Source organism: Pinus tabuliformis, chromosome 1_2 (genome assembly GCF_031772625.1).
Source record: "Pinus tabuliformis cultivar Carrire ecotype Pingquan chromosome 1_2, CPIR1, whole genome shotgun sequence".
NCBI lineage: Eukaryota > Viridiplantae > Streptophyta > Pinopsida > Pinales > Pinaceae > Pinus > Pinus tabuliformis.
In genome coordinates this window covers 1,188,387,930-1,188,532,108 of record NC_142298.1, presented here as the reverse complement: position 1 = coordinate 1,188,532,108, position 144,179 = coordinate 1,188,387,930, and the positions used below count along the sequence as shown (strand labels likewise).

Here is a 144,179-nt window from a genome sequence, read left to right as displayed (position 1 = left end):
GCCGTTTTCATGAACAAAGAATTTGTAAAAAACTATAATCGGCGTCGTGCCTCTAGATTCCTTGGACTATTGGCAGCAGAATCCTTGATAGTCACGAGTAAATGAAACCACTTGATTTGTAATCTCAGTTCTGGATCTTTGGGCCATTCCAGCTTAAAGAACAGTCGCCCTTCAAATTGACTGGTTTCTCATCAAATGTCAAATTCAACATATCAGAACTAGATCTACCATCCTGACGGTCGATCTTTGAATCATGAATAACAGGTTTATAGTATTACAACATCTCATCGTTGTGCTGAAACTCAGAGGCCTCTTGAACACATCCTACACCCTCACATATACCGCTTATTCAAAACAGAGGAGGGCATTTCTGTTAAACAAATTCCATCTCCTACCCTGACAAGGCTATTTAACATCATATCTGGAGAACCTGGAGAAATTGGACGCAATGAATTCACAAAAACTGGGGCACATAGATTATGTGACATGTCAACCATATCAGTTGAATCTAACAGAAGACACGTGTAAAATGCTGAGGATGAGACCATGTATTTTGCAGCAGATGTTGACCCTCCGTGCTCGAAGCCAAAAGATCCAAGGCCACCCGAAGCCCCAGACATTGACACATTAACAGCGTTAGAGACTTCTTCTGGGCTGCCAACAGAGCAGCTATTTCTTTGTTATAACAAACTCTCAGATATTTATTTATCTCTGGATTTAGATAGTTATGCCACCTTTCATAATATTGTTTTCCAATGCGCCCCGACGAATGCTTTTCAATCACAGACCACTTTTTGTTTTTTACCCATACTTACTGACACAAAAGCTCATGTCTTGGATACTGAAAAGGATGAAAAGACTTTGGTATGGAACTAACTGGTGAATTACTTCCAGCAAAACTGCCATTGCGAAGACATGATTCATGAGAAGAAGATGTAAGCTTTGAGAATGCCATTGTTCCCCCTGGTTGTCTGGTGGTTTTGATCCAAAGAAAACCCAATAGAATTACTAGGTGAACTTTTCTGATATGGTACTTTGTCGGTTGCGAAATATAGGCTGTGGATTCAAGCAAATTCGCCATTTTGTAGTGCAGCCAGTGCAAGGTCGGTGTTTTTCGCTACGAAATCACCTAAACCGAGCTGCGCTGCGAAATTGATAGAAAAGATTTACGTGCCATTGACAGACAATCGAAATACTGTGAAAAATTTAAAATTTTTTCTTGAGTGATAACAGGTTACAGGTCCAAAAGATCCTTTTCTCAAAGGGTCTATCCTCCTTTCTATTTGGCTGCCTATGTTATGGATTTTGTTTGCCTTGTATCTAATTTCCCCACTATGGGATGGAAATGGACTACCCAAGACCCGTCGCCTATCCACGTCTATCACAAAATCTTGTGGGATTCCCAGTTTTCCCCTCATTTTTACCAGATTTGCCATGGGCTTATATTGCCCATATATAGAATGATATATGATAAGGACCCCCCAAGGTGCTCTCCCGAAATCGCTTATCAAACCTGCTCCAAAGGCGGCTTAACCAAAGAATTAAAAGATAAGAAAAAGGCCATTTGGCCTCAATTTCCCGTCAATTGTGGGGCCTTCTCTTTGTTTGATGTAGGACACGCTGGTGGTGAGGTGGAAAATGTGACGTGCCTTCAATTATATAAGTTCCCAGCGAGGCCATTCGACCCAAATAAAGTTGCCCAAGATTTTACTACTAGCGTCAAGATAAGAGTGTTCTTTGGACACAAAGATTTGTTTGATGATCTCTTTCAGGGTAAGAGCTCACTCAAAGAGATTTTGCGGGAAGCTCAGTCGAAGTTATCTCCAGGTGACCTCCAGAAATTCACGTCATACAGAGCTAGAAGGCTGGCCAGCATTCCACTAGAAAGGCTGCGAGTACCTACTAGAGAGCCAACTCCGAGCATCAGCCTCAGTGAGAACTCCAGCACTTCCAAATCTAAGTCCAACGCCGCGCAAGAAGTTTCCGAGCATCCTGAAGAATCTGCGCATAACAAAGAAATTAACGAAGAAGCAGTCAAAGATACAGCTCAGTCAGGTGTAATGTCTCAGCAACAAGTTATCACCTCGCCACCAAGAAATGTTCCTCCTCCGGTCATCGAAACTCCTCTTGTCACAACAGAGCTAGACAAAGAGTGGGAGTCTTTCAATGAATTAATCAACCTCGAAGGGCAAGTACCAAAGATGCCTGCGAGCGACACACAAGGGGTGCAAGAAGTTGCTCCGACCATAGTCAGCGTTACCACAGAAGCAGAAAGCCTCCCCATCACTCCGTCCTCAGAACTTCTACTTAACGTGGAAGAAATTCCCCCACTAGATGTGTTCTACAGCCCCCATCACAAAGCAGTTGTGAGAAGATAGAGAAAGAAAAGAAAGCTTGAAAATGCACTATCTCAAGACGCTGAACATTTGGACGTCTTGTGGAAGGACCCAAATAATAATCCAACAGAAAATCTTACGAAGCTGTCTCAAATCGCAAGAGCGTATGCTTCTGCAACTATTGACAAGGCCTCTGAAGTTCAGCAACTCTTAAAGGAGCAAGAAAATCACATACAACTATTACAACAACAGTTGCAGCAAGCCAACGCAAACAATGAAGCTTCCAGGCAGCTTGAAAAACTCCAAGAAGACTTTCAACAGATGCAAATAGGCTACCAAAAGAGTCTTGAAGAAAAAGAAAAACAACTACAGATGGAGCAAGAAATGCACAAAGATGAACCAAAGCTGGCAGAGTTCATTTCAGAGTCCATCCGCTTGAACGAGCAACTACTGCAGCGGCAGGAAGAATTATGGCATAAAATATCACAGTGGAGGCACTTCTGTGAGCCGAGCGACAAAATCACCAGTCAGGTGGTGGAGTTGCGAAGCGAATATGATCAAAACGACAAGAGGGTAACGGGATATCTGACTTGGCAAGACAATGAGGAGGGAAAAAAAGCAGGAGCACCTAGAATTAATGAAAGTCATAAAGAAATGCTCTTTAGTAAATGGGACGAGAAATTACGCAGGCAGAGCAAGCGGCAGAGACAGCAACGATGTAGGCGAGTATTCTTATCGACTGTGTAAATGAAAATTTACACAGGGCCAATTTGATTTCAGAGACCACCCCGGGATACCTACCAAACAAGTTGCAACTGGAGACAGAATGGGGGCAAAAGGCACAAGAAAAAGGGAAAGCTATCCAAGCACTGGCCAAACTGGATTGGGAAAGTTACTGGACGTACCTGGTTAAACCACACAGCCAAGAGATGACGGTAAAGTGTATCATGAACGCAACCAAGAAGGTAGCGCCAGCTCTTATAGATGTCGTTTTCGCAGCCCAGCTCAGAACAGAAATTAGCCAACCAACTCTTCTCAAGCCTATGCTAGACACATGCAACTTCAAAGACCAAGTACACAAGTAGTTTTATTTAGAATGTTGTTTTTTTTGTTTTTGTTAGATTAGAAAAAGGACGGTCGTTTGAAAACCGAATCCTTAATTTTGTAATAATACTATTATTAGAATTAGGACATAGTATTTCAACCCTTCTCATTGCATTGGAGAAGGGTCCAGAAATTTGTCAAAAACTTGTCCTCAGAACATGCATTTCTGCACCTCAGAGGAGGTTTTGATGAATGGAAGGATCGGATTTATTTATATTTGCATCTTAAATGTCTACTACTGATGTTGCATTTCTGTACTCTTGGTAGGAATTTAAAGTAAGTAGAAGTAAATCATTATTGCTTGAAGTTTGTGAGTAAAAATCAGTCATAAATGGTACTTCTATCTCTTGATGAATTTCTACTTATTTGCTTAGAGTGATATACAGCTGATATTATTTATATGTTAATGTATAAATGTGTGGTTACCATTTGGCACTTTTGTACGGTGGAGTCATTTGTTCATGCTTAACATATGAATGATTTATCATGCGATATGCAGTCCACAACTGTTCTGTTTAACTTCTTATGCAGAATGGTTTATCTTAAATAGTTTATATTCTTATAATAGCTGAATAATCTTCATTACCAGTTATTATATGAAATCTTTTTAGATCGCATGATGGAAAACATATACCCCGGGTTAGCATAGATTGAATATGTTGTTTTCATTAGATTTCAGCAGCTTATAGTCAAATGGATGAGTTAGATTTAGATTAGTTCTCAAAAGTTCTCAAGAAATAGAATAATCAAACCCTATACACACACACACAACCCCTTAGATCGGGAAGTTGGTCCCGTTATCCCCAGTCGGACCCGCTATACCAAACGGGCACGGAGCCGCCAACCAGGTTCCCGACCGGGTGGGTATCCCCCTTGTTGTTGACCCGATTTTAGGGCCCTCAACAGAACCAAGCACAAAACAGAGGTTGGTCTCCTTTATTATTCTCTCATCTATCTTTCATAAAGGAAAACGAAAATAGCTTTACTTTGTTTGTTTCTAAGGTAGCTACCACACCTTAGTGGGATTAGCAGTTCTGCATAGACACTTTTCCCTGTAACAAAATGGCGACTCCGCTGGGGAGCGAATAGATTGTTTTTTTATCTGCTTTTGTTTACTTTATAAACTTACAGACGGAGCCTGAAGTCAAGCCAACTAGCCTTCGAACTGCATTTGTTTTACGAATGCAAAGTAGATCAATGCTGCTTCAGTCAATCTCCGGGTTTTGTCTATGAATTAAACACTTGATCTACAAGCTCTCTAATTGCCCTTGTGGTGGCTTTAGTAACCTCCTTAGATCCACCCCTGTTGTTGATTTACTGATTACCACTTGCTCGGCCAAAATCCCTGAACTGAACTGCAAACTGTGACCTGGAACCCGTTCAAAGTCTCTTCCCTGGTCCATCGCACTCTCTGTTCTGTGAAACTCACATTCATCGCACTTCCCGAGTGTAGCAGGTGCGCTGCATCTCAGTTTCACTATGTTACAGGTGCGCTAATCAAACTAGGCCTTGTCCCTGAATCTTGGTTTCTGTGTTCACTCTTTTCAGTTCTATTCATGAGATTTGCTGCCTGTAGTCAGTACACCTCTGTTTGAAACCCCTTCCTTGCTGTTATTCTGCCTCCATTGTGCAAATAATTGTAAATGTTTTAGTGTATTTTATCGTCATTTTCAGTTCTCTTTTGCAAAAAAGTAACATAATCGAGTTGTCGTTCTTTGATCTGAAAGTGTCGTAGCTGTTGTTTTCAGCCATAGAAGACAATCCCCTTGTTTTGGTAGTCGATTATATGAGTTACTATTGCATATGATTTGAATTTGTGAGTTTTAAAGTGTCGAAAAGCAATATTTCATTTCAAAATCGCCAAGTGTCTCTCTTACACTCACTTCGTTTTGGAAAGAAATTTGTTAAGTACTGTCACTTTAAAAGTAATTCAGATTTGCGCATAAGCTTTGTTTTTATCATCTACATATTAAAAAGGCTGAAAACAAATACATGCATGTACATTTGCATTTAGACTGTTTGATTGGTTTGATTTAGGACAATGCATATAGTGTGTGCTCTTTTCTCTTTGTTGAAAGAATATTGTCTCTCTTTCCTTAGTAGCTAGGATTTTCATGGCATAAAGAAGATAAAACGATTGTTTATCATCTTAGATTACATTTTAGGAATTGTATATATACATCACGCGGTGAACCTGAAAGGAAAATTTCTTAAACAAGATCAACTATAAAATAAATTGAATGAATCTAACAACGCTTTGGAACCTAACGCACAACATCTAGAAGTCTAGGCTAGAGACGTGTTCCGGCATCGTAAAACGTGGTAACTGTTGCTTTCATTGTTGGTTGGGTGATTCCTCCACTTTGAGACGACAAGTGCCAATACGGACTTGTGCTCCCACGTACCGTCGAGTATATTTTGGGAGACCACAATAGGCTTTATCCTTTATCCATAGGAAGCCGTGTCTGCCACCCTATCGATCGCAATGCACTGAACACAGCATTCGGGAAGATTGACTGTCGTACCGTAAAAAGTATTCTACAGTTTTGCGATTGGTTTGGTAATCCCTCTACCTAGATTTCCAGAGCAATCCCTTTCGTTCCTTTTCAGACTCCTTAATGGAAAAGGTCCATCTGAGCACTTGTCACTTCAGGCTCATTAAAAATTGAAGGCGACTAGAGTCATCTTTTGTTTTTTCTCGACTCTTTAAAATTGAAAAAACAAGTTGTGTCAAAGCGTCTAAAATTCATCTAATTCGGAAATATACTTCCCCTTTGATTTTTAGTTGATCGAGTAATCCGCAATCGTGGAAGAAAGTCAATTGAAACCTCGTCATTCGCGGAGGCTTATGAGTCAACCGTCTTTGTCTCCAGAATCGAAACTATTACGGACAAAGAAAACTAGTTTAACCGGTTCCAAATCTCCTGGTAAAGTTAGAACAAGTGTTCCAACGACATCAGAGACTCCGGTTACTCCAAACATTTCTAGTATCCCTGCCTTTACAGAAGAAGTTCAGCAGCCACCGAAGGACAGTAGTACTGATCCAAGTCTGAGGGTAAACACTTGTGTTACTGAACCAGTTTCATCTACAACTGGTTCAGAGAGTGTTGTTCCCCAAACATCTGTCGCTGCAGATTCCATACCTTCTTCGGCACCAGAAATATTTTACATACCTAACGGTCTACCTCTTCCACCTGGTTTGATTGTTATATAAGAGATCGTGGAGGATCCTCCATCTAGTACTCCATCGCAATTTGGAGTCGGGATCACTCTGTATCCTTCTTCATCAGAAATTAGTCTACCGCCATCAGAAGCTCCTGTAGAATCGCTAGGTAATCTTTTGGATAGACTAGATATGTCTGAACAACCGTCGACATCTAGGACTGTGCCATCCGGCACAGCAGTGGCAGAGCCTCCTACTGCTACTCCAACGATGTTTGCTGGTATACCATCTGTCCCGGAAAGTTATCAACAACAAGTCGGAGTCCAATCAGGGACTGTTTCAACGACAGTATGGTCTGTCCCTGTTTGTTCATCCAGAATAGTATCCGAAAACTCTTATGTTGGGTCTCAACAAATTGATCTTTCAGGATGTCAATTTGGGCAGTCTGGTCCTCAAGGGCAAACCATTCCTTTAAGTACCAGATTACCGCCGTATGGGGGGGAGTATACCCTTTCATTGTCTCCTCCAGGAGGACAGACATACGGGAGTTCACAACAAAATTCAGGTTATGCTGGAATTACATCTGGCGGTTGGGTACCGATACTGCCTCAACAACCAAGAGTTGTATATTCGATGCAACAATGTTTACCTATGTCAAATATACCAACTACGCCAGCTATTGTGACGGTGTTGCAAGTACAAGCACTGCCTGTTGTATGCCAACCTCAGGTTTCTCAGGTTGTAATGCAACAGCCTCTTGACCCTGCGACTCAAACACAATCGCCGACTGGTGGAATGACCCAGGCCCAAACGGGTACGATTACCCCTCATCTTGGTCAAACAGTTAGTATCGGGCAACAGCACATGGCGTCACAACCATGGCTGATGCAATACCAACAACCGCAATTCCAACAAGTATACCAAGGATGTGAGCAACAAATCTTTGCAAATAGTGGGCAGCCGTACATTTAAAACGGCCAAAACCAACCATTCTATAATGGTTATGCCCACCAACCTTACCAAAGTTACTAGCATCAAATGCATTATGCTGGTATGTAAAGACCAACTGCTCAGGCGATTCCATCTTATCCTGGGTATGCTTCGTCTAACCTGAATCAACAGTTACCCTTCATGGCAACTTTAGATTTACCGGATCTAAACCGGTTAACAAACGATCCAATCACTTACGCCCCTTGGTGGCCCGCGATTCCGCATAAACTTCCGTCAGATATTCCTAAATTTAATGGAAATCCGGGTGAAGATCCGTCGAATCATGTGATGACCTTTCATCTGTGGTGTTCATCAAACACCCTAAACGATGATTCGATTAGGCTCCGCCTTTTTCAGAGGACGTTAACTAGTCCGACAACAAAATGGTATATTGAATTGCCCAGAGCTTCGTTTGACAACTTCAGTACCCTAGCCACAACCTTTTTAACCCATTTTCAGTTACCGATAAGGTACGAAACAGGAACAGAACTTCTTACCAATTTCAAACAAACAACGGCCACTCATATATCTGATCATATTCATGAGTGGTGACGTCATCCTAGAATGGTAAAAACATATGTTCCTGATCAGCTTTTAGCTGAATGGTTTATTAAGTCTTTGTTACCTTCCATTACAAAAGATGTGGCAAAAGGGAGAGTCATCACCAAAGAGCAAGTTATTGCTCGTGCACAATATTTAGACTTGATTTACACTCAGTCTGAGACGCTCTACGACAAAATACCTGATGCTCCCAGAAAAGAATTCTCGGTCCCCCTTCCTCCTAAATCAAACAATGACTCTCATGCCGGCAATGGCGTGATTGGTACAACAGACACGAAATCGACAAAGGCTATATCTAAAAAGGCCCGTAAGATTTCCAGTCAAAATGCAAAAGAAGAACTTCTTGCCTTGGAAGTAAATGCCGTCTCAACAGATAAAGGCAAAGAAACCAAGCAACCAAGAGGCAAGAAGAAAAGCAAAGGGAAGAAGAAAAAAAAGGAAGAATCATCACCTGAAAAATCTTCTACAAACCCTTCTGGAAATAGGAAACCAAATCGTCCATCCTTTATATGTGATGAAGATCATCGAATAGCAGATTGTCCACACAGAGTTGAGCTTAAAAAATTCTTCAAGAGTTCAAAGACCTCAGCAGTATTAACTGATCCATTTCCGAACCCAGGAACAAATCTGGTTGACAGTGGAAATGCTTCCCTGTATCATGTGCTGATGTTGTCGGTTTCCAAACAGCAAAATATTGCTTTGATATCAACAAGGAACAAAGATTATGGGGATCCACAGCCGTCAAACAACAAGGATAAAGATCAACCTAGTAGTTCGACAACAACTTCGACAGAAGTTGCGTCGCCCATCATTCCTGAACTGACAATAAAACTGCCAAAGGGAGTAGTACACAAGTCGACATTTAATCCTCGTGCTAGAGCAGCACAGCATTATAATATAGTGGAAGATCTGGCCCAATCGCCATCCGCTATGTCGACACTTGAGGTACTACAAAATTGCCCATCCCAAAAGCAGGCCTTATTATTAGCTATCGGTGGGATAGACCCAAAGGATTCCAATCTTGTATCCTTTAATCATAAAGGATACGATCCTCAGTTACCAGTCCAACTAGCTTTCCTCGTTCAAGTGAAAGCCCTCAAAAAAACTGTTCACCGAACAATTATTGATGAGGGAGCATCTACATGTATTATGTCAATTTGTTGCTGGAAAACTTTAGGATCTCCAACCTTGTCGAGATCATCGACGACATTAAAAGCATTCGATGGACGAACATATACCCCATATGGTATTCTAAGTAACTTGCAAGTTGAACTAGGGGGGAAAACAATAGAAATAGATGTTGAAGTAATCGACGGAAACCTAGATTACAACATATTACTGGGAAGACCATGGATATATGCTATGGCAGCTGTTGTGTCGACCTATTTTAGGAGGATTTCGTTTCCCTTTCGGGGGGGATTACAATCGTCGATCAACAAACCTTCCTTCCCAATGGTTCTCAAGTTCCGGGAATCATTCCAATGATCTATGGAATCCCCCATTCGCTTCAAAATATCGGAGTAGGTCTACTAAAAGACTCTATATTAATGGGGACTTTTTCACTTCCACCGCCCATCAGTTTGGCAGAAGTAGTGTCGGTAGGAACCTGCAATATGATATCTTCGATTTGAAAGATCTCAGAAAACGATATGAACATGGACAATACACGAGTATTGCCTCCAAGCCCAATAGAAATATTGTAGCAATCAATGTTTCTAGCATGGGAGGCAAACCCAAATCAATGCTCATCGAGTGTTTGGATAGATAGGTCTAAGGAATATGGTACCTCTTCAAATCCTTGGTCGCATGTACACTCTACAGACAAAGGAATCATTCAGTCAATGATGTTAGAAGAGGCACCATGGGAAGATTACCACCATCATTCCCATCTCCCAGATTACAATAAAGATTACTCCAATGACCTTAATCATCCTTCAGTTTTTTATTTTCTATCAAATACTGTAAATATGGTGGATTCTGAGGACAATTCTTATCTCGTGTTGACCTCGTTAAAAAATGAAACAAGGAGTCATGAGGATAGTCCTTTTACTGAGTCAACCTCAATAAAAAATGAAACAACTCCCTTTCCAAATCGAGTCTTTGATTATGATCTCGTAAAATCCAAATCGAGACTTTCAAAGATCTCGGAGGTAAACCTTCATTCCAGCCACCGAGTTGAATGCAATGAAGCTTGGGGGGCATGCACCTCGATTTGCGTTATTATGCTGGGGGCATGCAAACTTCACGAGCAGTGTTACCGCAGGATTCAAGCTTGTTAAAAAATAAACCTGCCTCAAGCAGTTTTAGGACATAGTTCAAGCTCGTTAAAAAATAAACATAAGTCATGAGCAAATGTTTCCCCTAGTGTTCAAGCTCAATAAAAAAAAATGAACCAATTTCCGGTAAATAACCATCATGAATGTAGTACTTCAGCCTTTAAAGCCTTGGTCGTGTTCTCACCATCACCTCCACTCTATATTGGCCGATCATTCACCTCCATTTGATTGTTTACCCCTTTTCAGGAACAGCTGAGAAGAGTGATCCTATTAGCCGTCCTTGTAACACTACCATGATTGGAAAATTCAAAACCTTACCTGGAATCAGTTGTTAACCGATTTTATCACTCGTTCCTCAAAGACGAGTCTCCTTTAAGCTCTTTTCAACTAACTCGTAAAATATGAAAAGATTGTCGAGCCATTGGCCTCTCCAGCTCGTTAAAGTCACCGGAAGTGCTATCCCTCCTTTAGATTTTAATCTTTTTGGACCTGAGGGATTATTACACAAAAAGATCGAGCGCTTGTTTTGTTTGGCTTGTTAAAAGTATCAAAAATTCATCCCTTCTGTATTGTTTTATACTTTTTCGGACTTAAGGGATTAGATAACGAAAAAGGAGTTTTGGAGTTTCCTTTACGTCCCTTTTCAGACTCTCTAAAAATGAAAAGGACCGAGTTATCTTTGTCGTTAAACTCGTTAAAAAACCTAATAGCGACAAACTTGTCCATGGTAGACAATAACGAGTTTCACTATCGCTAGGCTCGTTAAAACATAGCGATGGGTTTGCCCGAAGGGAAAATTATAGAACAAGCATATGTTATCCTCCTCAAGCTTGACAAAAATAAAGAGGTACTGGTCAGCAATGGCTCGGGAAAAATTGGGAAGAAAACTTGAATAAACTTTGTTGGTAGCAAGTCGCTCTTGAACATGACACTTTCACTCCGCATCCAAGTCGGGTTGGGTTGTTTCATTCACCGGTCACATCACCATGGTCACATCACACCATCCACATTTGGGGTTAATGCTACCAATCCATCATGTCAATGTCGCTGATATGTTCAAGAGAAGTCACTCAGAGAATTCACCTGTGTCTCACCCGCTGCAATACATTTACGCTCCATTCTTTCATGACCGCCAACCTGAATCTTATATCACCAGACCGTTTTCACCTCCATTAAAATCATTTGCTCCGTTCCGTGTCATCGATGTGGGATTCATTAAGGCCCTCCTATGACGGATCGTTTCTTGTCGACATCAGCTCATTATCCAAGAAGTCGATCTAGGAACACCCCTTTCAGTACTTTGAAGCTTGCATGCCTCAATGGCAAGTTTCTCACTTCCGATGAAAGGTTTACATCAATGGCCTTCGATCGAAAGATTTTGCGTGGTGTTCAACGCCAAGTCCTTTATTCACGCCACGTGAATTGTACTGCAGTACCTTGAGGGTCATTATCATTATCGGTGATTCCTCTCGCGCCTGTTAACATCTTACATCATTGGTTGGTAATCAGGTGATGCCTTTCCATGTTCGACTCCAGAACATCTCTCACATGGATCAACTTGTACTTTGAGTGAAGATTGAACGAGATTGAAGACATCGGATCTAGTTTCATCCATCCGGGCTACGATATATATTCAGGAAAATAAAGACATCAAATGTACATCATTGTTGCACAGATAATCATCCAATCAAAGGGATGATGGCTCTACACTTAGATGATTATCTGTCCTATGTACATAAAAATGAATTTATAAAGCTGAGCATGGGAATGCCCACCTCAGCTAGATCATGAAAATATTATGAAGACAATGTATTTTATTGTATCTTATTATAGGTCTCCTCCCAGCTTGAAAGAACTTCGGATCCTGATGATAAAGCATTTCACCCGACATCAAAAAAGATTAACGACCTCATGCTTTAGGGGGCAACTGTTATAGACATTTTTGGGCCCTGCAACCCCAAGCATAAAATGTCCATAAACCAAGGGCTCCTAAGTCCCTAAAAGTTTTTTTCCAACCCCTAAAGGAATAAGGTCAATTGATTACATCTTCTCCCAGAAGTTCTCCATGAAAAACTACTCAGAACTGGTCAAAACAGGATCATTTCACCTGATCCATAGGCAAAGTGTGATGCATATCACCTAAGTACACTCAGTGGGTGCATTTCATTTCAAAAATCCCTTCTATGGGGTGCGATGGGAGAGAAGAGACAAATGGCAGTGTCAATCCGTGAGGTGGAGAAGCATGGAATCTTCCAGAAACTTCTCCTGTGACACTTGCCTCTCTGAATTCGACCAAGGATGAGTAAGAGATCATCAATCTCCAAGTGGAAGAAAGAACTATCAGAGGGAAGACACTAATCAAATCACAAGTTGACTCATCTCCCTTACAGATATCTATATATAGATCCCTCATCCCAGAGATCCAGAGGCTGGAATTTTGCATCTTGTAAGGAATTGCTGTTAGTTTCTCGAGGTAACATCATAGTGTTGGGTGATCTAAGCTTTGCATGAGGTGAAAGAAGGGCTTACTTGCTGAGAGGATGATGCTGGGTCAGAACAGCTGGTTGTAACTCTCTTGGCTCTTTCTTGATTATCAATAAAGCTATTCAAGTTTTCCTCCATACTCTTGTGTAATCTATGTTTTGTGCATTTGTATGGTCAATTTACATCTGATCCTAGATTGTTTATGATAATAGATCCATGTTCTTGTATAGTGTTATGCTGCTTTGATTCTACAGGTACTCTGCGAAGCTGGGTATACGAGAAAGCAAGTAGCAAAGGACTATCAGAAGAGAGAGGAACCGAGCAAGGAACCAAGCACAAGACAGAGGTTGGTCTCCTTTATTCTTCTCTCATCTATCTTTCATAAAGGAAAACGAAAGTAGCTTTACTTTGTTTGTTTCTAAGGTAGCTACCACACCTTAGTGGGATTAGCAATTCTGCATAGACACTTTTCCCTGTAACACCCCCTACGAGCTCGATCATAGACTGAAGTGTATGATCCATAAAGCCAACATGACCTTGACGGATGGGCAACACCGTACATGGTTTGTAGCGTCGCTAATGCCGCATCTAAGGACCACGCTGTCACAACAGAAGCTATCTACTCAAGCCGAAGCCTTGGAGATTACAATGAGACTGCATGAGACCTCGATACAAGATCCTAGCCTAGGAGTCCAATAGATCCATGCGCAGTTGAAAAACTTGTGTCTTTAGATGCAGAGTTTGAAACAAGACAGGACAACTCACCCAGAAGTGCGTGAGGTATGGTGCATAAAGTGCAAAGGCCAAGGGCATGAAAAGGACCATTGTCCAGTGTTCGTGAACTACCTGGTGGGAGGAGGGCCGGTGCCATTGAGGCCAGAGGCATAAGCAGGACCGAGCATGCCACCTGCATTATGGTGTGTGATTTGTTAGATAAGAAGGAAGCATGCTACAGATAACTTCCATCTATTACAGAAGTATACATAGATGTCCCAGCAGTTGTTTTGTAATTTCTGCAGGTCAGTAGGCCATGATGAGCGTACCTGTAGAAGTTATGAATTGATGATGGCTCAGACTCCTACCTACCGAGTTCAGACCAAAACACGAGCCCTCGATCAAAATGCAGGGAAGGCACGCACTGGATTTCAGGGGGGTGGACGAGGTTGAGGTAGAATGGGACTAGGAAAGGGTTGCAGACAGCTGATTTGTTACAATTGCAGAGGGCCAGGGAATTATGCCCGCGATTGTACAAATCCGACGAGAGCATCATGTTTATATTGCACCCAGTTTGATCACGGGACGGAGGACTGTCCCACACTAATAGCGAGGCTACGCGATAAAGGAACACTCGAACCTCCCCCAAATTAGAACCTGCAAATGATGAGGTCTGAGTTGCGCGAGGAGGACCCAAATGTAAACATCGTGCTCTGAAGAAGTATCAAGACAAGAGATGACAAAGGTAAGTAGCCCGAAGAGAGTGCCTAGGTTCGCAAAGGCTCCAACAAAGGAACCAGAATTCAATTTGGAGCGCGCGAAGGAGACATTTTTGGAAGCTAAGAAGAGCTTCATGGAGGCCTACACTTCAAGTAGTAAAGACAAACTAGAGCCATAGATGGACCCATCAATGCTTGCTACCTTTGTTTAGACATGCATGAAGTTGCTGCATGACAGCAAATTTGTTAAGGGACTGCAAGAACTCATCACTAGATGTGCTGGACCAGGAGAACCTCGCATAGTCTGGAAGCTTGGAAGGCACACAACGCGAATAGGAAGGGAGATGAGATTGACGGCGCAAATCGAAGAATATGAGATGGATCAACTTATTTTGGATCTAGGATCGGAAGTGAACATCCTGCCAAAGCAAATGTGGAAGCACATGGGCAGGCCCGTGATGCATTGGTCTTTTATTCAATTGCGAATGGAGAACCAACAAAAGATCCTACCGGTGGGAATATTGCAGGGAATAACGACAGATATCAAAGGTGTGAGCACGCTTGCAAATTTCCAAGTGATAGAGATTGTTGATGACAGCGATCACTATCCTGCACTACTGGGAATAGATTGGGCCACTGACATGAATGGAGTGATAAATCTAAAGAAGCGTAAGATGATTTTTGAGAAAAAGTCACTACGCGTAGTGGTATCTTTAGACCCTGTGGAAGGATCGTGCTACATGGAGTCGATGTGCAACTACGACAGCGATGATGATCTAGACTGTATCTACAAGATAACCGCGCGAGAGCAGAATTGGGTGAATCCAATAGCGGATGGCAGGATTTCGTGGGAGCGCGAAAGCTCCTGTACCTCAGATTCAGACGAAGAGATAGAAAGATGGCAAAACCGATTACACGAGGTAACCACGCTCAACTACAACATGATGATAAGGTCACTACACTGTGTAGCAACGGAAGCAAGGAATCTACCTATGTATGACGGGTTGAACGAGGTAGAAGATTTCCTAAACAAGTTTGAAAAAGAAGTACTAGAACAACAACATTTCCACACTCTGAATGGGCATTGTGCGCTACGCCTGCAAGATGGTGGGGTACGCACCAGCAAAATTTTGAGGACTGGCAGGAATGCAAAAGGATGATGTGCCTATGATTTGGGAAACCTCAGATGCGACTAACAGACAAATATGATGGACGGGATGATCCACATGCACACCTCGCGAAATGGACCAAGGTCTACGGGGAAGAGCCACAACCTAAGTGGGTGCACCTGTTCTGTCATACCCTGGATATCATAACCATGAATTGGTATACTGAGACGAAGCTCCGCCATGGCACAAACGAATGGGATATCTTGCGCGAAGAATTCATGTTAACCTTCACGTTTGAAGATTGTTGGTGGGATATTTTTGATGATGCGCTGCAAGCAATAAAAAAAACTATCTTCAAAATACCTCAGGAGCCAATGGAAGTGTTGCAGCCAAAATGGGCGACCTATTTGAGCTGCGCACTAGAATGTTACAATGTAAACATTGAGGAGGATGACGAAGATCCACGAAAAATGAACATTCCAGAAACGGAAGGCTATCGCGAGGTTCAAGGACCATTGATTGAAGATCCTAACATCACCACGCCTGTAAAAACAAAGCAAGTAAACATTGGGACAGAGGCTGAACCGAAGTATGCAATGCTCAGTGACTATTGGGATGATGCCATGGTGGATAAGGTCGCTGAGTTACTCCGCGAGTACCAAGACTTATTCTTGACTAATATCATAGACCTAAAGGGGATCGTTGGCGACTAAGGGATGATGAATATCACCCTAAAACCCGATGCGAAGCCGGTTAAGAAGAGGCCTTACCGCTTGAATCCGAAATACAAGGAAAAGGTCCGCATAGAATTAGACAAAATGCTCGCGGTCGAAATTATTGAGCTGGTGGAAGACTCCGACTAGGTAAGCCCTACGGTAGTATAGGAAAAGAAGCAGAAGGGTGAAATAAGAATATGCATGGACCTCAAAAAATTGAATGATGCCTATGTTCACGACCCATTCCCGACCCTGTTCGCAGATGAAGTTGTTAAATACACATGGACAATAAGAGAGATATGAAATATAATCAGGAGAGTACGATTTTTATTAACAATTGATTTACATTTATAGTACAATATCTGACCGTTGGGTTCCACATCCCAAGGTCTCTTGGACTTCTTTTGTCCATTCGGCTTCCACACTAACCCATTTAGGATTAGGTGTCCAACATTCCCCCCTTAATCCGAAGGGTTATGTATGAGTCCAAGAAGAGAGCTGTAATACAAAATGTGCAAAAACAATGCATGGCAGCACTAGGCTGAATGTGCTCTATGAAATGTTGGTATAAAGGGCGGTGGTTTAAGGATGACCACCAACACTGGAACGCTTAGTGCAGTTCCCGGAACTCTTCCAAAACTGGCAAGAAACTGAAGTTTTCTGCTAGAGGAAGTGATCCTATTGTTTTAAAGAGGGAAACTTTCAACCATAAAAGGGAGGTCTCACCCCACATAAAAGGTAAAACTTCAACCTGAAAAGGGAAGTCTCAACCTGTGATGGTTTAAGGATAACCAACAACTCTGGAATGCTTAATGCAATTCTTGGAACTCTTCCAAAACTGGCAAGAAGCCGGAGTCTTCTGCTAGAGGAAGTGTTCTCAATTTTGTTACTGGAATTCTTCCAATGCTGGCAAGAAGCTGAAGTCTTCTGCTAGAGGAAGTGTCCCAGATTGCCAACTGAAGGCATGTTCACGGGCATCTTTGTCTCTGGCTACAACTCTGAAACTAGTGTGGCAGGTTGTGGCTCAGGCTCGCTTGATGTGACTTTGAAGCTTGTAGATGACCATCATTTCCCCCCTGTCAGATACAAGGTGAGATGATGGAGGAAACTCAACTGCAAGACTGTTCAATATTCTGGAACAAGTTCTGACATGTGTTTGGAATATCTTCTTGGTTGTTGATGCCCATTGCCAAGAAGCGATCCATCCAAGATGAATCTTTGTTCTTGCAGGACGTTTGTTTCTGAAGCATCTGTGTGAAGGATGGCTAGTTTTATGACAGTGCTTACATGGATGAAGATCAAAACAGTGATCTTTCAGATGGCCAACTCGATCACAGTGTTGGCATTTCACAATCTGTTGTTGTTGTTGTTGCTGTGGAATAGGGGCAGAATCTAGAACAGCTGGAGGTGAACTGTCATGAGGAGCAGCTGAACTATTATGAATGAATCCAGCACTCTGAAACTGAATGGGCTTGGCGTAGTCTGGAATATGAAAGGACAAGTCCTTGTCATATCCAAGACCAGTTCTGTGCTTGTTGTGGACAAGCTGTTCCCAAGGTCTGATGATGGGCTTGGGAAATGCAGACTGAGTTTCTGCATCTGCATGTAAATCTGTTGTTGTATTAGGCACAGAATTTGCAACATTAGTGTCTTGCTGTTTATGGGAGTCTGTTTCAATTTTCTGAACAGAAACAGGTTCAGAATGATGACTCCACTGCTGTAATTCTTCTTGCTGTAGCTTTGTCTCAAGCTGCAAAAAATCAATCTTTTCTTGTGCATATTGTAAAGATTTTTGAATATCTCTGAGAGTGTTTTTGTTGACTTTAACTGTACTTCCATCAGTAGACAAGATTAGAGTGCTTAATAACTCTAATAATCCATGATTTTTCTCCATTATTCAGACAATCAAATCAACAATGTATTTGTAAAAACAATCAAATGACCAAAAATGCACTCCCCCACCTTTTTGTTGTTGTTGTTTTAGCCTCCAATGCACGTTCCTTTATGAAGATTTCCACTTTGCAATACCCAGAAATTGTACCCAAGAGTGACAACAAGTTCTGAGCGGACTTCGATATCACAGTGACAGTGAGCATATACGTTGCTGAGCGGACTTCGATACACTTGCGTTCTCCAACACATCGAGAGTTTTGAACAGATATCTCGGTCTAACCATGGCCACAGCCTTAGCAGACCTGTCTTATTTTATTATTGACAACGAAATATGGAGAGTTTTTAACATAAATCTCTACCCTTGGTGATATTCATGGCACTCAGTGGGAGTGATTCATGCACACCAATCCGAGTGCAGATGCATGTGATGGCTACTATGAGGCCCGAAGTACAAGATATAATAGATTCTTTGTACTATTCGTAGATATTACAAACTTGACAACTTCGAATTTACAAAACAATGGCAAACACTGACGCGTTTTGGCGTTTTGTAACAAAGTTTTCTGTTAAACACACATCTGTTAAACAAAATGTCCGTTAGACCCAATTCCAAAGCCGATGCCCGGAAGCAACGTTACAAGGTGGCGGTCGATACAGTGGAGGCCCGTCGCAAGTGGGAGGAAAACCTGGTGGAGATTCGAAAGTCTAAACGGGAGGAAAGTCTCCTTGTGCTGCTGAATATGATGAAGATTCCACTCTTTCCGATGCAGATATTTCACTGAGCATCTATCGCAGGGTCGCCTCACTTGTGGCTGATGAATGTTGGCGCTTGGGTAATGGCAATTGGGCACTCACAAACCTTCTTGCCAGGCACCTATGGAATCAGTGAAGAGCCAAAGATGCCTCCTCACAGAAAGTCGCCGAGGCAAATGCTCAGACAAGTCGCCTCTGCCAGTCTCTACACCAACTTAATCGCTCTTTTTTCCTGTTACCATGTCTGCGGCCTTTGAAAAATCTGCAGAAAAATGGAATGAAACTTGCTACTAATACAACCAAGAGAAAGGCACCCATCAGCAGCTGTCCATTCCCTTGAATTGCAACGGACAGGGGAAACTCTCCACCGGGCTTTGCAAGCCAGATGGATTTATTCAATACTTCTTTATTCTCTGCGTTTCTAATCCAAACACTGAGTTAAGTCAAACTCAGGATCAAATTTGCCCTACTCTCGGCGGCAATTAGTCCTTTCCAAACAAATGCCTCTGCATAACAAGTCAAAAACGCAAAAAACTAAATTTTCAAACTCTAGAGGGCATATATGTTAAAGAACCCTCTGATAATGTTTGACAAAAGCAATTTCTCTGATCGAAATTCTAAATAAGCTAGCATAATAGCAAATCATTCAGCAAATGCTGCAAATCGTGCCTTGGAAAGGAAGCTTTGCACAAACGTTAAACACACAGTAGCGCTTCAGATATTGCTTCTTTGGAGAAGAAAACTTTGCAGAACCTATACATTCAAAGCCATTGGAAGTCCACCTCGTTGAAGAAAGGATTCCAGTCGCAGCAGGGGTGCAAGGACCTAAGATTGTTGAAATTGACACAGATAACAGAGATCCTTAGATGTGCGTATTCTATGCCTCTGATATCTATGACTATTTTCACAAAATTGAGAAGAGAAGGCCATCAATGGACTACATGGATGTAGTTCGGCAAGACATAAGTACTAGCATGCGGAGAATATTGATAGACTGACTTGCTGAGGTTGCAGAGGAATACAAACTTGTTCCAAAGACTCTATTTTTTTTACTGTGTCGTACTGTTACAATGAGACGACTATGTTGGACTCAAATGAACGACGCCTTATAATCTCTCGAATGAAAGATGCCTTATAATCTCTCGAATGTAATTTCGGTCTAATTCCAAGTTATCATTTTTCGAGATGGGTTCGAATAGTTTTACTATCTATCTGATCAAATAATTCATTGGCCGCATCTTTCGTGGAGGTCTAGTGCATCTAAATTATACAGTAGCCTGAGCAATGTCTGCGATCACATCGCAACAGTGATGATGAGTTTCAGACCCGACTCATCTATCCGCAATGAAATCTGCCGAATCCTTGCTCTGCCTGGGCTAATCTTAAACAACTGCAATGGCGTTGCTTACAAGCAAAATCTGCCCTGGAATTACATGTTCCATGGCATAAAGTCCAAGGCCATGGCCTACGAAATTAGTGACCTCGGGAATGGAGGCGCCAATCCGGAGCAGGTATAACACACCAAAGAGAGAATATATGACAGAGAGTGGCAGGTAAAGAATGGCACAAATAGCGCTGAGTGAAGGAGCGTTTTGTATGCAGAGAGCAGCGTATTGTATGCAGGTGGAGCAGCTACAAGAGCAGCGTTCAGGCCAGTGGAAGCGTCAGATCAGAATTTTCTATTTGGGGAATTGTGTGCAGAGAATGCAGCTAAAATGCTGCTGATAAAACATTAATGAAATGCATAACTGACTTGCACAGAAAAGCCATAAAACAAATGCCTGAAATTGGAGCAGGACCAGCAATCGCCCGCTCTGATACCATGTTAAATACACATGGACAATAAGAGAGATATGAAAGATAATCAGGAGAGTACGATTTTTATTAACAATTGATTTACATTTATAGTACAATATCTGACCGTTGGGTTCCACATCCCAAGGCCTCTTGGACTTCTTTTGTCCATTCGGCTTCCACACTAACCCATTTAGGATTAGGTGTCCAACAGAAGTTTTGGAAAATGTTGGCGGACAAGAAGCATACTCTTTCACGGACGGATTCTCAAGGTACCACCAAATCAAAATCGTACTAGGAGACAGGGGCAAGACAACCTTTGCAATGGAATGGTGCTGCTTCCAATACACCGTTATGCCATTTGGGTTGAAGAACGCGCCAACCATCTTTTCACGCATAGTTGTTGCCGCATTCAAAGAATATATCCACAAGTTCCTGGAGGTCTATCTGGATTATTGGACTGTCTTTGGATTGGTTAAGCACCACGTAGCAAGCTTACGCTTGATGGTGGATACTTTCCGACGACACTAAATTGCCTTGAACCTTAAGAAGTGCACATTCCTCGTTCCCTTTGGGAACCTGTTGGGACATGTGGTCTGCAAACAGGAACTGATGGTGGACCCCATGAATATTGCAGTGATTCTGAATTTGGAAGCACCGCGAAGTGTTAAACAGCTACGCGCTACCCTGGGACATACGGGGTACTACAGGAAGTTCATCAAAAGTTATGCTGAGATCACCGCACCGATGGAGAAACTATTGAAAAAGGATGTCACATTCTGCTGGAATGATGATTGCATGAAGAGCCTGGATGTACTAAAAGAGAAATTGGCCTCCGCGCCCATCCTGGTCTTGCCAAAATGGGATGTGGAATTTCATGTCCATGTTGATGAGTCATGTATAGCGCTGGGAGTGGTACTAACACAGGAGGGTGAAGAGGGCTTGGATCACCCTATCATGTTCACAAGTTGTCGGTTGTCTAAAGAAGAAAAGAACTATTCAACCACCGAACGCGAGGGGCTGTCTATGGTGTACGCGCTCCAAAAATACGGCACTATTTACTGGGAGGACATTTCAAGATGTATACAGACCATTCCGCACTCAAATAATTGGTCAATAAGCCTGTGTTGGGGGGTGCATCTGTAATTGGATCTTATTGTTCCAAGAATATGACTTTGAGGTCGTCGTAAAGCCTGGATGACTAAACGCAGGACAGGCTCACTTGTCACGTATTAAGAAGGGTGAAGAACCTACTAGTTTGGAGGAAGGATTACCTGACGCATAGCTCTTTGTTGTGCACGTCGTGAATGGCCACTTTGAAAATATCATCCACTTTCTAACAATAGGGATTGTGTCGAAGGAGTACCCCGTTCAACAGAAGGAGGAATTGGTGGTACGTGTGGTGGACTTTTCTATCATCGCAGGGCACCTATACAAAATGGGTAGTGATGAGATATTGTGAAGGTACGTACCTGAATTTGAACGAGGTCAAATCCTCACGAAAGCATATGGGGGCGCTGCAGGAGCACACTATGCAGGACGAGCAACAGCACAAAAGATTCTCCGTGCAGGGTTGTGGTGGCCAACCCTTGATCAGGATTCCAAGGCACATTGTAAGGCCTGAGATATTTTTCAAAGAACCGGTAAACCGTCGCGAAGGGACGAGATGCCTTTGCATCCACAAATGACACTACAACCCTTTGAAAAGTGGGCGATTGACTTTTTGGGACCTATCAAACCCTAGGGAAAAATGGGCGCGCACTACATCATCACCACGATGGAGTACTTGACGCGCTGGGTGAAAGCATAGCCGGTCAAACACTGCATGGCCGCTAAGGCTACAAAGTTTTTGTTTGAACACGTGTTGACCCGATTTGGATGTCTGAAGATCTTAATGAGTGACCGCAGTACACATTTCCTGAATGAAACCATCAGTGAACTCACAAAATAGTTCTAAGTGTATCATCAGAAAAGCACACCATGTCACCCACAAGCCAATGGGACAGTAGAAGCGTTTATCAAAATACAGATACTGCGCTAACCAAGTGTGCAACGTGCAGCGAAACGATTGGGACCTGCATGTACCTGCAGTACTATGGGCTTATAGGACAACGTGCAAGAAACTGACAGGACAAACACCTTTCTGGTTAGTTTACGGCATGGACGCTGTCATGCCAATGGAGTATATTGTACCTAGTTTGTGAATAGCCACGCTCATAGGTATGACGGACCGTGAAGCTCTGGAAGAAAGGCTTGCGCAATTGGAAGAACTTGAGGAGGAACGGTTCCTGGCTGGTTTTCATCAGCAGGTATAAAAGCAGCGTGAAAAGGCCTGGCACGATCGCCATATTAAGTTGCGCACCTTCAAAGTAAATGATTTAGTGCTGATGTATGAGAGTAAGTTTGAAAAATTTCCAGGAAAATTCAGAATGCATTGGCTGGGACCGTACATGGTTAAGAAGGTCACAGACGGAGGCACAGTCCAGCTAGTCAAACTAAATGGAGAACCCTTCCCAGGAAAAGTGAATGGCGGCCGCTTGAAGCCCTACACGAGTGGGCTAGCTATCTAACTAACCGGCAGAAGCACAGTCTTTGTTCTCCGAGGAGTCAGACAAAAGCGTGAGACTATAAATATATGCAGTAGATACCGGTACAGATGTATGGAAATAGTTCAGACACAGAGGTCTCAGAACAATGGATGCAGCAAATTCAACAAGCAGTAGCTCAATGAGCTGCTAACCTCAGTACAATTCGAGGACAATTGGAGGGACTCCGTGCAAATGTCATCACACTGATAGAGTGACTCAAGGGCGAATCATGATGTTTGTGTTGGGGGCCTGTTGGGCATGGAATCTCCCCCCAAGGCATGTTTTGGGGCTCAAAGCCCAAGTTTTGATCGAATGGTGTTGTAAAACTCCATGAATTGTGGGCGCAGAAGTATGTTAGAGTCATAGGGTTGTCCGCCCTAGTTTTGTAATGTAATGTCGACCTACCCATGGTTCGCGGACCATGGGATTGTATAAAAAGAGCGAGGCTCTAAATGTAAGAGATAGTGAAGGAGAAAGAGAGAAGAAGAGAAAGATTCTAAGTGACTAAGGGTGTCTTTGTGTCATAGAGTAGGAGAAGGCTCTACAGCTGAGTGCGCAGAGGCCTAGTAGTCCACAGTTGAATGTGCGGACCCCTACCGCTGAGTGCGCAAGGTGGAGTCAAGTCTGTAACCGAAGAAGAGATTAATAAAGAGAAGTTTGATATCAATTTGTGTATTCATTTTTGGATTAATGCATGTTTGATATAAATTGCAAATATACTATTTATTTACTGCACGCCCCTGTATGAATGATTTATGTTGTTAATTATAACTTAAAGCACGCAAGTAGGCTAAAACAATCAACTAACAGTGGAATATTAGTAAGGACTTGAGTAATAACAGCGTTTGACCCCCCTGAGTAGGGTTGTGCGAAGGCAGTATCTTAGGCTGCGAAGCACGGGAAAGTGCGCGTAGCGACGTGCGTGCAGGGTCGAACTGCAGACCTCCTGAACCAATCAAACATCTCCAAGGTGCGGAAACCTGGTTCTAGCACCCTCCCATACTACTTCGGGTGAGACCTCAGTGCGGGCTCCACAAACTATTGCCAAAAGGACCAGCAGTTCCGGGATTTGTTTGGCTAAATCAACTCCGAACCTGGGTCAGGCCCAAATAAGCCAACACTTACTAGTCCCTAATACCCAAATTTTAAAATGTTTTATGATAATTTTGTAAAAATATTTAGATATCTAATTATTTTATATTAGACAATATATAATATTGGCACTTTTTAAGGTAAAATAATTTTATACTATAAAATATAGGCGAATTCATTATTAGAAAAATGGAAATTGGTGTATCTTTTTTTTTTAAAGCATGGAATATTAGCCCACTTGCAAATATTAGTCCCTAGCAATTTCCCCTCCTATCTCTCAAGATTGTATGAAGATACAAGATATTTCTCTTTCTTCAATAGAAATAGAGTATCGGGTAGTGGTTAATGTAATTAAAAATCCTTGTAGTTTTGATAGATTCTTTTAGAGTTTGGATTCTAACAGGAGCATCCAACCACTCTGTAGTGTGATAATAATAGTTTCATCAAGTTCACCAAATATCCAATTTAGCATCACAATAAAAAACACATTAAGATACAAATGCACTTCATCAAAAGGATCCTTCATGATCGTGTTCCTAAAATTCTCTTTTTCCCTACAAAAGATCAAATTGCAAACATTTTCACAAAGTCTCTTATAAAAGCAAAGTTTTCCAATCTTCGATCTACATTAGGAGTTCAAGAAGTTGTCATTAATGAGAGATCGGCTCTAATACTTCCTTTTCCATTATGTACCTTTGTAAATCCTTCAATCCTATCCCAAGTTGTCATTAAAAAATAATGTTAGGATATTTAAACACTTAAGAGTTAATTAAGTTCAATTTGGTCTAATGTGTATTTAAATAGAAGTGTGTTCCTTTAATACATATTAGCTGCATTGTAATTCAATGGTCACGATATGTTCTAGACATAATAATTATTGATTATGACTTAACACTCGATTGTTCTAAGATCTATATTAAAGAGAACAAAGGATGATTTCTTGATGATTGATAGCAAGAAAACTTCTTATTTATAAATTTTCATTTTGCATTAATAAAATTGTCTCAAGTGACCACCTTGGCTAGGATTGTTCATTGTTTCCCTCTTAGAGAGTTTTAACCACGTAAAAATATTGGTGTTATGATATTTAATCTAATTGTACCTGTGGTTACTTAAGTTGTTCATATTGAATGGAATACTTTGTTTTATCAAATAGGGAACACGTTTTTTTCTCACCAATTTGCTACATATCACAAAAGTTATAACACCATATCAAAAATAAAGAATGTGGAAGGTTAGGTGGATTAAAGATCTAAGCAATTAGTTGAGCTAGGGTTCATCATCTTGAATCTATTTACATGGAGTCTGTGAGATAAAATATCATTGAGACTATCAAAATAGCTTTATTTTTCCCATGTTTGTTGTTTAAGGAGGATAACCAAAAGTTATTCGGGGAAGTGTTTAAGGAGGAGCTACTAGTTATTTTGTTAACTTTTCGAAATCACAAAAATTTGAGTCCTAGAAAGTGGATGATGAAATTTTATATTAGTTATTTTGACACCTTAGGTGATGACTTATTGAGGGTAGTTGAAAAAGTGATATTATTAAGAAAAGTCTTGGGTTCTTCCAATTCTATTTTTATTTCCATTGTCATCATATATCTAACAAGCTTGAGTCTTTTTAGGAGCAAAGATCAATCTCACTCTTTAATTGTGCCTACAAGATAATTACTAAAGTGTTGACTATCACATTGTGCTTTGAAATGTTGTTTCTGCAAAAATAGTTTTGATTTTGGAGTGGAGGAAAATACATGATCCCATTGGTATTTCTTAAGTGGGGCTACATTCCATTAAGGTAAATAAGATTTATACCATGGAAATTAAACTAGACTTATCAAAGAGATATGATAGAAGTTATTGGTTGTACTCAAGACCCCTTGTCCAAAAATATACACTCCAAATATTCTACACAGCTAGATTAGGAAAGAAATGAAAAGCCTTGTGAATGAATGAAGATATGGAAAAGTTATGGTGTTATAGTTCCTCACAATACGGGAACAACTAGCTTGGAAAGTGGGCAATGACACTTAAGAGAGAGTTTGGTCACTTGCCATCATGGGGTTGTGGCAACTATATATTCCTGCCATTGAGTTTGGTTCATCACTTAAATATACTTGGCATTTTTATACTTAATCAAGTGATGCTACGAGATACTATAAGGTAAAATACCTTAGTTTATTAAATTAGTCAAATGACCTTTATATATGAAGATAATAAGTCTTCAAGCATGAAGACAACCCAAGGGATGAGAAAAAAGGTTGAAAATATACAACCACATACCAAACAACAATAACTACTAAATAAAACAAATAGAAATGATTAATGTTGCCTTGAGGGATGGATGTTAGTTGTTAAACTATCATTCAATAAACTAAGTGCTGCACGACTAATAGGTATTGCCCTTGGAAAGTTTTTCCTAAATATTTACTTTATCGAAATCTACCCATTGTTCCAATTCAAGATATGTCTCTTTCCCACTTTCCTTAACATCTTATGTTTTCCACATACCAATTTTACAATTCTTTCTCTTATAATATTTTTTTAAATTTCATATTTATCTATTGTAATTATAAATAAATAAATAATAATAATAATTTATTTACACATAAAATATTTATGTAAAATTTAACATAGATATCTATAGCGTATTTACTTTCAGAATTTTGGGCTTTTCAAAAAAAAACACAACAGATAAAAATGAAACTATAGATTATATGCAAGTATCACTCGACCCTATCAATGCATTTATTATGAAACTTGCAAACTGTCTGGTGAGAAAAATATAAACATACATTTTCGCTGAGTCATGGACTATTCTCCTTTTCATCCTCAAACACCAGGGCGAAAGTTAAATAGAAATCAATAACAAAAACATTTTCCATGTGATACGCCAAATCAAGCAAAGGACGTATCATGACTAACCTAGGCAACACTAAGCATAAGCATACTTTCGAAGTGCTCGAAAAGAAACACTAAGCATAAGCATAAGCATGGTTTCGAAGTGCTGGAAAAGAAACATAGATTAAGCATAATCTTCATTTTGTTCATTTTTTCCTCTTTTAATCCCTTACATTTCTCCTACTTTTGCTCCCCATGTGTTCACCACATGCAATACACGCCATTTATTCCTGCATATCGTCGTTGCGCTCCATGCTGTCCTCAGTAGATGAACCCGGGAGAGAAAACTGAAGTGATTGATCAGAAGGAAGAATGATGCCTAGCGATTATGTTAGAGGAAAGGCTGCGAAACCCATCGGGTAGTTTTTTTAAATCCGGGGTCCACGAAATTGATTTGTGCTGTGCTTTCCCTTGGTGGGCATCTACAAATTATGCAATTATTGATATGTGAAAATCATACGCAAATGGAATTATTAAAACTAAAAAAACTGCGCAAGATATAGATTTCTAGGTATTCCAAGAAAATTGGGAAGACAAATGAGCGGGGCAGATATTTGAAGACTTGCCTGACATAGATTTTGAAAATCGTCCGGAGTGTAACGTGAATGTCTCAACTTCTTTACCTTTGACCGATCAAAAGGAAAGTCGGAAATTTCCGCACTGAAAAAAAACAGTTCTTCAAATGTTCGGTTGCATCGGCCAATAACCTTTGTTGAGTTCTGAAGTGCAAGAACTCTTAAAGATCCACACATGAAATCTAGTTTTGATGCGGGTATTTCCGATCGATGGATGTTGTCATTCCACCAGATGCCTTTGATGCCGCAAAGATCCTATATTATTATTAAATATTATCGAGTCAGTGATAAGAATCAAAATAGACAATTTTAGAAACAAAACTATATATGATATATTTGTAATTTAAGAGCTTCTGTACCTCATCTTTCGTCGGATTTAAAACCTCTTCAAATTCACTTGCACTGGTGAATTTGAATCTTCTTCCCTTATTGTGGATACCAATTGCCAAGATGACAATGTGTACCTTCGCAGTCATGCTTGTCACATCTTTGGTGACCAGCGCTCTATCTTCTAGGCTATTCAGTTCAAAGTCTCCCACTATTTTTGAAAGTTCTTCCCAGTGCCATCCTTGAAAATATGAACATATGTCAAAAAACGGGTCTCTCAACTCCTCGTCAAGATGTTCGTGTGCAAAGGCGTAGCGAGCTATAGTGTTCCATCCAACACGACCATTCCAGTGATTTTCTCTCTCCGAAATCACCTGATGATACCTTTCTTGTGCTTCTTCTCTGTTTTGCGAAGATCGTATATAGCCTGCTACCTCTTTCAAAACCCGCGGAATTCCTCCGCATATTTGGACTATCTGGTTTATTTGGTTAGAATCTAGTTTGTCATCCCTGCCATTCAGTTGTTCGTTGACAAGATCCTCCTCCCCGTCATTCAGTTCTTCCTTGACAAGCTGCATTGCCTTAGTATCTTCGAGGGTTTCAATAGGATATAACTCTGTTTTAATTCTGAGCCTCTTGCACGCTTTAACCGCTGCGCCTTTATCCCGTGTAGTAATGAGGAGCCTCAATTTTTTTACTTTCTTGGTAGCCAAAGGGAGAAGTTGGTCAATTGCATCTAGGCCGTGTTCAACCTTATCAGGAAACAAAACATTGTCTATGTAAATAAAAACTACCTCTTTCTCTAAGATGCTCCCAATTTCATTTTGTCCATCTTCATACCTTCGGATCTCCGGTAGTGACCCCAAGTCTTGTAATATTTGTGTTTGCAGATTTGGTATATCTGGAACCGAAGCTATAGAGTCAAACAATCTAACATAAGAATATTTGTACTTTAACACCTCTTCATGGTTCCTAGATGGTAACACCTCTTCATGGTTCCTAAATGGTAACACCTCTTCATGATACAGGCTCCAATACACGGCATCACCAAGGACCGTCTTTCCAATTCCGCCCAAACCATACAAAATAACTGCTACGGCCCTTTCCTCACTTTCCCATTTCAGCTGTTCAGTAACTTTTCTGATCTGTACTCCGTTGTCCTGTCTAACTGTTTTAAGAGAAAACAAAAAATCACAAACTTTTATAAACTACAAGACAATATTAAAATTAAAGGATCAGAAATTTGTAAAACTAGTAAACAATAAAAAGGTTTAAAAAAAAAACACATTTTTCACGGGTTATCACAATTTACATTCTTCACTAGCTCGCGGACACGGTGGTACTCTTAGCAGGACATCGAGCAGTACAAACTCCATTTCCAATTGAATTTTCCGATGCAGTTCAGTTAATCGTGTTTGAAATCCTTGCAGCTCTTTTTTATTCACAGTGGTTGAGAAAAACCTGCATTAAGAAATTTATGTTCTTACAGGGTTACTCGATAAAAAGACTCCAACTCCTCAATAAATACAACGTTAAAAAGAGTGCGTGAATTGAGATGGGAATTCTGCATCCATAGACACAATGTCAAAACATTAATGTGTGTTGAGTACTCACTTTTTATATTTTGGCCTGTCAATTTGAGTACAGCAAGCGAGAGAGGCGTCAATTATCAACTTTATTGCTTCCTTGATTTTAGCCTCCATCACTTTCTTTAATCCAGGCTTCTCCCGAAGCCGTTTAACCTCTTGGATCAAGTTATTCATCCGCTCAAATAGGCACAGACATTCCTTTTTATTAGATGAGATTGCTTCAAATCGCTCCATAATTCTTCCAAGCACAAGAAATCCTGTCGCCAGTATGTGTAACTCTCCCACACCATGGAGAGCTTTCTGAGTAATTGTTTTTGCGTCTGGGCACCAATCTTTCTGAATATCAACGAACAAAAAGTAAGGCCACTTCTACCGTATGATATAATGATGTTGGGAAAAAAATAATGATATGAACAATGACATAGGAGTATTTTAATACTTACAGTGATATCAGCTGCCCCACTTATCACTTCCTTTAATTTGATCAGGGTTCCCGAACCTGGCCAGTCATGTTCATCCGGTTTTACCGGTGACGCTCCTACCCCTCCGGACTGTAAAAAGAATTCTATTTAACTTTATGCTGTAACAAAATAATAATGTTTGCCATATCACTCGTTCGTTTAAATATTATTTCTACAATTTCTATTTAATTATTTTAATATTTAAAATTTTTATTTAATTATTTTAATACCAATATAAATCTATTTTAAGTGTGGATTTAACTTGAGTTGAAAATGATCAAATTTCTTTCATGTGTAAATTTATTTTATAATGCAAAAAACAGTATGTAATTTTTCATTATTTAAATTATATTTTTAAATACTATAAAGATTATATAATTAATATTGAAAAAAATTATTTTATTTTATTTTATTTAATACAGAATACAATATTTATTTATAAAGGTTATATAGTTAATATCAAAAAAAATTATATTATATTTTATTTTATTTGATAAATATTACAATATTTATTTTTAACATTTGTTTTGGGAAATTTTAGAGGCAAAAATTGTCAAATGTGTTATTTTCTTAATATTTTCTAGAAATATATATTTCTCAATTTGGTTAAAAATTCCCCTATTTTTTAGATAATATATGATTAAATAGATAATATTCATAAAAAATAACCAATTTCAATAGTAAATTACATATTTTTTTATTCAAGATTCCCCTACATTTTATAGGGAAGAAATTTCAAACCAAAATATTCTCCTACAATACTATATATAAGAAAAATACTAAATCCTTCAAAAATTGCCCTTAATATATATATATATATATATATATGCAACATTAATATCAAGTGTTAAAGTATTTTTGAAAAATATAAAGTTTAAACATTTTACTCATATTTTTTGAAATTATATTAGGTCATATCCATAACTAATTAAACATGAATAATATATTTTTTTCATTTTTTTATTATGGCCAACAATTGTGTTTCTATTTAGAGAATATTTTATTTTTATTTTAAAAGGTACATGTGACACCTACAAAGATACTTTCTCATTGTCTTCACATCCAATTGTAGAATGACTATAGAATGAGTCTCTCCGCTCAATAAATTAAATGGATAAATATTAATAGGTATCAAAAATATTCACTTTATATATTTCACATTGTCAAAATTAAAATACAATTTATTTATTTTTTGTGTGTGTCAAATTGTCCCTACCCAGGGGCATCTAAGTTGTCAAAATCACCAGACGATCCCACCAAGTCTAGGCCACACCAACCCTTAAAGAGACTGGGTTTTTTCCTAAGTACAGCTAGTGACCTTGAATGACTTAACACTACATTGCATCACGATCTATTGTGCCCCAATGGGCTAAACTATAATAAAAATTAACTGAATTATAATTTTATTTTAACTTATTATTATTATTACTATTATTATCATTTTGTGGAGAGACCTAATATAAATGTATCCTTTAAAATAAAATAAAATATTTTATTAAGAAAGTAATAATATTCTATAAATACAATATGCAATAATTTAAATTATATATATGTTGGGTTGTGTTATATTCTTTCCACGACTAATCCACGTAGTTAACCGGAGGGTTTGAGGGCAAGCAGAGCCACCCCTTCATTGCGCATATTATGTAGCGGGGGGGGTCACAAGGGGTTTGAAGGGTGCAGGTAATTCCCTCTATGGGGTCTGGGGCAGCGCCCCAGGAAATTTTGTTTTTTGGACCCTATATTAGATTGGGTGGACCTACCTATGGTTTTGTGCATGTTTTTCGAACATGGTTTTGGACGCTATGGTTTTCGGTCCATGGTATTGGATGCTTCGACATGTATAAATATGTATTGTAACATTGAAAAGAACATAATGAAAAAATCAAGCTGGCAGTCTCAGTTTTGAGATCCAGAGGAAAATCTCTGTGTATATGTGTTTTATGTGTTATGCTCTCGCTTTGTTTATTTTCTGTGTTTTAGAATTCGTGTGCAGGTAATTTCTATACGGGGTTACAACCTACATTTTGTATCATAGCTGTTTTGGCTTCAAGGGGATGCCTTTGTTGCTGAGAGGTTTCGCTCAGGCCTGTGGTAGACCCTGTTCAGTGGGAGATCTACGAGATCGATTATAGTGATGAAAGAAGATGGCAAGCAGTGAAAAGATAGAGATCAAGAAATTTAATGATTAGAGTTTTGAGTTGTGGAAACTTAAGATGGAGGATCTACTGGTGGATAAAGATCAATGGATCACGGTAGATCTGAGTATTAAACCAACGGGAGTGTCCGATGAAGAATGGAAGAAGTTGGATCGAAAGGCAAAGAGCACAATACCATTGTGTGTCTCAGATTCAGTATTGTTGAATCTATCAGGGAAGCTACAGCGAAGGCTTTGTGGAACAAGTTAGGGACTTTGTACCAATCTAAGTCTCTGGTGAATAAGCTGTTCCTGTGGAAAAAGCTGTATAACCTAAGGATGAAAGATGGAGACTCGGTGACAGAGCATCTGAACGCATTTAATACTGTGGTAAGTCAGTTATTATCTGTTGATATTAAAATTTCAGATGAAGATAAGTGCATCAGTTTGTTGTGTTATCTACCAGATTCGTGGGACAGTCTGGTTATTGTAATAGGTAGCAATGCAACTACCTTGTAGTTTGATGAGATAGGTTCATCCTTGCTGACGGAGGAGATGAGACGAAAAAATATGGAGAGCCAGAATGGTGATGTGTTGTCTATACGAGGACGATCCCAAAGCAGAAACAAAAGTAAGTCATCGAGTGGGAGATCTAAATCTAGAGGGATATCTAAATCTCCAGAAAAACCTGTAAAGGTGGTGTGCTGGAAATTCGGAAAGGAATGGCACTACAAAAGGGACTGTAAATCTAAAGTTCCTGACAAAGAAAAGGGATATGATGATTCTCCTTCTGCAGAGGCGAAAACCACCTCAAATGAAGGTGGGGATGTGTACTTGGCTTCTTCAAGTACACATGTAGATCATGAGGCATGGTTCACTGATTCAGGTGCATCCTTTCACTTCACTCCCCATAGAGAGTGGTTCTGTGAGTATGAGAAATGTGATAGTGGCGATGTCTTCTTAGGAGATGATAGGAAGGCTAGAATCATTGGTCACGGAAAATTAAAGTTGAAGTTGCAAGGTGGAAGAGTTAGAACACTTCTGGGCGTTCTGCATATTCCTGCATTGGCCAGAAATCTGATTTCTGTAAGAAAGCTAGATAATGCAAGTGCAAAAACAGTCTTCGAGAAGGATACTTGCAAGATGGTTCGTGGAGAAATGGTATTGATGCGAGGAGTTCGAATTGGAACTTTGTACAAGCTACAAGGTAGCACTGTTGTTGATGGGTGCAACAGTTCCATGGTTCCTGAAAGTGGAGCAGAAAATCTAGTGGTCTCTGGAGAAAAGACCATGTTGTGGCATAAAAGGCTTGGACATATTGGAGAGAAGGGCCTTCGAATACTTCATAGTAAAGGTATGGTAGAAGGTATGAGTAACAGCTCTCTAGATTTTGATTTATGTGAAAATTGTGTATATGGGAAGCAGAATCGGGTGAGTTTCCCCTCGGGTGGTAACAGGGTGAAACATATTAGAGCTTGTGCACAGTGATGTGTTTGGACCTGTGAAGGTTCCATCACTGGGTAAGTCTGTGTACTATGTATGATTTATAGATGACATCTCAAGGAATACATGGATATATTTCCTTAAGAAGAAACCTGAAGTCTTTGACAGGTTTAAAGAATTTAAGGCTCTGGTGGAAACCAGACAAAGAAGAAGATAAAGGTGCTGAGGACAGATAACGGTGAAGAGTTTTGCAGTAAGGAAATTGAAGAATTCTGTAAGAAGTGTGGTATAGCACGACAGAAGACTACTCCATATACACCTCAGAAAAATGGAGTTGTAGAAATAATGAACAAGACGTTGATGGAAAGGGCAAGAATCATGCTCAGTGGTGTTGGGTTAGGACAAGAATTTTGGGCAGAGGTGGTGGAGACTGCATGTTACCTGGTCAATGGATCACCTTCATCAGCGTTGGAGGATAAGACTCCACAAGAGGTATGGACTGGTAAGAAACCCTCTCTTTCACATCTAAGGGTATTTGGATGTGATGCATATGTATATGTTCCAAAGGAGAAAATAACAAAGTTGGATAGTAAATCTGAAAAGTGCATTTTTATTGGGTATAAGGATGGTTTAAAGGGTTATAAGCTTTGGAACCCATTAACAAGGAAGGTTATGCACAACCGAGATGTGGTGTTCAGAGAGGTAAAAGATGTTATTAAACATGAAGTCCAACAAAATGAACCTGGGCAGATAGAGTTTGAGCTAAAGGAGGAAGAATCAGACTCTACAGCAGAGGAGGAATCAGAAGACAAAGAGCCACAAACTCTGGGTGTGAGAAGATCAGTTCGAGAAAGAAGGCAGCCAGAAAGGTATAGTCCATCTGCTTTCTGTTCAAATTTTGTTTTATTTGTTACTGATGATGATACTAGAACTGTGAAGGAAGCAGTAGATTCAGAGGATGGAAAACTCTGGAAAGAGGTCATGGTTGATGAAATGGCATCTTTACACAAAAATGAGGCTTGGGATCTGGTGGAGTTGCCGACTGGAAGGAAACCCATTGGCAGCAAATGGGTGTTCAAGAATAAAACAAATGCAGAAGGAAAGGTGGAGAAATACAAAGCTTGGTTGGTAGCAAAAGGTTATTCCCAGGTGCCAGGAATTGATTTTGGTGATATTTTTTCTCCTGTTGCCAAAGATAGCTTCTATTAGATTACTTTTATCTGTTGTTGCTGCTTTTGATTTTGAGGTAGAAGAGATGGATGTGAAGACAACATTTCTTCATGGGGATCTAGAAAAGGAGATCTACATGAAGCAACCTGAAGGTTTTGCAGTGAAGGGTAAGAAACAAATGGTCTGCAAATTAAAGAAGTCTCTGTATGGGTTAAAACAGCCACCAAGGATGCGGTATCAGAAATTTGATACATTTATACGGGGACTTGGCTTCACCAGAAGCAAAGCAGATCACTGTGTGTATTTTAAATTAATTGGTGACCGTGTTATTTATCGGGTCTTGTATGTGGATGATATGTTGCTGGTTCGAAATGAAAAAGAAATTATCCAGGATTTGAAAACCCAAATGTCCTCCAAATTCGATATGAAAGATCTTGGTGCTGCAAACTATATTTTGGGTATAGAAATTAAAAGAGACCAGGAAAAGAGGAAGCTCTGGTTAAACCAGAGGAAGTATGTCGAGACAATACTGCAGAGGTTTAATATGCAGGATAGTAAACCAGTGAAGTTTCCTATTCCTGTAGGTGTGAGGTTATCTGCTGAACAGTGTCCCAAGACACAAGAAGAGGAAGGAGACATGTGTCGTGTTCCATATTCAAATGCAATCGATAGCCTGATGTATGCAATGGTCTGTACTAGACCAAAAATTTCACATGCAATGGGAGTATTAAGCAGGTTTATGTCAAGCCCAGGGAAGGAGCACTAGACAACAGTGAAGTGGGTTTTCAGGTATTTGCGTGGCACTAGTGATTATGGTTTGTGCTACCAAGGAAGACCATGATTTGACAGAGTGTTGGATATTCATGGCTTTGTTGATGCAGACTCGGCTGGAGATCTGGATCAAAGAAGATCTACAAGTTGGTATGTGTTTAACCTATTTGGAAATGCAGTCAGTTGGATGAGTAAGAAACGATTTGTAGTGGCACTATCAACTATAGAAGCAGAATACATGGCAGCCACTCATGCAAGCAAGGAAGCAGTTTGGTTGCAGAGATTGTTTTCAAGTATGGGGTTAGTACAGGGAGCTATAAGGATAGACTGTGACAGCCAAAGTGCAATTTTCTTGGCAAAGAACCCTGCATATCTTTCAAAGACAAAGCACATTGATGTTCAGTATCACTTTGTGCGGGATATGATAGAAGACAAAAAGGTGTTGCTGGTAAAGGTGGAGACTTTGAAGAATACTGCAGATGCATTGAAAAAATCTGTGAGCTCTGAGAAGTTCTCTTGGTGTAGAGAAACAATGGGCGTTGCAGCACTGGATAAATGACTAAGCTCTCTTGTGGCCCCCTGTGGAAATAAAACCACAAGTGGGAGAATGTTGGGTTGTGTTATATTCTTTCCACGACTAGCCCACGTAGTTAACCAGGGGGTTAGAGGGAGGGCGAAGCCCCCCCTTCGTTGCATCGATTGCGTAGCAGGGGGTTCACAGGGGGGTTTGAGGGGTGCAAGTAACCCCCTCTATGGGGTCGAGGGCAGTGCCCCAGAAAATTTTGTTTTTTGGACCCTATATTAGGTTGGGTGGACCTACCGATGGTTTTGTGCATGTTTTTCGCACATGGTTTGGGACGCGATGGTTTTTGGTCCATGGTTTTGGACGCGATGGTTTTCAGTCCATGGTATTGGATGCTTCAGCATATATAAATATGTATTGTAATATTGAAAGGAACATAATGAAAAAATCAAGCTAGTAGTCCCCGTTTTGGGATCGAGGGGAAAATCTCTCTGTATATGTGTTTTATGTGTTATGCTCTTGCATTGTTTATTTTCTGTGTTTTATATTTCGTATGCAGGTAATTTCTGTACGGGGTTAAAACCTAATATATATATATATATATATATATATATATATATATAGATATATATATATATATATATATATATATATATATATATATATATATAGTTTTAATTAAAAATACTAGAAACAATAATAATATTTATGTAATATTTAATAATTTAATATTAAAAAAATATGATTAAAAATATTTCTCTCACTCTCAAACATAAATAAAATAGTTTGATTTCAATAACATAATTTTATATCAAGTTTATCGGAATAAAGCAATTTAAAAAAATTGAAATTGTAAAATTCTTATATTTTTCTAAAATATTTCAATATATGCATGTTAACTAATATATTTCAGTGATATAAAAGGTGTAAAAATAAAAAGTATTTAAATATTGAACATAATAAAATATTTCAATACAAGGAGGTGATTGAAAGTAAAGAAAATAATCACTTTTTAATAAGAAATTATTATGGCTAAAAAATTTAAGTAGTTTCACTATTTTACACTTTGGTCTCTTGTAATGTTAAGGGTTCAACAAATCTCTTTGATTTTTTTTTTAAATAAAAAGGACCTCCACATAAATTTGTGGTTTTTTCTTCATGAAATGATGAAATGATGTGTTGATGATCTAATGTTGCAATAACATCATTAGTAATTTCTATTGACTATACCAGAAAATTTTCTAACAACCAGGGATGTCCTCGGTATACACTCTCCATTAGACTCTATACTGCTCGGACTGGGAGTCTCATCCCGATGGCCCACTGCCATTTGGTTGAATTTATGATTTGCCTTAGAAAAATTCAGTCACATATGAGAGAAAACACAAATACATTCAAAACCTAAAGTTGGTTAGCTTTGTGAAATGTACAAATATAATATGCATGAGATACTTCCAACAACAAAAAAATAACATGAACCTCTACTAGAAGAATATTAGTACTACTCTAATAAAAACACGTGAAGAAAGAAAAATTACATAATTAGAAAATATGTTTGAATCAAGCACGATCATGAAAGAAAAAGGGCATACATTTTTATTAAGATTTGTACTACAAATAACGAAATAATTCATTCCTTTAATACATTTAAGCACAGACATATATCATAACCATTACAAGAATACTCTTACAATAAGTTCAATACATGCAAGAAAAGGTTGTTCGAATCTATGAGCTTCTTATGATTATGCAGAAGTATCAAGATGCACCATTACATAAACATTTCACTTGTTCCAATAGTGGAACAAAGAAGCAATAACTTGCTTCTCAAAGAACTATCTATCTCTCCTATCCTAACAAGAGAATCCAAAGATAAAAGTCTTTTTCTTGAGCCATGAGGGTCTATATATAACAAATTAGGTGACCTTTCACCTTACGTGTGATTCTTGACCTCCCTCGTGACCTTTGAACTTGTTGGTGACTTTTCAACTTCTACATGACTTTTCATCTTATGTCTTTCTATTTTTCTAATTACAAAATTTAGCGCATGTTACAAAATTGTGGCTAAAATTAAAATATACATATTTTATGAAAGAATTTGGGGTATTCTAATTTTGGCATAATGACATGAAGCTCCTTTGCAACATATTGGTACCAATATTTATACTATGTTGATAAGTCTTTGAACTTTTGTGGTAGCTCTGACTCGTACCTAATCCTGCCCTCTAAGGCATCGAGAAATATCATTCTAGATCCCACTTGTTCATTGTTCCACAACATAGTCAACTTCATGTGTATCTTGACTGTCTTGGCGACATACTATAGAACAAATTCCTAATTTATCACTTCCAAATCCTCTTGAATAGTTGCATGTCTTATGCCATTCAAAAATTCATTTAGCTCATCTCTATTCCTAGCACTCAAACCAAAGATTCCAATCCGAAGTGTAATTTCATGTAAGATGACATAATGTTTGCTATGTGGGCATTGAGTTGATCATAATCTTGCACTTGTATTTTGACCTCTACCTTATTCATCTCATCTCCAAGTCTTCCTTTCCTCGCCAAAATTTTTGGTGCATTTAGGTATTTGGCACTCCATTCAAGGATCATATCTATAGCCATGTGGGTTAATCTTCCAATCCTCAACTTTTACTCTAGTTCTTTTTGGATTTCATACAAAGGTGTCATCGATTCATGTAATGTCATCAAATATTCATAGACCTAGTTCAGCATGTCTTCTAGTTGTTTGAGTTCATCAAGTATTGTTGACTGTATCCCTTCTTTACTAGAACTTGTGGAAGACACTCCCTAATTTTCAATGGGTAGTTGCTTAATCATTTGCTTTGCTTCATCAATTTCTTTCTTCAATTGATTATTATGATGAGTAAGATAATCAATGTTATTTTTTGTGGCCACCGTAAAAGTTTCACCTACCGAAAAAATTACCTTTGGATTGGTCTTGTATTCAAAGCAATGAATATTTCCACGTGAATAGATATTAGTTGATCAGGCTCATTTGGAAAGTAATTCCTCCTTTCTTGAATGATTTTATCCTTAATTTTATTAAATCTGAAGTTAGAGATGTCCATACTTATCTCTTCTCCTAGAGGTAGGATACCTAATTCATCTAGAGGAATATGCCCACCTGTTAAAAGAGTCAGAGGCCTGAATTCAAAGTAGTTATAATTGGCTCAATTCCTGCTATTTTATTCTCCTCTGTTTGTTCTTCTTCTAACTCTTGGATAATGAACTCTTCCTCCAATTTCTTTTCTAATTCCTCTTCTTATAGTTTCTTTCCTCTTTCTTCCTCTAGCTGCAATATATTTTTCGTTCTCCACCCCATTCTACTTCATCTTACTTCCTTTTATTCAAATCTTCTTTCTCCTTTTTAATATATTCTTGCCTAGCCTTTTCTTGCTTCCCTTATGTCTCTGCTCCTCTTCCTACTTCTTCCTCTTGGCCTATTCACGCTCTTTCCTTCTCTTTTCTTCTTTAATTTCCCCTTCGGTGTCTTCATCTGCTTTTAATTTCTTGCTTCTTTCTTTGATGGCTAGTGGCTCTTGCTTTCTTTTCACTTCTGCATTATCTTAAGTGTTTATCTCGACATGGATTCCTCCCTCTGGCTCCTCTGGAACAATCAATTCGTTTGAAGGGCCTAATTCTTCATTCGATCAAACTGCTCTGGATACATTATAATGATTCTTGATATTTTCCTCTTCCTTCCAATAATTCGAGCTATATTTTCATGTATATCTAAACTTTGTACAATGTTGCTTTCATATACCTTTGGGATCATACCGCCAGTACCCCATCTCACCGAAGCTTAGGCATTCCAGTTTGAAAATGTCTTCCTCCACTACCTTCAAGTTCTTATAGCTATATGATCCTATTTGAAGAGGTAAGATGGGCCATAGAGACTTCTTCAACCTATGTAATGACCCAGATAATCCTGTAGCCAAGTAATATCTAACCTCTCGTATAACAACCTTATCCGTGATGAAAAATGACATAATATGTAGAATTTTATATGCTTCGTAGACTCTGATGAATGTGCCTTGTGGTGATGCCAACGAATACGTGATATCTGCCATAGCACCCTTGTCTTGGTTCATCATGCAAGGTGCTACAATGCCAAAAATGAACTGATATAATGCTACAATAAAGAATTCTATTACCCTCGTATATACTACCTTGTAACTTGTTTCCTAAATTATTTTGTAGTAAACACCTGTTAGAGGGATTTCCTTGGTATAAGTGCACTTCCACTCTAGGGCTAGGAACTCATGCTTGGTGCCATCTAGTAGATATGCATACATATAGAATTAAATTTGTTCCCATTATGATATATGATTCCCCTTTGTAACAAACTTCTGTAATTTTTTAGTAAACATATCCGACAAAATAAATATGGTTACCTTGGTTGCGCATGGGTGTACCATATGGATCCATCCTTCCTCAAAAAATTATGTGTTCTAGCATCCATACAACCTGAAACAAATAGCCATTAAATATTGTTGCACTTTCTTTAATGACTTGGTTCTCTATATGCCATCAGACTTTTGGCAAAAATTTGCTTGGTTCTTGCCACCAAGTCTTAAGAATGTCTTTCATGGATTGCTTCCTGGAATGCTCAAAATTGTCGTAGAATATTGAGTTGAGATATTCTTCTGGTTTAGGAAGCTTGTAGTATAAGTGTATATCATGGGCCAAATATGTGGCAAGATCTTATCTCTTTTCACTTTTAGTGACCATTCTTTATGAGTCAATATGTTGTAATATCCATCCAATGGTTTCTACACAAGGTAATACTAGATATTGACAAGCAACTCTATGGAATCTAGATCTCTTAATATTGATGTATAACTGTTGGGTCCCTATAATACCAGTGATTACCCCATTACTATTGTAGTTATACCCCTTATTTATATTGTTGTGCCCCTATTACCCCCATATTGTTATTTTTGTGCCCCATAGAATCCCTCTATTGTTATTTTTGTGGCTTTATATTATTATTGTTAGGTCGGCTGGATTATATTGTGACTCCTTAGACTCCTATATATAGAAAGGAGGTTTTTCATTTGAATCATCCAAGAATTGTTCATTTATGTAATGTAAAGGAGGTTGCCCCCTCGAAGAGGCTGAATTCTAAGGCGTTGATCTATCTTTTCTATCTTTTCTTGAGCTGGTTTCATAACATTTGGTATCAGAGCTTTGGATTCTAGGGTTTCGCTGCTCCAAACAGGTCATCGTGGAATTTTCGCTATAACTTTTTTTTCTGTGACGTTTCAGAAGTCGCAAAAAAACCCATTTGAGAAGAAATCACGTTGAACCTTGGGTCCGAATTTCAGAGCTTTTCGCGCGATATTTGCGGAGATATGATCTGAGGAAGTTGGTCTTTTTGCAGACTCCTGAATTACATTCAAAACAGGTGACCTGGGGAAAATCGTCATAACTTTCTCTCTGGGGATCGGATTGAAATTTCGTAAGAAGGTACAGAAAGAGGACGGACTGTAGTTTCTTGTATATGTGTTTCAGATCCAAAGGTTGAAACAGTGACTCGTGGCACGTCATACAAGTTCGCTCTACTAAACTAGTCTAAAAGAAAGTCACTGTGGGAGATTTCACATAACTCTTCCTTGGAGAATCCAATTTGGGTCAGACTTGTGGCATTGGAAAGAGGACACAAAGGCTACTACAGGTCACAATTTCAGAACTGGATGATCTGAAATTACAGAGATACATCAGATTCAATATCAGGCTTCTATAAAGTGAAAAAAGGTGTGTAGTTTTTTTTTTAAATTTTTGTGTAAGCTTGGTTTAACGGAATTCAAAGGGCATAGTAAAGCATTATTATCGGTAACTGATGCCCCGAGGAAAGAAAATGCAAACACCTAGTAAGGAACCTGAAAGCTCTAGCATGACTCATGAAGAAGAGGAAGAAATGCTACATGATATATCAAAATTACAAGAACAAGTGCAACAAATGTCACGCTCACAAAAGTTAACAGAAGCTAAGATAAATGGTGTGGAAGCTAAGATGGACAATTTGAAGATGGATTTGAACACAAATTTGAAGACAGGCATGGAAGATTTGAAGACAGATTTGACAAATTTTCTACAAGAAATACTTACTAATGGTGAAAAGGTAGTAAAGGAAACTCATGATGAGAACAAAAGAAATGTTAATCATGATTCCATAGACGCTAATGTTGGATCGAAGAATCACCATATTCCAAAAATCGATATGAGGAAGTTTGATGGCAAGGATCCCGCCACATGGATATTACAGATGGAGCAATTCTTCGATCTCAATAATGTGCAAAACACACAAAAGGTACGTATGGCAACTGTATATTTGGAACCAAATCAGTTTGTATGGTATCAATGGCTTTGTTCTCGTAAACAATTTATCACTTGGGCAATTTTTACGGAAGAATTGATAGCACATTATGAGGATACAAAAAGCAACACTTTTTTTAGCCAATTGATAAGTCTCAAACAAAAGGGTTCAATAATGGAGCACATTGAGGAGTTCCAAAAATTGAACATAAGGGTAAAAGATATTCCAGAGGAGCATAGGATTGATGTGTTCATAGGGTCTTTAAAGGATAATATCCAACATGATGTTCGCCTTTGGGAACCTGATTCATTAGAGAAGGCATTCAGGTTAGCAAGAAAAATGGAAAGCAAAATTATGGCAACTAGGAAGCATACCACTCACAACTATAAAGACGGAAGTGTTGTTGCCCCTAGTCTTCCACAACCTACAAGGTTGACACCACAACAATTGGAAGAAAAAAGAGCAAAAGGGCTTTGTTACAGTTGTGATAGCAAATACACAAAAGGTCATAAGTGTGCTGAGAAGAAATTATTCTACATAGATTGTGAAGAGGAAGAAGAAAAGGAGCAAGAAAGGTCAAAAGAAGAGGATATACTCCAGGAACAAAGCCTAGATGAAGAACAAATAAATCCGACCATATCTTGTAATGCATTGGCGGGAATTACCACTCCTCAAACCATCAAGATAGAAGGACAAATCAAGAAGAAAAAGGTAATAGTGTTGATTGATTCAGGAAGCACCCACAATTTTATTCATTGTAGGGTAGCAAAAGAATTGAATTGCTTCCTATATCCAGCACCAGAGTGTCAAGTGATGATTGCAAATGGAGGAACAATAAATTGCTCTGGAAAGTGCCATAATATCAAGCTATCCATGGGAGAATATGTATTGACTAGCCCAATGCTTTCCATTCCAATGGGAGGTGCTGATGTTGTACTAGGAGTCCAATGGCTACAATCCTTGGGTACAATAGCTTTTAATTTTCAAGAACTTTTCATCAAATTTTCTACGGAAGGAAAGGAAGTTGAATTAAGGGGTATTGCAGGGAAACCAGGAAAGATAATCAGCTCTAATGGCATGACAAAGCTTCTAAAAAAGGAGCAAAGAGGTGTAATTGCACAATTATGTTCGCTAGATGTTTCCACATTGGAATCATCTATTTCTCCAGATCTCCAAAAAGTCCTGGACAATCATTCCAAGGTATTTGAGACTCCCAAAGGTCTCCCACCTATGCGTGATCATGATCATGCTATTCATCTGATTCCAGGAAGTGTTCCTCCAAACATCAGGCCGTACAGATATCCCTATGTCCAAAAAAGTGAAATTGAACGTATGGTTGCAGAAATGCTAGAGGCTGGTATAATTCAACCGAGTCAAAGTTCTTTCTCAGCTCCAGTAGTATTGGTGCACAAGAAGGATGGATCATGGCGCATGTGTCCAGATTATAGGGAGCTCAACAAGCTCACTATTAAAGATAAGTTCCCCATTCCTGTCATTGATGAATTACTGGATGAATTGCATGGATCAATTTACTTCACCAAGTTGGATCTTCGTTCGGGATATCATCAAATCAGAATGAAGATTGAAGACATTCCGAAAACAGCATTTAGAACTCATGAGGGTCATTATGAATTTTTGGTCATGCCTTTTGGCCTTACCAATGCACCTTCAACATTTCAAGGTTTGATGAATTCAATTTTCAAACCATTCCTTAGAAAATTTGTGTTAGTATTTTTTGATGATATACTAATCTACAGCAAGTCTTGGAAGGATCATGTTGAACATGTTGACAGGGTGCTACAACTATTGGAGGAGAAACAATTATATGCAAAAAGATCCAAATGTTTCTTTGGAGTCCAGGAGGTGGAATATTTGGGTCATATTGTATCTCATGAAGGAGTTAAGGTAGACCCTAGCAAAATTAAAGCCATTAAGGAATGGAAAATCCCCACATCCATAAAGCATCTGCGAGGATTTCTTGGGTTGACAGGGTATTATCGCAAGTTTGTTAAGAATTATGGGAGAATAGCAGCACCTCTAACAACATTATTGAAGAAAGATTCATTTTCATGGACTCCGGAAGCAACAAAGGCCTTTGAACATCTTAAAGAGGCAATGTGCCAAGCACCGGTCTTAGCTACACCGGACTTCACAAAAACCTTTATTGTGGAATGTGATGCTTCAGGAAATGGAATTGGTGTTGTTCTAATGCAAGATGAAAGACCCATTGCTTTTGAAAGTCGTCCAATCAAGGGAAAGTTTTTAAGCAAAGCTATTTATGAGAAGGAAATGTTGGCAATACTCCATGCACTTAAGAAATGGCGACCCTACCTAATGGGAAGACACTTCAAGGTAAAAACGGATCATGATAGCCTTAAATACTTTTTAGAACAAAGATTATCCTCTGAAGAGCAACAAAAGTGGGTCACAAAGATGTTGGGTTATGACTTTGAAATCATCTACAAAAAAGGGAAGCAAAATGTGGTGGCAGATGCACTCTCAAGAAAGGATGAGGATGTGGAAGCATTGTTGTGTGCCATTTCTATTATCCAACCAGATTGGATAAACGAAGCAAGGGAGGAATGGAAGAATGACGAAGAAGTGTGGGCACTTATTCGAAAGCTACAACAAGATTCCAGTACTTCTGATACATTTAGCTGGCAAAATGATTCGTTATGGTACAAAGATCGCTTATACCTCTGTAAGAATTCCCAGCTAAAACAAAAGATTCTTATGGAATTGCACACTTCTCCCTTAGGAGGGCACTCAGGATTTTTAAAAACTTACCACAGGGTTAAGAAGGAATTTTTTTGGGATGGCCTTAAATCAGATATTCAAAAGTTTGTGGCGGAATGTTTGGTTTGCCAACAAAATAAAGTTGAAACAATTAAGACACCGGGTCTATTACAACCTTTATCCATTCCAAGCCAACGTTGGGAGGAGGTTTCAATGGATTTTATCACAGGTTTACCCAAGTCTGAGGGAAAGAGTGTCATCATGGTGGTAGTTGACAGACTTACCAAGTATGCACACTTTTGTGCATTATCACATCCATTTAAAGCCAGTACAGTTTCTACTGCATTTATGGAAACAGTTCAAAAGCTACATGGAAACCCAAAGATTATTGTAAGTGACAGAGATCCCATTTTCACTGGAAATTTTTGGACAGAATTATTTTCTTGTCTTGGTACTCAGTTAGCTCATAGCTCATCTTATCATCCTCAATCTGATGGGCAAACTGAGATAGTAAACAAATGTTTGGAAGGATATCTTCGTTGCTTTGTATCTGATAAACAGACACAATGGGTCAAATGGTTGCCTCTGGCTGAATGGTGGTATAACACTTCCTTCCATACAGCAACAAAAATGACCCCATTTATGGCACTTTATGGGTATCAACCACCATCCATCACATCATATTTAAGAGAAAATTCTAAGGTTCAGGCAGTGGAACATCACATCGAACATCAACAACAAGTCCTCCAACTCTTAAAGGATAACCTCGTGTTGGCACAAAATAGAATGAAACAACAGGCAGATCAACATCGCAGTGAAAGAAGTTTTGATGTAGGTGATTGGGTATTCCTACGGCTACAACCATATAAGCAAATGTCCCTAAAGCAAGCTAAGAAGGATAATAAATTATCACCAAAGTATTATGGTCCGTACAAGGTGTTGCAAAAGATTGGTACTATGGCATACAAATTGGAGCTTCCTGCAGCTTCTCGATTGCACCCAGTTTTCCATGTTTCATGTTTAAAGAAGGTTATAGGCGACAAGCTCCCAATTCAAACAATATTGCCAGAACTTGACGAGGAAGGAAAAATTATATTGGAACCGGAAGCAGTCACAGAAACAAGAACTCGACAGCTACGAAATCGATCAATTTCAGAGTATCTTATCAAGTGGAAGAACTTATCCGCTGAAGATTCCACATGGGAGGATGAGAATTTTATGCAGAAGTATCCAGAACTACTCAAGCGTTGAGGACAACACTTTTTTGAAGGAGAGGGGCATGTTGGGTCCCTATAATACTAGTGATTACCCCATTACTATTGTAGTTATACCCCTTATTTATATTGTTGTGCCCCTATTACCCCCATATTGTTATTTCTGTGCCCCATAGAATCCCTCTATTGTTATTTTTGTGGCTTTATATTATTATTGTTAGGTCGGCTGGATTATATTGTGACTCCTTAGACTCCTATATATAGAAAGGAGGTTTTGTCATTTGAATCATCCAAGAATTGCTCATTTATGTAATGTAAAGGAGGTTTCCCCCTCGAAGAGGCTGAATTCTAAGGCGTTGATCTATCTTTTCTATCTTTTCTTGAGCTGGTTTCATAACAATAACTCCCTACACTCTAGATCCTCTTGGATATCTTTCTTGGTAAATCACTTAAATATATTTTTCCAAATCAAGGTACAGATCTTGTCTATGAAGCATGTTGTGTCAACCAATTTAGGTTTTGGACTACCCACAATACTTTCAAGCACTTCTCTTATTGGTCCTTTCCTTGGAACTAGAGGTATATTGTTTGTAGAGGATGACAAGCTAATATGTTGAAGACCTATGGAACATGGGAACTAAAAATAATTCATGGCACATGGTACAAGATCAGTCCCAAAAATATCTACTCTAGCTTGCTCAATATATGTAAAATATTGATTGTGACTTGTAGGTTTTAACCCCATACAGAAATTACCTGCATACGGATTCTAAAACATAGAAAATAAACAATGCGAGAGCATAAAACATAAAACACATATACACAAAGATTTTCCGCTAGATCCCAAAACCGGGCCTACCAGCTTGATTTTTTCATTATATTCCTTTCAATATTATAATACATATTTATACATGTTGAAGCATCCAATACCATGGACCGAAAAACCATCGCGTCCAAAACCATGGACTGAAAACCATCTCGTCCAAAAAACATGTGCTAAAATCATGCACAAAACCATAGGTGGGTCCGCCCAACCTAACATAGGTTCCAAAACCAAAATTTTCCGGGGTGCTGCCCCAGACCCCATAAAGTGGGGTTACGGGTACACCTCAAACCCCCTGTGACCCCCCCTGCTACACAATCGGCACAACAAAGGGGGGCTCCACCCCCCCTCTAACCCCCCAGTTAACTACATGGGCTAGTCGTGGAAAGAATATAACACAACCCAACATTCTCCCACTTGTTGTTTTCTTTCCACAAGGGGCCACAAGAGAGCTTAGTCATTTTTCCAGCCCTGAAATGCCCATTGTCTCTCTACACCAATAGAACTTCTCAGAGCTCACAGATTTTGTCAATGCATCTACAGTATTCTTCAAAATGTCCACCTTTACCAGCAACACCTTTTTGTCTTCTATCATATCCCTCACAAAGTGATATTGAACATCAATGTGCTTTGTCTTTGAATGATATGAAGGGTTCTTTGCCAAGAAAGTTTCACTTTGGCTGTCACAGTCTATCCTTATAGCTCCCTATACTAGCCCCATAGTTTAACACAATCTCTGCAACCAAACTGCTTCCTTGCTTGCATGAGTGGCTGCCATGTATTCTGCCTCTGTAGTTGATAGTGCCACTACAGATTGTTTCTTACTCATCCAACTGACTGCACCTCCAAATAGGTTAAACACATACCCACTTGTAGATTTTCTTTGATCCAGATCTCCAGCCTAGTCTGCATCAACAAAGCCACGAATATCCAACACTCTGTCCAATCCTGGTCTTCCTTGGTAGCACAAACCATAATCACTAGTGCCACACAAATACCTGAAAACCCGCTTCACTGTTGTCCAGTGCTCCTTCCCTGGTTTTGACATAAATCTGCTCAATACTCCCACTGCATGTGCAATTTCTGGTGTAGTATAGACCATTGCATACATCAGGCTACCAACTGCACTTGCATATGGAACACAGGACATGTCCCCTTCCTCTTCTTGTGTCTTGGGACACTGTTCAACAGATAAGCTCACACCTACAGGAATAGGAACCTTCACCAGTTTACTATCCTACATATTAAAGCTCTGCAGTATTGTCTCGACATACTTCCTCTAGTTTAACCAGAGCTTCCTCTTTGCCCGATCTCTTTTAATTTCCATGCCCAAAATATAGTTTGGAGCACCCAGATCTTTCATGTCGAATTTGGAGGATAATTGGGTCTTCAAATCTTGGATAATTTCTTTGTCATTTCCAACCAGCAACATATCATCCACATACAAGACTAGATAAATAACATGGTCACCAATTAATTTAAAATACACACAGTGATCTGCTTTGCTTCTGGTGAAGCCAAGTCCCCGTATAAATGTATCAAATTTCTGATACCACATCCTTGGTGACTGTTTTAACCCATACAGAGACTTCTTTAACTTGCATACCAGTGCTTTCTTACCCTTCACTGCAAAGCCTTCAGGTTGCTTCATGTAGATTTCCTCTTCCAAATCCCCGTGAAGAAATGTTGTCTTCACATTCATCTGTTATACCTAAAAATCAAAAGCAACATCAACAGATAAAAGTAATCTAATAGAACTTACCTTGGCAACAGGAGAAAAAATATCACCAAAATCAATTCCCGGCACCTGGGAATAACCTTTTGCTACCAACCGAGGTTTGTATTTCTCCACCTTTCCTTATGCATTTGTCTTCTTTTTGAACACCCATTTGCTACCAATGGGTTTCCTTTCAGCCGGCAACTCCACAAGATCCCAAGCCACATTCTTGTGCAAAGATGCGATTTCATCAACCATGGCCTCTTTCCAGAGTTTTCCATCCTCTGAATCTACTGCTTCCTTCACAGTTCTAGGATCATCATCAGTAATAGATAAAGCAAAATTTGAACAGAAAGCAGATGGACTAAACCTTTTTGGCTGCCTTCTTTCTTGAACTGATCTTTTCACACCCGGAGTTTGTTGCTCTTCATCTTCTGATTCCTCCTCTGCTGTAGAGTCTAATTTTTCCTCCTTTAGCTCAAACTCTATCTTCTCAAGTTCCTTTGGTTGGAAATCATGTTTAATAACATCTTTCACTTCTCTGAACACCACATCTCGGTTGTACACAACTTTCCTTGTTTCTGGGTTCCAAAGCTTATAACCCTTTAAACCATCCTTATACCCAATAAAGATGCACTTTTCAGATTTACTATCCAACTTGGTTCGTTTCTCCTTTGGAACATGTACATATGCATCACATCCAAATACCCTTAGATGTGAAAGAGAGGTTTTCTTACCAGTCCATAACTCTTGTGGAGTCTTATCCTCTAACGCTGAAGAAGGTGACCTGTTGACCAGGTAACATGCAGTATCCACCGCCTCTGCCGAGAATTCCTATCCTAACCCAGCACCACTAAGCATGCTTCTTTCCCTTTCCATCAACGTCTTGTTCATTCTTTCTGCAACTCCATTTTGTTGAGGTGTATATGGGGCAGTCTTCTGTCGTGCTATACCAAACTTCTTACAGCATTCTTCAAATCCCTTGCTACAAAACTCTCCACCATTATCTGTCCTCAGCACCTTTATCTTCTTCTCTGTCTAATTTTCCACAAGAACCTTAAATTCTTTAAACTTGTCAAAGACTTTAGATTTCTTCTTAAGGAAATATATCCATGTATTCCTTGAAAAGTCATCTATAAATGATAAATAGTACACAAACTTACCTAGTGATGGAACCTTCACAGGTCCAAACACATCACTGTACACAAGCTCTAATATCTGTTTCGCCCTCTTACTACCAAAGGGGAAACTCACCCGATTCTGCTTCCCATATACACAATTTTCACAGAAATCAAAATCCAAAGAGCTATTACTCATACCTTCTACCATACCTTTACCATGAAGTATTCGAAGGCCCTTCCCTCCAATATGTCCAAGCCTTTGATGCCACAACATGGTATTCTCTCCAGAGACCACTAGATTTTCTGCTCCACTTTTAGGAACCACAGAACTGTTGCACCCATCAACAATCGTGCTACCTTGCAGCTTGTACAGAGTTCCAATCCGAACTCCCCGCATCAATACTAGTGCTCCGCAAACCATCTTGCAGGTATCCTTCTCAAACATTGTTTTTACACCTGCATCATCCAACTTGCTTACAGAAATCAGATTTCTGGCCAATGCAGGAATATGCAGAACACCCGGAAGTGTTCTAACCCTTCCACCTTGCAAATTCAACTTTACTTTTCCGCAACCAATGATTCTATCCTTCCTATCATCCCCTAAGAAGACATCACCACCATCGTATTTCTCATACTTGCAGAACCACTCTCTATGGGGAGTAAAGTGAAAGGATGCACCTGAGTCAATCAACCATGCCTCATGATCTACATTTGTACTTGAAGAAGCCAAGTACACATCCCCACCTTCATCTGAGGTGGTTTTCACCTCTGCAGAAGGAGCATCATCAGATCCCTTTCCTTTTTCAGGAGCTTCAGATTTATAGTCCCTTTTGTAGTGCCCTTTGTTTCAGCATTTCCAGCACACCACCTTTACAGGTTTTCCTGGAGATTTAGATCTCCCTCTAGATTTAGATCTCCCACTCGATGACTTATTTTTGTTTCTGTTCTAGGACCGTCCTCGTACAGATAAGGCATCACCATTTTGGCTCTCCATATTTTTCCATCTCATCTCCTCTGTCAACAAGGCTGAGACTATTTCATCAAACTGCAATTCAATTGCATTGCTACCTATTGCAATAACTAGACTATCCCACGAATCTGGTAGAGAACACAACAAACTGATGCACTTATCTTCATCTGAAATTTTAATATCAACAGATGCTAACTGATTTACCACAGTATTAAATGTGCTTATATGCTCTATCACTGAGTCTCCATCTTTCATCCTCAGGTTATACAGTCTTTTCCGCAGGAATAATTTATTCACCGGAGACTTAAATTGGTACAAAGTCCCTAACTTGTCCCAAAAAGCCTTCACCGTAGCTTCCCCTGATACATTCAGTAATACTGAATCTGAGACACACAATCCTATTGTGCTCTTTGCCTTCCGATCCAACTTCTTCCATTCTTCATCAGACACTCCCATTGGTTTGGTACCAGAATCTACCGCGATCCACTGATCTTTATCCACCAACAAATCCTCCATCTTGAGTTTCCACAACTCAAAACTCTGACCATTAAATTTCTCGATCTCTATCTTTCCACTGCTCGCCATCTTCTTTCACCACCAAAATCGATCTCGTAGATCTCCCACTGAACAGGGTCTACCACAGGCCTGAGCGAAAACCCTCAACAACAAAGGCGTCCCCTTGAAGCCAAAATAGCTCTAATACCAAATGTAGGTTTTAACCTCGTACATAAATTACTTGCATACGAATTCTAAAACATAGAAAATAAATAATGTGATAGCATAACACATAAAAGACGTATACACAGAGATTTTCCCCTGGATCCCAAAACTGGGACTACCAGCTTGATTTTTCATTATATTCCTTTCAATGTTATAATACGTATTTACACATGTCGAAGCATCCAATACCATGGACCGAAAAACCATCGCTCCAAAACCATGGACTGAAAACCATCGCATCCAAATAACATGTGTGAAAATCATGCACAAAACCATAGGTGGGTTTGCCCAACCTAACATAGGTTCCAAAACCAAAATTTTCACCCCAACACCCCTCCCCCCCCCACCCCCCCACTACACAATCGACGCAACGAACCCCCCGGTTAACTACATGGGCTAATCGTGGAAAGAATATAACACAACCCAACATGATTGAACAATACATTTGAGTTGGGTGCAAGTGCATAATCTAGACAAATGGCTTGATCAAGATAAGAACTAAAAGTGTACCATGCACTCATTCAAGGCTTGGGGCTTATGTTTTGGGAATGATCCCACAAGACTAAGATAGAGGTTATACGATCCATGACTAGGCCTATGCTATGTGCTCACATTTGGTTGAAAGACCCATGTGATGGGTGTTGGTGCATTGGATAAGTGCAACGAATGGGTGGACTAGGCACTAAAAAGGTGCAATGCGCTAGTGAGGTAAGATCATGTGTAATAGATGTGGGCACAAATTGAAGGGACACGGTTGACTGGACTGAGTGGTTGGAAGAGAACAATATGCTAAAAGACCAAGGGAACATACATATGGTGCGAATGCATTGAATGGGGGTAAAGGGTTCAAGACTAAGTGTTATAGATGGGAAATGTAATGGCCTGGTCAAGGGATGAGTATGGTGAGAACACATATCCTATAATAAAAGACATGACATTAGGGATATTAGGTTGCGTGACGTGCCCAGTCAAAGGCTCAACGAGCCAATAATGAAAATTTCAACTAAGTATAAAGACAATTCTTAGCAACAAAGAACACCAAAACTATATAACTAAAACCTATTACAGGCACACCCCCATATATATATATATATATATATATATATATATTCAATTATCTGAGAATGAAAAAGGTCAGGGTAGTGAAACGATGCAAGAGACAAAGTTGAGGAAATGAAATGACAAAAACCCAAGCATGAAATTTAAGTGCAAAAAGGATAGCTTACCCGGAAATGAGTTTGTGTGTGTTTGTGATCAATTATAGGAGGACCAGATTTATCCTCAAAGATGCGATAAGCTTCGAAAGCCAAATACAATATGAAATGAACCTGGGGGTCAACACTTTATATATTTGTTCCACACGTGTGAGCTTATCAAGCTCTTGGAGTGTTCCTAGCGCATGACTTTGCAGTGTGTTAAACTGTTCCTATGAAGTGAACTTGCGTTGGGTAATAAAAGTGTGCTTGCACTAGGTCTAGAAAAATGCACAAACCTTGTGAGTGAAACGTGCACTATGAAATGAAAGTGCATTGAGCATGTGAACAAGATGTGCTCTCTAACTTGTGGAATCCCATAATGAATTCAACACTTAGAGGATTTCAAACAATCTTAGGATGATCGGGATTAGAGACTTAGGAAAACATTAAAGGCTTAGTAGACCTCAATGAGTGGATCAAATAAAGAACATGATATTTTCACATAGTTTACAGGGGCTCTAAAATTAGATGAAGACAAAAAATTGGAGGTTGGTTGAAGCAGCTAAAACACTTGGAGATTCACTAGTAGGACCTCATCTTCTCTATTCAAGCCTTCCTTAAGTTAAAATTATATCCTTCAGGAAGTATTGATCCATCATATGAATTACCCTAACTTCACTACTTAACCCGGGCACAAATGTAGTCTCCTATATTTCTCTCATCACCTCAAACACATCTCATAAAGCTAGTTAATTTCCATTATTTAAATTAGGGAAAAGGGTAATATGTGTGCATTTGTGTTAATATGTTTAGAGTTTTAGAGCTAATCCTAAGTGTTTATCTGCTTCCAACAGGCCTGTTCAGTACCCCAATGGATTTACTTCAAGGAATCACAAGCATTACTTCACGCTAGCAGGCCTTTTCAGTACCCCGATGAAGTTGCTTGCTTCACCTCTCTGTATAGGAATCCTTTCTCTTCTTTCACCCTTTATTTTATTTTTATTTATGCAGGTTTGTGTTTTATAGGTTTTTATTTCACCAAGGTGGATGATGGATTTGTGAGGGATCCTAACTTATTTTCAAGGAAAGAGAGGTTGTTCCTTGTTTTGACAAGGACTTATAAGTTATCTGAAATTGATTTGCTCGCTTTAAGTTTTCTCCTCTACCATCTCTACTTGATTGGGTCGACACTTTTAAAAGACCACTTTATACATACACTGATTTGAGAAAAGAATATCCTATAATAAATGTGGGTGTCATAGATCCACTAAAGCTTTCCATTTGGAATGAGTCATATTTTCCATCCAGACATCATTGACCTTTAAGATGTTCAGGACAGAACAAGAGAAGGAGATCTAAGGTTTTCTAAGAGTTGCATAATTTCCACACCACCCTTTCAAAATAACACCACATTCTCATTGAGCCAAAATAAAACACCTTTTTCACACAAGGTCTTATTTATGTATAATGATCAATAAATAAACAATAAAGAAAGAAAATTGAAAACATAAGACATTATAGGAAACAATAAGAAAATAAAAGTATGTACAGGCATGACATGCAGCCCAAGGCTCTAACTGAAAATAAGTCTTTAAGTCTTGGTACTTCATGGGAGGAGGGTTACTCTTCTTGTCTAGAGATTGCATACGACAAGTGTGAGGGCCAAGCTTCTCGTGCATGATGTATGGACCAATCCATAGAGATTGGAACTTATTGTGTTGTTGAGGGTGTCGGACCCGCCAACATGTCAATGGGATATCCCCAGTAAGAAGTCCCAATTAGACCTCAAACCATTTGGTGTAGGAGTCCCAAAAGTGGGTCGTAAGGTAATGCCTTGACCGTGATGTCATACAAAGGCAAGTAAGATAACTCTGTCGGTAGCAGGGTTGTGACTGCTCCAGTGAGTCAAGGAAGGTGAATGAGAGGTTCTAACACATGGGGGGTGAAATGAGTGTGCCCCTTGACAACTTGTATCAATACTCAGCTGGGAAGGGAACACACGAGCGAAGATGCATCACAAGCTGGAAAGCATATTAGTCGACAATCCAAAGTGATGGTTAAAACAACAACACATCTGCAACAAGATTCATATAATTGCATACGAAGCAATTCATACACAAATACGTAAGTTAAACAACATACATCATTAAAGAAACTGGAGCAGTCCAACTACAATAACAACATATGCATGAAAATGCGTTGGCTCTTATTATATAAAAAAGTGTCAGTCCCAATCATACAATACATCCATGTAAACCTGCTAGACCCAACAGTGGAACGTTATAGCCACATCCACCTGCTCCTCCAAAGAGATGAACTAGCTTCGTGCAGTGGAGAAGCCAAGGCACGTTACAATATTGTCCAAGCTCTTTCCAAGATAGTCCTATCAGAAGCTTGGCTGACCAGAAGCCTATACAATGAGTTATGAGGGACTATTTATAGCAAAGGGTGGGGTGGACCTTGACATTCCCCTTTGTGACTATTCAAATACCCTCATGACTCTTCACCTACTCTATGACTGTTACATCCATTATTGACACTTGACTTACACTTGACATGACTCAACATTATAATGCATGTGTACCCATGTGAACAAAATGGCTTGAGAAAGCCAAACTAGACATCACTCTGACTTAGACAGCTATAGAAGTCCAACTGCTCGACATCCTCATGCTAATCAATAGTAACATATTGATGCCAAGTTCTGTAGTCCTTGATAGTGTCCGTGTGTTCCGCGGTGACATCCGTCTGAACCCTGAACCTTGCCTCCATGGCATCCAGGTACACTGCTCGGGTTCCTCTATCCAACTTCTCTGAAATCATGTGCATCATTGTCTTCAATGTGGCCGGCCAAACAACATACTTGTGCATGATGTCTACACTAATAGGCAAGTCTAGGCTGGTGGCGATGCGCATCAACTCATCGAAGTACGAGTCAAGCTCTAGTCAGACCTACTTCTTTTTCTTCACCTGGGTGAGATTCCTAAGTGATGGGATCGCATGTGTGCGAACAACCACATCCAAGCTCTTGAATACTCGTGCATGGGAAGCCTGTATACTAGTGATGAGTTGTGGGAGATCTTCATAGTTCCAACTCTGACTCCAGATACGTGCTTTCAGCTCGACCGCATTGACCCTCATCATCTTAGGCAAGTGAAGCAGGGATCCCTTGTACTTCATCATCCATGTTTGCATGTCATCAACAACAACATGCACATTCGTCAAGATGTGTGCTCTTCTAGCACATCACTGCTACCATCTATTGAGATGGATGAATGCCTTCTGCACGGTACCAAACTTGGAGTACAATGCTAGCATAATTGTGTCAAGGGACAATACCTCATATAGTATTGCCTTCTTCAGTTCAGCTTGGGTGAACATTGTCACCAGGTCTCCTCCTTGCTTGGCCGTTTGTAATTCCTTTGCCATTCACTCATTCTCGGCTATCAAAAAGTGAACACTTGAGCTAGTGGCTTTGGAATACACTCTGGTTTCATCGGCCAAGGTCACTGGATGTTTGCGTACATCAGTCATGATCACTCGTTCTTCAACTTGTGTAGGAGATGCTTGATCTTCTAGAGTTTATACTCTGCGATACTACACAACTCTATGTTGAGATTCGTTGAAGGATATGTTGTGTATCTCTTCTTTTGGCTGATCACCAAGGATCTTAGTGCCTCCTTGGTCGTTCAAGACTTGCTCATCATCTGGATGCATTGAAGCAGGTGAGTCGACCTCTCTGTGGTGAGACACGAGGTCGATGTTCTGTTCCAACTCCTGCTGCTCCATGTCTGCATCCAACTGTTGAAGTGCTTGTTCTATCTCATGAGCGAAGTCTTGCCCTTGCGATGGTTTACCCTGTTCACCTGATGCCAGCAGTTCAGATGAATCAACTACTTGTACGGTCGTTGCTTCATCTGTTTGCACATGTTGCGCCCCCCATTGTATCTGTTGCTGCTGCACTTCCTTCTCTTGTTGGTGTAGCTCTTGTTCTTTCCGGAGTTGCTCCCTCAGCTCATGCAACTCCTTCTTTGCTTCTTCCATTCTCTTCTTATCCCTCTACCTTCGCGCAATTCGCTTGTCGCGCTGCTACCTCTTTTCCTGAATAGCCATAGCTTCTTGTTCTACAAGTGGATCTTCTCGAAACTTGCAACTTTACTCCTCCTCCGTGCGATCGACAATCTTCCTCTTCCCTTTGCTGCGCACTGGTATGCTTGCCTCTGTTGTTGCTGCTACTGTTGGTGCTCTCCGTGATGCTCCTTCATGTTTCTTCGCTAACCACTCCACAGCGAAGCTGACCTGTTCATTGGGTCTGGAGGAAATGTAGCAATACCTCCATGAGTCCTCCTCGGCCCAATGAAATGCCCCGTGGATCCAATTGAATTGAACTCTCATGCAGTGGTCCTTCACAATGCAATGTGGGTCATACAGATTGAAGGTTCAGAGGTCGAACAGGTACTTCTTCATTTGTTTTGCTTCGACATCCACCTGCTTGATACTCTAGATCTCGTATAACCCAATCCGCAACAGAAGAGTAGGCCAAGGTGCCTTCTTCTTCCGATGCAGTCTAGTTGTCAATCATGTCGAGATGTGATATGCTACTTCCTACATGACAAGTACGTCCAAGGAAAACTTTGGCAGGACATGCAGAGGCTTCTCCGCACTGAACATTCAGATGAAAGTGTCAGACGGTGAGCCATATCAATATGCAATGCCTAACAATGCCTCCATTGCTTCCTTTGACATGCAGGGTGGATCCTGTTCGAATATCATCGTGTACACTAGGGTGAAAAAATGATCGGACAACCATATGATTACTCCTCTGAAGCTGCATTCAGACAATAACTTGAAATATGTGTACACACCAGTCTTCGCCGGTGACCATGACCACTCCAAGCCTGGGAACTCATATCGAGCACAAACTACATCTAGGATGTAGACAAACATGTAAATCTATGCATGCATACCTTCGGGTGACTGTCGAGCCTTCGTGACTTGTTCCTTTAGCTGACGAGCCAGTATGTCAGAACAGATGCATGTTTTTCCTTCTTTAGCCATTTGGTCCAATGTGATCACCCAACTCTGAAGAAAGGTTTCAGTGCTTGCTTGGCCACACATTCCATATGCGAATATGACCAAGTATTGGTACTCCTTCCTCAATATCTTCGTCTTGTAGATCTAGTTGGGTATCATCCTGAATCAAGCTGGTTCCTTTACCCAATCCTTCAAAATGTCTCTCGAGTTAGCTCTGCTATTGGGAAAGTTGAATGGAGGACTCAGGACAATGACGGGCTCGACCATCTGATACATCTCATCATAATCTTGTGCCCAAAACGTTGCAAGCTTCATCACACTGACACTGCTCAAGGTCATCGTCTCAAGATCAGTTTGAGAGATGATCCAATGTATCATGTCCGTACATGGGAACACAGGGTATCTGCATGCAATCCGGTACAAGCCGAACTTGTGAATGTTCACATACACTGGATGGTCTTCGAGGTGTTCCCTAAAAGTGCATGTTAATGTTTCATTAACCTCTTTCCACTTAAGTTTGATGTCCTTGTCTAGATACAACTTTGTATATTCATAGATCGGTAAACTAGAGGACACCTACTCAATCGTTGCTCCAGTTGCAATTCCATCAGTGTCTTGTGATCTTGTTCTCTTGGAAGCCATTGAGACAGATGAGCACCTGAAAGATCTGGAGATAAGAAACATGCATGGCAAAAAAATATGTCAGCGAAAACAAAGCAAATTCGGGGAAAGACAGAGTACATACCTGGGACACTAATGGGCAAGATTGCGCAATTTCTTCTGGGAGGCTGGGTGACTAGCTGCCAAAACTACACAAAAGGCAGTCTAGGATGTTTGGGAGGCAGGACTGGTTGTTGGATCTGTGAAATGCGCAATCCAATCTAGCTGCTGACTGTTGGGATTGCACAATGCGCAATTCCAACTAGGAAGGACTGTAGACCCAAGGACTGATTTGCGCAATTTCCTGGGGCAAGCAGCCACTATCCTCTAAAAATGTACAAAAAAATCCTAGAGGTCAGTGTTGGGTAGAAATGTGCATTTATAGAGAGGAAGGCAAGGCCTTCCTTCCCCAGATTTTACAATGCAGCCTTGGTGAAGGAAAAGTCTGGGCAAAGGTTGGCCCAACTCGCCGACAGGAAACTAAAATAAAATAAGACAGTGAATGGATGGCAACACTAAGTGATAGCAGAAGTGATTGACAGTGCATGCAAAACATGAATGAAATATTCAGCAAACAGATCAACATGCATGTGGGTGAAGCGATTCATCGGTTCGGTGAATGCTTGTGCAAAATAGTTTCATGCATGCGACAGCAGTGAGATAGCAATGAAAATTGAAACAGAGCTAGGACAAGCTAGTATACATATAAACGATAGCAAGTGTTCAAAGAAATTAAGCAAAGAACACTCATACAAGCGAATACACAAAAAGCGACAAAAATGTTGAAAAAGACAAGTTGAGGTCACTTACCCATGAATAGCTGAGTCGGATGTTCTGAAGAGTCCTAGATGTGCTATGGGATATGAGGGCTCCAAGATCGATGTGAATGAATGATTTCTGATGCGTTGAATAAATAAGTTTGGTCTCATGACGCGCATGCCACAAATCTAGGAAAAAGCGACACTTGGAGGGAAGTTTCTAAAACAACTTTGCATGTAACCCCCGACTGCTAAAAATAGCTACATGAATCATGGGATGCCTTTTGCATGTTGCCTCTTTCTATTCCGGGAAGAGCAAGTCATGCATACATGCAAGTCAATTTTCCTTGGTCCCGGGTGGAACTGGTCAACCGCACTGCTCATGCATGCAGTTGCTCAACTGCTTCAGAAAAATGAGCATTTCTGGTTGGGAGCTAGGCTAACTACCCAGGAGGTTTGAGCAATTTCTGGGAAAAACAGCTGACTACTACCCAGATTTGTGAAAATTCTGGGTTGAGCAACCCTGCTGGGGAAATTTGCACAAATCTTGTTGGGAGTATTGACTGGCAGGATTGCACAATCCTAGAGCCCAACAGGCTAGCAGAGAGGATTACGGAATTTCTGGAGGGAAGGTTAGCTGCCCTCCATAAATGCACAATTTTCAAGGGGAGACTGCTCAGCCTGCAACTGGACCAAGACCGAGTGAACAACCTATGAGGGAAATGGATCAACTATGATTGACAGGCTACCTTTGTGTGAGGAAAACACTGAAGCTTGAGTACTTGACGAAGCAAGACAAGGTGTTGCGAAAGGTTGGTAGGGAGGCTCCAAAACCGGCTAAGGAAAATTTTTGGAGGGTGGTTGTAGCCGCTACAACACTTGGCGACACACTGGTAGAACTCCAACTCTCTAAATGGACCTTGTTTGTGAAAAACAAGTCTAACACCTCCTGAAGTATTGTTCAGCTCTTAGCTCATCTTGGTTTTACACTAACTTGATTGTAATATGTAGCATCTACCAAACTCTTGGTCCATTGACACACATTCCAATCCAAGGAAACATAGTTGTTTCAATTGGGGTTGAGGGGTATATAGGTGCACAAGTAGTATAGTCATCAGAGTCTTAGTTTCATCTTAGGTGTTGCTCCACTGCCAGCAAGCCTGGACATTACCCCAGTGCAGTCACATAAGAACACAAGCATGGCTCCGCTGCCAGTGAGCCTGGTCAGTACCCGGCAAAGTTACTTGCATCACCTCCCTGCGTAGGAAACCTTTCTCTTCTTTCGTCTTATTCATTTTTCATTTTGAAATTTTTTGACTTTCTTGTTTTTTCATTTTTCATTTTTCAACTGCGCATAGCACTTATTCATTTCAGAGGTGGAAGAGGGATCCTGACTTATTGAGAGTAGAAGAGTTTGTTCCAGCAGAGAAGTATTTTATTTTATCTGTCACGTTCCTGTTAAGATTTCCCCCCTCACCTCACTCTACTTGACTGAGTTGACAATGGTTAACCCAAAAATAACTGAGTAGAGAAGGTGACACTAGTTAGCGCGCAAGCGTTTTGTTTTCACCAAGGTTCACTTCGAACAATATGTATTTTCCTTCGACGTATCATGGACTGAAAGTAACAAGTTCTTCATACAGAGGCAAGATGACACATAACCAAGCAGTGATAGTTGTACAAGCCCTCTTGTACTTTACCCAGCTCATTTCAAGAGTCATACATGGTTTCATGCAAAACTAACCTACGAACGAAACAAACGAACTACGCAACAACAAAGCAAAGCAAGAGCAGAAGAAAAATCGAGAGAAGAGCAAGAAATAAAACAAGCAAGCAAACAAATAAGCAAACATAGCATGTAAGCAAACAAGCATGCAAGCAAACAACTGAAAGAAAACACTACTACTCCTACACTAATGGTGCATGGGCCTGATCATGTAAAGTGATATATCCAATGCAGCCACCAGCGCATTGGTAGACCCATGTCGGTGAAGGCTTGGTCCGTGAGCAACCCGGTTGTGCGAACCAACAAGCAAGAAAGATATAACATTGAAAACAACCACACTTTGTGTTTCAAAGTGCCCACGGGACAAAAGTGAGTACAAGTGCATGACGAGCATTCTGTGGACTTATCATGGTGTTGTGTGACACTACATGCAACTTTGAAGCATAAGCACACTCTTGACTATGCCATGCAAGCATATGAAAGAAACAAAGATAACTTGTGTCGTGAATGAGTTCTTGTAATGTAAGATTCCTCCAATTCATGAGAAATTGGATCGTGCAGTTCGAGTGGAGGAAATGTGATCTATATGTGAGATGGATCTTCAATGCATACAGATGAGTGATGAGGAGCCTTGGGTGATTGAATAGTTTCGTGATCATAAGTGAGACTAACTCGAAGAGAGCGAGGGCCTGACATAACGATCAGCTTGGGCTAAGGTGCCTTGACAGTGTTGGGTGTTTCAACTTCATCATCAGGTAGATCATCATAAAGCGGTGGCTTTGAAATATCAACTATGATAGATTCATGATCATGATCAAATATAGAAAAAAATGGATCACGACCGCCACGATCAGAAAAATCAATGATTTCATCGACATCCTCATGATCAAATGAATCAAATAGAGGGGTAGATGAAAAGCGAACAAACTCATCCTCTATGTTTCTAGAGAATACATATAAAATATCAAGTGGATTTTCAACGAATAAATTATCCTCTCTGTTGTTGAATGATGGACCAACATCCGGTGAGTCTTGCGAGTGATCAGCAATGGGTGCATCCATGGATGAAGACACACATGCGAAATCATGGATGGCAGGTTCACCGAAAAGGTCAAGAATGAACGGAGGGGGCTCAGATGGAAGGGGGTCAACCTTCACCGAGTGTTGATGTTCAAGCTCCCACTCATACTCTTCATGAATTACATTGCATGTTAGATATGCAACACCGACTCCGTCAGTGGGTTGTTCCTCATTCACAACAAGTGAAGAGTCCGGAATGGATGAACATAAGACAACATCATTCGGAGGAACACCCGAGTGCGAAGATGGAGGTTGTAGAGAAGAATGCATATGATAACTCGAAGGACTCACAACCAAATCTGCGTGAAAATTGAGTGAAGTGATGTTGGGAGGATGTGAAAACTGAATGGGTGTGTGAGCATGAACCTCAACATCACTGGGCAGTAGTGGAGCTCTTGAATGAGAGGAAGGTGGACAGTCATTCGAGACAGTGTCCGCATCCACATGAGATTGCGCAGCTCCATCAGTGAAGAATGTTGAGCAAGGCTTGATTTCAAACTTTCTCTTAGGATGGGCAGATTTCTTAAGGCAATACTCAAACCGGTCCCAAAGATAAGAAAATTTCATCTGGCTCCTCGGAACTTGAAACTGCAAGTCACAGAAGCACTACCAAAAATCAATAACTGATTCATGCGGAGCCCTTCGTTGCTGTAACAGTTTATGGTCATTATGGTCTAGATCAAAATGATAAAACGTGTCTTCAATAGATCATAGAAGTGCTCAAGTGAGTGCATGGTGTCAACCGGTAGGCAGAGCAACCAACGACGTGGAGATTTGTGAATTGTGTGTGCAAGCAGAAAATTGGCCTGTTTGTCAAAACACCCCTCTTCTTCATGAAGCATGGAAATAAAGTAATGTAAGTACTCAGGCCAGGTCACTTCGCCTTCACCATCATATGTGAAAGTGGACAAGAGATCGAAAAACTCCCCCATGATAGAGACATCTTCACGATTTGAAAAACACCGTGGAGGGAGAAGAGTGCAAGACTACATGAAAGATATGCAAAGGTTCAAAACTAGATGAGAGGATAGAGCTTGTTATCAGGACCTCCTTCCAGCGCTAGAAATGTTGATGGTGCTGGACCCGCCAACATGTCAAGGGGATCTCCCTAGTAAGAAGTCCCAATTAGACCTCAGACAGTTTGGTGTAGGAGTCCCAACAGTGGGTCGTAAGGTAATGCCTTGACCGTGATGTCGCACAGAGGCAAGTAAGATAACTCATTTAGTAGCAAGCGTTGACCATTGTAGTGAGTCAAGGAAGTTGAATGAGAGGTTATAACACATGGGAGGTGAAATGAGTGTGCCCCTTGACAACTTGTATCAGTACTCAGCTGAGAAGGGAAAAAACGAGCAAAGATGCATCACAAGTTGGAAAGCAGATCAGTCGACAATCCAAAGTGATGGTTAAACCAACAACACATCTGCAACAAGATTCATATAATTTCATATGAAGCAGTTCATAAACAAATACATAAGTTAAACAACATACATCATTAAAGCAACTAGAAAAATCCAACTACAATAACAACATATGCATGAAAATGTGTTGGCTCTTATTATATAAAGAAGTGTAAGTCCCAATCATACAATACATCCATGTAAACCTGCTAGCTCCAACAGTGGAATGTTACAGCCACATCCACCTTCTCCTCCAAAGACATGACCTAGCTCCGTGTAGTGGAGAATCCAAGTCGCGTTACAATATTGTCCAAGCTCTTTCCAAGATAGTGATATCAGAAGCTTGGCTGACCAAAAGCCTATGCAATGAGTTATGAGGGACTATTTATAGCAAAGGGTCGGGTGGACCTTGACATTCCCCTTTGTGACTGTTCAACTACCCTCATAACTCTTCACCTACTCTATGACTGTTACATCCACTATTGACACTTGACTTACACTTGACATGACTCAACATTACAATGCACATGTACCCACGTGAACAAAATGGCTTGAGAAAGCCAAACTAGACATCGCTCTGACTTAAACAACTATAGAATTCCAACTATTCGACATCCTCATGCTGATCAACAGTGACATATTGATGCCAAGTTCTGTAGTCCTTGATAGTGTCCGTGTGTTCCACGGTGACATCCGTCTGAAACCTAAACCTTGCCTCCATAGCATCCAGGTACACTGCTCGGGCTCCTCTCTCCAACTCATCTGAAAGCATTCACATCATTGTCTTCAATTTGGCCAGACCAGCTACATACTTGTGCGTGATGTCTGCACTGATAGGCAAGTCTGGGTTGGTGGCGATGGGCATCAACTCGTTGAAGTACGAGTCAAGCTCTAGTCAAACCTACTTCTTTATCTTCACCTGGGTGAGAGTCCCAAGTGATGGGATTGCATGTGTGCACACAACCACATCCAAGCTCTTGAATACTCGTGCATGGGAAGCCTGTATACTAGTGATGAGTTGCAGGAGATCTTTATAGTTCCAGATCTGACTCCAGATACGTGCTTTCAGCTTGACCGCATTGACCGCCATCATCTTAGGCAAGTGAAGTGGGGATCCCTTGTACTTAATCATCCATGTTTTCATGTCATCAACAACAACATGCACATTCGTCAAGATGCATGCTCTTCTAGCACATCACTGCTACCATCCGTTGAGATGGATGACTGCCTTGTGCACGGTACCAAACTTGGAGTACAATGCTAGCATAGCTGTGTCAAGGGACAATACCTCATCTAGTATCGCCTTCTTCAGTTCAGCTTGGGTGAACATTGTCACCAAGTCTCCTCCTTGCTTTGCCGTTTGTAATTCCTTTGCCATTCACTCATTCTCGACTATCAGAAAATGAACACTTGAGCTAGTGGCTTTGGCGTACACTCTGGTTTCATCGGCCAAGGTAGCTAGATGTTTGCGCACATCAGTCATGATCACTCGTTCTTCAACTTGCACAGGAGATGCTTGATCTTCTAGAGTTGATACTCTGCGAGACTACATAACTCTATGTTGGGATTCGTCAAATGATATGTCGTGCATCTCTTCTTCTGGCTGATCACCAAGGATCGCAGTGCCTCCTTGGTCATTCAAGACTTGCTCATCATCTAGATGCATTGAAGCGAGTGAGTTGACCTCTCTATGGTGAGACATGAGATCAGTGTCCTGTTCCAACTTCTGTTGCTCCATGTCCGCATCCAACTATCGAAGTGCTTGTTCTATCTCGTGAGCGAAGTCCTGCCCCTGCGATGGTTTACCCTGTTCGCTTGATGCCAGCTGTTCAGATGAATCAACTACTTGTACAGGAATTGCTTCATTTCTTTGCACATGTTGCGCCCCCCATTGAATCTGCTGCTGCTGCGCTTCCTTCTCCTGTTGGCACAGCTCTTGTTCTTTCCGAAGTTGCTCCCTCGGCTCATGTAACTCCTTCTCTGCTTCTTCCATTCTCTTCTTATCCCTCTGCCTTCGCACAATTCGCTTGTCGCGCTAATGCCTCTTTTCCTGAATAGCAATAGATTCTTGTTCTACAAGTGGATCTGCTCGAAACTTGCAACTTTTCTCCTCCTCTATACGATCGACAATCTTCCTCTTCCCTTTGTCACGCATTGGTATCCTTGCATTTGCGGTTGCTGCTACTGCTGGTGCTCTCCATGATGCTCCTTCATGTTTCTACGCTAACCACTCCACAACGAAGCTGACCTGTTCTTTGGGTCTGGAGAAAATGTAGCAATACCTCCATGAGTCCTCCTCGGCCCAATGAAATGCCCCGTGGATCCAGTTGAACTGAACTCTCGTGCAGTGATCCTTCACAATGCAATGTGGGTCATACAGATTGAAGCTTCGGAGGTCGAATGGGTACTTCTTCATCTGTTCTATTTCAACATCCGCCTGCTTGATACTCCAGATCTCATATAACCCAATCCGCAATGGAAGAGTGGGCCAAGGCACCTTCTTCTTCTACTGTTGTCTAGTTGTCAATCCTGCGGAGATGTGATATGCTACTTCCTGCATGACAAGTACATCCAAGGCAAACTTTGGCAGAACATGCGGAGGCTTCTCCGTACTAAACATTTAGATGAAAGTATCGGATGGTGAGGCATACCAATCGGCAATGCCTAACAATGCCTTCATTGCTTCCTTTGACATGCAAGGTGAATCCTGTTTAAATATCATCCTTTACACTAGGGTGAGAAAATGGTCGGACAGCTGTATGATTAATCCTCTGAAGCTCCATTTAGACAATAACTTGAAATATGTGTTCACAACAGTCTCCGTCGGTGACCATACCCACTCCAAGCCCAGGAACTCATGTCGAGCACAGACTGCATCTAGGATGTAGGCAAACATGTAAATCTTTGCATGTATAGCTTCGGGTGACTTTCAAGCCTTCGTGAGTTGTTCCTTCAGCTGATGAGCCAATATGTCGGACCAGTTGCACAGTTTTCCTTCTCTAGCCAGTTGGTCCAATGTGATCACCCAACTCTGAGGAAAGCTTTCATTGCTTTCTTGGCCACACAGTCGAAAAGTGAATATGACCAAGTATTGGTATGCCTTCCTGAATATCTTCATCTTGTAGATCTGGTTGGGTGTCATCCTTAATCGAGTTGGCTCCCTAACCCAATCCTTCAGAATATATCTAGAGTTAGCTCTGATGTTGGGCACGCTGAATGGAGGACTCATGACAATGACAGGCTTCGCCATATGATACATATCATCATAATCTTGTGCCCAGAAGGTTGCAAGCTTCGTCCCATTGACACTACTCAAGGTCATCATCTTAGGATCAATGTGAGAGACGATCCAGTGTATCATGTCCGCGCATGGGAACACGAGGTTTCTGCATGAAATTTGGTACAAGTCAGATTTGTGAATGTTCACATACACCTGACAGTCTTCGAGGTCTTCCCCAAAAGTGCCTGTGAATGTTTCATTAACCTCTTTCCACTTCAGTTTGATGTCCTTGTCTAGATACAACTTTGTATCTTCATAGATCACTAGACTAGAGGACACCTGCTCAACTGTTGCTCCAGTTGCAATTCCATCAGTGTCCTGTGATCCTGTTCTCTTGGAAGCCATTGAGGCGCATGAACACCTGAAATATCTGGAGGCAAGCAACATGCATGGCAAGAAATATGTCAACGAAAAAAAAAGCAAATCCGAGGAAGGACACAACACATACCTGGGAAACTGATGGGAAAGATTGCGCAATTTCTTCTAGGAGGCTGGGTGACTTGCTGCCAAAACTACGCAAAAGGAAGTCTAGGCTATCTGGGAGGAAGGACTGGTCACTGGATCTGCAAAATGTGCAATCCATTCTAGCTGTCGGCTACTGGGATTGCGCAATGCGCAATTCCAGCTGGGAAGGACTGCAGGCCCAGGGACTGTTTTGCGCAATTTCCTGGGCCAAGCAGTCATTGTCCTCTAGAAATGTGCATAATAGTCCTAGAGGCCAGTCCTGGGAATAAATGCACATTTCTGGAGAGGAATTCAGGGCCTTCCTTTCCCAGACTGTGCAATGCTACCTTGGTGAAGGCAGAGTCCGGGCCAAGGTTGGCCCGACTCGCCGACGAGAAATTGAAAGAAAATAAGATAGTGAATGCATGGTGACACTACTCAAGGTCATCGTCTTAGGATCAGTGTGAGAAACGATCCAATGTATCATGTCCATGCATTGGAACAGGAGGTTTCTGTATGAAATCTGGTACAAGTCAGACTTGTGAATGTTCACATACACCTGACAGTCTTCGAGGTCTTCCCCAAAAGTGCCTGTGAATGTTTCATTAACCTCTTTCCACTTCAGTTTGATGTCCTTGTCTAGATACATCTTTGTATCTTCATAGATCGGTAGACTAGAGGACACTTGCTCAACTATTGCTCCGGCTGCAATTCCATCAATGTCCTGTGATCATGTTCTCCTAGAAGCCATTGAGACAGACGAGCACCTGAAATATCTGGAGACAAGCAACATGCATGGCAAGAAATATGTCAGCAAAAAAAAAAAGCAAATACGCGGAAGGACACAACACATACCTAGGAAACTAATGGGAAAGATTGCGCAATTTCTTCTGGGAGGTTGGGTGACTGGTTGCCAGAACTGTGCAAAAGGCAGTCTGCACTGTCTGGGAGGAAGCACTGGCCGTTGGATCTGCAAAATGTGCAATCCTGTCTGGCTGTTGGCTGTTGGGATTGCGCAATGCGCAATTCCAGCTGGGAAGGACTGCAGGCCCAAGGACTGATTTGTGCAATTTCCTGGGCCAAGAAGTCACTGTCCTCTAGAAATGTGAAAAATAGTCTTGGAGGCCAATGCTGGGAAGAAATGCACATTTCTGGAAAGGAATTCAGGGCCTTCCTTCCCCAGACTGCGCAATGCAACCTTAGTGAAGGCAGAGTCCGAGCCAAGGTTGGCCCGCCTCGCCGATGAGAAATTGAAAGAAAATAAGACAGTGAATGCATGGTGACACTAAGTGATAGAAGAAGTGATTAACAGTGCATGCAAAACATGAATGAAATATTCAGAAAACAGATCAACATGCATGTGGGTGAAGCGATTCGTCGGTTCGGCGAATGCTCGTGCAAAACAGTTTCATGCATGTGACAGGAGTGAGCTACCAACGAAAACTGAAACAAAGCTAGGAAAAGTTAGTATACATGTAAACGATAGTAAGCGTTCAAAGAAATTAAGAAAATAACACTCATACAAGCAAATACACAAAAAGCGACAGAAATGTTGAAAAAGACAGGTTGAGGCCACTTACCCGTGAATAGTTGAGCTAGACGTGTCGAACAGTCTTGGATGTGTTGTGGGATGTGAGAGCTCCAAGATCAATGTGAATGAATGAGCTCTGATCCGCTGAATAAATAAGTTTGGTCTCATGACGTGCATGCCACAAATCTAGGAAAAAGCGACACTTGGAGGGAAGTTTCTAAAACAACTTTGCATGTAACCCCCGACTGCTAAAAATAGCTCCCTAAATCATGGGATTCATTTTAAATGTTTCCTCTTGCTATTCCGAGAAGAGAAAGCCATGCATGCATGCAAGTCAATTTTCTTTGGTCCTGGGTGGAACTGGTCAACCGAACTGTTCATGCATGTCGTTGCTCAACTGCTTGGGAAAAATGTACATTTCTGGCTGGGAGCAGGGCTGAATGCCCAGGAGGTTTGCACAATTTCTGGGCAAAGCCGCTGACTGCTGCCCAGATTTGCACAAATTCTAGGACGACCAGCCCTGCTGGAGAAATTTGTACAAATCGTGCTGGGAGTGTTGACTGGCAGGATTGCGCAATCCTAGAGCCCAATGCTTTTCTTGTTATGCTACCTTTAATGTTGGAGAGATTCACAACATCCTTGGTTATGCCTTAGAGTCTATTGACATAATCTTCTATGGCCATGAGTTTGTCATTAATGACAAACAGAGAAGGGAGACCTTTCTATGTTAAAGGCTCAATTCTGTTGAAAAACCTGTTCACTATAAGCTCCAAATTCTGGCATTTTTCCTCAAGCTGTACATTCAGGTTCTTCTTAGTCAATACCTTTTTCACCTGTAGAATAGTTTATGTCCTGTCTGCTACTCCCAGCTCTTCTAGCTCATACCTATTCCTTGAATTGAGAAATTTAATGATTCTGTTGGCTGTTGTTGGCATGTCTCCCAGCTCTAGATTAGTAGATGAAATAACTTCTTTAGCTTTTTCAACTAACTCCTTCTATTCAAATATAATTTGGATGTTGGGCCAGATTTCATTCATGCCATTGATGATGTTGTTCCAGATGATCTCTTTCACCCTTCCTAGAGTGTTACCAATGGATGATTCCTTTTCAGATTTTTGCAACTTTTCGATTAAGGTATGTGCCCTCTACATCTCCAATGAATGTGCACTTGCAGCTCTTTTGATTTGTTCCTGTAGAAAATTGACTTGGGTTTCTAGTCTCTTGATCTCCTCTATCTGAAGATTCATGCTCTCCATGGATCTGGCTAGCTGCTCTGTACTACTTCCTGTCCTTGTAGCAGTTGTTGCTGGAGTGGCTGTAGGAATAGCTGTAAGAGGAAGAGCCTCCATAGTGGTGTTGGCCAACTTTGCTGCCTTTTCCTTCTCTTGTACCATCTTCTCCATCTCTGCTTCCATTTGTTTTATTTGGAGTGACTTCTCCATTATTAATTTCATCATTTCGGCCTTTTGAATATCTGTTTCCTCTATATCTTTAGTCAAGGGATCATGGGTTGTAGGAATTTTGAGCTGCTTCACCAATGCTGCTATATCAATCTCCTTCTTTTTAATTATCTCTTCTGCTGCTTTCACATATGAGGGATCATATCCCATGTTCACCACTAAGTCTTCCAAAGACTTAATTCTATTGTCTTTTGATTGAGATGAAATATTTTCCATCTTCAACTAAGATTGAGCATTTGATAAAGCCACCCACATTTTAAACGAACTCATAGAGGTCCTGGTTAGAGTAGAGGAGATCATTTCACCTGTTTTCTTGTGCATTTCCAGCTAATCAATAGGATGAATGCTCTTGGCATCAAACTCAAAAGAGGTATGTTTGTAATCAGCTGGAGTTTTAGGTTCAGTTGTTTGTGCTTCCAAAAATGCCATATGCATTTTTCCTTTTTCTAAATCAAAAGCTGAGAGAAGTCTGCCTTGAGAAGAAGAACTTTGTTTCCAAAATTGAGCATAAGTACTCTTTTTTAACATTTCATTCCTGATCTTTATCTCTCTGAAGGTGTCAAAGATGGTCTCCTCCTTTTCTCCAGTTACATTGGTAGATGTGGAGACTTGGAGAGTCTGTTGCCTTTCTGAGATTGGAGTGGTAGGAAGAGATTGACCTCCAGCTAGAGATGAATCAGGAATATCACTGAGATTAATGACTATTTGTTGCGGTGATTCCTTGCCTAAGCCCATGTGCATCCTGACCCTTTTCCTATATTTCAATTTGAATTCTTTCATAGAAGTATCAATCCCTGGTGACTGATCTTCTCTCGGCCTTTTCCCAGTTGTTCCCTTTTCATGTTCCTTGCCCTTGTCTGATCTGTCTTCTGTACTTTGTCTTTCCTTGTGCCTAGGATTCTATGCACTTGAAGAAGAAATTACTTGTTCCTTAGCCTCTTGCAGTGTGTTAGGCATCCACTCAATCTGGTTCATAAATTTCTCTATTTCAGGCCTTTGAGTGTGAATGTAGGGTGTTGATTTGTTCTCCACTCTTTTCTTGGAGATGATGCCCCATGGGTCATAGGACCATGTGAAACTGTGAGTGAACTTCATTTCCTTCAATTTCTTGTCTACCTCCTCACCTGCTACCCTATTGTTGCAAATAAAAGGACCAATCTAGGATTTGATCCTAAATTGTGATTTCTTCTTTGCTACCACAAAATGTACTTCATCTGCATTGATCATCTGCCTGATGTATTCAAGTGAAAAGATCCTCATGGGGAGGAACTTTGGCAGCTTGTAAGGGGCCAACTCACATCCATATACCCTTAATTCTGTGTAATTTTGGTACAAGTACCAATCTCTTGTTCTTGCTTGGTCTGTCAACTACATAATCCTTTTAATTTCTTCACTGATTTTGGGTTCTGCAGTTCCACTAAGGAGGCTCATAGCTAGATGAACAAACATTTCTATAAATGTCTTGTAGGTGAAGTCCTTTTGATCCTTCATCACTAAGGTGGTCCAGAAAATGACAGATTGGGGTTCACCTTCTTCATTTAACTTGCTCATTGTAAACTGAAATTTGTCTGCCTAAAAATAAACAAACATATATACCAACACCGAAGAGTACTGAAACACTTCCTCTATGATGAAATTTACAAATTGCTCATGGATGGCATCTGCTAGGAATTGACTGAAATTAAATAGGACAGAAGGCTTTGACTCTGCTGATAAGATGGATAGAAAACCTATTATAGCCTCATCAAGCCACTGATATGAATAATAGCCCAACAAATATGAAAGTACAGTGACTATATGCCTGGTTCTATCAGGGAAAGCAGAGGAGGAATAAGGAGGATTCTTGCTAGGCAGTGGGGTCTGTTCAGTCATGAAGAGTTCCAAGGTTTTAGCTCTTTTGGTAAAGTCTAGCCTCTGATACATTTCACTGAGGATTTCATGGGAAAAAGGAGTGGTTCCTTCAATGATAGGAGCCTGCATCATCTGCATTATAGATTTAGCATCAATGGTAAACAGGGTGTCTCCTATTGGGCTATCAGTGCCCTTTGCTGTGGATTTTAGCATGAGTGGCATTTTCTGATTAGTTTTGGGAAGCTATGGGTTTTAGGAAAAATATAGAAAGGCAAATTGGTATCCCAGAGCCCTATGTCATCCACTTCATCAACAAATTTGTCCTCCCACCAGCAATAAATATCAAAGAGATCAAATTCTGACAGTGTCTCATGTATTTTGAAGTCTCTCTTTGCTAGTGGAATGTGGTCCAAGTCCACTGGTGGATGCACCATTGGATTGAAGATTTCCTGTTCTTTCCTCTTTGGTGGCATGGTTGTCTTCTGAAAATTTTTAAACCTAGATTGTATTGAATTTGCAGGTGAACTACAACAGAAAAGGAATGAAAAGAAGAGGGAACTCAGAGAGGGAAAAAGAAAGGGGATGAACAGAAAGTGGGATTCAAGAAGGGGGATGTCTGATAACCGCAGAAAAATGAAGCTTTTTGCAACTGTGTTGTTGTTTCAGTGTGTTCGTTGCTTCTCTGTGTATGCCTAAATAAATCTTGACTTTCACCTGTAAGTAAAGAGAACAAATTAAAATTTTGTAATGGGTGAGAGATGGTGTATTTGTAGTTTTTGGAGCATTTCTGTTGGATAGGCCTGAAGGGGGGTGGTCCCATTGGCTAACAGTTGAGTCAATTGAATGCACAATGGTATAGCGTGGGAATGGAGGTGATATGCGGATGGGACAGGGTGGTGGGATGACCGAACAGTCATGACAGAGGAGGTGGTTTAGTGGAATGCGGAAACCACTTTTTGGGGGGGCCTTGACGCGGTAAGTGGAATGAGTGGGGTGGGTGCGAAATCATGATAGTGTGACACGTAAGTGTTCTAAAACCACTGATTTCGGATCCGCTCACCCCCCCTCTCACCCCCACAACATTAATGTTCAAAGGGTGAGGGGCGGCCAGAAAATCATATGCGTAGTTGGATCGAATAGCAAGTGTGGAGATTAGATGAGAGGTGAGGGGTGGGTAATAGTTGATGTGACGGGTACGTGAGTGGTGGGGTAGGAAAATAAAAGGGGGGGGCAGAGTATAGGAGTATAGGATAAAGTTAGGAGTAATAATATGAGACCCCTAACTCCTTTTTTTAATTTATTTTTTCCACATTAGGAAAAACACATGAACCATATAATAAAACATTAAAGGAATTTTTCATGTCTTTTCCCTTTGTAATTCTTTTCAACCTACCTACCCTTTATTTTTCTAATCTAACATTTTTTCCTTTTTGCATTTGCAGGGTGCATTTGGACTTGTAGACCCTTTTTCACTTTCTCTTTTTTTTTTTTTTCTAACCTACTCTATCACTTATCTCTCCCATTGGTTCAGATTGAACAATTGAACCAATTTTATTTCTACCTAGCTATTGATTTGTGAGTCTTAAACACTTTGGTAGATCTTTATTTTCTACTCTATCAACAGAAATTGAAATTTTTTCAATCATGCTTAGACTGTATGAATTGAAAAATATTTGGGGTTTTCTTTTCTTTTCATTTTTTTTCTTTTGTTCTTTTTCTCTTTTTTTTAATACCCTCTTTTCTTTTCTTTTATTTTCTCCTTTTTTTGTGAAATCAATTGAATATTGAAATCTATGAACAATATGAAATCTGCAAAATATGAGATACTCAATCACCTTGAGATCCTATAAATTATAGGACCCTAACAGTGGCTCCAGCTAGGGATGGCACTTCTCAGTTTGAAGTGTCAAGAACATAAGATCAGTAGCCTTGAGTCCTCCATATCTGCATTGTCTTCAATCTGATTTATTTTTGTAGTAACTTCATCAAAGCAGGTTTGTGGCCTTCTCTGTGTGCTTCAACCTTTATCAAATGAATTATTCAAGAAAAACATAAAATACTGTGATATTTACAATGGAATGAGGGAAATTTGTGTGCTTATGAGAAGTAATGCTTTAGCATCCTGTCGTGCTTATGAGAAATAATGCTTTAGCATCCTGCCGTTGACAGGACCTCCTGGTAGTTCTGTTCCATCCAACTCTTTGAGGAAAAATGCATTATTCCCTCTGAGAGCAGAAATAATATATGGACCCTTCCAAATATTTTCAAATTTGCCATGCTTTCCTTTATCTTCTCTTCTTGAGTCCCATTTTAGCACTTTGTCTCCCAGGTTGAAATCATCAGCTTTGGTTCTTTTGTCAAAAAAAATATGTATCTTTTCCTGGACAACCTGAGTTCTATTGTACACCTCTTCTAAAAATGTAAACTTTGAAATGGGAACTATAAACTCAAAACAGGAACTCTGGCCAAAAAACCCCATAAAAACATCAAAAACAGTGCTAAAAACGAAAAGTGTTGATGCTGGAATAACACCTTTTTTTTTAAGGTAAATTTTCAACATGTCTTAAAAATGGCGGTGAAAACCAATTTTTTGTGCAAAAATTGTCCAAAAAACACCCTCAAAACAAAAAAATGTTCGAATAACACTTTTTTTTTCAATGGTAAATTTTGTGCAAAAAACACCCTCAAAATGAAAAGTGTTGACGCTGGAATAACACTTTTTTTTAAGGGTAAAATTTCAACATTTCGAAATAATAGCGTAAAATTTTTTATCATGACCCCAAAAAACATTAAAATTTCAAAAAAATAATGAAAACATAAAATAAAATTAAATAATTAAAACAATGAAAAAACACAAAAAAAAGTTAAAAAAAAAAAAAACAAAACATAAATTAAAATATATACTAAAAAAAAGACAAACTAAAATCAAATATAGAAAAGAAAAAAAAAATAAGAAAAAAAATTAAGAGAAAAAAAAAATAATTAATTAATTAAATTAAATTTAAAACAAAATATATTTATTTTATTAAAAACATTTAAAAATTTTATTTAAAAAAACAATTTAAAAAACAATATTTTTTATTTTAATCAAGATTAATAAATAATTAACCCTAATTTTTTAAATAAAATTTTAAACTTTTTTATTTAAAAAATAAATAAATAAATTATTAAGCCCAAGATTTTTTTATTTAAAAACAAAAAAATTAAAACTTAAAAAATTTTAAACTTTTATTTTTAAACAATTTTTTTTTATTTAACAAAAAAAAAAAAAAAAAAATTACTCCCGCTGCCACCTGGCCGCTCGTGGTGGCGCGGCCCTGGGCGGAGGGGTCTACACGGAGAAGCGATTATGGGAATCGACTCTCCACCGCCCTGCAGCCCGTGGTGGTGCAGCCCTGGGCGAAGGGTCTGCGCGGAGAAGCAATTCTGGGAATCGACTCTCCGCCGCCCTGCAGCCCGTGGTGGCGTGGCCCTATGCAGCCCCTCCGCCCAGGGCTGTGCCACCACGGGCGGTCGAGTGGCAGCAAAGGTAAATTTATTTATTTTTTAATTAAAAGAATTGTTTAAAAAAAAAGTTTAAAATTTTTCAAGTTTTAATTTTTTTGTTTTTAAATAAAAAATCTTGGGCTTGAGATATATATATATATATATCAAAAATACAATATTTATTTTCAAACTTTAAATGTTTTTTTTTTATTTTTATTTGAAAAGATAGATATATATATTTTTAAAATTCTCATAATTTTTGGTTTTTTTTTATAATTTGAGTTTATTTTTGTTTTTCTAGTTTTTTTAAATGTTTTCAATATTAATTTTACTAGTTTTTTAATGTTTGTTGTTAATTTTTTAATTTTTTAAAATCTAGTTTGTTTTTAATTTTATTTTTTTTCCTAGTTTTTTGTTAGTGTTTTATTAAATTTTTCTATTTTTACTTACTCAATTTTATATATATATATAGATATTATTTTTATTTTTTTCCAAATTCTTTTATGGTTTATGAGATAATTTTTTTTAACATTTTTTTATTTTTATTTTGTCTTTTTTATATATATTTTTATATTTGTTTTTTTAAGTAATCAATATTTAAAAAAATAAAAATAAAACAACTTGAAAGTTCATTAAGTAATCACAATTTAAAAAAAAATTGGAGATAATAAATTTTAAAGTGTGAAAAATAAGTCCTCTAAAAAAAGGTATGATGCATCATCACGTTGCATCAACACGTTTCAAAATCAGCATGAAAGTCACTAACATTTAAAAACAAATATTTATATTTGATACATAAAAAAATTTAAAGTGTCAAAAATATGCCCCGAAAAAAAGAAGTGTATTCTGCATCACCACTTTTTAAAATCGGGTCACTTTTTTACTACCCCTACGAAACGGGTAATCGTATTGATTATTTAAAGTGCCAAAAACGTTGCTCTAAAAAAACTATGTGTAGCATCGCCCTTGGAACAAGAAGGAATTTGGCAATATTTTTGCAACAAAAAAAGAGGTTGAAGATAAGATGCAAACACTCAATCAAACTCTTATTACAGAGGGCTTTGACAGAGTCAGAGATGACCAAGTCACCAAACTTCATCAAGAATGGGAGAACTTATGCAAACAAGAGGAAATATATTGGAGACAAAAATCTAGAGTTCAGTGGCTAAAAGAAGGGGAACGGAACACCAAATTTTTCCACAGATCCACCATGGCGAACAGATCCCATAATAGGATCTCTTCAATCAAGGACGAGAGAGGTCATCTTCGCAATTCCCATGAAGAAATAGAATATGTGCTAGTCTAGCACTTTCAAGGTATAGCAAAGGAGACCACTGCAGACAGAGAACACTTTATCAGGGACTTAACAAGGCATATACCCAGGCTAGTATCTAGAGAGGACAATTTCAATCTCAACAAGCCAGTGACTGAAGAGGAGGTCAGTGATGCAGTTAAGGATATGCAGAATGGCAAAGCGCCAGGCCCTGATGGTTTCAATGTGGATTTCTTCAAAGCCTGTTGGAGCATTGTTAAACAAGATATTATGAATGTGGTGGAAGATTCCAGGTTGAATAGAACCATTCTAAAGGCGCTCAATACTTCCTTCATCTCCTTGATCCCCAAACAGGATAATGCTTAGACTCCAGACAGGTTTAGGCCCATAGCTTTGTGCAATGTGGTGTATAAAATTATATCCAAAGTTGTCGCCAATAGACTCAAACCCCTTCTCCCTACTCTTGTGTCCATGGAGCAATCAGGTTATGTGGAGGGTAGACAAATTCTCAATAATATCATTCAAGCGCATGAAGTGGTGCACTCATTGTTAAGCAATAAGAAGGCGGGAATGATTATGCAACTGGACCTTGCCAAAGCTTATGATAAGCTGAATTGGACCTATATTAGGAAGGTCCTTCTAGCCTTTGGCTTTGATCATAACTGGGTAAGATGGGTTATGGCACTGGTCACTTCTTCTAGCTTTTCAATATTGGTCAATGGTTCTCCTTCCAAGACCTTTATTCCCTCAAGAGGTCTCAGACAGGGAGACCCGCTATCTCCCTTTCTCTTTATCCTCATGATGGAAGGACTTGGGCGGTCTATCAAGCATGTGAAAGAAGGGGGTTATATCAAGGGTATCCAACTTTTTGAAAATGGACAAGCTTTGTCCCATCAACAATTTGTTGATGACACTATGTTGCAAGGAGTCCTCACGATAAAGAAGCTCTTGCTTATAAACAAATCCTGCGTGACTTTGCTATGGCCACAGGTATGGAGGTAAATCTGTCCAAATCTAATATTTTTTTCTTTAATACTAATATCGCTATTCAGAGAAACATCTCCAGAATTCTAGGTTTTCAAAGGGAGGTCCTTCCTTCCAAGTACCTGGGAGTTCCTCTAACTGATAAACCTTTGCACAAAAACATCTGGGAGTCGATAATCAATAAGATGTAGGATGAAATCAGAAAATGGACTATCAAATCTTTAAACTTGGTAGGCCGGTTGGTGCTTACAAAAGCTGTTTTGCAATCAATCCCCATTTTCATGCTTTCAGCACTTCCAGCTCCAAAGGGAGTTTTACAACAAATGAGAACTATTCAAAGAGACTTTCTTTGGGGCAAGGGGGAGGAGAGAAAGAAATGGGCCTTGGTTGCCTGGGATAAGCTTTGCAAACCGAAATCCCATGGGGGCCTTGGACTGGATGATCCAGATGTACTCAGCAAGGTTTTAGGAGCAAAATTATGGTGGCATTGGGTAAAAGAGCCAAAGGCTCAGTGGGCTCGTGTATGGAAAGAAAAATATGCCAGCACTTGGCAAGAGAATGATCACATAAGGATGACAAGAATCATAAAAGGATCCCACATTTGGAATAATGCCTGGGAGAATAGAGAATTAGTTCAGAAAAACAGTTTCTCGGAAATCAGAGAAGGGAGCCTTGCTCTGTTTTGGGAGGATAGATGGCAACAAGAACCTACTCTGTTAAGAGAGGACTTTTTGGACCTAAAGAAAGAAACAGACACCAAAGGGCTTTTCAAGGTTAAATATTTTTGGGAACAACCCAGTCTAGAAGACAAATGGAGAACCTAGAAGAATATAGAATTTGGGGATGACAACCCCTTGAAAGCAAAAACAGAGGCACTACTGCGAATTTTGGAACAAAGGAAGATTCTTGTTTCAGAGGGGCATGACCAACTCAGATGGGGCAACAATAAAGAAGGCACCTTCAATATTAAGGAAGCCAAGAAGGTTTTCCTTGAGCTGGATTCCCACGTTCCGGACAGGGTTTGGCAAAACCTCTGGAAGCATCAAGGTTGGATGAAAATTAAACTCTTCATGTGGTTGGTTCATCACAAGAAAATTCTGACTTGGGAAAATATTAGGAAGAGGGGTGTTCTAGGACCTTCTAGATGCCAGCTCTGTGAAGCCCAAGAGGAGACAATGGAGCACCTTCTCAATGACTGCACCTTTACCTCTAGGTTGTGGGACTCTTTTGCTACAATTTTCCAGCAGACGGAAAAGGACAAAGAATGAAAATTAAACTCTTCATGTGGTTGGTTCATCACAAGAAAATTCTGACTTGGGAAAATATTAGGAAGAGGGGTGTTCTAGGACCTTCTAGATGCCAGCTCTGTGAAGCCCAAGAGGAGACAATGGAGCACCTTCTCAATGACTGCACCTTTACCTCTAGGTTGTGGGACTCTTTTGCTACAATTTTCCAACAGACGGACAAGGACAAAGAAAGCATTATCAACACCCTAAATAACTGGAGACGAAACTTTTCTGAGTATGAGTTTCTTCACTTGGCTTGGGTTTTAAGTCCAGGCTTCATAATTTGGAATGTTTGGAAAGAAAGGAACAATAGAATCTTCAAAAATGTTCACAGCACCACCCAACACATTTTTGAGCAGATCTTAAGACAGCTCAAGGAGACAGTTGGCACCCTTGTGCGCAACTCCCCCAAAAATCCACCTTCAGAAAAGGAGAGGCAGATTCTTTGTCAGCTGAGTATGCAGGGACTTATACCACAGGGAATGGATAGGAAGGTTATGAATCTGCCCAATAAGCCAGATTATTGGCATCCTCCCCCTCAGGGTTTTCTAAAATTCAACATAGATGGGGCCTCTAAAGGCAACCCAGGTCTTGCTGGTTTCGGAGGAGTGTTACGAGATGATAGTGGCTGCATTCTTTTCATTTTCCATTGCCATCTGGGAAGAGCTACAAACAATATGGCTGAATTAATGGCGCTTGAATAATGTTTAGATTTCCTGAAGTAAGATAATCTCCAAAACATTATTATTGAAGCCGATTCTAAGCTGATTATTAACTCGGTAAAAAGAATTTGTTGTGGCACAGAGCCGGAAAAAGTCTCAAGTCACTGGAGGCTGATACAAGTCTTTCAAAGGATTCAATTTCACCTCCTAGACTTACGCACTGTGAGTTTCACTCATGTGCGGAGGACGGCCAATAAACTGGCAGACGTTCTGGCCAATCAAGGAGTGGCTTGCACTAAAAACAGAGTCAAGATAATCTGGCGAGATATGCCTCAGAACAGATTAAGGGAGCAATGTTTCAGTCAGGCGGAAGAGGACTACAAGGTATATCGAAACAGGGCCATAGAAATGGGATCTGGTTGACCTTTATGCAGAGTTTTGACACAAGCAAGGTCGTTTTGGGTATGCAGGTCTATGTTTGGTATCAACGTACAAGAAGTTTCAGTGGATTGGTGGGAATCAGGGATCCTCTTCTTCTTTTGGCCAAGGCAACGAAACATAGTCTTTCACGGCAACCGTTATACCCCACTTTCTTGCCGGCACAGTTTTACTGCCCTCGAAATGGTTTCCAATGTATCGCACCACTTTCAGGCTGGCAGTGGTTTTTCTTCTTCGAGAGCGATTCCACTCACCTTGCAACACGTGGCTCAGGGTGGGGAGGCAATACCGCCCTCATCGCGTGGTAATCTTCGGTAAGGTTGGGCCATGCGATATGTTTCAGGACCGTTGGATCTACTGTGGTCAATCTATGGCCAGGATTTCTCGGGCTTGTTGGTGGGTCCGATTCTAAGGTTAACTTCCGTGCTGCTCGCACAATCTATCGGGTATCGCGCGCATCTGGCGGATTTCGGGAGGTGTACTTGAACGAAAGTTATGTAAAAAACGGACCCGATAGTATTATCAATTACGGTCTTCTAAGCTCATCGGGTCCGTTTTGCTTGATAAACGGTGTGCTTATTGGCCACCCGAAATGTCTCTCTTCCGTTGGATCTTTGGCTCAGGATCTAACGGCTAGTTGTGTGTTAAGCCTTTTGTACAATATTTCTTTTTCCGATTGAATAGAAGGTTCCGCTCTTGCCTTAGCAAAAAAAAGAAAAAGGTTGATTACGGTTTGACAATGGCTACCCATGATTAACTATAGTTGGCCATGTTGAGCATCATTGACTATGGTTGGATTATTGATCGTGGTCGAACATGATGACAACAATGGACTGTGGTTGGCTAAGGGTGACCATGGTTAACCATGATTGACAATGTTTGGACATGGCTAACTATGGTTCACTATGGTTGATTATGGTTTGACTATTGTTGACCATGTTTAACCCTAATTGACTATGGTTGACCATGAGTAGACTTGGTTGAACATGAGTGACTATGGTTAAACGTTGTTGACTATGTTTTTACTATAAATGACTATGGTTAACAATTGTTTAACTATGGTTGACCATGGTTGTCCATGTTCACAATGTTTGACCTTTGGTGACACATAAATGATCATGGTAGTCTATGTTGAACATGGATGTCCATCGTCAACTATGGTTGACTATGATTTGATTATGTTGTCCATGGTTATCCATGTTTAACTTGGTTTGACTATGATTGGCTATGGTAGACCATGGTTTGATAATAGTTTGATTGTGGTTTGACTATGGTTGACCATTACTTGATTATGGTTGATGATGGTTGACTATAGTTGACCATGATTAAGTATGGTTGAACATGGTTTGACTATGGTTGACCATCATTTGACTGTGGTTTGGTTGTGTTCAACCATGGTTTGATATGATTAAGTATAACTGACCCTGCCTTGAATATGGGTTGACTATGGTTGACCATTTTTTGACTATGGTTGACCATGATTTGATTATGGTTACCATTGTGGTGGTGGTTGTTGACGGTAAACCATGGTTTGACTCTTTTGCTTTGGTTGACTATGTTTTGACCATCATTGTCATGTATCAACTTTGTAAATCTTATATGCCACTATGATTCGTTATGGATACCTATGGTCAACCATCATTGACCATGGTTTAGCTATCACTATGGTTTGACTATCACCATGGTTTAATTGTATCATGTATCAATTCTATAAATCTTATATGCGACTATGCTACGGTTCACTATAATGCGACTATGGTCAACCATCACCATCAACTATAGGCCATCATGGTCAACCCTGACCATCCATTATAGGCCACCATGGTCAACAATGACCATCCACTATTGTTCAATATGGTTCACCGTGGGTCATATACAAATATACCATGATGCCCATGGTAACTATGGTTCATCATGGTAGTCATGTTGACTATTGTTTACTATGATACCCATGTTGACTATAGTTGACCATAGTTGACCATGTCAACTATAGTCAACCATAAACAACATGTATTAATATATAGTTAGTATTGTCGACGTATAATTAATATGTCCATATTGACTATGATTAACATATATTAATGTTTAAAATAGTATATTAAAATATATATTAATATTTTAATATGTAAATTAATATAATGTTTAAAATAATATATTAAAATATATTTTAATATTTTAATGTGTAAATTAATATAATGTTTAAAATATATATTAATATTTTAATGTGTGAATTAATATAATAATAATGTATTGTGTGTAAATAAACATATTTTTATTATACTAATTTATAAATTGATGTATTAATATATAATTATTAATTTATTAGGCTTAAATAATGTTATTAAGTTATCAATGTTATTAATAAAGCTATTAAAGTTTATTAATAATTATTAAATTTTCATATTCAAATTATAATATTAATACTATTAATATTTATATTTATATAAATCATAATCTTAATAACTTTAATATTTTTATTGAGAGAGGTTTTGGCAAAAATCACATCATCATTCATTTGTCAACCGTTTTGAACCAACAAGTGTGGATCATCGTGAGGACAAGTTGAAGAACAAGATCAAGGATGCATGTTAAATAGAGAGAGCAGATCATCCAACGGCTATATTTGACTAGGAAACGACTATAATAGACTAGAAAACTGCTAAAATTAACTGGACAAGACCAAGAGATAGGGACAAGAGAAATCAGTTAATTAATTTAAAAGTTAGTTATGTTATATTTATTACCATATTTGAATTAAAGTAATTTATTGTATTTAACTACTAATTATATAGATAAATAAAAACTTATAATATTAATAGTATATGAAATATTAAAAATTAATAAAAGTTTATTAAAAGTATAACTAATTTAGTTAGTTAAATAATGCAAAATAATAATAATAATAATAATAATTAAAACCACTAGTAAAATAGATTCAAGTCATTCAAGAATTATTGAGAAAGAATATAGTCATTACTAATTAGTTAGTCAATTCATAAATAACTTTATTTAATTATATTTAAAAGCTAAAATATTAATACTATAATATTAATAGTATATGAAATAATAAAAATGAATAAAAGTTTATTATAACTAATTTAATTAGTTAAATATGCAACGATTCTAGAAACATAGATTCAAGTCATTGAAAAATTATTGAAACATAATATAGTTGTTAGTTAATTAACTAATTATTGAGACATAATATAGTTGTTAGTTAATTAACTTATTTAATTATATGTAACCGATAAATTAGTTCCCATCTTTGAAAGACCTCCTTGCATATTTTGGTAAAAAGATTTTCATTTACTTATAAATTATCTTAATTAAAGAATATATATTACTTATTCAAACCTAACCATTCACTTATGTTCCTTATTTTTAACTTAGAGGAAAACTAGTAAAATTAAAATAAAATACTAAAAATGGAATAAAAACCATTTCCAACCCTAATGTTCGTCGATGTGTCCTCCAATCCATCCAGCGCTAATGTTTGTCAATGTGTCCTCAAATTTGTGGCCAGCTGAATTTATATTTTATATCCTCTAGAGTGAATCGTATGTTCTTAGCTCAGCAAGTAACAGTGAATATCAGGTACACTTTGCACGCGAGTGCATGGCTCGTTGGTTGGGGTATGTTAGATCCCGATGTGTTCCGCTGGGCTGCAGTGTATATTTTTATTGTATGCGGTTGTAATGTGTCTTAATGTGTTGCTCGTCAGATTGTATGGCGTTGTAATGTGAAAGTTCCAATATGTTGGATGTCAGATTCTTCTGACACATATAATTGTATAAAAAGAAAGTCTATATAAAATTGTTAAGGGAAGTGGCTCCTCTCATTAAAAAAAAATTGACACATATAATTGTACAAAAAAAAGGTTCATATAAAATTGTTAAGGAAACTGGCCCCTCACATTTAAAAGAAAAAACCCATTGTTAAGGGAACTAACCCCTCCCATTTAAAAAAAGAATATCAGGTACACTTCCCCTCGTGCATTTGCTACGAAGATGACCTAGGTAGATAGGTCTTCGTCGAACATACGCCGTCCTCTGATATTCAAGCCCAGATGAATGGGTCCCTCCCTGACTGTGAGATAAGAGGCCACTAACTTTGCAGGAAAGACAGACTGGGTGGGTCGACTCGTGAGCAATTTGGATTTTGAGATGACAAACAGATTCATGAGGCTAGTGACACGCGGAAATACGTTTGATGCGTGCAGAAGGAAGGCCACCAACCAACGCACGCAGCATTGCATCAAGATCTTTAACAATTGCGGCTATTTCGTGTGCATCTACATATCTGTTGTACGAAAACTAACCTGTTCTTCACTATTATCAGAGTGGTCCTTCATATTTGGCAAAGGTGAGCAGAAAATCAGGAAGAGAACATCAAACAAAGAAAAAAACAAATAATTTATTAATGCAGTTCTGATGGAATGAAACGGTGAATCAGAGTGAAGGATAATGAATGGGAAGGAGGGAGAATGAAAGGAAGGGACAAAGGAATGAAATGAAGAGGCATGTATTTTCCAATTTTTTAATTTATTTATTAAATTTTCGAAGAAGATAAAGCTGCAAGATTATGGTTTTACATAAATCTTACCCTTCTATATTATGTCTAACCTTAATCTTCTAACGAATTACCTCTCACCTTAATCCTCTTTCCTTTATATTACTTTATATCAATTTCATTTTCTTCCTACTTTATATTTAAGTATCCTCCCATCTTAGTTTTTTATATTCTTATTCATACACTATTTTTATTGTTATTGCGGCCTTGTATTCATGACGGTGGGTCAGCGTTCACTCAAAAATCTTCATTCTAAAATTCAAGTTAACATGTATGTATGTGATATTGTGAATTATGGAATTTTTTATTTTAGTATTTAATAAAATAATATAGTTAAAAATTTAATTTTAGTATTTAACATAAATTATATAGATAAGCTTTTAGTTGTAATGTAGTTTTTAAGATCCCAAGTGTTAAAAAATTTAATAGATCTCACACACTTTAGTGTTCTAATTAAAATTGTTGGTAATTAAAAAATATTGAACACTAGAGGGTCTCGTAATGTGACTTTTATTTATATTATTAACGGAAGAAAATAGTACATGCCCATACATTAATGGTGGAGCCTTTGCAATGGAATGCATAGTTGCTCATCAAATGAGAAAACAAAGACGTTGAAGCATAATTGTGAGTCCTGGACAAAAGTCTCCGCGAGGTTTTCACCCCAAAATCAAACTAGAACAGGGTAAGTCGTGTTCTCAATAAAACAAAAATAGATAGACAACTGAGGATGATCCAAATGCTTAGCTCCTATCCCCTTTTATAGGAATGATGGACTCTCTAGAAACCTTTTTTTACTATTTTCCATCAAAAAATGAAGGCAAATACCGTGGGGAAATACCACGATAAATACCATGTGAAGATTTCGTCCATTTTGACCATGTCAAGAAAAGGAATAATATAAATCAGCCTGCCCGGAGATTGTTTACCTTCAAGCAATCCACATCTATCCATAGCAGATACATTTGTATACTGATATGAAGATCCCATACAAACCAATGTGTTATTCCATGCCTCCATGCTAAATGATTGTGAATGGATCCTTCGATACGTGGATCCCAAACAATCCTCCAACCAATCCTACCCTCAATAGATTCACCTAGATTTCAATGCCACCTAAGTCTTAGGACCTGTGGGTTATGATACCATCTTAGTGCTCCATCACTGTATGTGCCTAAGGGCCTGAGCTGTAATATACCCTTATCTAAGAGTATCCTCCTAGAAATCAACCTCTCGCCAATCCATCCTCTGGGAAGGATCTAATGCATGAATGTCTACACATGGAATAAGTCTACTATGTTGATGTTTTCCGATGCTCAAATAATGTTGCTCCACTCGGTTACCCAACATGATCCATTTGGAGAAATATGTCCTACTCTCCCTAATGTATAAAGGTGGGTTGGTATTACTGCAAGCCCTATCTATGTACTATTGTAGAGGGATACTCTAGAACTCCCAACTATACTCCTTTTATTACCTTGTGAGGAATTTTAGATGTTCCTCTACACTAGATAGCTTGGTCATTGACTCGAAATATACCTTATGAACTCGTCATTTTTTTTGTTTTCTTGTAAGATAGTGTCTCGAGATATCTAGACTCTCTACTTCAACATCATAAGATTTGTCTTGAAATACATGATCTTTCCCCAAAATTCCTCTACTAACGATTCTGGTGCCCTACTTAATGTCTTTGTACCTGTCGGCACCGAATGCCCAACTATCATAGCTTCAACTTGAGCCTTTGACCAACTCTTTGGGAATGGTTCATCTTGGGCACTATGTTTGTCATGCCCCCCCTCATAATCATGCACGTCATGTCGGTTCACTATTGTTGGATCCTTACTCATGTTTCCCTGGCCTCCTCCATCTATGAAGATAATTTGTTGTTCATCCTCTCCAATTGCCAAACATAGATGCATTTGAAGAATTCTTTATGGACATCCTCCTCGAGACCTATGGACTTAGTTGTATAGGAGTATACCTCATTAACACCATTAGGTAGAATTTCCTCATGCATTTTTGAATGCTTACCATCCTACAAGTCTCCCTGAATAATATCACGTTGTTGTTGACCATCTTGAAAATCAATTGATCCAACTATAGAAGACTCCCCATGATCTGAAGTAATCTCCTTTTGATCTGTCCTTGTTGCCTCCTTCCTATCACCTTGACATGCATGGTTAAGTGCACAAGATCCCTTGCAGATAAAGCATAGTCCTTTCCTTCTTAGTTCATTCTTGTTATAGGTTTTATTTCCTTTGTTCTTGCTCCCTCTGCCAATCCTCTTTAGCTCCTTCTTAGTCAACACTCTTCTAAGAAATTTTATGTTTTGCATGACCAACCTTTTGAGTAGATCATAGGCAGTTGGTGATACAACTAGCTTATTTCTCCAAATGGTCAACAATTTGGATCTTAGTATCTTGCAGATGTCAGCATCTCCTTCTAAGAACAAGGACACAATTTTTTGCATTCTTGTTTTTGACACTGTTTGGATCAGCTGATGTAGTGTTGGTGTAAAAGTTTTGGAACACTTGAAAGATTAAGTCGTCACAATCCATATTCAACATTAATGTGCCAAATCTAAACTCTGCCATGAGTTCTAAGATTCTACACCACTTCTGAAAGGTAAGAAGCATGATGTTGTTCAACCCTTGAAGGGCTTCTAATATCAGCTACAATATCTCCCTCGTGATATCATTATTGTAAGGCAGTAGAGGTGATGTTAAAATTATGATCTCGTTGAGACAAGAGGCAACTATGAACTTGACATCTTCACAAAATTGTTCCCAAAATTTCGGTTGTATTAGCGCAAGCATGGATGGCTTGAGAGTCCATCTTTGTCTCTTCCATTTTGGCTACCCCACCCTGGACAAACATGTGTCTAATTCCTCCAATTTCTGAAGGTCTATGACTGACTTCATTCATTGTAATTCAGATCCAAGTGCGAAGAGCTTAGCCTCTCTTCCCTATCTTTCCTTCACTTCCCATGGGCACTTTTGTTGCAAAATGACATAGACTCTTTTCAATAAAAGTCTATGCTTTGACCATTATTTTGGTCTAAAAAATATTGGTACGTAAAAGACCATATATTTTCTCTAACTCATCAATGAATTTTTGTATAATTTCTAAGATTTCTTTAAAACCCATCTTCCCACCTACCAAATTACCAAATTAGATAAATATCAATTATCTTTAACATCTAACAATAAATCTCAAAACTAGAGCCCCTTTTTACTTTCGGAGTTGTCTTTAAAGAGACTTTTTGGAAGCTTTTCTGGTGGGTTTTTCCGATCAAAATCCGGCAGCAATTTATTGAAATCGCAAGTTTGATAGCTAATTTCTGCACAATCAAAGCGTCCCAGGGGTTTTTCAGGGCGTTGAATCCAAATATGCAGTTAAAAAACCATTTTAAATAATACAAATCAAGATTTAACCTCAAATTTTCCCGCCGGATTCTATCACCGGAATCTCCAAAAAGTCGCACTAAAGACAACTCCTTTACGTTCTTCTCACTTTTTTTAAAAATAGTTTATAATAGTAATATCAGCCCCTTTCTTTCTCTTCACTCTTTTTTTTTTATTCCCATTAATTTGGATAAACACTTGCACGTGCTCCCAAACACAATAAATAACTTATTGATGCAAATATGTGAGTTCCCGAGGGTCAAGCGTGTAGATGTGAATCTCGATGAAACCACAACACCCTCTTTTTACTAATCAACCAAGGTCCATTAACCAAAATAGATCCTTCTTGGCTCTAACAAATTTTAATATTTAAATATACAACCCCTAGGAAAATATCTCTCAAACCTTTGCATAAATTTATAAAACAAGATTAAGACATACAATGGACATTAAAATCCTTAAACGGTATCTAAAATTCCTATAGAGATAAATCTTCAGTCTTAGAACATACTGGAGCCCTTCTTCCTTTGGTAACTTAGACTTCAATTAACTTCTCTGCTTTTGTGTCAGTTTCTCCAAGGAGCTTCACTGGCTATTTTTTTTCCCTTGCAGACCATCAATGAGTTTCACTGACAATATCTTTCCCTTGCAGACCATCAACGAGCTTCACTGACAATTTATTTTTCCTTGCAGACCTTGCCATGAAATTTGAATTGCCCTAATGTCAAATATAAATTATAAATTTTTGTGTGGTAACAAGTTTGCTTTGATACCAGATTCGTTCTGTGTAAGATCCCCAATTCGTTGTTGACAATGTCTGAGCCCGCGTTGATTCGGTCTGTGCAGCTCTTGGACGTCCTATCTAGCGCCTCGACCACAATGTGTTGTTGTTAAGGCCGACGCCCACTCTGATTTCGCCTGTGCACACGCTCTTGATACTACACACATCAACATATAAACAAGAGAGAGACTTAGAGTGAAATGGGTATTAATCCCATGGGGTTGTTCTTGCGTCTTCTCGCATTTCAAGGCTTGCATATGTGCCAGATTTCATAGGAAAGTACCCGGACTTGGACGAGAGGCTCGAAGTTGTTATGTAGCTATTGAACCCAATTCCGTAGAAACAGAGATCTCAACTCAGTGTTGTAATGAGAATATATATGAAATACACCGGCCTTATCTATGCATTGATACACAATATATACATGAACCATTATGCAAACGTTTTTATTCACAACGCCCGCCTCAATCTCGAGAGTCAAAACATGACAGGTTCATAAGTAAGATCCCAGTAATAAAATGTTGAGGCAGAAAGGTAATAAATAAGTTGGTTAATCAATGGCTGAAAGATTTCACGATTCAACCAGACTAGCAAATGCGTTACTGGAAGATGAGACCCCTAAAAAATCCATTACAGAGAATGAAGTCAACTCCAATCTTGTCAAACTGCTTCCAATTATCGTTGTTATTATGTCACCCATTTTCTTCAACGGAGGCCACTGCTACAACGCCAACAAATACTTGACTGGATTTATGCTTGGCCTTTGTGGGATTTTTTGCTTTGTTGATTCATTCATCGGTAGCTACAAGGCAAAGAACGGGACGTTACACTACGGGGTCAACACCAGAACCGATATGTCGACAATCAATCCAGATATCAACAAGACGGTCACGGATATATCTTCTTACAAGCTCATGTTTCTTGATTTCGTGCATGCCCTGTTATCTGTTTTGGTGTTTGCCTCTATCGCCTGTTGAAAATTTCTGGTAATTTCAAAAAAAAATCTGAACAGAGAAAATGCTCTGTTTTGGACAAGGAAGCCAAAGAAAAATTGTTTGCTAGAGATGAAGAACGGAGTTTCACACACCAAAATAAACTTGTATTCATTAATCAAAGACAACCGTTATTACAAATTTCTTCCTCTCACAGAGGGATTTCACAAACACTGCTTCAGATGCACAAATAAAATTACTGTTTCATAAAAATTAATTGCTCTGTTCCTTCATTCTTTACACTGATGTGTAAAAATTTCTTCAATACATATGCCTTGCTGCGTTCTTCACTTCATTACAATGCACACTGCTGGAGAATGCATTTCAATAAAAAAAAACATACATTACCCTTTTTCACTGTTGTGTGAAAAATTTCTTCATTCGCACTGCTGCGAGTTTTTCATTACAATGCATAACATAAAAACATAAAACATAAAAAAAAAATATATCCTATGCCATACTCCCTTGACTTAAACAAATAATAAAATTAAACTTTTCACCTACGTTCTACCAACCATCGTAAATTTCATTAATTACATCATTGTTAAACCTCACGGTCAGTGAAACCTTTTACTTCACGTTAACTCCATGTGCTGCAGGCTTGTACACAACCGTTGATTCAATCGAATGGTTGAGGGCAATCCCCCGGAGCTCCCATCTTTTCGAACTTTACCTGCCAGGGAAGTGGTTTTGGAAAGTCAACTGTGGACACGCGTCGGCTGATCGGAATGCTCGCTGCCTCCCCAAGAAATACCACGCTGCATGAAACGTGGTGTGGGGAAAGCCATGGCAGTTTTTCCGGAAATAAATGCGCCCAGGTGAAACTATATTTCAACACTCCCTTTTAATTTCAACTGCGGAGTTATCAGTCATACCCAAACATTTCCTCAAAAGTTCAAAACTTTTCTGCCCCAATGGTTTGGTTAGAATATCTGCAACCTGCTCCTGAGTCCTGCAATTTTTTAAAACAATTTATCCATTGTTAACCAATTCCCTGATGTAGTGAAACTTTGTGTCAATGTGTTTCTTTCTCTTATGAAACATAGAATTCTTGGATAATGCAATAACTGAGGTATTGTCACAAAAAATCACAGCTCCTTTTATTTGCTCTTGGCATAAACTTCTTAACATCCTTCTCATCCAAACTGCTTGACATGCTGCTGCTGTAGCTGCCACATATTTTGCCTCTGCTGTAGACAACGCTACAATAGGTTGTTTTTTAGAAGCCCATGAAATGGCTCCTGAACCCATGTGAAAAACATAACCGGATGTGCTTTTCTGATCATTTACACTTCCAGCCCAATCACTATCAGTGTATCCAATTAAATCTGAACATTCTGAGGTAGTATATAAAATGCCAAACCTTTTAGTACCTTTAATATACCTCAGAATCCTTTTTGTTGCCTGCCAATGTGCTTCTTTTGGCCTCTCCATGAATCTGGAAATAAACTAACAGCATGCATTATATATGGCCTAGTTGCAGTCAAATACATGAGGCTGCTAACTATGCTCTTGTACAACCTAGGATCAAAATCCTTGTTGTTGTCCTCTTTGCTGAGTTTTAATCCCATCACTGTGGGAGTGACTGCTGCCTTGCTCTCCTGCATATTAAATCTTTCCAACACTTCATTAACATATTTTGCAATGAGATAAAAATCCCATTTCCATTTTGTTCTACTTCTATTCCTAAGAAGTATCTCAGCAAACCCATGTCTCTCATTTCAAATTCTTCTTTCATGACTGCTTTGAAATTTTCAATATGATAATCATCATTTCCTGTGAAAATAACATCATCAACATATAACACAACAATTAGAATTTTACCATCATTTTCTTTGATGTAGAGGGTGGGTTCTCCCTCACACTTTTCAAATCCATTTTCCAGTAGATAAGAATCTATCCTACTATACCATGCTCTTGGTGCTTGCTTCATCCCATAAAGAGCTTTCTTCAATCTGCATACTTTGTGCTCTTGGCCTTTCTTTTCATAGCCTAGAGGTTGTTCAATGTAAACCTCTTCCATTAACACTCCATTTAGGAATGTTGACTTCATGTTTACTTGGTAAACTTTCCACTTGTTTTGTGCTGCTATGGATAGCACTGGTCTCACGGTTTCCATTCTTGCAACCGGTGCAAAAGTTTCCTCATAGTCTCTCCCATAATGCTGCTTATATCCTTTGACAACAAGTCTTGCCTTGTGTCTTTCTATTTTGCCTTCAGCATTACTCTTGGTCTTGTAAAGCCATTTAACTCCAATGACTTCCTTTCCTTTTGGTAGTTCAACTAAATCCCATGTCTTGTTTCTTTCTATAACATTGATCTGCTCATCCATAGCTTCTATCCATTTCCTATATTTAATTGCTTCTTCGAAATGAACAGGGTCATCAACATGACAATATAAAGCAAACAAAGAGTTCATACCTTCATTTGCTGCCTCTTGCTCATAAATGTCACTTAAATTTCTGAACTTCTTACCTCTTTCATTTGGTGTACAAATGCTTGAAGAAGCACTTGAATTTCCTCCTTGTGGTGTGCTTGGAGAAGCACTTTCATTTCTCCTCAAGGGTGTCTCTTGCTGTCCTTGTGTTGGCGCTGCTGTTTGGGGATGTATTTCAGCTATCTCCTCATCATCTTCATCATATGACAAAGAGTTTTTAACATTCATTGTTTTCTCTATGCTTCCATCTCAAGCTTCCTCCTCAATGAAATGAACATCTCTGCTCACAAAAAAATTCTTGGTGGATGGGTTATACAACCTGTAAGCTTTCGATTCCTCACTGTATCTAATGAAAATACATTTCTCCCCTTTGCTGTCCAACTTCTTCCTTAGCTGATCTGGAATGTGTGCATAAGCCACACATCCAAAAACTTTCATGTGGGTGACTCCTTGCCTTCTCCCACTCCATGCTTCTTCCGGCACTCTGTTCATGACTGCTTTTGTAGGGCATCTATTCAAAATATATGTTGCACAGTGTACAGCTTCAACCCAATAATCATTTGGCAAATGCTTTGCCTTTAACATACTCATCGCCATATCCATGATTGTCATATTCTTCCTTTCGGCAACTCCATTTTGCTGCGAAGTGTACCTTGTGGTAAACTGCTTATGAATTCCATTTTCTCTACAAAAAGGTAGAAATTCCTTAGAGATATATTCACCTCCTCTATCAGTCCTTAGAACTTTGATATGAAAACCGCTTTGGTTTTCTACAAGTGCCTTGAAATTGTAAAGTCTTTCAAACACTTCACTTTTGTTCTTCAGGAAATAAACCCAAGTTTTTCTAGTAAAATCATCAATGAATGTTAGAAAATATTGGCTGCCTGCAAGTGATGGAGTTTGCATCGGTCCACATAAATCTGAGTGAACAATCTCTAAGGGTGCTTTTGCCCTTATGCTTTTCCCTGATGGAAAACTTTCTCTGTGTTGTTTCCCCAAGATATAACCTTCACAAAGGTTGTCTGGTTTCTCTATCAATGGTAATCCTCTTACCATTCCTTTTCTACTCAACAAGTTAAGACCTCCAAAGTTGAGATGTCCAAATCTCAAGTGCCACAACCAATTTTCATCTTTTGGTTCGCTTTGGAAAGCCTCTTGTGTAACTGCTGCAATTTCTACTCCATCTTTCAAATCTACTTTTATCCTGAGAGGGAACATCCTGTTCCTTGTCATCTTTACTTCAACAATACATCGTTTGTTGGGTGCTCTATCCATGATGGTGCATACATCATTCACAAAAGAAACATTGTAACCTTTTTGAACAAGCTGTCCAATACTTAAGAGGTTACACTTCATTCTAGGAACATAATAGACATCTGCTATGGTTTTCTTTTCACCTTTCTTTGTTAGGATATTTACTTCTCCTTTTCCCATAACAGAAACTTTACTATCAGTCCCAAGTGTGACTTGTGACTTCACACTCTGATCTAACTTAGAAAACAGGGCTATGTTCCCTGTCATATGGTTACTGCAACCGGAGTCTAGAAACCATATATCATCACTCTTTGTTTCAGCCATATTACAAGCTAACAACAAATTATCTTGGCTGATATTTTCTCTAGTGAAATTTGCATTAGATCTATTATTCATATCATGCTGCTTCTTCCTACATTCATTTGCATAATGCCCATATTTTTTACAATAATAACATTGGACATTGGATTTTTCATACCTTTGTCCTTGAGCATGATGTTGTCCACTTTGTTGACTGCTGCCTTGCCCTTGGTTCTGAATTGGATCACTGCCTCTTCCTTGAGCATTTGCTGGACTGTTTCTTCCACCTCTGTTTTGGCTTCTGCCTCTTCCTCTCTTGTTTCCTCTGCCTTGACCTCTTCCTATTCCAAAGAACATCTGGGTCTTGAAGGCATGCTCTAGAGATAAGTTTTCATTTCTACTCAATCTCTGCTCATGTGTTATCAGTGATGCATGAAGTTCATCAATTGAGAAATTTGTGAGATCCTTTGTCACTTCTATGGTGGTGACAATCACATCGAACTTTGAGGGTAGGACCCTCAATAGTTTCTCCACAATCCTCATTTCTTCAAGAATCTCTCCATGAGACCTTATCTGTGTGACCAGACCAATCACTTGTGTGAAGAATGAGTCAATATTATCTGACTCCTTCATGCATAGATTATCAAAATCTGTCCTCAGCAACTGTAGTTTTGCTGTCTTCACTTTCTCCATGCCTTGATAGGCTCTCTTGAGAGTTTGCCATGCTTCTTTGGATGTCTTCGCTGCTGCTATCCTTGGAAACACACTCTCATACACTTCTTGATATAAGAAGAGGAGGGCTTTAGAATCCTTCTTATTGCTCTTCAATAGATACTTCCCTGCCTGAATTAACCTATTAAACTCATTTTCATCTGCTGGTTCTTCAAAACCATCCTCAACTAATTCCCATAAATCTTGAGAAGCAAATAGGGCTCTCATAGTTATTACCCAGTAGTCATAGTTTTTCCCATTAAATTGTGGAAGCTGGGTATTAATGATACCCATGCTAGTGCTGGTGTTGATGCTGGAGCCAACCATTCTTGCACTCTAAACTATGCTTCAAAATTACTTGACTGTGTATTTAAAAATCACTGACTGTCTTCAACAGTAGCACAAAAAAAACTTGAGAAATACCTTTGAATCTTTTTTGACTGAGTCTTCACTCTGCTGGAGACGTTGCTGCAGCAAGAAAATCCTTCCTTCAGTGTCTTTGACACCTTCAAAGAGCTTGGACAGGCTCCGATACCATGTTGGAAATTTCTGGTAATTTCAAACAAAAATCTGAACAGAGAAAATGCTTTGTTTTGCACTGGGAAGCCAAAAACAAAATTGTTTGCTCGAGATGAAGAACAGAGTTTCACACACCAAAATAAACTTGTATTGATTAATCAAAGACAACTGCTGTTACAAATTTCTTCCTCTCACAGAGGGATTTCACAAACACTGCTTCAGATGCACAAATAAAATTACTCTGTCTCATAAAAATTAACTGCTGTGTTCCTTCATTCTTTACACTGCTGTGTAAAAATTTCTTCAATACAGATGCCCTGCTGCGTTCTTCACTTCATTATAATGCGCTGCGTTCTTCACTTCATTATAATGCACTGCGTTCTTCACTTCATTACTACTGGAGAATGCATTTCAATAAAAAAAACATACATTACCCTTTTTCACTACTGTGTGAAAAATTTCTTCATTCGCACTACGGCGAGTTTTTCATTACAATGCATAACATAAAAAAAAAAACTATATCCTATGCCATACTCCTGTGACTTAAACAAATAATAAAATTAAACTTTTCACCTACATTCTACCAACCATCGTAAATTTCATTAATTACATTACTGTTAAACCTGACGGTCAGTGAAACCTTTTACTTCACGTTAACTCCATGTGCTGCAGGCTTGTACACAGTCGTTGATTCAATCGAACGGTTGAGGGCAATCCCTCAGAGCTCCCATCTTTCCGAACTTTCCCTGCAGGGGAAGTGGTTTTGGAAAGTCCACTATGGACATGCGTCGGCTGATCGGAATGCTCACTGCCTCCCCAAGAAATACCACGCTACGTGAAAGGTGGTGCGAGGAAAATTATGGCAGTTTTTCCGGAAATAAATGGGCGCAGGTGAAATTATATTTCAACATCGCCTTCATGGATCCCAACGTAGTGAGCTATTACTATGCCGATGCTCGAGAGAACCAGAACCAAAAATCGAAATGATATGTATAGTCCGAAAAACGAGTTGCACCTCAGGCAACAATATTTGCCCTTGGCACTATATGTTCATGATTTAGGGTACTCAACTGGCCATCCTTAAGTCGATTGCAAATTTCTATTTCAAAATTCGATAGACATAGGCGCTGTCAAAAAATTGACTGCGCCCATATCCCTCAGATTCTCAAATATTCGGGAAATCTGCAATCGACTTAATCTCACTATACTCAACCATATACTCACATTGTATATGCTCACGTTCTACGGGAGATTACATACTCTATCTGTGCATACCTCAGACTCTCATAGATTTCAAATCGATGTATTACAGGTGGTGTGTACAATAGTTTTAATTCTCTCTGACAATGTGATTTGACTTCCAATCACAGTGAATCACGCTTTCACTTCGATTTCTGGCACTTCAAAATACAATCATCCAAGGATACGACTAGCCTCAAACAATTGTTTCCAGCTGATAGCGGTCCTTCACATGCCCAGGTGATTGATGAATTTGGCCCTTCAGCGCTTCAACTGAGCCTCGCAGCCTTAAAAGACAGAGCCTTTCTGATCTCGTGTGTTGACCGGATCAACGTACCCACGGTCTACGATCCACTTAGTTCATTGGTGTAGTGCTTCTCCGCCTTCAACAACATCAAATAAATTTTGGCTACCAGCTTTCAAATGATCTCCCACGCTTCTAAGCACTAATCTGAGCAATGGATCAACCACTAACAAGATCGATTTGGAATGTAATACAAGAGGGTTTATCTTCAGCACATATTCGACCTTCCTATGCGGCAACCTCGATCTTCTATCAAAGTCACAGATCAGATCAAGATATGCTTGATCTGCGATGGATCTGGGCCTGTGATCTTTCAAAGTGATTAAGACAGTTACGATCTAGATGAGATAAACCCCACTGGGAAGCACAGAGACCAACCCAGAAAACCATCAACGCCAAAAACCCATATATATATATGAGAGAGAAATCCTCTGCCCCAATATAGATCAAGATTAGTTCCTCGAACTCGCAGTTGACTTAAATACCATCGAAAATGGAAGTGCTGGCTAGGGTGAGAATAATTCTCACAGAAGTCTTTTGCTTAAAACTCTCAGTGATACTATTGTAAGATCTCAAATGTTAAATCTTTTAATAGATTTGGCACAATTTAGTGTTCTAATTAAAATTGTTTGCAATAAAAAACACTGAATACAAAGGAATATGGAAATGCAATTTTTTATTTATATTATTAATTAAAGAAAATATTACATACACATACAATAACGTCGGAATCTTTGTAATGCCAGACATGATTGCTTATCAAATGAGAAAACAAAGACACTAAGCATAATCGTGAACCCTGGATGGAACCACCAGAAAACAAGGACACTGAAGCATAATCATGAACCCTAGATGAATCCACCAAAACACAAGGAGGCTGAAGCATAATTGTGAACCCTAGATGGATCCACTAGAAAACAATGACACTGAAGCATAATCGTGAACTCTGTATGGATCTAGATCTACCAGACAAAAGTCTCAACTTGGTTTTAGTCCCGTGATCAAACATGCAAAGAGTTCTCCACAAAACACAAATAGATAGACAAGTCAAAATAATCCAAATGCCTAGATCCTATTCCCTTTTATAAGCCTAATGGACTCTTTAGAAACCTTATTTTATTATTTTCCCTGGAAAAAATGAAGGAAAATACCATAAGAGATACGAATGGCAAATACCATGGTAAATACTATAAGCATATTCAGTGCATTTTAACCATATCAAAAAAAAGAATTTACAAGCTACACATAACTCACTAAATATTTTTTTTTCACAATAAAACTATAAAATAATTTAAAAAATTGTAAATTTTCAATATTTAAAATGTATTTTGGAATGTATAGATAAATTCAGCCTTTGAAAAACTCTTACACCTTAGATTATACAAATTATATTTACTATTACTATAAATCTCCACAAACTAAACTATAAAATATAACCCTAAAATATCAAAACCATATGATAATTAAAAAATTATAAATTTTCAAGGGTTTAAAATGTGCTTTGGAATACATAGATAAATTTAACCTCTGAAAAACTCTTTCACCTTGAATTATATAGAAATTAGATTTGCTATTCCAGTAAATCTCTACAAAATAAAATATAACCCTAAAATATCCCAACCGTGTGACAATTAAACTTCCACATATAGATTGAAATCCCACGGAGACGAACAAAAGATGTTTCTTACTGGATTAATCTTATTTATTTTCACAGTGGACATGTTTGGGGAAGAAGTTGCGTTGAACTCTGGTTAATATACATTGCCATGGTAAATATCCATTATATTTCTTAGCATTTATTTAAATGTTTTTTCGAAAATATATATATATATTTTGAAATGTTTGGTTGTTCGAATGAATATATATATAGAGTTTGGTTTTATGAAATCCTAACATAATTTTCTCATTTTCGTCTCATATGAAAAAATAGAGAAATGCAGAGAGTGGATAGAAAAGACCTTGATGAATGCCAAGTACTGCGATATGTAATTGCTAAGGTCATTGAGATCGGCATTTACATTCCCAGGATCAACTCCACCAGCAGCTCCTCTGATCCGCTTAGTATGATCCGGCTCCTTAAGAACGCTAGAAGAGGGGGTCGAAGAGGAGGGTACATCTGGTGGAGCAATGGGAGGACGGGGGAGAATATCACCGGGAATTTCCGGGACAGGAGCAGAGGGAGTGACATTGGGAGAAGAGCCATGTACTGGTGCAATGGGAGGACGGGGGAGAATATCACCGGGAATTTCCGGGACAGGAGCAGAGTGAGTGACATTGGGAGAAGAAGAGCCATGTACTGGTGCAATGGGAGGACGGGGGAGAATATCACCGGGAATTTCCGGGACAGGAGCAGAGGGAGTGACATTGGGAGAAGAAGAGCCATGTACTGGTGCAATGGGAGGACGGGGGAGAATATCACCGGGAATTTCCGGGACAGGAGCAGAGGGAGTGACAATGGGAGAAGAAGAGCCATGTGCAGAAGAACGTTTAGAGCTTCGAAATTTGGGGAAAATTTTCCATCTATTCATGGTTCATAAATTATTGATAACAGTGGAACAATCATCAAACACTAAACAATAGATGAAAAACGATTCCAGTGACTCTCTGCAACTGGTCACTCTACCACTCAAGGACGGAAGATTTTAAACATATCAGCATGATTTATCGTTGCAAGGCTCACCATAGTTAACCCCATATAGTATTAAATATCGTTGGAGGGGTCACCATATAATGTTGCCTCCAGGGTCCTGCACTCCTATATAGCTTAAGCTCTATTCAGTGTTCATAAGCGAGACTCAATAGGTCATATCAACAGGCCGTATTCCACTAAATTTGCTATCCACTAAAATAATGCTTCATCTAGTTGTATTCATACAGCAAAACTTAAGCATCCATTATGTGATAGGTTAATGTTTTTTTACATGTTATTTGTTTGATGTGAATAAAATAATATTTATAATAAAATAATATTTAAAGTAAAATATGAAACGCCACTGGGTCAATTATTAACTTAGTGCTTAATATTTAATTCTCACAATGTTTATTATAAAAAGTTCTATATATCATATCCACCCACTATATTCACGACTAAGTATTTAATGTTATTCTATATATCATATCCACCCAATATATTCATGACTATAAGTATTTAATGTTATTTAATATTTGCGATATCCACGGTAAGGATTCTGTAGGTCATATCAACAAACTGTATTCGAATTTCATTTAATATTTGTGATATCGACGGTAAGGATTCTGTATGTCATATCAACAAACTGTATTCGAAAATTATTTAATATTTGCGAAATCCACGGTAAGGATTCTGTATGTCATATTATATACTCGCGGTATTCACGGAAGAACACACATCAACCAGCTGTATTCGACGACTAGAAGGACATTACATTACCATCAACGGATAAAGTGTCATCCACCTGTATATTGGCTGACTGAAATTTAAATACCTTACCGTGAATACTGCGAATATTAAATACCTTTAGACCTTGTATACAGCTGGTTGATATGACATGCAGTATTCTTACCGGGAATATCGTAAGTATTAAATAATATTAAATGTTTCTAGTGGTGAATATGGTGGGTTGATATTACGCTTAGTCTAACGAGGTGGAGGAGTTGCCCGGAAAGTTATGGAAATTCGGGTCATATTTAGAGAAAATCAGGCCAAGATTTTTGTAAATCCAAGTGATAGTTGTTAAATTTCAAAATTTTATGTGTCCTAGATGTTTTTGATGGTGTTGAATCCATTTCCACCATCAAAAACACGATTCAAACAGTGACTACAAGTTTTTTTGAAATTTTTTTGCCCAGATTCCGGCCACTTTTGGCCCTCCGGGCAATTCCTCCGCCTCGTTAGACGTTGATATTATATAAAAAAAATTATCAATGTTCTAATCAACTTGCTTTTTTGCATTGAAAATCATTGAAATTTTTGCAATATTTTGACAAATTTGGTAGAGATTTTTGTAAATCTAAATTATATTTGTCAAATTTTTGATGGCGTTGAATTCATTTTCACCATCAAAAACATGATTCAAACAATGCAACTTCAAAATTTCTTGAAATGTTTTTACTTGGATACCATTTTCACCATCAAAAACATGATTCAAACACTACAACTTAGAAATTTCTTGAAATTATATACTAAATTAATGATTGATTTAATATTTTTTATAATGAATATTTTGAATATTATATACTAAATTAATGAGTGATTTAATATTTTTTTAATTAAATAATATTTTATGATTTCATATTTTTTTTACTAAATAATATTATATTATCATCCACTAAATATGGAAAAAATATTGGCCTAGTCTTCGACCTTTTGGAAAATCTGGTAGATGGATTTTCTACTTTCCCCGATTGATGTGAAAGCATCTCGTTCTTCGACCACCGTCTCGACCACCACCATTGTCTCCAATCTGTTACGCAGTTATGGAAATGGTTGAAATTAAGACTCATCATCCATGGCTTATGTGGATGATCCACCATGAGCATGATGATCTGAATTATCCATAAATTAAAAGCTTCACATTGATTTGAATTTGAATTTTCCCGTGGACTTTTAACATTCTGAATTTCCCTGCCCACTCTATTCGATTTTGATTTGCATGAGATGGTGCGAAAGGATAAAATCCAAGCACAAGCAAAGGAGAAGCAACTATTGTTTTTGCAACCCCTTACACACTTTAATGTTGTAATGATTGTCTTTGAGGTTAGTTAGCTGACTGCAGACAACAAGCACGGCCAGACAAAGAGTTCACACCAAGGACTTTGTCATCGGTACCAAGATGGGAGTCTCGGTTCATCTATTCGTGCTCGTGGAGGGGGAATCAAAGGAGCCAGAGGAGACTAGAAAGAATGAGGATTTGGGGTCCTCCTTGCCCATCATCTTCTACTTCAATGGTGGAGGGTTTTCTAGCTTCTCTGTTAGATAGCTAATCCTCGGGATTAACCTTGGGTCAGTTTGGGTAGTTATTGAAGTCCAAGAACTCCCGTGAACTAATTCTTTTGTTTCTTGTATGTATTAATATATACACATTGTACATGATTGTTTGAGATCAATTAATATACATTTGATTTGGTTTGCAATTTATGTGTCTTATCGTGGTATCAAAGCGAGAAGTTTATCCGCCTTTGACTTGAGCCGCTCCTTTTGTGGTCATTCTGGGCATTCGTTGCTTCTTTCTCAGACTTTTGGTGAATTCCTATAGGCTAAATAGTTGGATTTGAAAGGAGATTTGAAGTTGTGCTTGTGCCTTCATGCAGACAGAGACAACAATAAAGAGGGTTGCTTCCTCAACGGCGATCAAGGATGTGGACTCCGAGACGACATGGCTGGATTGGATCGGTGAATGAATCAAGAATCAGTGAAAGAATGTGTCGACGATGAATTTTGGTGAAAAGACCACTGTGTTGTGAGTTCTATGTTGTCCACCTCTGGATGCTCGATAATGTCGTCGTCACTACCCGATAGTGATTGAGCACAACAACCAAAATTTTCATGCATTGTTGCTCAGAACGTGATAAAAGTTGATTTCTGAATCCATATTTTGTGCAACAGATTTGAGGAGGTTTCAATTTGACAGATACACATTTGTGAGTAGATGTAAAAAAAAAAATTGTAAGTTATTTGTTGAAGAAATGAAACCCATAAGAATATAAGTTGAACGTCAAGTTCTGGTCCAACTTGAAGTTGAATAACCACAACCGAAAAAGGAAGCTTGGAATTTAAAATACTATTTTCCTCTTGAAGACCATGTTGAGCTGCACACGAAGTCAATAGCAGGTAAGTCCCAGTTCCAGCAAGGACACGTTTATCACATCCATTGCTGTTTGCAAAATGCGAAAGAAAAATTGAATTCTTGGAGCTAGAGTCCCAGTTTCAACAAGATGAACTACATGAATCACAAAAGAAGAATTATGAACCTGTTCTTGTTCAGAACAACAATTTGTTTGAGCCCAATCATCAGTCATAAAATGATCAAAGTAATGAAGTGATTTCAAACGCAAATTTGGGTGCAGTGGAAAGTCATGTTCAGGAAAATGTATGTGAGAGTCATTTGCATACAAATGTGAAGCCTATCGTCACCAAAACTTTTATAAGACCATGGGAAGAGATTACACACAATAAACACAGAATTGGTTTAGGTTACAACAAGGATATTCTGGATGTATCTTTTCACATTCCATATTTTGCTAAACCTATACAATTCCGAAGTGTTGGATTTATGGACGGTGTTGTTCCAGAACAAGTTGATAGATGCCAATAGTGTAATAGAGTTGGACATGTGAAAGATCAGTGTTTTTATCTTCACCCGTGTGAGCATTGTGGAAAGTGAAATCATCATACAAATAGATGTTCCAGAAAGAAGACTACTGCAAGAGAGAAGGTAAATTTCGAATGGATTGCTTCTTGGGATTGGACAAAAACAACCAAGAAGATTTACAAGTCATATCAAAGAATATGTTCCAGAGTGATGACCAGCCTTACAGTGATGAAGAGTACTTCTCACCCTGTATCCGACAAAGGGGAAATTGTTGATGGTCTGCTACAGGTTTGAGTTCGAGATGTCAAGCGAGGTTGAGTCAGATTTGAGTTGATTGAGAACTTCCATATTTGGAATTGTTTGAGGAAATGTTGTGATAGTTCCAGAGTTTGTGGTCAACTTAAAACCAAATTTTTTATTGTTCTCGGAACTGCTATGAAGGTTTTAGAGTTAGTGTTGGTTGAGACCTTGATTTCTCCCATATTGGTTTGTGGTCATCCTTAAAAACCATTTCTTGAGAGACATTCAACTCTTGGTTGAGATGCATTTCTGCATTTTGAGCTCTCATTCTTGGACTTTGGTACATCCCTTCGGATAAAGGGGGAATATTAGATAGCTAATCCTCGGGATTAACCTTGGGTTAGTTTGGGTAGTTATTGAAGTCCAAGAACTCCCAGGAATTGATTAACTGTTTCTTGTATGTATTAATATGCACACATTGTACATCATTTTTTAAGATCAATTAATATACATTTTATTGGGTTTCCATTTTATGTGTCTTACATTCTCTCCCCACTTTCTATTAGACGACATATTTTGCAGGCTCTTAGCCACGCTAATGACTCGTGAGTGTTGAGAAGACTACCTCCTACGTTCTTGAATATCATCATCCCTAAGATAATCTAAGACCTCCACTTCTTTCTCTCCATTTCCATTCAATTCCTTTGTTTTTTTAAATTTGTCCTTCCATTCAATCACTCTAATATATAGAGAAATATGGGTTTTTTTCTAGAATTCATATAGTTTTTCAGATTCGTAGTACCCGAATAGGATCAATCTATGCACAAACAATAAATTTAGTATTATTGTCATCAGATATTCAAAAGTCATTGCCTCTACAATTTGGAGGACAATTGGGATGAGGATGGTATTTTCTCTGAAGATTCATCAGAAAAGAAAATTTCAGTATGGAAATAAGAGATGAATACGATTTATATATGCCCAGGTTCAAAGCTCCTGGGGGTCTGTTATGGGGAAAAATTCCTATACAGGACGATCCTATCCACCTAAGGTGTGACAGTACCTTAGCAACAAACAGATACAGCTACTTCGGTTTCTTCCTTTATGAAATGTGAAAGAGGAGAGATTGGTAGACTTACCGTTGTCTTCCGGTTGTCCCTCGATCTAGATCCTCTTCTCTTTGGGTGTCCACAGCTACTTGCCTCCTCGCTTGTTCAAGAGAACAGCTACTTGATTCCCACGAGATCACAAGAGAACAACTACCTGTGACAAGAGAACAGCTACTTGCGACAAGAGAAGAACACAACACAAAGGCAAATATACATATTCATAAATGATTCAGGATTAGAAGTAAATCAAATATACTAATGCAAATCATACAAAATACACCAGCATATAGGAAAGAACCAAGATAGCTTTATTGATTGATAACAAGGTTCAGGAAGAGATACAACCCATAGGGCTCCAATCCAGCATCTCCTTCCCAGCAGAATGGAATTCCTTCTTCAGCTCCCTTCAAAGCATTAAGCACCCAATGATCCAACCTCAAACCAACATCAATTCTTTGCAATCACCAAATTCCAGCCTCTAGATCCCATGGAGGAGAGATCTATATATAGATGTTTTGGAGAGAGGATGAGTCAGCTTGAGATCTGACTAGTGTCCTCTCCCTCTCTCAGTTCTTGAGTCCACTTGGAGGTTCTTGCTTCCACTTGGAGATTTGGAACCTCTTACTCATCACCAGTCGAATTCCCTGATGCAAGTGTCATTTTGGAAGCTTCCTGAGCATTGACACCTTGAGAAATGAGCCTGCCACTTGTCCAGTTACGCTCAGCGCAAGTAGCCTTTGTTGCAGTTGACATTCAACGCAGGTAGACAGTGGAGCAGTTGACATTCAGCGCAGATGCTCAGTGGAGCAGTTGACATGATCCAGAATTGGCTTGTTTTTGAGTGTTTTCAAGTGGAGAACTTCTGTGAATTGCTGTGGTTTGTTGGCCTTGTTCCTCTAGGGGTAGGAACAACATGTTTAGGGACTTTGGATCCCTTAGATTATTGACATTTCATGCTCAGTGATGCAAGGCACAAAAATGTCTATAACAGTTGCCCCCTAAAGTATGAGGCCGTTTATCGGGTGAAATGCTTTATCCAGGAGAGTCCGAAGTCCATCCATTTGTTGGGAGGAGACTTGTAATAAGATACAATACAATACATTATGATTCATACTGCTTTCATGATCTAGCTGAGGCGGGCATTCCCATGCTCAGCTTTATAAATTCATTTTTGTACATAGAACAGACGATCGTCTGATGGTAGACTGATAATTTTGGCGAAATTATCATCCTTTGAGTAGGATGATCATCTGCTGCAATGATGTACATCTCAAATGTCTTTATTTTTCCTGAATATATATTGCAGCCCGGATGGATGAAACTAGATCCGGGGTCTTCAAACTCGTTCGATCTTCACTCTAAGTACAAGTCGATCCATGTGAGAATTGCGCTGAAGTCGAACATGGAAAGACATCGCTTGATTACCGGTCAATGATGTAAACCGTTAACAAGCGTGAGAGGAATCACCGATAATGGTAATGACCCTCAAGGTACTGCAGTACAATTCACGTGGTGTGAATAAAGGACTTGGCGTCAAACACCACGCAAAATCTTCTGGTCGAAGGTCATTGATGTATACCTGTCGCCGGAAGTGAGAAACTTGCCATTGAGGCATGCAAGCTTCAAAGTACTAAAGGGGTTGTTCCTAGATCAACTTCTTGGATAATGAGCTGATGTCGACAAGAAGCGATCTGTCAAAGGAGGGCCTTAATGAATCCCACATCAGTGACACGGAACGGAGCTAATGATTTTAATGGAGGTGAAAACAAACTGTGACATATGATTCAGGGTGGCGGTCATGAAATGGATGAAGGATAATGTATGGTAGTGGATGGGACCCGGTTGACTCTTTCTGAACGACTTCTCTTGAACATGTGGCAACACTGATGCGATGGATCGGTAGCATTACCCCAAGTATGGATGGTATGGCGAGACCATGGTGATGTGACCGGTGAATGAAACAACCCAACCCGATTGTGGTACGGAGGAAAAGTGTCATGTTCAAGAGCGACTTGCTACCATCAAAGTTTTCTTGATTTTTTCCCAATTTTTCCCCAGTCATTTCTGACCAGTACCTCTTTATTTTTGTCAAGCTTGAGGAGGATAACATATGCTTGTTCTATAACCTGCCCTTCGGGCAAGCCCATCACTATGTTTTAACGAGCTTAGCGATAGTGAAACTCGTTCTCGTCTAAAGACAAGTTTGTCGCTATTTAGTGATTTTAACGAGTCTAACGACAAGGAAAACTTGACCCTTTTCATTTTTAGAGAGTCTGAAAAGGTACATGAAGTTAACTCCAAAATTCCTTTTTCGTCATCTAATCCCTTAAGTCCGAAAAAGTATAAAACAATACAGAAGGGATGAGTTTTCGATAGTTTTAACGAGCCGAACAAAACAAGCGCTCGATCTTTTTGTGCAATAATCCCTCAGGTCCAAAAAGATTAAAATCTAGAGGAGGGATAGCACTTCCGGTCGGTTTAACGAGCTGGAAGGCCAAAACTCGGCAATCTTTTCATATTTTACGAGTCAATTGAAAAGAGCTTAAAGAAGACTCGTCTTCTGAGGAACGAGTGATGAACAGGGTTAGCAGTTGATTCCAGGTACAGGTTGGAATTTTCCAATCACGGCAGTGTCACAAGGATGGCTAGGTGAAATCACTCTTCGCAGTTGTTCCTCAAAATGGGTAAACAATCATATGGAGGTAAACGATCGACCAAATGAACAGTGGAGGTGACGGTGCAAACACGACCAAGGCTTTTATGGTTGATCAGGTTACATACTCAATGGTTATTTACCGAGATGGGTTCACTTTTTAACGAGCTTGAATGCGCCAAAACACTGCTCGGACTTATGTTTATTTTTAACGAGCATGAACTATGTTAAAACTGCTCATTTATATAGTCAAATTTTGATTTTTTACCATTACTAGCTCTTCTCTTTTCAAGGATAGTACTGCATTCTCAATTGCTGCATCAAACTTAGTTAGAAATACATGACATGAGATAAAAACCCTAATATTTTGCTTTGAACTACGTAAAAAGCCATTAAAAAGTGTTTTTACCTCTCATTTTACCATTTCATTTGAACTTGGTTTGTTGGAGCTTTGGAGGTGCCTCTTCCCCCTTGATTTTCACCAGCTGATTTCGAGAGATTCTGTGGACGATTCTCGACGCCGTCTGGACCAGGTAGGAGCTAAACCTTAGCTCTTCCTTTTCATGGTTTCATATTTCCATTCTGTGCTTGTTTCCCAGTCTTTCTGAGCATCAGGGGTTTTGCCAGGGCGCCCTGACATCAACGCAGGTGGTCCATTCGAAACCTGCGTTGAATGTCAAGCTGCCTTAAGGCAGCTTGACCTTCAACGCAGGTAGGACACTGTCTACCTGCGTTGGGCCTTGAAAACTGAGTTTTTAGCACAGTTTTTGATGAAATTTCGCCAGTTTCTCATCAAATTCAGGATCTTACTCATTCTCTTGTTTGTTTTGCAGGGATCTTTGAGCAAAATGTCCCTTACATGGTGAGAACGAGAACATGAAGAAGAAGATATTATTGCTCTCCATGACCCTATCACGGTGAACGCGCTGCGGAACTGTGGCCTGCTGAAGTTTTTCCGTATCTCTAGCATGAGAGCATAGATCTCTTTACTGCAGTACATGCTTGATGCTTGGGATCCAATCAACCAAGTATTCCAGATTAGGGGAAAATCCATCCCCTTGACCATCGTAGACATTTACTTCTTGACTGGGTTGTCAAGGCGGGGTGCCCCCATTTCTTTGTCAGGTTCGGTCCGGGGGAATGACTCTGTGAGAGACTATGTCCGCCAGTATTGCAGGGAAGGTTCCCAGCCGAGCAGAGATGGCAAGGTTGTTATCCGTGAGATTACTGACAGGTCCCTCAGGTCCATTCTGTATACTATTGGTAGGATGGCTGGTAGTGCATCCCTTCATGTTGCCAACAGATCTTACGTGCAGCACGCCTTGGAGTGTCTCCAACCGAAAGTATTCAACTGGTGTGATGCAGTACTTGTTCAGATGAAAAGTCAATTGACCAAGGTGAAGGATGGGAAGCTGAAGAAATTTGGATTTGGTTCTATCTTGACTGCCTTCGCCTTGGAGAAAATCCCACTGATGCAGCCTCAGTATATTGCACTCGACTTGCCTTCTCCAACCGAGCCACGCATGCAGAGATGGGTCGATCACATGTCTAGGCATGCTGGTCAACCTCAGATCACTTTCACTGATACCTTCTTCAGGTGGTTCGAGCGCCAGGAGATGGTCTTTTCCGAGTATCCATATGTGGGTATGGATTTCCGAGGCGATCCGGATTTGGTGTTGCCGGATGGCGAACAGTGGGGCGCTATTGGTAAAATCTCTGACCATATCGCTGTTTACTGTTTTTATTCATAATGTTGCTGTGCTTTATTCTGTCAAGACTTTTAATCAAACTCTTGTGTGCATGCAGATGTTGGTCTTGTTCGTCCAACAGTTCGTCCGAGACCGCCAGTCACTGCCCCAACAGTGGAGCCTGCTAGGAGAGTTATTCTTCGCGGCCTTGACGTGGCCGAGACCCTTACAGCTGTGCAGGAGCAGGTTGAGAGCCTTACTCTTGGTATTCTGGATGTACGGATCGATGAGTTACCTTTACAGTTGCAGCGGCATACTACTGGTGTGCCTAGACGATGGACTCGTCTCTTGCGCATGATTGCACAGGCCGTGACGTGCTATCATGAGCACCACTAGGCTAGGGTGACCCTAGCACTTTTGAGTTTTTGGGTCATGCGACCAATTTTTGTCTTGGTTACAGAACATTATGTATAAACGATAAACAACTCTTATATATATTTTGATTTTCGAGGTTTATTCTGGTTGAGTTACATGATCCACTTGCATAGCATTGATGATGTATTTCTTTTATAAATGTCGCAAATGTCTATCTAATACATAGTTTGCTAATGAATCGGTTAATGTGTTTAAGTTCCTGGAAATATGTTGGTATTGAATTGAATCAAACTGTCTTTCCAAAATCTTAACCCTTAGAAACATTCGATAAATAGCTGGATTGCGGACATAATATATACCATTGAGTTGTAGTATCACGAGTTGTGAGTCTAGCCTGACAATTAGTCGGCGTATACCATGGGCGATGGCATCAGAGAGGAGTTCTATCAACGCGCTATACTCAGCGATATTATTCGTTGATTGCACAATACACACACCTCTGAAACTCACTAACTCGCCGCTTGGATCAAAAATGGCCTAGGCCGCGGAGGACAGGTTCCGCGAACTACGACTCGCTCCGTCAGCATATCCCACACATGTCTCAGAAAGGTTCGACATCTGCAATAAATGTAAAAAGGTGGATTATTCGACCAAAACAAACACTTTAGCGAAAACAAAATACAACAAAAGCACACAGGTTACTATTTAGGCATAGTAACACTTGAGGTACAACCCGTTGCGGGGTTGCGCCAGTGGGATTCCGTCATAATCCATCAACTCGTAGGCTCCTTTTGCTAACACTTGTTTAACAATATAGGGGCCCATCCATAAAGAATTAAATTTTCGTGCTCCTAATTTGTCGGATTCTTGGTCATAAAGCAAGACCAAGTCACCTTCGGAGAAGACACGGGGTTTGACATTTTTGTCGAACTGCGCCTTGACTCGTTTCTTATGGGCTTCGTTAGCCAAAGCGGCGTCACGACGGGTTTCATCCAATCGGATTAATTCCAAGAAACGTGCCTCTTCTTCTGAAGTTCCGGGGAGGAGATCAATTGCGAGTTTAAGAGACGAAATTTCACACTGGACTGGTAACACTGCCTCCAGGCCATACACCAATTGGAAAGGTGTGAACCCAGTCGCATTCTTTACCGATGTTCGGTAAGCCCACAAGGCTGAGTACAGGATTAGGTGCCACCTTCTTTTGTGAACCCCGATCATCCTTTGTAACATACGCTTCAGGACCTTGTTGATTGCTTCAACTTGTCCGTTGGCTTGCGGATAATACGGGGTAGAGCTGTCGTGAGATAGCCCTAGCTTGGTAGCTAATTCAACCATCATGTGATTGCGAAAATGCGATCCATGATCTGTAACTATAGCCTGTGGTATGCCGAACCTGGTGACTACATGATTGAAAAAGAAAAGGGCAGTTGTTTCACCAGTGTTATCCAATGTAGGCATCGCCTCGACCCATTTGGTAAAATAGTCAACGGCGACTATAATATACCCATGCCCCCCGGTCGAGGTGGGGTTACATTACATGAAATCGATGCCCCATTTGGCGAAAAGCCCAACAGCAACTATTGGCTGTAAAGGTGCGGGTGGTCTTCTAGTTTTGCTATCAAAAATCTGACATGCATGGCAACTTCTGACTGCGGTTATGCAATCTTTGAACATGGTTGGCCAGAAGTATCCTGCTCGTAAGATTTTTTGTGTTGTTGCATATCCAGATTGATGCCCCCCACACACGCCTGAATGACACTCATTCAGGGCTTTTTCGGCTTCCTCATGGGTAAGGCACCTCCTCAGAACTGTATCGATACCACGACGGTAAAGCGTATCACCGACGATCATGTAGTCTTTAGCTTGGTATCATATACGTTTCTGTTCAGAGTGAGAGGTGTTAGGCCTGAACTTTTGGGTTTGGAGATAAATTATGATATCTCCATACCACTCATTGCTTGTAGATATCAGAAACAAATTATCGTCCACGATTGACTCTTCGGATGTTTCATCGTTGGACGACGATGGGAGATCGCACAATAATTCCGCGAAAACTAGAGATTTCTTTGATTTGGATTTTACAAATTCCAGATCAAAGTCTTGAAGGATCACTATCCATTTTGAATATTTGCCCCCTAGCAACTGTCACGACAGTATATAAGTCATGGGGTTGCAATCTGATAAAATGATAGTTTTCCGAAAGAGGACATAATGTCGAAACTTTTGAATCGCTTGAACAGCTGCAAGCGCTAGTTTTTCAACATAAGAATATTTACTCTCTGTATCATTTAAGTTTTTACTTAAATAATATATAGGATGTTCAATTCCATCGACTTCTTGAACTAAAACCATCGCAATGGTCGTATCCGCTGCAGCCAGATACAGGTTAAAATCTCTTTGATAGTCTGGTGCATACATTAATGATGCTTTTACTAGAGAATCTTTTAGAGCATCAAAGGAAGCTTGCGCCACCTGGTCCCAGACAAAAGGTACATCATTTTTCAAAAGACGAGTATAACCTTTAGCAAGTTCTGTGTAATTTGGAATGAACCTCCTCAGAAAGTTTGCTTTCCCTTGGAGTTTCTGAATCTGAAGTAAATTTGAAGGTGGAGGCAAATTAATGATTGCCTGAACCTTGCAAGGGTCGAGACGAATCCCATCCTTAGAGACTACAAAGCCAAGTAAATGACCAGAACCGACGCAAAACACACATTTGTGCAGATTTAGTCTTATCTTGTAGTGTCGGCAACGTAGAAATATCGCTCTTAAATGCTGCGGATGATCAGTCCGCTTTCGCGAATGAGCCGGAAGGTCGTCGAGATATGGTTGAACGATGTTCTTGATGTCATGGAAGGCATAATTCATTGCCCTCTGAAACGTCGCCCCTGTGTTCTTTAAACCAAAAGGTAATTTTCGATAAGCGAATGTGCCCCATGGACAAATAAATGCAGTCTTTGACTGGTCCTGTGGGCGGATATTTATTTGATTATACCCGAAAAATCCATCCATAAATGAAAAGATTTCACATCCGGCGCATTCATCAATTATCTGGTCGATGAAGGGTGTAGGGTAGTTGTCCTTTGGACAAGCTTGGTTTACATCCCTATAGTCGACACACACTCTAATCGTCCCTTGTTTCTTCATAACAGGGACAATATTCGATACCCAATCGGTTAGAGGAACCGGGTAGATGAAACCAGCATGGAGAAGTTTCTCAACTTCTGCCTTAATGGCAGCGGCTTTCTTGGGGTGCACCTGCCGAAGCCGTTGTCTTACTGGTTTGACATCAGGATACATTTTAATTTCATGTTCAACAATACTCGAGTCAATGCCTGGCATTTCATCATACGACCAAGCAAAGACATCTCTGAACTCGCGAAAAAGAGCGTTATATACTTCCAGTTCTGAAGGGGAACAACCTTTGCCGACATAAATATTCTCTACAACATTTGGTTTAGTCGAGATATTTATGGCTATAGTCTCTTCAATATTGGATAAGTTTCGCTCGGAATCCACCGTATTTACAGTATTTGATAGGAATTCAAAAACTGAAGGGTGGTAAAGGTCGTGTTGAGTATCTTCTTCATATTCTGGAAGAAGGGAACGATGGTGGTGATCATTCCATGGTGCCCCCTCAATCAACATTGATTGTAAGATTCCTTCGTCAGTCCCATGCACTTTCGACCAAGGATATAATGGGGTACCATATTCTCTAGACCGATCTACCCAAACGCTTGACGAGCGTTGATTTGGGTTTGCCTCCCATGCCCGATACATTGATTGCTACAATACTTCTATTGGGCTTGGGGGCAAAACCATTGCATGATCCACGTCGATTTTGTCTTCTGCGACCTTCGTGGAAGATATCATGTTGCAGGATGCTACTAACGCTATATTTCCTATGTAAATAGGAGGTGGAAGCGCGAAAGTTCCCATCATTGTGGGGTCTTTCAATAGGCCTACTCCGATATCTTGAATTGAATGGTCGCTCCCATGGATCATGGGAATGATTCCTGTAACTTGTGAACCATTAGGGAGGAAGTTCTGTTGGTCGACGACCGTAATCCCTCCTTGAAAAGGGAATGCGATCTTCCTAAAATAAGTCGACACTACAGCTGCCATGGCATATATCCATGGTCTTCCCAGTAGGATGTTATAGTCAAGATTCCCATCGATGACTTTAACATCAATTTCCACTGTTTTTCCTCCTAGTTCAACCTTCAAGTTATTTAGGATGTCGTACGAGGTGTACGTCCTTCCGTCGAATGCTTTTAATGTCGTCGAAGATCACGACAAGGTTGGAGATCCGAGAGTTTTCCAGCAACTCATCGACATGATACATGTAGATGCCCCCTCATCAATAATTGTTCGGTGAACCGTTTTGTTGAGGGCTTTCACTTGAATAAGGAAAGCTAGTTGAGCTGGTAACTGAGGATCATATCCTTTGTGGTCAAAGGATACAAGATTGGAATCCTTAGGATCAACCCCACCAATAGCTGATAACAACGCCTGCCTTTGGGATGGGCAATTTTGTAGTACTTCAAGAGTCGACATAGCAGATGGCGATTGGGCCAAATCTTCCACTATGTTATAATGCTGCGCCGCCCTGGCGTGAGGATTAAATGTCGACTTGTGTACTACTCCCTTCGGCAGTTTTATTGTTAATTCAGGAATGATGGGAGGTACAACTTCTGTCGAAGTTGTTGTCGAACTGCTTGGTTGATCTTTACCTTTGTCGTTCGACACCGGTGGATTCCCGTAATCTTTGTTCCTCGAAATCAAAGCATCATTTTGTTGCTTAGAGATCGATAACATTAGCACTTGCGACGGGGAAGAATTTCCACTATCAACCATATTTTGACCTGGATTTGGAAATGGATCAGTCAACACAGCTGAGGTGTGTGAACTTTTGAAGAACTTCTTGAGCTCAGCTTTGTATGGACAATCAGATGTCCAATGATCATCGTCACATATCATGCATGGACTGTTCGGTTTCCCTCTTCCAGGAGGGTTTGAAGAAGTTTTTTGAGGGGATGACTCACCCTGTTTCTTCTTCTTCCCTTTGTTTTGCTTCTTCTTGCTTCCTGATTGATTGGAATTTTTTCCTTTATCTGTTGATATGGCATTTATTTCCGAAGCAAGAATTTCCTGATTTGCATTCTGATCCGAAGTCTTACGGGTTTTCTTAGACGGAGCCTTTGTCGACTTTGCGTTTGCTGTGCCAATCACACCATCGCCAGCATGAGAGTCACTATTTGATTTAGGAGGAGGAGGAATTGAAAATTCCGGTCTAGGGGCGTCAAGTATCTTGTCGTAGAGCGTGCCAGACTGAGTATACACTAAGTCTAAATATTGGGCACGAGCAATAACCTGCTCCTCTGTTATGACTCCCCCCTTGGCCACATCTTCCGTTATAGCAGGAAGTAACGACTTTATAAACCATTCAGCTAATAGCTGATCGGGAACGTAGGTCTTTACCATTCTGCGACGACGACGCCACTCATGTATATGATCGGATATATGTGTGGCCGTCGTCTGCTTGAAATTGGTTAAGATTTCTGTTCCAGTTTCATACCTTATCGGTAATTGAAAATGGGTTAAGAAAGTCGTGGCTAGGGAACTGAAATTGTCGAAAGAGGCTCTAGGTAATTCAATATACCATTTAGCCGCTGGACCTGTCAATGTCCTCTGAAAAAGGCGAAGCCTTATCGAATCATCATTCAGGGTGTTCGACGAACACCACAGATGAAAAGTCATCACATGATTCGACGGGTCTTCGCCTGGATTTCCATTGAATTTAGGAATGTCCGATGGAAGCTTGTGAGGAATCGCTGGCCACCAAGGGGCGTAAGCAATCGGATCGTTCGTTAATCGGTGTAAATCTGGTAATTCTAAAGTTGCCACGAATGGTAACTGTTGATTCAGGTTTGGCGAGGCGTACCCAGGATACGATGGAATCGCCTGAGCAGTAGGCCTTTGCATACCAGCATAATGTAATTGATGTTGGTATGACTGATACGGTTGGTGGACTTGACCACTGTAAAGCGGTTGGTTTAAACCGTTTTGAATATACGGTTGTCCACTATTCGCAAAGATCTGCTGCTCAGATCCTTGGTACACCTGCTGGAATTGTGGTTGTTGGTATTGCACCAGCCACGGTTGTGAAGCCATGTTCTGCTGTGCTATACTAACCGACGGACCAAGATGTGGGGTAATTGTACCCGTTTGCACCTGTGTCGCCCCACCAGTCGGCGATTGTGGTTGTGTCACAGGGTCAAGGGGTTGTTGCATTACAACCTGAGAAATCTGAGGTTGACACACAACAGGCATCGTTTGAACTTGCGACACTGTTACAATAGCTGGCGTTGTTGGGATGTTCGACACAGGTACACACTGTTGCATAGAATACACAACTCTTGGTTGTTGGGGTAGCATAGGTACCCAACCACTTGTCGTAACTCCAGTATAACCTGAATACGGTTGAGAACTGCCGTATGGATATCCTCCCGGAGGGGGTAATGAAAGGGCATACTGCCCCCCATACGGTAGCAATCCGGAACTCAAGGGTATGGTTTGCCCTTGGGGACTGGATGGCCCAAATTGACCTCCATAGGGATCAATTTGTCTAGTTTCAACATAAGAATTACTGGATATTATTCCGGAGGAACAAACTGGAACAGACCACACTGTCGAAATAGTCCCTGGGTGGACTCCTTCTAGCTGTTGCGAGCTAGTTGGGACAGATGGTATACCGGCAAACATCGTCGGAGTGGCGGCAGGGGGTTCTGCTGTCGCTGTGTCATTCGACACAGTCCTAGATGTCGACGGTTGCTCAGACATTTTAAGTCTATCCAATAAATTGCCTAGCGATTCTACAGGAACTTCCACTGGTGATGGACTAACTTCTGATGTTGCAGGAAAAAGAGTGACCCCTACTCCAAAATGGGTTGGAGTACTTGCTTGCGGGTCCTCTACAATTTCCTCTATCGCAATCAAACCAGGTGGAAGAGGAAGACCGTCAGGTCCGTAAAAAATTTCTGGTGCCGAAGAAGGGGTTGTTTCGACAGCGACAGTTGTTTGAGGAACAATACTCTCTGGACCGGTTACAGATGGAACTGGTTCAGTAACGCAAGTACTTGTTCTCAGACTAGGATCAGTGTTACTGTCCCTCTGTGGCTGTTGAACTTCTTCAATAGAGGCAGGGTTTCCAGAAATGTTTGGAGTAACAGGAATCTCAGATGTTGCTGGAACAGTTGTTCTAACTTTAATGGGAGATTTTGCACCGGTTAAACGAGTTCGCTTTGTCCGTACTGTTTTCGATTCCGGAGACAAAGACGGTTGACTTGCTAGTCTCCGCGAACGACGGGGTTTCAATTGATTTTCTTCCACGATTGTGGATTACTTGATCAACTAAAATACAAAAGGGGAAATGTGTTTCTGAAATGAATGAATTTTATTAGATGCTTTAGACACAACTTGCTTTTTCACTTTTAAAGAGTCGAGAAAAAGCTAAAGATGACTCTAGTCTCCTTCGATGTTTTAACGAGCCCGAAGTGACAAATGCTCGGATGGAATTTTTCTGTTATAGAGTCTGAAAAAGGCCAAAAGAAACTGCTCTGGAGATCTAGGCAGAGGGTGTGCCAAACTTTTCACAAAACCACAGAATAATTTTTACGGTACGGGTGGTCGATCTTCGTGAATGCTGCATTCACTGCATTGCGATCAGTAGGGCGGCCGACACGGTTTCCTAAGGATAAAGGATATATGCCTATAGGGGTCTCCCAATATATACGCGACGGTACGTGGGAGCACAATCCGTAGTAGCGCTATCGTCCCTCAGGAGGAATCACCCACCTTCTACGAGATCGACAATCACTAGGCTTAACGACGCCGGAACACGTCTCTAGCCTAGACCTCTATGTTGTGCGTTATGTTGCAAAGCGTTGTTAGGTTCATTCAGTTTGTTTTAAGTTGATCTTTTTAAAGTTTGTCTTTCAGGATCACCACGAGATGTATGGTACAATTCCTAAATGCAGTCTAAGATGATAAGCAAGCTTTATAATCTTTCAACTTTGAAAATCCTAGCTACTAAGGGAAAAGAGAGCGACTATCTTTTCTCAAAGAGCAATCAGCACACTCTAATGCACTCTTCCTAAATCAAACATGCAAACTTATCAAAATGCAAATGCACAATGCAGGTGTTTGTTTTCCACTTTCTTAGTATAAATGCCTACAAAGAAAGCTTTTTGTACAACTTTGAATTTGCTTTTAAATGACTGAAAATAAACAAGTTTACTTTTTCCAAAATCAGCAAGGGTAGAAGAGATTACAATCACTTTGCGATTTTTCGAAAGGAATACTCATTTCGACACTTAAAAGTGACAAATTCAAACCAATAAGCAAAAGCAAATGTATAATCAAACTGCAAACAGCCAATGAACTCTCTCCTAAGATCACAATCAATCAGATCTGAATCAAAGGCTACAGGAAGATTACTTCGCTCATGCAAAGGAAAACTGTAAATGACGCCACAAACACATAAAAACATTTACAGTCTTTTTGTACAAAAATGAGGCAGAATTCAAGCAAAGAAAAGGGGTTATCAGACTGGTACCTATGCTGGTTAAAGGCTGCAAAAAACAGAGATCAAAACAGGGCAAAAGACAGCAAAGAACCCCAGCTTCACAAGGCCACACTGGTTCAGCGCAAGTCCAACACTGTCAGTTTGACATTCAGCGCAGGTAGCCTTCACGGGACCTGCGTTGAAATGTAGACTGCCTTCACAGTGTCTGCGCTGAAGGAGAAACTCTCGTTTCTCTTGGGTTCCGGGTCATAAAATGCTCAAAAATCAACTGTTTCAGGCCAAATCAGAAACACAAGCAAGGTATAAATAGAGGGATGCTTTGGGAGGGTACTAAAGATTATCACAAAGGATCATCAAGTCATTTGTGAGTCCATTGTTGAGATCATAGAAAAAAACCCAGTGAAGGATCAAGGCAGCAACAGTCTACTTTGCGAAGCAGTTCGATTGTTGCTGTTGAGTCTATGAAGCACACAATGATGTAAACACAAATAAAATGACTAAAACAAATCTCCCCAGCGGAGTCGTCAATTTGTTGTGGGGAAAAATTCCTATACAGGATGATCCTATCCACCTAAGGTGTGACAGTACCTTAGCAACAAACAGATACAGCTACTTCGGTTTCTTCCTTTATGAAATGTGAAAGAGGAGAGATTGGTAGACTTATCGTTGTCTTCCGGTTGTCCCTCGATCTAGATCCTCTTCTCTTTGGGTGTCCACAGCTACTTGCCTCCTCGCTTGTTCAAGAGAACAACTACTTGATTCCCACGAGATCACAAGAGAACAGCTACCGGTGACAAGAGAACAGCTACTTGCAACAAGAGAAGAACACAACACAAAGGAAAATATACATATTCATAAATGATTCAGGATTAGAAGTAAATCAAATATACTTATGCAAATCATACAAAATACACCAGCATATAGGAAAGAACCAAGATAGCTTTATTGATTGATAACAAGGTTCAGGAAGAGATACAACCCATAGGGCTCCAATCCAGCATCTCCTTCCCAGCAGAATGGAATTCCTTCTTCAGCTCCCTTCAAAGCATTAAGCACCCAATGATCCAACCTGAAACCAACATCAATTCTTTGCAATCACCAAATTCCAGCCTCTAGATCCCATGGAGGAGAGATCTATATATAGATGTTTTGGAGAGAGGATGAGTCAGCTTGAGATCTGACTAGTGTCCTCTCCCTCTCTTAGTTCTTGAGTCCACTTGGAGGTTCTTGCTTCCACTGGGAGATTTGGAACCTCTTACTCATCACCAGTCGAATTCCCTGATGCAAGTATCATTTTGGAAGCTTCCTGAGCATTGACACCTTGAGAAATGAGCCTGCCACTTGTCCAGTTATGCTCAGCGCAGGTAGCCTTTGTTGCAGTTGACATTCAACGCAGGTAGACAGTGGAGCAGTTGACATTCAGCGCAGATGCTCAGTGGAGCAGTTGACATGATCTAGAATTGGCTTGTTTTTGAGTGTTTTCAGGTGGAGAACTTCTGTGAATTGCTGTGGTTTGTTGGCCTTGTTCCTCTAGGGGTAGGAACAACATGTTTAGGGACTTTGGATCCCTTAGATTATTGACATTTCATGCTCAGTGATGCAAGGCACAAAAATGTCTATAACAGGGTCAGATCAATTGAAGATGAAGAGTACTAATTGTTGCAGTATTGATTTGTACCATGTTCTGTGATTATCGTTTGGGGGAAGCAAGAAATAAAGGTATCATGTCGAAGATTGGTCACACTCCATCACCCAAATGTTGTACCCCCAGATGGGAAGGATAAGTCTACCCAAGATTTCATGGATATACACACTGTGTATACCACTCTATATAATCGTCGCTCCAAAGCTAATTATGATTGTCGATTGATCACATCCATGAAAGTTCGTAATGGTGGTATTTATGGAGGACAACAATGGAGAGGATGAAGTTGGGAAATTGAGCAGTGTTGGTGTAGAGATGGATCATTACGTGAATAATTGCCCCATTAAGGTGGTATATGACCAATCAATTTCTCTATGAGATGTATGGAATTTAGTTGATGTATATATCATTTGAATTAGGAGGCATATCATTATATATATCGCCCATGTTTTCAATCCATTGGTTATGTCTATATTTACAAGTGGAACATATGTAATTATATTCACGATTAATAATTATGCATAATCTCACCTTCATTCCTTCCATAGAAATTCAAGTCATATTTTGGTTAAGTATATGGTCATTACAGTTTCTTGGTCTTTGTATTTGTGGTTGCTTTGGCTTAGCTTTAGAATTCATTAGATTTGATTAGGTCTCATCAATAATTTAGATAATTTATTTATTTATTTTTTTCTATTTTTAAAGAATTGAATTTATTTACACATTTATAAATACATTTCAAATAACAAAAATGATTCCCACATCTAAAATTATATTATCAAATAACAATAAAAATATTGCAAATAATTTTTTTCTTAAACTACACGAGTGCAAATAATTTTTTTTAACTACACCACAATATGATATTTTTGTTTGATAAAAATTGTGTTCTTGATTTTATTTTTATTATTTACAAAAAATAAAAATTATTTTAATATTTAGAAATATATATATATATATATATATATATATATATATATCTAATCAAGTTTTGAAAATGATTGTAACATTTAGAAATACATTTTAAGTAACAAAAAAAATACACACACATCCAAAATTATATCACTAAATTATAATAAAAACATTGAAAGCAAGCAATGGAACGAAAAATCTTAGAGGTAACCAAAGACATTATTTTGCAGTACACCATTGCACCAATCAATGCTCATATGAAGCTTTCATGGTTGTGGAGTAATGTGTAGTCAAAATCCAAGAACATATTGTTAGAGGCACTGGAGGTACAGATGCGCTACACTGAAGAATTGTCAGTATGGGTCAAAGACATCTCCAAAGAGTTCAGAGCTTGGCACACTTACATTAGAATTTAGCTCCATGTATAAGAAAATGACTTGTCAATTTGACGAGTCTTTGTCCCATTATCATTTTGTCTTGTATAGTTGTCATTTCATTTGTAATTAGTCTTATGTAATAAATGATATGTAATGAAGTCTAAGGGACACGTGTAATGTGAACAACCACACACTTGAATGAAATGAGTTAAGGACAAAATATGAATAGTCATAGAAATCATAGAAGTCAAAGAGTCACGAGGAAGCTCAAAGGTCATTGTAACTTGTTATAAATAGCTCCTCATAACTCAAGCAATAACTCAAGCAAGGGGCTTTTGGAAGGCTTGAATTCTATAGGTCTTACCCTAGCTTCTCTTGTAATACATAGGAGATAGATCATTCTTTAGAGAAGCAAGTTATGGCTTCATGTTCCACTATTGGATACAAAGTTTCATTCATGTAACAGTGTACTTGGGATATTAAGCTTTTAATCAGAAGCTCAATGAGCCAACACTTCTGCATACATGTATTGTACATGTAGTTGGACTATTTTAGTTATGTTTATGGTACATTTTGCTTCATTTACATATTAATTTAATGAACTAATTCGTTGCTTAGCTATGGTTATTATTGAATGAGTGTTATGCTTTAACGGTTGTTGTTTATTATGTGGACTAATCTGCCTGTATTCAACAAGTATTTCTCTTTATCCCCGGGTCCCCTTTTAGGATAGTACTATTAGTTTTCTAATAGGTGGCTTGTTTCCCTCACCAGTTGTGGAAGTCTCCCTCATATACCTTACATTGGGTGTCTCACAAAGCTCACATTCTTGCTGCCCCAACGAATTGTTTTGTTCTCTTGTGTTTGATTGTAACCAAGGCATATCTTGAAACACCATTGCAATGGTGGGCACAACATATGATCAGATGGGGCTCCTACACCAAACGGTGTGAGGTCCAATTGGGACTTCACAACGGGGAGATCCCCTTACAATGTTGGTGACATTTAACACCATCAACACCTAGGTTGCAGGGGACCTAACTTAATGAAATTGATTATGTTGAAGATAATGTCCTTCCCCTTTAAATAAACTACAAAACGAGAATCCCCATTGTAGAACCATACGTGGTCCACTGCTTCGTTCATCATCGCTCCATCAAAGAGGACATTTTCTTACAAGTGGGTTTCCAGTAAAAAGGGAGCCAATAATCACGCCCCCTATTGTGCAGTGGCATCAAGAACCCTCAATTCTACCTCCGCTTCCATCACCAAAAACATCACACATCTTCTTTGGCTTGCCTCCCACAACCTCACATACCTTCTCTAGCTTGCCTCCCACCGCCTCAACCACCTTCTCTAGCTTGCCTCCCACCACTTCAACCTCTCATCGAGATGAGTTCACATCATAGAATTCAACAATGAAGCCACAGACAAGTTTAGCCCACTAAATTGGTTTTTCTTTTTCTTTTGTGTTAATTAATAAGACAATTATTGACTTGAGCCCACTTTTCTTTTGTCTTAATTTGAGACAATTAAAAAATAGAGACGAAATTAAAATGTTGCCTTAAATAAATGTCTTAAAAAACCCCTTCTTATAGTAGTGCATCATGCCTCAAACTAGTCCTTGACTTCCCCCACACTAACAATGCAAATCATAACCCTTTCTGCCAAGAAAGAAGGCCCACTGAGACTGTCTGCTCACCCAAGCCCCCTACAAGTTGCACTGCTCACCCCCCATACCTAGTGGCTGGATTATGTACCCCGTAAACCACTATCGTCACCAACAACCGAGCACAAGCATGGTATGCCTGTGAGAGTATTTAAGTATCAAAGGCACTCCACACCCCACTAAATGAAACCACCTCTTTCTAATAACCATAGAAAAAAAAAAAAAAAAACAACAACCAACTAGAGATGCCATTGTCCCTATAGGCTGGAAATACCCAACCCAAAAACACCTCTAAAACCACACAAGAGACCCGCTAATACATAAACCATAATGCAATAGAGAAATGATAGGGAACCTATACTTTTGTTGCCATAAGCAGGAATAGATAAGGCCCTGGTCGATCTCTAAACACCAAAGAGAGGATATCCCCACCTTTTGTAGCTATCACTCCGAGAAACTGATACCCACCAAAACACACACAAAGAAGAAAAGTCCCAACCCTTTTTATCTGCATAAGAAAATTGTGAGGCCCTTCCAAACATTGTGCCCATAGATCTCAGACAATTATCCCTTGCTCCACTCACAGAGCAATCGCACCACCCAAATTCTTGCAAATGTAATGGACCACTGATATCCTCAACCAGGGATTGAGGAATGGCTCATTCTTGAAGCCAACCAATGCGTCTGTCAAAGTTCCTCTCTCCACAAACCTGCATTTCATTTCCCCACTCTCGAAAAGTTCCCTCACGACCAGACGCATGGCAATTAAACACCTCCAATTCTTTAGAGCTTCCTTAGGTGAGCACCAAATTCAGTGTGCCCAACAAGATTAATCCTCATTAATGTTGTGTGGGTGAGAGCTAGAGGCCACCTCCCAAGCCACCAATTTGCCTTATGTCATCCCCATCGGGGTCCAATTTATTACATGTTATTGGTTTATAGTTATACATGGCTTTTTAGTTATTTACATAACAACATCATGTAAATTTGACTTAGTATTATATACATATTATTAAGAGATATATTTCCAATTCCAAATAGATGATAGACATTAATAATTCTCCAACTTAAGTATACCTCATACAACATATGCATTACTTCTTCCTTACAAATATATCATTAAAAAATTATTGTAGTTTGGTTTTATTAATTTACTCTTTCATCTATGAGATGATAATTATCAACTTATTGTTACTCTTATCCTAATATGGTGATTAAAAAATAATTCCACTTTATAGGGATGTTTTTTGCACAACAACATGAAAATTACTTCAAGTTAATCTCATTAATATGCCATAAACATTATGCACTCAGTCTACATTATGCACTCAGTCTAACTCCATCTGCTAGTTCACATGACATTTGCAACATTATGTCGTGTGAACCTTAAGTTCATACAACCATCGTTCAACTTTTAAACTGACTTATAACACTTCTCTCATCCCACTTGGTGTGTTAAACATGAATGCAATTTGGTTATGGAACTATGAGTTTATTTATTTAACAATGACATCCCTAGTTAATTTGATTGGTATATTAATCAAGAGATAGCCTATTCATTTGTATAGTTCACAATAGTTATTTAATGCAATAGATTGCTCTTTTTTTAATTCTTGTATTGCAACAAGTAAAACACGAACTTTTGTGTCTATTCTTAGCAAAATGTTAAGGTTATGGATCCATTTGTAATGATCGATATTAATATCAATACCTACAGGTTTTGTAAGGAATTCCATCATGAACATACCATAATCAATGGTGTTTGTGTACTTGATGGAAGATAATTAGTTGAATTACCTAGTTTTTTTGCTCCAAAACTCTTTTCTATATTTGATATAATACCCAATGAGATCCACGTAAATTGCTAATATGTCAAATATTTTAATTCAAAGAGAAATAAGTTGCACTACTAATGATATCCTAAGAAATTGACAAGGTGACAGATTTGTATTACATACTTATTATGAATAGTCCAACATAATAATATTATGGAAGTTTCACCATTGAACGTTATATTCTTGAAAGTATATATAATCCAATTATATTGTTTGTATATAAAACCGTCTCGAGTTCATTTCATTTATACCTGGAATTATTTGTGGTGTTATTACTATGTGATGCAAAGTTTGAAAGATTAGTTTTAACCAACAATATTGATTTCAATGTTTCATATTACTCTTGTTACACAACTGTATAATATTGTGAAACAAAACAATGTATAAGTTCAAATAAGAATTTCCATTGTGATCTATGAAACTCAATTGCAATTGTAATGAAATTTCTTAGTACATCATTACTCTAACTTCTTGCCATTATTCAACTTTTTTCCATGACAATATTTAGTTCATGTTAAATAAAATTAACTTCTTTGTTTTGTAATTCATAAAACATGAATTTAGCCCATTGTGACTTGATTAAATATTTTTTTATTTGTGCATAAGACTAAATTGATTTCATTTCCATCACATATTTTGTTTTTTTCCCAAGTTCCATCAGATATTTTGTTATATTACATGGAGATATTTTAATATGTACATTTCATGTAACAAGCTCAGCATCATATCTTCGGATTGTGCACTCTCAATTAATTTCATATATCTTATCATGAATAATTATAATGGTTATGATACCTTTATCCAACATATTGAACTATATGAATAATTGGCTAAAGAAAATTTCTCCCGGGCATATGATTAAAATCCTTATTATTTAGTCTCTTCTAATATTTTAGCTTCATTCAATTTGTTGCAAGTAATATATAGTTAGTTTACGTGGCACCATTTTCCATATGGAGGGAGAATGTGCTATGTATGGGCAGTTCAAATTTTATTCTACATGATTATTATTATTATTATTGTTATTATTTGTAAACTTGGTGGTGCTTCCTCTATTTATATTAATTTTCCAAAATTAGAAACTTCCATTTGCTCTAGGTGGCTTATCTGCGCGAAGGAAACCAGATAGCCACCTTTCTGCATTAAAACCTGGCCAAAATTTGAAAAGGTTTTCTCTATCCATCTAGTGATATTGCCTTTACTATCTATACTACTGCTCAAATTAAACAAATTAAACAAGTAAAAGCATTTCATCAAAATTTTATCAGAATTGTACTGGACCTCTGCTTTAATCCTCGTCTAAGGATATTACTAGGGCTGGCGCTTTGGCATTGGAGCCAAGCATCTCGCTCCTCTTCATATCTTGTAGTGTCTGCTCAATTCTTCCCAAGGCCAAGTTGTTTCTGTAAGTCTGTATCTGAACTGTTGCAATTTCCCTGAGGAGTTCAACCTTGACTGGATCCTTTTCCTTGGTGTTCTCCTTTGCCTCTGTTCCACCACTTGCTGCTTGTTCTCGATTAAGGGTCATGGCCCATGCCACCACGTTCTTCATGACCCAATACTGTTGTATTGTTTGTCTGAAGAGGGAGTGATGGCCTCGAGAATTCCCTGGATCGGGAACCATACTTTCCCACTCCTCCATGGGGATGTCTTGGTTCTTTATACTGTCATTAAGTTCTCTCTCCCAACCAGAAATTTGGGCTCTGATGTCCGGTGGGTTCCCTGCCATGTAGGCGTCAATGAGGGTTTTCATGTGTTCACTGCCCGACTTTCTCCCTCTTTTCCTTTGTTCTTTGTTCGAGCCGCTCATTCCTTCTGCCATCTTTTTATCTCGCTTGCCTCTCCTGGTCACCATGTTACAACCTGCCTACCTGTTGCTGTCTTCTTCTTGTTGTTCTCTGTCTTCCTCACTGTGCTGGGTGTAGTGTGAGGTGAGACCTATCACATAGCCATTACAGTTATCAATTTGATAATAATAAAACAGAACAATTTCCCATTTGCATATGTCCTTTTTTTTATCCCTTCCAATTCCAGAATTAGTTTCCTTCGAAATTTCTTTTGTAATGTCACCAATCCTCTCAATGTTATGGGTTCTTTCCTTTCTTGATTCTCTTGAAGTTTTTCCCTCATGACAACAATCGGCATGCGACCTGCCTGTCCTGGGCGTCCACATGGTTTTGTCCCCAGGTAAGGTTGGTTTGTTGTTCCTTACTTCCTAAGGTCTCTCAGGTTTGGGTATGTCCTTCCTCAGGGTGTTGACCCTATATTCCTCCCCTAGAGGTATCTTGTTTCCCTGATTCTCTTTTTTCTCGGTTCTTTTTACTCTCTGAGGTTTTTCCTTGTTACCTTCTGGTTTAAATATCGTTTCCTCGGCATAGCAAAATTGTTGCAATTTGCTACCTCCAATGTCTTAGTAACAAGATTTATTAATTTCCAGGCATTCTAAACTTCTACAAGCTAATGATCAGATATGCCTTCAAAGATATAGATACAACCATTAAGAAAAATAACAACCCCATTTTACACAAATAAACAATAATGAAGATGGTTTATTCCTTGCAACAAATCAAAGAATGCTCTCCAAATATCACCACTTGAAAATAAAAATTTCTTTAATCTTTAATTCTCAATTCCACATCCAGAAGATCCTTTAGAACTTCACAGGTCACAAAAGCAATTGCTATTGATAACACCACCTTCACTGACAGCAGCTTCACAAGCCAATTTATATACCACACCCAAATCTTCCCCGTCAAGAAGACTGAAGGGTCTGGATTTGACTAACCAATCCTTTAGAGACTCGTAAATCAAGAAATTCAACCTGACATATGAAATCACTCCAAACATAGAAGGAAACCAACCTTTACATAAAGCTCTTTGGAACTTCCTCACATAAGACAGTTGAAAATGCAGGGAACATTCCACAATACTGATAAGGCGAGTTTATGTCTATACAGTTAACCTTCTGCGAACCATGTCCATTGGATATGTTGCAGACATGGAAATTATTCCTTCACTTTCTCCTGCTCCTAAACGTAGAACTGGTGTAACAAAATTTCCAGCATCTTGTTGTAAGGAATTTTGATTTGGTTGACAAGAAGAGGAGAATAGCTTTGGGAGAAAACAGAGTATTAATAATGAGATTTTCAAATGTTACAATTTGTCAAAACTTTGATTTGGGTGGATAACACTTGTAATAATTAATGAATATAAAAAAATGAATAAATGACCAAGACACGCAGAAAAGATTGCACACAGAACTAAAGGGAAGAGGGATAACTAGGTGATGAACACCATCTAAGCTACCTTGAGGACGATGAAGAACTCTTACAAAAGCACAACGCCTCACAGAGTATGCCCAAACCGAATAGTAGCATTGACATTGTATTCAAGCTGTCATCGACCACTGGTGTTATTCCTTCCCTCGCAGTTTAGAGTAGTCATTCAATTGTGTGATTCTTCGTCCACAATGCCTCAGTACATTAAAGAAAAAGATAAAATCTACATATTGCATCTCCCATTGATCCAAAAGCTAGAGAATATCACTATGTTAATGACTCAAAATATGCCCAATATTCACTAATATGTGAATCCATGAGAATATGCCCAACATTGCCATGAAAAATACATAATTTTGATCAAAAACCTGTGCTGACTCCCTGCAAAACCAAATATCCTGACTCTAATTAGGATGGGCCAAAAAATGTAGAAGGACAGAGATTTCGAAATTCAAGCGCACCTCATTAAAAATTCAAATTCAAAATGGATGATGCATTGATGGTATGGGTGTCGATGGTATGAAATGGGACATAAAATGCTTGGCCAGTGCAAACATCGAGGTGGAAACAGTGGTGGAAATGGAGACGACAATACGGGAGGGTGAACATGACAGAAACACAAATACCGATTGCCTGATATGGGACACGATCAATCGCTGGGAAATCCGAAAAGTCAATAAACAGGTACGATATACTACAAGATTCGAACATACAACCTTATTGTAGTTGCTGCAACAACCCCTCCAAAAATTCTAAAATCCTTAAAATTTTCAGAGCCCTTGTATCGTGTAAGATTTCCTGCACCTTTGGGATCTGTTCAAAAGCTCGCCAAACCAGAAGAGCCTCATAAGAACCTAAGTTTTCCTGCTAAGTGAAGCTAAGTCACAAAAATAATGTTTAAGCAAGTCAGTCACATCTTTGGAATGTGACTCTGTCAAACAATTGTGACCCTTGTGACTATTGCGACCCGTGCAACCCACAAGTCGCTAAGTCGCAAAGGTCTCAAGGGTCGCAAGCAATATCCTTTGCGACCATGCGGCCCTTGCAACCTCGGGACCAACAGGCCGCATGGTTGCATAGATCACATAGGTCGTACTTTAGACCCATGCGACCTTCGCACGTGCGACCAAAATTATAAATAGGGAGGTCACCCCTATTCATTTGTAACGGCTCCTTTGGTCGCACGAAAGACGAAGAGGGCTTGCGACTTGGGCGCACACACATTTTCTCTAAGTAGGTGACCTTTCACCTTCCCGGTAATCATGTTTTTTAACCAAGTGTCATTCCATGCCTCCCCGACCTTCCACGTTCCATTCTAGGGGGGGTTACCCCTTTTTCTTAGGTTTTTCACCTCAGAGAAAGGAAGCAATTGCCCTAGTCCTGTTCAGACTTTCTTGACCCCCTCATGACCATCCCTCAACCCTAATCATCCCTGTTTTCTCCAGTAAGCCTGACCGTCTTGCCAGGAAGAGTTCCAGACCTCCCAAAGCCTCAAATTTTCCTCCTTGGCCCACCCAAAACCTAGGTCGCATGGCCCACGGTCGCGATACCACTTTTTCCGCGACTATAGCGACTCCATGACTTCGAGACTCCGTGACTTCGCGACTCCACGACTTCGAGACTCCACAACTTCACGACTCCGCGACCTCTCGAATCCATGACCTCACGACTCTGCGACCCATATAACAAGTCACTAAGTCGCACTCTTTGCCTTGCAACCATGCGACCTATCTCCCTATGCGACCTGCCATAAAGACCTCCTGTCAACTTTTGAAATTGATTTCATTTAGGCAGTTTTTGCTTGATTTTCATGTCGTCACTCTCATCGTGGGATTGTATTTTTGACATGCTAGGTGACGTGGACCTTGAGTGCATCTCCATCTCCTCCTTCGAAGATGAGATGGCACCCCCAACTACTAAGGCCACTCACAGAGGCTCGAGAAGTAGTTCATGGGAGATCTACTAGGACGAGGAGCCACCCATCTATGGGGATATAACTTTCAACATTAATAAAACCATGAAACTCTCATGCTATAACATCTATGAAGAGTTCGCGAAGCCAGACATACCGGAAAGAGGATTTCCTGATATACCTAAATGTCAAGAGGTCGAAGCTACACAAGATAGCATCACACCCCTCTAAACCAACCCCGTGCACCACCACTACAAGGCTTTCTGGGACACTGCCTACAAAGATATGATAGATGTGATTTCAAAATATTTTATTGCCCCACTATACCAATTGCTATTTGGTGAGGAACCACCATGCATGTCAAAGAGGGCTATGGAGACAATGGTCAAGGTAGTGCATTGGTTTCCCATCCAAGAGGGAACGTTCATCAGAGTGTTTGGTACCCATAAGGCCCCCCATGCCCTACCTAGGTTCGTCACAGACAAAACACTCCTGCGAGAAGTCTGCTACCAAATGACACAGGGATTTTCAAAGGTACTAAACAAAGGCAAGAAGAAACCATGGCCTGCCTTCCCTCTCACCATCAGAGCATATGTAGTGGAGAAATTCAAACAAGTGGAGGCAGAGGCTGAAGCATTGAAGGGTAGCCATTTTGTAAGTCTCAACTATCAGACGTATGATCCCGAGAAAGTCGTGGCCGCCCACTGCAAGAAAGAAAAGTTTAGCTGGTCATATTCACACACCAGACAAGATCATGAAGACGAGGTGAAGAATTGGTATAACGCCACTAGGGAACTTAGTCCTAGTGAGAAGTAGGCCAGAGATGAGGAGCTCCTTGAGGATTCCCAGGAAAATGTTAATCTTCAAGAAAGAGCCTCCACCATCAAGAAGAAATAGCGGGAGACACAGAAGGGCACCGGGGAATCCGAGAAGCAAAAGGGGAAAGAGGTCGAAGATATTTTGAGCGACCCCAAAGAGGAAGACATTAATGAAATGTTGGAACAAAGAAACACCACCTTGGAAAGAAAAAACAGGAGCTCAAGAGGAAAAGAGAGCAAGAGATCAAACAATCTCAAGATTCCAGTGACCAAGGCCAGCTTGAAAAGAGAAGGCGATAAGAAGAGGAGGAAAAGGAGAAACAACTACAAGAAAAGTTGCAGGAGGAAAGAAGGGCTCAGGAAGAGATAGAGAATAAAATACAAGAAGAAGAGTACAAGGCTAAGGAAGAAGAGGAGAAAAGGAGAATGGAGCAGGAGCTAAAAGAGAAAGAATAAAAGCTTAAGTAGGAAGACAAGCTCAAGAGGCAACAAGTGCTAGCAGAGCAAGAAATAAAGTAGCAGGAGGAAGAACTAAGGAGGATCAAAGAAAAGGAAACCAGGGGAGTCGAGCAATGAGAGACCAGCAAAACATCCAAGTTGGATACAAAACAAAGTGAGCTACCCCCATTGGATGTGCCTCCTTCTACTCCCCTCACTGGTGGGCACCTTCCCTTGCAAGAACTAGGTTTCTTAGAAGGACAAGAGGAGGAGGTCCTAGACCTCACAAAGCTCACCTTCGATGAAGTTAGCCTCAAAATTGTGCAGGAAAGGAAAAAGTATTGTGCCAGGAATCCAGTAGAGCCCTTATCGATCACCACAACCAAGGAGATTGTGCCCAACATCACTGCGAACCCAGAAATGATCGCCTCAGTCGGGACAACTTTTGTTGCCGCCACAAAACACAATGTGGCTCAGATGAGCAAGAAAATCATAGATATTCAGAATAGGCTTTATGCGTATGAGAAAAAGGTCGCAAGTGCAGAGTAAGAGAAAAGGAGAGCAGAAGAAGAGAATGCAGCCCTACATTTAGTTCACTCAAGCACGACATAATTTCAGGCAGCAATCAAAGGAGAGGCAGAGACCCTTGGGGAAGCCATGGCAATGGTTTACGAAGAGATGTCTAAGCTGCATCACATAGTGGCCCTAATCTTGGTGATACAATCTCACACAAAGGAAAGAGTCGCAATGCTAAAGGAGGTTGTAATCGCTCTAGACAAAATACATGAGTGGTCCGTTAAATATCCAGGAGCACCAGCAGTAGTCCCTAAGAAGGATTGGATCACCATGCAAAATGCCAAGGTTCAGCTCCGCATCAAGATTCAATCAAAGGAAAAATTAACCAAGGATGTGGACAGGGTATTAGCTTCCTACAGACACCTTTTTAGCGGCCTAGAGTCTATGATCCAACTTCATGGGGTTCCTTCTATCGGAGAAGTCGGGAAAGTGAGGAAGCAGGAGGATATCTCAAAGGAGGTGCAGGCTTTTGTTGATACATATAAACAAGCAGCCCATGTAGAGGACATGCTGGTCACCAAAGAAAATATCACACGTTATGTGGTAGAACCAGTAAGAATTTACACCAAACTGGTGACCTTGAATAACCAGGTGAATGCCAAATAGACCACCCTCATCCCAGATGCACTCGAATGCCTGCACAAACATGATGAAGATCAGCTGTAGATCACTCCCATCACAGCTGAATACAACCTATGGTGCACCTACTTGATAGAGAAGCTCAATCTGGACGTCCTTGAACTTGTTATTGTTAAATTGATGGATTAGATTAGTAGCTTATTTTGTGATGTATGTAATTTGGTAGAATAAGACATTTTGGAATATGAAAGGTCATGAGGAAGACCAAGGGTCATCAGGTAGATGAAGAGTCATGAGGAAGTTCAAGAGTCAAGGGTAGGCCATGAGTCACCCTCACTCTATAAATACACCCTCATGACACATTTGTAGGGACTTTTGGCTAAGGACATTTTGAGATATATTGCTTAGGAGAACTTATGCTCTTCTAATTGATGCAAGGAGTGATTGTAATATTCCACTATTGGATTCCTCAAATATTTTATGCCGTAATTCCATGAGTATTTTCTTCGCTTGATGGATCAAATGTTCCTAAGAGTTCTTTGATGTGCGGTCTTTTCATGTGTTGTCTCATACTACAAATTTTGTGTTGCTTCACATGGATGGTATATGATTCGCTAACTCTATGCTTGTGCTAATGAACTATTTCATTGGTATTGTTATAATCTATTCTTGATCGTACATTTACTTATGCTTATAGATGTTGATTTATGTGAACTACTCTACAGTTGTTAAACGCTTTATCTTGTGAAAACATGAGTCATGTTTGAAGTCTACTGACAGTTACTTTACATAAGGTTTATTTTGTTAATAGTCTGGCTAGTCATGGTATGCACATTATAAGATATTTGTTCCATTATTTCCTTGTGTTTATTGAAGTTCACGCTTTATATTGAGCCCACATTCCACTTTCGTCCGAAGCAAGCTCTTCACACCTAAACAGCAGCCGGGCCTACATACTAGACAGGATCCCTAAAGAAAACGGTGCCGGCTCTAGTTGGGAACCTATTGTACTGTTCAACAACTACCCCATTTATTATATAAATAGTTAGTATTGTATTAATAAATGGGAAACCTTCAAAAAATTTTCAAAAACTTAGAAAATAAAAGCTTTCCTCTTGAAACCATTCAGAATAAAACCTTAAACAAACTTAAGATATTAAGCCAATTCACTTTATGACTAGGCATTTTCGCCTTGTCGCAAATCGCATGAACCAAAGTAACAAAGGTTAGTCGTGAGTCGGAGTCTGTGAAACGCGATAAGACCCCCCTTAAAAAATCGAAGGCAGCGCTGAAATTTTTTATAAAACTTAAGCCTTAGAATATTCCTTATAAAATAAAGTATTTATCGCAATCGCATCGCGGCTTTTACAAACGCGCAAACATGCAAACCATAAAAAATTGTGAATTGCGATGTGGTCCGGACCTGACGGAATAATGAAGATTATTATAACTTGAATTAAGTCTGACCTATCGCGAAATAGATGTTTTAATGGAATAATCATCCGTTGAAAGGAAACGCGCTCAAAAAAGTCAAAAGTATGCCGCTCATGACAAATCACAAAATACCAAAGCAGCTTTGAATTGATCTATTCCCAATGACCCGATATCATCAATATTGCGATTTGCGATTTGCAATTTGCGATTGCGATTTGCAATTTGTGATATTGCGGTATTGTGATTTGCGATATTATGATTCATTGCAATCGCATGATCGGTATGGCACTTAACACATACCAATTTGAAATATCATTTAGAAAGTTGCGATGCGATGTTTTGATGAGTCATAAAGGAAATCACAAGTATGCCTTAATGACTAGTTAATAAGGTTTAACTGCATTTACTCTTATAGAAAACATTCTTTTGGATTAATCACATTGTAAGGATTGGGTCGACGTTTTGAACCAACTAATGTGGTTCATCCTCATGACAAGGTGAGAAATCAATCGATCTGAGAGAATAAATAGCATGGATGCATCATAGTACAGTGTTAGCCATTCAAAATTAGCCATTGGTGAAGTGAGATTATTTAGGAGAGCTTAACTAATATTTAGTTAGAAACTAGTTGTTATGTAATATTTAATTATTTATTATCGAAATTGTCACAATTTATTAATTTAAATAATAATATAATCAAGTAAAATAATATTATAAGCTAGGGTTGACCTAGTCAATATAAATAAGGAATGAAACTAGCTGTTATCTTGATATAATAATATTAATTCATTTATTTATGTAATGTTATTGGTAAGGGTTGACCTATTAGGTGGAAAATTAGTCGTTATAAATAATTAATTAATATACTAATATTTGGTTAAAAGTTAGTTGTTCAGTAATGAAATTATTATTATTATTATTATTTTATCAATTCAACTAATAATATTATTAGTTAGGTTTGACCTACTAATGTGAAATAGGAAGAAAAACTAGCAGTTATGATAAAAAAACGGTTACTACTATTATTAAAAATAATTAATTTATGTAATAATATGAGGTTGAAATTAGTTGAAAGATAATAAATCTTTATAGTAATATGACCTAAAGTAATTATATAAAAAATTTAAGGATATTTGGTTGAAACCTCATTTAATTTGATATATTCTATAACCATATATTCTAGAATCTTTTAATAAAATATTTTCCAAAACCTTAATAAGGACAACTTAAGGAATTCTACAATAAAAGAGATCAAAGGTTAGAGGAAAGAACACCTCATTGAAAGGTGGGGGGAAGCAAAGAAAGGGATAACTAACAGCAAGAGGAAAGCCTTAAATTAGAAAATGCTAGGGGTAAAAAAAGGAAAGGGGGAGGAGAGGGCGGAGGAGCTAAGAGGCGAGGGCTAGAATCCAGTGTTTACTTAATTTCTAGCCATCATCCCTATTAAGGTTTTTGGCATGCCTTTCAATCTCAATCGCTTCCCTAAGTTTTCCATGGTGGAAATGACTGATTTTAGGAATGACCTTAGGTTCCTCAATGCATACATGGTGTTTTGATTTCTCAGCATGTTCTGCAAGGGCAGATGTGCAGGAGCGATTGTGTCTGATGTCAACGGCATGTTCACTGATCCTATGCTTAATGGACCTCCCAGTTTCTCCAATGTAGGGGATACCATAGGAACAGGGAACGAGGTAGACCCCTTTTGAGTCTTTTGGGTCGATAGGGTCCTTAACCGATCTAAGAGAACTTTTAATGGTATTGAGAGGTTTGAAGGAGGAAGAGACATTAGACTTCTTAAGAATATGGGCAATCCTATTAGAGGTTCCTTGGATATATGGGAGATAAACCTTAGAGAAAGGATCAGCAAGGGCAGGTTTAACCTTCGGTTCTTTGCTAGCCCTGTGAAAGGCCTTGAGGCTATGGGATCTACTATACCCATTATTTTCAAAAAACTTAAGAAGATGAGATTTCTCTTGATCAAGGTGGTCATCATAGGAGATTCTTAAAGCACTGGTAGCAAGAGTGTTGAGTACCTTGAATTTCTGAGCTGGGAAATGATGAGAGTTGGCATGGAGATACTGTTTCATGTGAGTCTTTTTTCGAAAAACTTGGTGACAGATGGAACCATCCTCCTTCATAGAGAGTAGGATGTTAAGAAAGGGAAGGAAACCATTCTCCTCAACTTCCATGGTGAATTTGATGGGATCTGATTGAGAATTTAGGTGTTTGAGAAACAAATCTAGTTTCTCTCAACCATGAGGCCAGATGACACAAGTGTGATCTATGAACCTCTTCCATTTTTTAGGACGGAGTTTGGCAGAAGCAAGGGCCTTAGTCTCAAAATATTCCATAAACAAGTTTTTTCATAGAACTCACCTTGGAAACTAGGTGAGGCAGAGGCCAACTAACTTGGCAGTGTATTTATTAGTGATACAATTAATCATATCAATGGCTTCCTGGATGGGGATTTTGGTGTATAAGGAGATGAAATCAAAGCTCACTAGTAAATCTCCAAGATCTAACTTGATATCTTTCCACTCTTGAATAAAGGAGGCCGAGTCTTTCACAAAAGAATCAGTGCAACCAACAAGAGGTTTAAGCTTTTGGGCTAGGAATTTAGCAAGATGATAGGTCGAACCGCTAATGGTGTTAACGATAGGTATCAAGGGGGAACCAGATTTATGAATCTTCAGAAGGCCATAGATTCTTGGGGTAAGTGGGTTGCTCTCAATGAGTTTTCAGGATAGGGGATAAAGAGATGGATCTGCTTTAATGGCAGAAGCAACCTCTTTAGAAACAGATTTAAGGGGATTCTTCTTAAGCTTGATGTAACTCCCACTATTAGATAGATGATCCACCATTTTTGGACATAATTAGATTTATAAAAAATGACAACAGCTCCACATTTATCAACCCTAAGGAAGGTCCTTGATCCCATATTCAATGCTGGATATGATGTCATCACTAGGAATCTTATTTGGGGCAAGGGCAAAGTTAAGACTTTTATTAAGGAGACTAAAGACGGAGGGATCAAAATTCTTTCTCGAGAGATTAATAACATTCTTAAAACCATTATTATTATTATTAGAGTTATTATTGTTATTATGATTATATTATCCTTATTATAATTATTGTTATTATTATAGTTATTATTATTATTATTACTATAGTAGTTGTTATTATTATTATTATTAGTGTTGTTATTATTATTATTATTAAACTTGAAAGAATTGTTATTATACAAGAAGTCTTTCTTATATATATTATCCTTGTTATTATAAATGTAGTGTCTCTTATTGAAAATATTATTGTTAATGTATTTAATGGACTTTTTAGAATATGGATTGTATTGATTTATAATATGGTCATTAAAACTGTTACCACAAATGGGCTGGGAGGAAGATAGGAATGAGGAGGAAACAGAGATGGTGGATTGGGTAAAGCTAACAAAATGGTATCCCCTACATTGGAGAAACTGGGAGGTCCATTAAGCAGAGGATCGGTGAACATGTCGTTGACATTAGACACAATCGCTCCCGCACATCTACCCTTGCAGAACATGCTGAGAAATCAAAACACCATGTCTGCATTGAGGAATCTAAGGTCATTGCTAAAATCGGTCATTTCCACCACATAAAACTTAGGGAAGCGATTGAGATTGAAAGGCATGCCAAAAACCTTAATAGGGATGATGGCTGGAAATTAAGTAAAAGATGGATTCCGGCCCTCACCTCTTAGCTCCTCCGCCCTCTCCTCCCCCTTTCCTTTTTTGACCCCTAGTGTTTTCTATTTTAAGGCTTTCCTCTTGCTGTTAGCTATTCCTTTCTTTGCTTCCCCCCTTTCAATGAGGTGTTCTTTCCTCTAACCTTTGATCTCTTTTATTGTAGGATTCCTTAAGTTGTCCTTATTAAGGTTTTGGCAAATATTTTATTAAAAGATTCTAAAATATATGGTTATAAAAAATATCAAATTAAATGAGGTTTCAACCAAATATCCTTAAATTTTTTTATATAATTACTTTAGGTCATATTATTATAAATATTTATTACCTTTCAACTATTTTCAACCTAATATTATTACATAAATTAATTATTTTTAATAATAGTAGTAAATGTTTTTTTATCATAACTGCTAGTTTTTCTTCCTATTTCGCATTAATAGGCCAATCTTAACTAATAATATTATTCTTGGATAATATGATTAGTTGAATTGAAAAAAAAATTAAAAAAAAATTCATTACTGAACAACTAAATTTAAACCAAATATTAGTATATTAATTAATTATTTATAACGACTAATAGGTCAACCCTTACCAATAACATTACATAAATAAACGAATTAATATTATTATATCAGGATAACGGCTAGTTTCATTTCTTAGTTATATTGACTAGGTCAACCCTAGCTGATAATATTATTTTACTTGATTATATTGTTATTTAAATTAATAAATAGTGACAATTTCGATAATAAATAATTAAATATTACATAACAACTAGTTTCTAACTAATTATTAGTTAAGCTCTCCTAAATAATCTCACTTCACCAACGGCTAATTCTGAATGGCTAACATTGTAATATGATGCGTCCATGCTATTTATTCTCTCAGATCGATTGATTTCTCACCTTGTCCCGAGGATGAACCACATTAGTTGGTTTGAAACGTCGACCCAATCCTTACAATGTGATTAATCCAAAAGATTGTTTTCTAAATGATGGATCACAAAAGTCTTAGATCTTGCATTTACTCTTTTAATGGCTCGAGAAGATTTACACCTTTTTGAAATAAAAGCTTCAGCTTTACGTTATTTCAAAATTTACTGTGTTATTTTTCCGCTTTCATTGTTGCTCTGCATTTCACTCTGTTTTCTCCATTGCAAATTTCAAGAAATTTCCGAATAAAAAAACACTCATAAAAATGGTTAAGAAAGGAAAGAAGACTACAGAGGATTCGTAAATGCTTCCACTCTTCTCTGATACAACAAGCAACAAGGATGTCGTGACTACATCATTAGAGGCAATGTATAATTTACTAGAGGAATAAAACCCAAAGGTCCTAGAAACTAAAGCAACAACAGATGTCGAGGTCTCATCGGAGGCTTCTTATTTTGAAGCACCATGTTCTTTCCTGCACAGAATAGCTGCAAGGCCTAAAATCTTGCCATACATTGATATGGTAAGATGGATTATTGACAATGTCGACATTTCAGATAGAACATTCAGGAATTCCAGGGATGAAGCCATGGGGTCATTTACTCCAGACAATTTATGCCGAATGTACCATCTGCCAGAACCACAGAAGCTCTATGATAAAGCCTTTATTGAGCATTTTTCCAAAGAAAATGAAGACCCAATGGACGTCATACAGAATTGGAGGTCTGGCTCCAGTAAGTTTAAACGAGAGAAAAATGGTATGTACTCAATTGCACCTCTGTCAGCCCCACATAATTTTGCAACCACAATGATGTGTAGGCTATTTAGAAAGGTTAACAATAGCAAATTTTCTATTGAATGGGTTCCACTGATTGATGCGGTTGTTAATGCTATAATTATGAACTAGAGCAATATTTTGTCAGACAATTTGGCTATGGCCATTAGTGAATACAAGCATAATAGAATTATCTCCTCTCGGTTATCCCTCCCTTTTACATGGGTGGATATATTATGGATGCTATATGTTTTTGTTCACATTTTCCAAACATGGACTGGAAATGGACTCTAAAAGACCCTACTCCCATTCATGTTTATCATAAGATTTTGTGGGAATCACAGTTTAGATCCCAATTTTACAAAATTTTTCATGGCGTTATGTTTCCAATTTACCAAACCATTTTTTATAAGAAAGCCCCCAGGCTATCAGAGGAAGCTAAAACGGACATCTTTCCGGTGGAAAGATGGTTTGGCGAGGAATTATTTACTTATATAAGAGTTTTTGGGAGTATTACAGCTCCGCATGTTCTTCCATTTTATGTTCCTGATAGATTATTGGCAAGAGAGATTTCCTATCAAACAGTGGGGGATGGTATTACCAAAACCCTCAAAGAAATGAAGAAATCCATCTGGACAACCTTCCCAGTGTAATGTTGTTATTTTTCATTACATGATGTTAGGCATGAAACAAAAGAGATACAGAACATCACATCCCTAAATCTGGCTAATGTGCCAGCCAGACATTATGACCCTAACAAGGTCGCCTGAAACTTCACTACTATGGTCAAAATTAGACAATTTATTCATGAGGACGATGAGTTTGATTATCTCTTTGAGGCAGCTGAGACATTTTCACAGGTCTTACATTTAGCATCAATAAAACTAGGCCCGACAGACCTCAACTGCTTCCACATATATAGGAATAAAATACTAACAAAGGTCCCTTTGGACCTACTGCGATTGAAGAAATAAGAGAACCCACTCCCAGGGTAAGCCTGGAGCAAAGTGCCGAGTATATTTCCCATGGGGAATATCAAGTGAAGTCAATTCAAGTTTTATAAGACTCTGAACAACAATCTCATAATAAGGAAGAAAACCCCGAGAAAGACCTAGAGAAGAATACAGAGGAAAGTGTTGAAGAAACAACCAAAAAGGCCTCAACTGAGGTACAAATGGAGACTGAATCCACACAGGTTCAAATAGAAAAGATCAAAGTCATTGATCTCGATCAAGAATGGGAGAATTTTAACAAAAATCTCCAAAGGCAACAAATAGAGACCAGTCTTGAAGGGACATCTGGATTTCAGACTCCTAAATAGACTCAGCAGGTTATAAACCCAGAAACAACAATACGATGAGTTACAGCTACTAGAGATATCGCAATCATCCCAGCCTACCCAACTTCAGAGATTTTTTTAAATATTGAGGAAATACCCCCACTGGATATATTCTACAGTCCAACACATAAGGTTGTAATGAAGAGGCAAAGGAAGAAAAGGAAATTGGATGCATCAACAACAGAAAATCTTGAAAATGAATCAATGGGGGTATTATGGAAAGACACCCACATTGATCCACTATAAAATCTTACAAAGCTATCACAATTTGTAGGCGACTATGCAACTACAACAATTGATAAGGCAACATAGGTTCGACTTTTTCTTAAAGAAAAAGAAGAAAGAGTACAATTGTTGGAACAAAAACTTGAGATGGAAAGACAGAGCACCAATAGACAAGAAGAGATGAATATGGCACAACTTAAAAAATATTTTGAGCAAATGAGATTACAACATCAAGCAGACATCGAAAAGAAGAACTCACAGATTCATCAAATGCAGATGTAATAGATCGACTCAGAGACAACCCTCAAACAGAAGAATTCATTAAAGAATCACTTGAACTAAATACTCATTTGTCAAAGCAACGAGAAGTATTCTGCCAAAAAATCTCATTGATCAATCCATATTGTGAAACAAGTGATATATTTACCAATAAAGTGGTTGATGAGAGATTAGAATATGAAGAGGTCAATAAGAGGATTTCAAAGTTTATTTCTTGTCAGGAATTTGAAGAAGGTAGAAAAGTCGATCTGCCAAAGATTGAGGAGTCCCATAAGAATATTTTATTCACAGATTGGGACATGCAGTTAAAGCAAGCAGAAAGGGCAACTATAAGAGCAGCTAGTACGACAAATAATATAATTGAGGTTGTGATTGAAAACCTTCATAGTGCTAATCTCAATAAAGAATGCAGGCTGGAAGTTCTCCTAGACATCAAATAGTTAGAGAAACAATGGAAATAGACCGCCAAAACGCAAGTTGAGGCAATCAAACAACTGTTTAAGCTTGACTAGGAAACCTACTGGCAATTTCTAGTAAAACCACACAGTGAATGGATGACTCTGCGATGTCTAACAAATTCCACACAAAAGATGGTGCCACCAGTCTCTGATGCTATATTTACGGGACAATTAAGATCTAGAATTGGCTAGCCACCCCAGGTTAAGCTAATGATAGATATATGCGAACTCAAGGACCAAATGGCTGACTAGAACCATTCAATTTGAAGAAACTCATCATCATTTTATTTTCTATTTTATTTTTTATTTTACTTATTTTGAGGAAGGTTGTTTGAAACGTCGTCAGCTTTTTATGTAATAATCTATTTTTGATACATATGTTGTATTATTTAAACCTCTCTCATGCATTTAGAGAGGGGTTCAAAATTTTATCAAAAAACACTTTTCAAAGGCTTGCACTTATGTACTTTTGTGACTTCCTTGATGAAATAATTGGAACAAGATATTCATTTTCTTGGAGATTGAATCATACTCTACCGAATCTGCACTTTTTTACTCTTAGAGTATATTTAGTTGAAAAGAAGCATATCAATATTTCTGACTTCATGAGTAGAACCTCTCATATCTGGTACTTCTATCTTTATTGTTGTGTTTTGTTATTGAATTGACAGTAATATTTCTTATATTGTGTTATGTATGAAATTTGAACTACAGTTTGACATTATTGCATTCGTAAAATGTTTTAGTTGTGATTCCTTATTGAGTACACGAGAAATTGATATATGCGATATATGATGAGCCCCAAAAATGGGTAAATTATTGGGCTCATTTTGCCTATTTTTCTCCATTAATCCACCATTCTTCATAGTTTATGGATGCTTTTGAGTATATTTATGTTAATTGAATGAATGAGAATAGTCACTTGACCATGAAGTCTAATACGTGCTTATTGTAGATTTTTGGACATCTTTTGGACCAAGGTCAAGCATTTATGAGCCAGTTGATAGCCAAATACGAGGGAACAAGGCTGAGGATTTGTAGGAAGGGTGTCTCCTGCACTAAATGGCCCCTTCCTCGAGTTCTCCACCATCAGCTCAGAGTTCAGCAGCCCACCGAAGATGATCCCCAAGGGCAGCCGAGCAGCTTTTGTGAAGTGGCTGATTACTTGCAGTTTTGAGCAGCCAAGCCCCTTGAGTTAAGGAGGGTTGTTGGAGGTCCTCGTGGTGATAAGTAGGAAGGCTTCCAACCTTCGTAGTTTAGCTCTTGAACAGTTGTATTTTCGCACTTTAGTGCTGCTCTGCCTTTCAGCTCATTTTCGAGCTTTTGCTGTAAACCTTTTTGTGACATGGTTATTTTTTGAGTAATGGAGATCAGTTTCACTTTGCATCAGCTCTGAGATTCTTTTAGGAGGTTGTAGCTCTTGGGGTTGGGCCCAACCCAAGTTCCAATACCTCCTTTTGTGTACTTTTATATGTTTTTGCTGCATTCCTAGAATAATTTTTGCTACTTAGATTAACATATTGCTTTGTTATTTAGGTTGCTTTTGATGATTGAAATAGCTTTTCATGCTTCAGGTTGTTTTGATAGTTTGGTAAAGGAAAAGACCTGCAAAAAGGCCACCAAGAAATCCTTGATCTCATCTCTCCCTCCTTGGGACCATGAGCTGAGACCAAGGCATACTTGCTGCCACAAAAACACTGTTTTTCCTTTCCATGCAATCACAAGTGTTAGATTTTTAGTTAGGGAAGTTGATACCAGTTGTGATGACATGCTTAGATCTGTTCTTGCTCGGTTTTCATAGTTGTCTTACATGATTTTCTGCCAATAAACTTCTGTCCACCATGATTTCTGGTTTTTAGGTCAGAATAGGTTAAAGTAGATAGATCTCTGATGTTTTTAGTCTTTCTTTGATTAGTTTGGAGAAATAGTGTGCAAATCACCTGTAATCCATCCCTTCCTATCCTTCCTTCCTCACACCACCTGCTCCAACCCCAGATTCTGGATTCCTTCCCTTCATTCACCACACTCTGCCAGTTTGACCTAATTTCTTCATTTTTGTGCAACATTGGTCCCTCCATCCTTGAACAAATCCAACCATCTTCATCACTCCCTAGCCTCATTTACCAGGTCCTAGACCTCTTCACAGCCTCATCCAACCTCCATTTCCACTTTCCCACCAGTTTTCCTCCATCAACCCTCAAAAATCCTCTCTCGGCTCTTCCTGTAGAACATCCTGTAGAACCCCTACAGACTTCCTGTAGAAGATCACATGGGTAGTTTCTCGAGATCTGATCACTGTGAAACTCTCTGGAAGGGTGCTAGGGACCCCTTAGGCCCTCTTCTCACCTTCCCAACCTCCTGCAAGTGCCCGCTCCATTTCCTTTCACCAATCAACCTCTGCACAGTAAAAAACAGTTAAAGCACATGCATAATAATTCTGCAAAATTACTCAAAAATACAAAAAGATGTTTTTTTCCAGATTTTACTTCAGAAGTAGCTTAGTTACATGCATTTTGCCTCTCAAAGAATCAATGGCATCCATTTCAGTGGACTTGTGCTAGCTGATCAAGTGACAGCCTGCGGCAAGAGCTAGTACTTGTGCATATAGCACCGTCGCTTCCAAGTTTGTTACGAACTACCGGGTTGATAAAATTAAAGAAGGGAGTCCCAGGAGTTGCAGGATTATTGCTGCAATACTAGAGCCCACCAATATAGTTCTCACAAATTATTTTGCCTAACTATTTAGTCAAAATAATTATCATTAACAATTTCTTCTGTTATAGAAATTGAACGATCTTTATTACCTCTTGCTCTAAGATATCTTTGTAGATTGCATGACTTAAGTTATTCCCGGGTATATATTAAGATAGTTTTAGAATAGATAGATGCATGTGTTTGATTGTTTAATTAGATCATTTTAGTTAATTCATTTACCATTATACCTTATATCAAACCAACATCATCATCGTATCAATTCTTGTTGGGAAACTGGTCCCATTATCCCCAGTCGGAGCCACCATACCAAACGAAAAAGGAGTTGCTTCCAAGGTTTGGACCGGGTGGTTATCCCCCATGTTGTTGCAACGAAATTTGGGGGCTTCATCAATTTGGTGCTAGAAGGAGTTCCATGAATGTGAATGGAAAATAGAATTGA

At 39.2% G+C, this 144,179-nt stretch overlaps 1 protein-coding gene across 1 annotated transcript; it reads right to left on the bottom strand.

The window, feature by feature from the left end:
- Window positions 1–27,607: 27,607 nt before the first annotated feature.
- LOC149210479 (uncharacterized) lies at window positions 27,608–99,690 on the bottom strand. Its single transcript, XM_089394433.1, has 6 exons — window positions 98,843–99,690; window positions 30,124–30,231; window positions 29,706–30,016; window positions 29,404–29,552; window positions 28,124–29,259; window positions 27,608–28,019 (listed from the first exon to the last, which is right to left on the bottom strand). Exons 1-6 carry the CDS (start codon window positions 99,410–99,412, stop codon window positions 27,669–27,671), a joined length of 2,625 nt encoding a protein of 874 aa, XP_089250559.1. The 5' UTR covers window positions 99,413–99,690; the 3' UTR covers window positions 27,608–27,668.
- Between the last annotated feature and the right edge of the window lie 44,489 nt (window positions 99,691–144,179).

Coding starts and splice junctions, on each gene's coding strand:
- LOC149210479 (XM_089394433.1), bottom strand. CDS start 99,412: ATGAATAGATGGAAAATTTTCCCCAAATTTCGAAGCTCTAAACGTTCT. Junction 30,017..30,123: donor GTGGGGCAGCTGATATCACT/GTAAGTATTAAA, acceptor GTTGATATTCAG/AAAGATTGGTGCCCAGACGC. Junction 29,553..29,705: donor GACAGGCCAAAATATAAAAA/GTGAGTACTCAA, acceptor TTCTTAATGCAG/GTTTTTCTCAACCACTGTGA.